Consider the following 123,058-nt stretch of genomic DNA (forward strand, 5'->3'; position numbering starts at 1 on the left):
GGACAGACTTCCTACTTCATTTGAAGTGCTTGCTTAACACTGTGGAAAGATTGCACGACTCCAGACCTTCTCCTTTCTCATTTTTTAGATAACATTACTAAATGATTAGACTAATAGGTTTGGAAATAGTAAGGGCCACTTGGACGTTTTTTATCAGGGCACAAAAGACTTGGCATATCTCACAAATGCACTGCTAAAGACTATTAAAAGAGTTCTGAGGTATCAGATGAGCACTGTGTTCTCTCATTGATATAAATATAATTGTTGGAATTTGAGATAGAAAATACAAAAGTTGGATGAGACAAATTGAAGACAGGAAGGTCTTCCAGCTCTTAAATCTACAGAGAGAGTGCAGCTTGGTGTGTAAGTCATCTGCCTTCAGCAATGCAAAAGACATGTTCTGAATGTTACAGCATCACAATCCCACCCCTCCTGATTTCCAGACATTATTCTTCTTCCCACAAAAAACATTTGAGTATTTTGTTCTATTTGATTACCTCAGGAGTGACGTAGGATGAAAAAGATTGAAAAACAAAGCAAGAAAGCCAGATGCTGTTCTTTCAGCAGAATATTGTTTAAAAGTACAAGTGCTTCATATCTGTGGGCTTACACAGTTCTTGTTCTTGGCTCTTGTGCCAAAACTGGAGCAAACACTCTGCAGGGTGATGCCCTGGTTGTGGTAAGCACTGCATTGTTGTCAGCAAATTAAAGTCACGTTAAAGGGTGTGATTTTAGTTGCCTGTAGCCCTTCCTTCAGTCTGATTTGACAAACATGAGGTTTAGCAGAGCTGGCTGTGAGTTTGGGTTGGAGCAGTGAATGCTTCTGTCACTTAAGGATTTCTTTTAACTGAGGCATTGCCAGGTGAACCAAAGCATACAAACGTGCATATATGTGATACATGTGTATATTTGTCTCAAGTACAAACTTCATGTCTGGTGCTGAAAACTTGCAAAGAAATTTATTTCCATTATGTCCTGATGCTCTGAAAGTACAACTGGAGCATTTGGTGGCTTTTCTTTGGATCCACTCAGCCCTCAGCTGTTAAGAGTGCACAGCAGAAGCATTGTCCAGAAAGGATTAAAAGAGGAAGGAAATGCAATTCCATACTTTTCTCAGGAGCGTGATACATGTCAGGATCACACCCCCACTGCAGCTGGCAGCTCCCTCTGCCTTCAGCTGCCTCACCTGGTGGCCCTGGTCCCAGCCTGCCCACTCAGAGGGAAGTCCTGCTGCTGCTCTGGGGGATGCTGTACCTCAGACATGGAAAGGGCCACATTTTGCCAGTGCTGAACTCATTTTTGTTTCTATTTTTAAAGCCCGAGTGCTCCCTTTTTTTCAGTGAGGTTTTCAGTGCCAAATGTGTTCCAGACATTAACTTTCATTCTCATCAAGGTGATACAATCTCATAATAAGAAGTTGCTGTGTAGGAAATATGGATGTGAAATAGATGCCATTGAATAAATTCTGTGTGTGTGGAAATGAGAACCAGGTCACGGTGCTTAGTGGAGTATGTCAGTGCCATGATCTTGGCCAATGTGAAATGGGTACATTGTTCTCTGTCAATGCAGTGTGTAGCTTGTGTGATGGAGCTGATACCATGGTGTGAGAAATGACATTTCTCTTCTGTCCTTTGCCCCTCTTCCAGTGACTTCCTAGTACCGGACTACTTAAACCAGGAACAAGAGGAGACCCTCGGGCAGTATGAGCTAGGGGAGCATGGCTTTGAAAGCAACTCTTCTGTCCAAATGCCTGTCATTTCACAGGTGTCGTCAACTCAGAATTGTGAAAGCACTTTCCCCTTGGGGTCTCTGGGTGGGTTGGCAGAGAAGGAAGAAGATGTGCCAGAGCAGCCAAAGACTAACACCACTGCTGAGGCAGCCGCGGGTGACCCTCCCAAACCGGAGCTGTCATCTATTACTATCGAATAATTCATGGTTTGGTTTCATTTTTGTTCTTTGGAAAGTGCCTGTGTTTGGTCCTGTACATTTTAATTTAATTTTTTTAAACGAAAAGTGGGGAGATTTTCCCCTTTTTACTTTGTAAGCTACGCTTTAAACTGAAAACTGCGACAGATGTTACATTATTTTTCATGACTGAATGATCACTTCTGTGAAAATATTTAAGACTGATTGCACAAAAAAAAGATCTTGTCAGAACATCATGGAAGCTGTGATATACTTCTAAAGAAGAACAACTGATTCAGATCACTTTAACTATTCCTTCTTCCACAGTTAGAGCAGCTCATTAAGTTTCTCTTGCTTCTGCAGGCCCTCTGGTTAAGGGAAAGAAATCAGAGGAAACCTTTTTCAAATGATAAACAAAAGGATGCATTGGAAACCATGATTGAACAGTTTTGACTAGTTTTGAGTGGATGCTTTAATCTTCTGCATAAAGAAGTGACACTTCCTATATGTGCCTGCTGTTTTTCAAAGCCCTTACTGTGCCCTGTGCTTGGAAATGGTGAGCGGTTTTGAAAGGAACAGTCACACACTTCTTCAAAACACACCATCCCTGTCCAGCCCAGATGAATGCCAGGTATTCCTACTTCTTCTGTTCCAGTCCTTTTAGAAACTGCTTGATCAAATAGCCTAAACAGATCTGCCCAGCTGAGGCTAGGCATGGAAAGTCTAAAGGTGCACCAGGAATTGGGAATGATGGAGAAGTGTTTAGCCATGCAAGCCTGACAAATATCTCCTGACTGTACCTGTCTGTAGATGGGGAACCACAAAGGAAAATTCTTAAACCCTGGCCAGATTATTTGCAGTTCTGATCATTGCCCCCTCACATACACACTGTGTTTTTACTAATCTGAGAGCTAGCTAGAGGGAGTTTACAGATCGAAAAAATAAGCTCTTTTGTGCATTATTGCACATTTTTTTGTTTATACATATGTATGTATAGCTTCAGAGATTTTTACTAGCCTGTTTTGGATAAAACAAGCAATTTATTCTCTCTAAGGACAACTTTCTAACCAACAGGGGGTTGTTTACAAAAAGCCTATAGAGCAATGATGAATTGTTCCTGTTTCAAAACACTTTAAATCCTTGCCAACTCGGTTTATTAAAGGCCATTACTCCAGCTACACACACAGCTCAAGCAAGCAATAAACTGAAATATTTGCAATTTCATTTTTCCATATTTAGAAAAAGCTACAAATGGAGGGTGTGGGATTTTCAGAGCAGTGAGTCTTGTTTGGTCAAGGCTGTTTGGGCTCAAGTACTGCTTTGAAACCTAAATTAGGAAGTACATTAGGAGATTTGTGATTTTTCTTACAGCTTCTGAAGTTAACTCAGTGTTTGATGCCAAATGCCCACGGCCTACAGATGATGTGCTGAGTGAGTAGGTATTGCTTGATCTCAGTATTCCAAAGGCATGATATACTCCCTTAGTTTTGAGTCTTGTTTTTTGTAAATTGTTGCTTTCTGGCCAGATTTGTTTTATGCAAACATGAGGAGGAAATGAAACCAATAGAGAAAGGTTGCTCCTGAAGAAACAGAAGACACAAAAGTCGTATTATATTGCACATCAATTTGTATTCAGTCAGCCCAGGCAGCTCTGATACTCTCTGAGACTGAGTTCTTTCTATTAATAGCCAGCTTTTGTAAGGAAAAAAGTTTATTGACCTTTGGAAAGTGTTTAAAGGGTTTCAGTGACTTCAACAATTTTTCTCTTTTTAGGTTAAACCCACATATTTTAGTTAAATAGAGCGAAAACAGTTGGGATTTAAGTACTTTCCAAGTTGCTGGAATGAGGTTTCTCCACCAGATCCAAAGGGTGTTTTAGAAACATGCTGCAAAGAAGTTCTGTGCTGCAATTCAGTCTTGATTATATCTACCTTTGTGAGGCTTCTTAAAAGGGCTTGAAGGAGAAATGCTTTTTCTGGGCTGCTGTACTGTGAAATAGCCCAGTGTCTGCTGATGAGCTGAATTTAGAGACCATTTCTCTTCACTTCTGATTTCTCTGAGAAGCCAGTGAGACAAGACAATGCCTTTTGCTGAGCTTTATTGTGACCTAGAGGGCTACAACACTGAGCTCAAATCCAGCATTTTCTCTTTTTCCTGATATGTTACACAGGTAAATGAGAGTCCTTTGTGATTCATGTTCTGAACAATGCTTCACTCAAACCACATTTCCTGACTGCAGAGATGTAATAATCAAAGGTGGTCAGGTATGAGGTGGAGGACATAATCCGATCATTAGAATCTGATCATCTCCATCCCTGAAGTATTTTGCTAAAGAGTTCATTGGTGAGAAGGTACAAATACACCATAGACATACCTGGATATTGGATTTTTGAGACTTAAAATTTTGAGTCAGAAGGCAAATTGCTTTCAGAATACCAAAGAGAAAGGGGAAAGTTACAAAGACTTTATAGCTCTGACCCGTTCTTCCTTGAAAAGAAAATAAGAATCATTAGCACTGAGGTACAAGGCAAGGCCTGGGGTTCATTATTCATTGCATTGTGTGTTACACATTATCTTTTCAGCCTCCTAATCTCTGGGTAACATCTTAATTTAGTTCTCATTTTTCAGTCTGGTTCAACTGGAGGAGAATGGAGTTCTTGGAGGATTTTGTTTGGTTGGTTTAGGGTTGGGTTTACTTGTTAATTTTCCTGTCTGTAATTGTTTCTTGTTAGTATCTCTTTTCTCCATAGAAATGAATACAGTTTAAATGCAAACACCATTTTATTTCTCCTCTCCAACTTGTTGGAACTGTTCAGTTCTTTGAAATGCTGGTGTTCTTCACAAGAGAGATGTAAAAACACAGGACATCTTAAAACAATTTATGTTGCTAATGTGCTTGGATTCCAAACAGAGCAAGAGAGATAACTAAAATAGAAAAAACTTGCCTTAAACTACACTTGGGATTAAACCTAAAACATACATTTCTTTCAGAGGGTTTTGAATTCTGGGATGCATTTTCTTATTTCTTCTTAGCTTTTTTTCCCTCCCTCCCAAAACAATCCATTATTTAGTATGCATTTCTGTGTCTGCTAGACGAGGGTCAGGGTTGATGTGGTTCAGCCCTCCTGCTGCAAGCAGGGCCAGCCCAAGTGGCGTTTCCCACAGCTGGAGTTCGGTTGTCAGGCTCGCAGAGACCGCGGTCAAGTCTCTCATACTGAGAGATCAGTAGACTCGGGTATTGAAAATGCTTCTGGCTTCACATGGATTCTGAGTCTAAAAGATGTGAATTTAAACTTTTTAAAAAAGTAATAGCTGCCAATGCAGTCAAATATATTTTATAAGACTATGATCCCTATATGTCCCCTGCGGGATGAAATTTTATTGTTTTTAAGCTATGGTTTAAGGTTTTTATATGAGGGCTTCAGGCACTTCTTGGTCGCTGGTTGCACCCTGCAGCCCCGGGCGTGGGAGCGCTGAGGTGAGTGCTGGTCTCTCTCAGAGACAAACCAGGAAGCATTTTATATGCAAATCCAGCAGGAGCTTTGTGCACCCTGCAGGGATGAGAGAATTCAGATGGAGGAGCACCTGCTGCTCCTGCATCCATTGCAACTTCCACACCATCAGAATATGGAAAATAGCTGATTTTCATTCAGGCCGCTTACGTTCGACTTTTGCTCACAAGGTGAAATCCTGTTTTGGAGGGTTCTCATCTCCAACTGTAGACATAATAAATCCCATAGCATCGTGATGGCAGGTAAGAGGGTTCAAGACAGTACCTCACCACATCAGAGGTACCTGGTAAATAGAGTGGGTTCCAAGTATTTGAGGAAATGTACCATAAAAGAAACAAATGTGAATTTTTTTAGTGCAACAGTACTTACTGCTCTGGATTTTCGTTCACTCCGCGTGCGCTAGCGCAGTAACTCCGTGTCCCACAGGTCTCAGCTACAAATCTGGTTGCACTAAAAAACAAAGTAGATCTGGTGCTACCAGCCTGTGTGGCAGCTGTACCTGCAGTCTTCCTGAGGGTTGCTGAAGTCCCCAGAAGAGTGATTTTGTTTCACCATTCATTTAGCTGATGCATGCTTTTGATATTCTGACCTGTAACCCTGGCTACACCGAGTCCTTGGACAGCTTCCTTGCTCTGTTCTGCAGTGCCTTCACTCGAGGTGCTGCCCCATGGTGAAACCCCAAAGAGGGAAAAGTGGAAGCTGGAGGAAAAAAAAATGTGAATTAAATTATTGTTGGGCTTCTTTGTGCATTTTAGTAACAGTGAAACCCCCTTAACTGTGCCAGTCTCCAGTCACCAGCCGTATATCCAGTCATCATCTCATCCACAGTACAGCTTCTCTTGTTGATGCTGGCCACAGCTAGATTACTTGGCATGTTTATTGACCTAACAGAATTGGTTTTGGGTTTTGGTTTTGTTTTTTAATGTATACGATGTTTAAATACACTTCACATTTTATATAATACTATCTGGCTATTAGTATTTTTCAGGAACCATAGTTCTTGGTGGCTATATATATTTTTGTGACTTTTTTTGTAAACTAAGTGCCGTTTCAACGTTACAATCATTTTTAGAGTTATTGTAATCAATGTGAATATCACGTTTTTTCAAATCTGTTCTGAGCCTGTAGTGTTTGCTTTGTGATCATACGTGTAATGTATATATTCTGTATAGTTACATTGTATTGAAATACTAGCTTGTTTGATATAAGAAAAGTATGTATTGGGTACCTTTTTGCTAGCCTGGTTGTTTAATCTTTAAAAAAAAAGTTCCAAAATACAAAAAAAAAATCTCCAAACTGGTCCCATTATAGGTCAAAATTAAGGGGGGAGAAAAACTAGTTTTGAGTGTCTTTGGATAGAAATATGAAGCTAAGATTTTTCATTAAAATATTAATGTTTTATGGAGTATATCTTTGCTTTGTGTCGTTATTTAACTCTGCCAGCGTTTGCCTTGCAGTACAACAGAGTAACCTGGATCTTCAGTGAGAAGGTGCAACTCTGTCCCTTGAGCTACCTTCTCTTATAGCTTTGCTTAGAACCAAAAAAGCTGATATGAGGAGAACTCACTGGTGCTGAAGCTGTCACTGGGAGAAAGGTAGTTTAAAACAAAATTAACAATAATAAATGGTTGGAGAAGTTACATGAGTACAGAGTACTAAGAATAAAGTGCACATTTCTGATTCATTTTCCTTTGTATATTAGATTGCCTTCTGTTCATGTTCTCTTTAGACCTCATTCTGCAAAAGTGCTGGGGCCAACTTTCCACGGGTGATGTTGATGGAAAGCCAAGGGGGAGCCTAATCAAATTAGCCAAAGCAGAAGGTGTTTAAAAAGTCCAGTAGGCAGTCATTGTAGTGGCAGCTGTGAGCTTCAAAGTAGTCATGAAACAGCTCAGAGTGTGGGACTTAAAATCCATCTCTGCTGTTTCTACAACCCTTGCAATTAAAATCACTTTCCTCCTACAGACCCACCTGTGTGAGTGAGCTGCAATCCTGGCTGGATCAACACATAACTTGGGAAAATGGCAGGTTGGTAAGTGCTTGGCTGAAGATGCAACTCTGCTCTACCCCAGCTCAATAACAAGCAGGCTGGAGTGATTTATACACCAGCTGCCAAACTGCTCAGTGTCTGACACAGCAGTGAGACACAAAATGGAAAAGCACTCCCTGGTGCAGAGTAGCTGGAGCCACGATGAGCATGGGGAGGGCTTGAGAGTTTCTAAATCCTGAGCTCTCCTTGCACTGAGGACCATGCCTAGGGACAGGTGTCTGAACCAAGAGCAAAATTGGAAGAGGGAGTTCATCTGCTTAGGGCCTGGAGAGGATGCAGTGTGACACACAGAGGCTTGGGTCTCCCATGAAAGCAAAAATTCTGTTTCTTTAAAACCAGGTCCCATTTGGAGTCTGCTGTAAATTCTGGCTGACTGCAAAGGCACACACAGCACCCCAGAGCTGGGCAGGCACCCCTGGGTGGATGGTGAAGGTGTAAATTCACACACAGCACCCCAGAGCTGGGCAGGCACCCCTGGGTGGATGGTGAAGGTTAAATTCACACACAGCACCCCAGAGCTGGGCAGGCACCCCTGGGTGGATGGTGGAGCTGTGCATTCACAGCACCCCAGAGCTGGCCAGGGCACTGTGGGTGGATGGCGAGGCCTGGGCTGGTGACTGGAGCAGGTTTTTCCAAAGCATGACCATATGTTCTGTGTTAAACATCTTTTAGGCACCCTTAACAAAGCAAGAGCACACTATTGATGCTTTTTGTGTGGCTTCCTTAAAGCATTCAGCATTTTATTCCTGACAGTAATGAAGGATTATTTCTTTTGCTTAGAGGAGAGTGTCTGAGCTAAGACCAGACTCAGCAACTGAGAATGTGGCAGAGCAGGGACAAGAGTTCTCCCAGGGCTGATTGCACCATTCCTGCCCAGCTGATATCCCCAGGAAAATGAAGCTGCTGAGAGAAACCTGGCTTGGGTTATGCATAAAGTGCTTTCCACAAGCTGCATCTCCAGAGCAGTGAGGTAACATCACCACTGTGAGACCCTGAGCATGCAGACAGGGGAGGTGTGCCCATGGCAGAGCCCTTCTTACAGCCCAGAGTTTGGGGTGCAGTCCTTGTGGAGTTTGGGGTCTGTTAACAGCTTTTCAGAGCACACAAGCATGCTTGAATAGCAGATTCCCTGACAGTAGCCCTGATTTCCTTAGCTGCCTTTCACAAATCCTTGAGAAATAGGCCACAAACACCCAGAGTGAGATCTGTGTGTTTGAAAACCACTCTCAGGGCTTGAGTTAATTGCCTTTGAGCATGAGCTGCCTTTGTCTCAGTCACAAGGTCTCAGGTGAAGATGAAAGAACAACTCACAGGGCATCTATTTGTGTATCTCACTTGAACCTTTACCTCACTGTTGAAGTTTGAACTCTTCTATCCAAATTATGAAATTAATGAATTAAATGTAATGTGTTGAATGGCTGTGCCCTGACTTTGACACACACCCCTCTCATTTCAAACACCACTGGGTTCCTGTGGGAGTGTCTTTAAGAATGCATGCACTGCATCTGGCTAAACTGCATTCCCAGTCTCCCCTGTGCCTCCCTAGGTGCTTGAAATCTGTTCTGCAAAGCTCCCAGCACTCAGAAGTGACAGTTTTTTTTTCACAGACTGCTGCCTGTTCCCCTGAACAGCAGCAATCCATGTGTCCTCATCCAGAAGGAATTTTGAACAATGACCATGTGAAAACATCAATTGACCAGCTCCTTCCTTGCTGCTTCCCCACGGGAGCAGCTGGTGCTGCTGTCTGCTGGGTAATGCTCAGATGGAATGGGTTACAAGCTCAGACCTCCAGCAAGAGCCTTGCTTTGCTCTGGTTTAGCCCTCACGAGCTTCTCTTGATTTTGGAGTGGGAATGAGAGATGTGGTTTCCTTCCATCCCATGCCCATCTCTAAACAAGCTTCTCCTCCCCAGGGAGGCAGGACTGACAGACAAGATACTGTAAGAAACAGATATATTTTCTGGTCTTAAAAGGTTTTCCTTTGAGGAGGGAGTGAGCATTGATGGTGCTTCAGTATATTTTTCTCTTTTGTTTTTTCCCCTTGCAGAATCTGACATTGTCTAGACTTTTTAAAAGAAAAAACAATGTCAGCTACAAACAGATTGCTTTTAAGCATGAAAGAACATAAGTGCAGTAAGTATTGGGTACAATTCACTGATGTCAAAATAAAGTCCTTAATTATTTGTTGCCTTGAAGCATTTCTGTCTGCAGTGCTGAATGGCTTTCAGACTACCTTGGGCTCAAGAGACCTGTGAGTATGGCCCTGACATTTGTGCCTCTAGCAAGACAGAAAATGAGAGGTAAAATGGATCATTTAAAGTCTCTGGGGGCAGGAGAAGCCTCCCTCCCAGGTGAGCACACCCCTGGGTCAAAGGGGATAATCAGGAGTGCTCAGGAGGAGCAAGGACAGCAAGAGGAGTTTGGAGGAGCTGACCCTCAGTTCCAGGAGCAGTTCTGTGTGTTTAGGTGACACACAAGGAGAAATGATCCCACGGGGTTTGATACTCCATCATTGCATGGAAACAGCCCGCTGGTTTTGGAAGAACAAGGTAAAATACAATTCCAGCCACTGAAGCATTTAAATAGTCTGCCTTGCCAGAAATTTAAATTGCTCCTTAAGAGCAAACCCATTTTGTGAACTTCACTTTTGCCAGTAGCTTCTCTGACTCAGCAGAGTTTATTTTCTAGCCTGTGTATTAGTGGGGTGCACAGAACTTTTTGGAGAGTTTCTGTGCATAAACAGACCCTTGCACTGTGCAAAACAAAACTGGAGAGAAAAGACACCAAAGCACAAGACTAATAGACAACAGAGCTTAGAAAACCAAAACATCTCTCCAGGGTAGGACTTCATCTTCCCACAATTTAAACGAGAAAAATAACAAAAATCCTAACAAAACCTTTTATATAACTTCAGTGTTGCAGTGATCAGTTTCAGGGTTGACGTGACAGCAATTACAAACAACAGTTATGCAACTGCCTCGTTGATGGAATTGAAATTAATACAGAGAAAGGAAGGAGCCAGACAAAAAGAAGTGGCTTTGGGTTGAATTGTTATGCTTGAAAGAAATAAAAAATTGCTCAGGTCTGCCTCTTTTGAAAAAGTGAGCACAAGCCCAGGCTGAAATATCTCCTTGAAGAGCACAGTCAAATGCTCTTAAAATTCTCTTTGTGTTAGAGGTAAAATTGTGTTTCTCTTCTAAGGTTTACAGCTTGTGGTTTTTTAATCTATCTAGCAAGTTCAGTATTTTAATTTTGCTCACGTTCTTTTGAGTCTCCTTTTTAAAAAGCATTTAGCAGAGTACCACTGGGTGTTGTGATTGTGGCTGATTCACAGCACCGCAGGAGAAGCCCACGCTCACGTGTGCACCCACATCATCCCCTCCACTCTCCATCTGCACGTTGGAGTGGAGCTGAAGGCAGAATCTGGCATCCCAGGCAGCAATGAATCCTTAGGGTGAATACTGTTTGAGAGGGCTTGGATTCATGGAAAGAAAACCTGGGAAAATCCTGAGTGTAACTGGAAAATCCTGAGTCAGAGCCCTGCCTGCATTGAGGAGCTGTTGCTGGCTCATTCCCTGAGATGTCTCTGGTGAGGCAGGCTGCAATCACTGCTCACACAGCAATGGGTTTGTGCAGACAGGAGCCAACCCCTGGAGTTCATTTGCCATTCAGAGGCAGGGGTATCAAACTGCCAGGGTGGGTCTCTTACTGAGGAAACACTGCGGATTTTCTGTTTCTCCAGAACTGGTCCAGGGCAAGGTTCCGTGCCCAGGGCAGGGTGCTGGAACCAGATGATCTTAAAGGTCTCGTCCAACCCAAAGCACTCTGTGATTCTGTGAATTTCTCCTGTTGATTCAGGGAATAAAGCACCGAGGGAGACACAGGGAATAGGAATTGAAGCCATTGTTTCTTTGCTCCTCCTCACCTTTTTCACCCCAAGTAGCAGGAAGCAGAAAAGTCCTGAGCTTTTTGCTTCCAGAGGGAGAGGAGGAGCAGATTTTGGAGGACCCTCCACAAGATGGGTTTGCTGCACATCCACTGCCATGTGCTGCTTAGTGTGAGTCACCCTGGGCATCCACTGCCCCCACAGAACAGGTTCAGCCAGGACAAAAACACTGCAGGATGGAAACCACTGACTATCCATACATGCCAGGAGCTTCTGTGCTGGTTCCCTACCAGCCTTGCCACAAGCAGGGGTTGGACATGTGGCTTCATCCCCAGCAGCCTCGTTGCTCAGGAGAAAAGCTGATCTCCAGAAAAGCCTTGGCTGCTGAGTTCCCAAAGGCCACTCGCTCACACCTGGTTTCTGTGTGAGCCAGGAACTGAGCATTGCATGTGGCCTTGGCTGTTGAGTGCATCAAAAATCCAGTTTCTGTTCTCCTGCTGGAAGCCTGGATGCTGAGACTTTTTAAACATTCTGTGCTTAAAGGCACAGACCCACAAGGGAACACTGCATTTGACCTGAGGCTGTGGAGAAGGCTTCCAAAATTTATTGATAGCACTGGGATTACAGATGTGGAGTTGGTTAAAGTGTGTAATATCACAGGGTGGAAAACTTAGAGTTTGGGGTTTTAAAATATAGAAATAAATGAATAAATGAAGGAAGATGGAGGTTTTAGGGTGGAGGCAGGTTGTTCTTCTTTTCCTTCTTCCTTCTTCTTCATGGGTTTGGGTGATGTTTTGTAATTGGGCAGAAAAGTCTGCATTGTGGGCTTCCAGGGATCAGTTATTGGGTTAAAAGGGAAAATAATCTAGGTGTCAGTTCTTAATTGGATAGTTTATTCTTAAAAGACCTTGTAATAAGAGATTGCTGGCCGTTTTGTGTCTTCTAATGAAAAGCTGCCTAACTCATGGTTGTGAGAGTGTTTTACTGATAAGAAATAACAAACACCTGAGTCTGAACATGAACTACAGTCTCAAGTGCCTTCAATCCAGACCCAGAGAAACCAATATTCTCCCTTGCTTTTCCTGCTTTCCTCCTCCTGTCTGTTGCTGTGGGTTCTAAGGGAACAAGGAAAAAGGGAAAACTCACGTGGCCTCTGACATTCTCCACTCCAGAAATAAAGCCCTGGGAGGTTAGATCTGATGATTTTCCTTGCCTTCCCCTCTGGAGACATGGCAAGGTTAGAGAAGCTTGATCTATGGTGTGGCTGGGCAGCTGTGATGGGTGCTTTGTCACAGTCCAGAGCAATCAAGCTAACACAAACCAGAGCCCAGCCTGTAGCTTTATGGAACCCTTTAAAAAGTGATGGATGTTCTGCAGCAGCAGAGGAAGGGGAATCAGTAGGTTAGGTCAAACTGCAGAACACGATAACCAGGGCAATTAATACCACTTAATGGGAAACTGCAAGCTCTTGGCTCCTCAGATATTAGAGTTTATAATCCAGGCCAGATTGCCTTTGAAGTATGGCTCTCATCAAGGGAGGCTGCAGAGCCTTGCTGCAATAAAACCATTCCATGGAGATGATCCTTGTCGCTGTCTGCCATGTCTCAAGGAGCTTTTGGCCACTGGCTTTGGCCCTCTTTGTCTCAGCACTGTAGGAGCTGGGCAGCTTTGGGGGAGGGAATGGGATCCCTTTCTCTGGAGAGCTGAGCTCCTTTGGAATGGGGCCTTTTCCCCATCAGCTGCTGTTTATGCAAATTCCCTGAATCAGCTGCAGAGCTGTAACTGGGCACGAAGTGGTTTTGTCTTTGTTGCTGGAGATGGTGCCAGAGAGCCTGCAGCCTGAATTCCCATCTCAGAGTGGCTTTGCAGGACCCCTGTTCTGAGAAAGGCTCTCTTTTGTGTGCTGGCCAGCACAGAGCTCTGAGATGGATGTTGGGAGGGACAAAGGCTGTAACAGCACTGACCAGGGCACATTTTCCTCTCCTGCAGCACCTTGGATGTTCTGATCCCTTAATTAACCTGAGACATTCCATTTTCCAGGTACCTGCTGGTAGCTCAGGTTTCCTCAGCTTTCCTGTCTTCTTGCCTAAAACCAGAGAGGGAGGAATCAAACCTCTGCAGGAAGAGGGAGGATCAAACCAGAGCAGGAGAAGGCAAAGAGAAAGAGGCAATTCCTGCTGAACAAGTGTCACTGGATATAAAAGCCAGCCCCATCCTGTCCTTGCCCTCTAGATCTGTGCAGGGCCACGGGTGTAAGTCTGGGCTTCCTCTTCTTATTGCCTTGTGCTGTTATGGTTCTCTCTGACAGAGTGCAGCCACATCATTCCAGGGTTTCCTGTGTTCTGAAATTGGCACACAAGAGGAGGAACTGAGGTCCTTGTGCCCGTGATATTTTTCATACAACTGCATAAAATTCATTACTGTGTTGATTTTGGTTTCTTTTATCAGGGGTGTCAAGCACAATCACTTTGCTCATTAAAACTGACTTTATTTTTAAATTCCTGAAGGGAGACAGAGGGAAGGAAGAAGTGGAGTTTTAGTTTTCTGAAAGTGTCTTGGAAAGGAAATTAGTGGATTATTGCAATTATCCCCAAAGCAAGAATATAAAACCTGCAAAACTGGAAACTAATTTTCACTGCAACTTTTTTAATTTAGAAAGTGACTTTTATTCAGGTTCATTCTGAAAAGATGGAGGTGGTGGTTTTGTACAAAATACCTCTATGATTTTGAGCAGGAAAATGTCTTTTATTTTTTAACATGATATACCTTGTTCTGAAAGGTACAACCTCTGCAAGGTTTTCTACTTGACTTGGAAGACAAGGCGATTTCAGATCATTAAAATCCATCACAAAGAGAACTCTGGCTTGGCCTTTGGGCAGGCTCAGGAAGGCAGCACTCCCCTACTTGCATTCAAGTCATGTTTGGTAGTTTGGCTTTGGGACAGAGGTGCTTTTGTCACAGTTTTGAGGACTGAAAAACAAATCCTTAATTACCCTTGAGAAAACCAAAAGGATTGCACTGAGAGCCACCAAAAGGTGTGGAAAAGGGCAGGTATTGGCAGCCCTCTCTCAGCTCAGCCATGTGTAGTTCCCCAGCCAATAACCACGGAGCAAAATGCCAATTTATAGAAAACAAATATAACAGCATTAGGCAGGAGAGAGGCTGGACTCAGAAAATTGCATTAGCATATTGGCAGAGTGTGGGTTCCTGGCCTGGAAGAGGGTCCACAACACAACAGTCTGCTTAATCACCCAAGGTCCAGCAGCCCTTAGTGACAAAAAAGCAGATTTTGCAAAGTAAAACCCAGCCCTGCTCTTACTTCCCCATGCTCAAACAATGCAGTTCCATCTCTGCATAACCTTGTGGTGAATGAACCTTAAGTCTCTAAAGCCAAGTCTGAATTTAGCTTGTGGTTTTTTATCTCCAGAGGTGTTTCATTAGCTCAATTACAAGTGACATGTTCCACTATGTGCTGCCGACTGAAAAAACTCAGCCAACCTAAATCCCTCTCCAAATAGAATCCAATTAACCTCTTACTCCCCCTTCCTTTAATCCCCTGTGCCTCATGACTCATTCACAGCCACACCTTTTAAAGAAGACCAAAGCGAGCTCCCTGAGATCACCATGGACTGAAGGGCTGAGGTGTTTCCTTGGGTTTTTGGGCTGGATGTGCAGTGATGATCCCAAAAGTCAGAGCCTGTGTGTTTTGTGCTGGTGTCCAGAGTCACTTCCCTGCTGCACAAGCACAGGGAGGTGACCCTGTGTGACACAGAGAGAATCCCAGAATGGTTTGGGTGAAAGGGACCTTAAAGCTCCCCCAGTTCCACCCCTGCCATGGCAGGGACACCTCCCACTGTCCCAAGTTGTTCCAAGCCCTGTCCAACCTGGTTTTGGACACTGCCATGCATTCAGGGGCAGCCACAGCTGCTCTGGGCACCCTGTGCCAGGGCTTGAGCACCCTCACAGGGAAGAATGTCTTCCATATATCTAACCTAAATCTACTCTGTGAGTTTGAAGACATTCTCCCTTGTCCTGTCACCCCAGGCACTTGTGAAAAGTCTCTCCCCATCTTTCTTGTCAGCCCCATTAGGCACTGAAAGGCCACAGTTGGGTCAAACTGAAGCTGCTCTTCTCCAGTCTCCCCAGTTTCCTCAGCCTTTCCTCCCAGCAGAGCTGCTCCATCCCTCTGCTCATCCTGCTGCCTCCTCTGGACTGGCTCCAGCAGCTCCAGCTCCTTGCTGTGCTGGGCCCCCCGAGCTGGAGGCAGCTCTGCAGGTGGGGTCTCACCTGAGCAGGGCAGGATTGTAGGAATGTGCCCCTGTTGATGGAGTGATCAGAGGATCCTTTGTCTCCTTAAAAAGGGAAAAAGCCCAGAAGTTTCTCTCTTCAATTAGGTAAAAAGACACCTCATAGGACCTTGGGGACTTCACCTCAAACTTAAGGACAGCCAATGGGACAAAAGCCAAAAAGTCCCACCTGAGCAATTTACTAGAAAAAGAAGAAAACAAAGGAATTAATCACTTTTGCGGGGTGTTTATCAGGAACAAGAGCCTATTGCCCCTGGTTTGGGTTTTCTCTGTAAAGAGCTTTGTTATTTTGCCTTTTATTAAAACTTTTCCATTTCCTACACTACCACAGAAGCCATCCTGCTGATTTTATGCCATCTCAGGCAGCTGAGCTATCTCAGGTATGATACATTTCTCTGAGAGCTCATAAGAGCTCGAGGAGATCATTATAGCACAGGATGCCCTCCCTCAGTGGGGTGCAGAGCCCTGTGTACCTGCAGAGCCCGTTCTGGCCCACAGCTCTGCTGGGCTGCTGCTGCTGCTGCTGCTGCTGCTGCTGCTGCTGCTGCCCTGTGCCCTGCGGCTGCTGGCTGGCTGCTGCTGTGGGCACATTGAGGTGCTGGCTGTTCCTGTGAGCATGTTGAGGTTCTGGGTGCTGCTGTGAGCATGTTGAGGTGCTGGCTGTTGCTGTGAGCACATCAAATGCTGGGTGCTGCTGTGGGCACATCAAATGCTGGGTGCTGCTGTGGGCACACTGAGGTGCTGGCTGTTGCTCCAGCTGCCAGCTCCAGCTGCGGCTGCCCCAGATCCATGGATGCTGGGTGCTGCTGTGAGCACATCAAATGCTGGCTGTTGCTGTGAGCATTTTGAGGTGCTGGCTGTTGCTGTGGGCACACCGAGGTGCTGGCTGTTGCTCCAGCTGCCAGCTCCAGCTGCGGCTGCCCCAGATCCATGGATGTCCTGGCAGCAGAGCTGCCCGCCGCTCTCAGGACAGGCGGGTGCTGAAGTCACCAGCGAGGCTCAGAACCTGGAATGGAGAGTTTGGATCAGTGCCTGCTGCACCAGACAAGCCTTCACAAGGCTGACCTTCTGCCCAGGACCCACCCTGAGCCCTCAGCAGCACAGGCCAGGGCAGGGCATCCCATGCTCTGATCGGTGCTGAGGCCCTGAGGCAGCAAGTCTGTCAGCTGGGGCCAGGAGCTGGGCTTTGGAAACCCTGAGTGCTCAGTTTGGCCACAGCCTTGCTTTGCAAACATTTCATTTTCTCCTTTTTTTTTTTTTTTTTTTTGCCATTATATCCATGGTCTGTGTCCTGATGAACTTGTACTCCCTGTGAATTAGTGGTAGGATTATTCTGGAATTTTGTCTGCTTGCAGGCTAAAGAAGCTCTTGGTTTGAGATTGAAGCTGTTGCAGTTGTTGTGTTTGGTTTTGTTAGCAGACAGTTATTTTTTAAAATAGTTTTTGTCTTACACTTTCCTCCAAATATAACTACAACAAATAAGCAGTAAAACTCAGAGTGGCAAAAATGTGCTGTTGAGGAGGAACAGGGCCTTGGGACTGCTCAGAACACAGCACAGCAGAGCCGTGGGGTTACAAACAGAGGAATACAGTAGAAGACATGCAGAAAAACTCCATCTCTTCCAACACTGATGTTTTGTGTGCCTTGTGGACCCTGGATCAGCACAATCCAGCTCTCTGTTTTCCAGCCAAAGCTAGTTTTTGAAGTATTGCTACAAACAGCACCACAACATTTCATCTGCACTGGGTTTCACTTTTAATTCTTGTAGCTTTGAATGTCCTGACAAGGATGTTTCAAAAAAAAAAGAAAAAAACAAACCAAAAATCTGTAGTGTGAGCCGAGCCCAGGAATGCTGCAGTGCTGTCCAAAATGAGTCAGTGTGTGCCGGGCCAGCAGAGGCTGCCTGGGGAAGGATGGTCGGGGTGGGTGTTGGGTGGGCACCGTGTGCCTGGGCAGGGCCCGGGGCCGGGGCTGTGCTGGGCTGCAGCTCACAGAGAGCCCAGGTTCTCCTCAGACAATTATCTATTTATTCTCTTCGGATGACATCCCTCTAAATCCTTTCCTGGATTTTCTGCTTTTAATTCTCCTTTCCTCCCCGAAGCAGAGCATCCATCCTTCCTTCCGCTGGCTGCAGCCCATCCCTGCCAGCGCTCACGCAGAGCTCCTGCCTCTGTCACCCGCACAAACTGCAGCCTCCTCCTCCTCCTTTCTTGCTCTGAGCCCGGCTGGGTTTGCCCCCGGGCTGATCTCAGCCTGCCCAGAGGTTTCCCCGTTGCCCCAGCCTGGGATGTCCTCAGGTGCCACATCCCCAGGGCCTCGGGGCTCTCTGAGATCCTCACAGCCTGGCTGTGCCTTTGGCCCTGTGACAGATGAGGGATGCCATGGGTGACTCTCACAATCAAAAAGCAAATATCATGGATGTACATTAGGAGAAGTTTTATAGATTTATAGTTGTTTTTACCCCCCCCTTGTGTTGTTATCAGGGGTACCCTGGGTTTGGGACACTTGGGAGGGTGGCATTGTTACCATGGCAACAGCTGACCTCCATCAAGGTGTCAGGCAGTGATCTCCCCCCCTGGACAGGGAAGGAGGAGCCGATGGACAGAGCTTTGGGAGGTGTAAAGGGTTAAAAAGAGAAATCTCCATTGTGTGGGTGAGCACATGGTGGGGAAAATCCTCTGCTCCCAGAGCTGTAATATTTTCTCTATTCAGTTTGCTGTCATATTTTTGATAAGGTTTTAATAAACCTCTTAAATTTTTTGAAAGTGAGTAGCATTTCTCACAGCCTCTTTCTTTGTCTGATGCTCTCTGTTCCTGGAAACATTTTGTTTGTTCCCTTCCCCTTAAGGGGTCAAGTGCTTCCACGGGAGGTCAGCCTGTAGTTTTCCATGGATCCACACTGCTCCGTGCAGGAGTGGATTTGCTCTGTGATAGTACAGCCGAGCAGGCAAAACCACAAGTAAATCAGCCTGGGGTTTTTTCCCGTTTTTAATAACAGTTTACTATTCTGTAAGTGCATGTAAAGCACATGCCCTGTTCTCCCAGCCAAGGAGCTTGACAGCTTGTCAGCAAGAACTACCACAGGTCTAGAGTGACTGATTTACACAAGTAAAAGCACACGTGCCAAGACCTGGCAACAGCCTCCTCTTTTTTTTTTTCTTTTTTTTTTTTTTTTTGTATTGCAATGACTTGGCAACCCTCTGTCTTCTCCTTCATCCAAACTTTTGCCTTTTATAGTCTTTGAATAACACCTTTTTTTAAAATATGTGTAGCAGCTTCCCTCCCTTCTCTTTCAGCCATTTGCTCTCCTTATCTGAATTGGCCATGGGACAGGAGATCTTGGCTTCCCAGCAAGCAGCTCCTGACTGAGCACACACAATCCCAAACCAGACTGCACGTGGACCTGTGTTTTTGTGGACTGGGATGGGTGTGTCATGGATGTGTTACACTTTTTTACCTGTGTTCTGACATCTCCAGGCTCGTGTGTTGTACCTGTTTGTGCTAAAACTCACCTCCCTTCATAGAAAGGTGCACATATCTGAGCTCACACCGGGGCAATCAAGTGGTTATTGGCGTTATTCTGATGTCTTCAGTGTGGAATGGTAAGGAACTCATCTAAGGAATCACAAATTCCTTTGTATCCATTCAGGAATTCTTACATTCATTCACACACAGATGTAAGCCACCTTGTGTAATCAGCTGGCCTCCAAGGGAGATCCAGACTGGATTATGCCCGGGTTCCTGCCTTTGCTGTCTCTCCCAGGCCTGTGCTCAGGTGCAGGCTCACACACAGCTGTGCAGCCACGCTCTCTCAGACACCAGCATTCTCAGGCACAGACAGTCTCTCACACATAAGCTTATAGATTTATGATTTGTTGTGAGAGTGGAAAACAGCTGCTGCAGGCTAATCAAATACAGCAGAAGATTTAATGCAAAATATTGAAAAACACTGTCTGGTAGGAGGGTGAAACTCTGAAAAACATGCTGGTCTCATGGCTCTGGGCCAGTGCAAGAAGATTTGCACCTGGCCATGATAAACGTCAGCAGCGGGGCTGGAGGAGGCTGCCTCACCCTCCCAGGCTGCCAGACACACAGGCTAAAAGTCATGTTGGGTTTGGCCCTGGGAAGCAGCTCCGTCAGTCTGGGGCTGTGGTTTTCCAGGGCCATGCAAGCAGAGCTGCTCAGGGTGCAGCAGCAGCGAGGAAGAGCAGTCCAAGCCTTGCAGGTCGGGCAGAGCAGGCTGAAGCTCCCGCTGCTGGCTCCCTTCTGCCCATCCCTGTGGACACATGGAAAGCCTGTTTCTTCAGGGCTGTCAGTTCAGCACCTTTCACCAGTTCTGCTAAGGCTGCAAAGGCTTGGAAATAATTAACTGCAAATGAAAGAATTTCATCTCAGGTTTCTGCTGACTGACGACACAGGCAATTTATGATGCCATAAGAAGCTCAGGCTGGGATTATTTCTGTGTAACACCCAAGGCTGCTGCTTGGCAGCCCACTGGTGGTTGGAAGGGACAGAACTAGATTAATGCTTTGTGGATTTCATCTATAAACTTTCATGGGTTTGGAGTTGGAGGGCTCAGCTTAGCTGAGCACAGACTAAAGCTGTGGCCGTTTGCAACAGCCTCATCTCCCTTTCCCAGTGCTGTAGGTGGGACTTGTCAGCACAGCTCTTGCCTTTCTCACCTGGCAGGTATGATCTCACTCATCCATCTCCAAGAGTCAGACCATGAAAGGCTGGGCTGTGAAAATAGCACAGGATCTGTCTTCAAAGTGTCCTTCCCACAGAGCTTGGCTTGGCAGCCTCAGACTGCCAAAACAAAGGCACCTGCTCCTGCTTCCTTGGGTGCTCAGCAGGGAAACAGGACACCTGAGCAAGGCACTCCCAGACTGAGGCTGAAGGACAGGTGCCTTCTGTTCCTGTCCATTCCTGGTCTGCTGCAGGGCACAAGGGGCTTCTGCTTCAGCAGTGGCTGCAAAAAGGGGTCGTTCTTGTCAGTTGATGGTCGGTGGGGTCAGTCCCTGTTATCCACCTGCCAAAGGTGTCAGGTTTTCTGGTTGGAAACTCCCCAGGCTGAGCCAGCAGGTCAGTTCTGCTGCACACCCTGCTGTCAGCTGGGATGAGGTTTCTGAGAGGAGCAGTGGGGCACTTGGGCTGATGTTGCAGTGCCTGTGTGCACAGTCCTCACCTGTGCCTTCCCCCTTCTCCAGTACCAGTGATAACCAGATGGAAGCTTCCAGACCTGGCTCTCCAGCAGGGAGAAGGGTTAGCAGAGTGAATATATAACCCAGCCTTGCCTGTGCCCAGCTAACACCTTCCCCCAGGAAGGGCAGGGCTGGAGGACCTTGGTGTGTGGCTCAGCACAGCCTGAGCTGGGGAGGACTGAGCTGGAGCCCCCTGTACCCAACTCACCCTGAGGAGTCAATGGTTTTTCCAGTCCCTCCCCCACAATAAGTGAGTGCAGGCTGAGTGTGGTCCAGAGGAAAATGTGAGTTACACGTGTCCTGGCCACATGCTGCTCTGGTACCAATGATAACCAGATGGAGGCTTCCAGATCCCAGCTCTCGAGCAAGGAGAAGGGTTAGCAGAGTGAATATATAACCCAGCCTTGCCTGTGCCCAGCTAACACCTTCCCCCAGGAAGGGCAGGGCTGGAGGACCTTGGTGTGTGGCTCAGCATCTCCTGAGCTGAGGAGGACTGGGCTGGAACCCGCTGTACCAAACTCACCCTGAGCCCAGACTCCCACTGCATCTCTCACTCCAGGACTCTGCTGTACTCTCATCTCCACTCCTCTGCCCATCTCCACTCCTCTTTCATTTTCTCTTCTGGGAGAGGAAGTTAGAGGGGCTGGACAATGGCAGAGACAGGCCTTGGGATAATTTTGAGGTTTCAAATGCAACTGGTACCTTATCCTTTTGGCATCTTACTCATGTAGGATGCAAATAGTGCCAACCATCTGTAGCTGGAACAGCCCATCCATTGCTTGGCAGATTTGAGGACTGTCACAGGAGGAACTCTACAAGCAGTGCAGGAGCCACAGTGTGCAGCAGGCCCCGGTGCATGTCAGACCCTTTGCCCTTGCATGGTGCTGCTTGCACACAAGAAAATGCCTGTAGAGCTCCCAGCTCCCCCAAAGTTGTCACCATCACCACCATCATCATCATTTTCTGCACAGTGATAAGAAAGCCAAAGCCCAGGTATCCAGAAGATGATATTCCTGTAACAGCCTCAATACCTGGGAAGACTGGGACATGGAAGAAAGCTCTCACTCTGAGGTTGGTGTCTCAGTTTCCCTTTCTCCCTGTGGGAGCCTTTGCTCCCACAGGGGGTGAGATTTCCCATTGTCTGTGGAAGCAGTGAGTTCCTGCAAGCACCCATACCTCACTTCCCTCTGCTCTGCTTCCTTATTCTGAGCCACTAAGGGAGGGAACAGGAAGAGATCCATGGATGGGTTTTAGGGTAAAATCTCAGGTAGGTTGCCTTTATTAAAGATAAGCTAAGTACACAGAAAACATAAGCCTTACTCACGCAGCAGTTCACAGGAACTTGGCAGAGGCCTGCCTGCGTTTCAGAATCCTTCTCCTTTTTCTAGATGAAAGCCCTGCAGAAGGATTTGTTTTTCAGACAGAAGGCAAGCCAAGTTGGTGATTTCATCCTAAGGCAGGCTGTGTCAAGCTGGTCCTATTCAAACATGCAGGAAATCAACCCTGGAGCTCGTTCAGAAATGAGAATGGAGAGTGGGGGTAGAGAGAGGGGCCCTGAGGAGGACAGGAGCCTGGATTCTGCAGGCAGGCTCAGAACAAGCAGAGAAGGTACCTGCTGTCAGGAACCCATCTCTCACCCATGGGAGGGTTCACTGGCACAGTTTCAAGGAACATTTCTTAATTTCCAGCTCCTCCAAGCAGCTCTCCCATCTCTGTCCTCACGCATGGCTGAGAGGGACACACAGGGCCCTGCTCTGATAAGGGCCAGCGGTACCACAGGAGGGAGGATTCCCCCAGAGCTCCTCATGCCAGTCTGCTTCTTTCTGGTCAAGGAGAGGAGAGGAGAGGAGAGGAGAGGAGAGGAGGTTGCTCTGGACATGGGAGCAGGGAAAAGGGAGAGGGAAATGGAAAAGAGACTGTGAAGATGTTCTTTACAAACTGTCACAATGCTCTGCACTTAAACATTTGTAGAGCAGCTATGGGACACCAGTGATAGAGGGGAGGCAACAGATGGCAGAATTCAGAACATTTGTTCTTGGGTCTGCTTCAAAATCTCTGAGCTCTTTGGTCAGTCCATTCCCAAGCAGCAAGGGAAGGGCAGTGGAGAAAAAATTGGCATAATTTTCTCTTCTGCATTTTTGCAGCTGCCAGCTTGCCTATTGTTTAGTGAAGACACCGCTCCAAGAACCTCCGTCACCCTGCAGCAGGCTGGGACCAGCACATCACAAGGGAAACCCATGAGAAAAACCTGCTTGGGATCTGTGTGTGAGTGTGTATAATCCTTCATCCCTAAAAAACATCTGCAGGGGCTCCTGAGCAAGGCAGGCAGCATTTGCTGTCACGGCTGGACAAAGCTCAGACCTGCCCCTTTGCACTCACTCTGTCTACAGAAAATCTGCAAGGGCTCCGCTCCTTCCTTTCTAGCAACTGCTTTCATGATCCAGATTTTAGTGGTTTGGGTTTTATTTAAATCAAGCGCTTTCTGATGTGAATAATACCAGCAAAACTTTTGTAACTTGGCCTGGAAGACGGGAAAAATGCAGACACCAAAAGCCAAGGCAGGCTCTTAAATGTCAATACTCATTAGGCACTTTTTAACATTAGTGCCTGGTGCTGGAATCTGCCCATGCAGGCTGGAGGATGAGGAAATATTATTTGAACACATCTGCTCCAAGAGATACTGTCAGACTTGGGGAGCATCTTGTGGCAATTAGGGGAATTCATTTCACTATTTACTCCAGCAGCGTTTTGGTTTTTTTCCTGATTTTTCTCCCCTTTGGTTTTTTTTTTCTTTTTTTTTTTTTTTTTTTTTATGGGGCATCCATTAAAATTTTATTTTCTGCATTTTTTAACAACTGAAAAGCTCTCTGGCAATACTAAGACCCTGTGTTCTCATAGCACCTCCCTCCCTGCTGCAGAGCACCTGGGTAAGAAGCATTTTGGAATTCAAGGAAGACAACCTTGCAACCAAGTACTGTACTGTATTTTGAATTTTTGGCTCAAAATAGAAAGCAGCTGTTGACCAAATTTGCTTTTCCCCTTTCCTCTGCCATATCTTCTCCCTCTTCATTTCCCAATCCACACATGTGCATCTCTGTCCAGACAGAGGACCCCACGAGACCCATGTGCTGTGATGAAAGCAAACCTTTGACTCTCCTGTCCAAAACACTGCCCCGAGCCCTTCCAGTCACTGGGTTTGAGTGTTCCTTACTCAGTGTGAAAGAAAGGGGTTGAACTGGATCATCCAATTATGTCCCTTTTTCCTCTCTTTGGGGCTGCTCTTGTCAAAGGCAGGGTGGTACCTGTGCTCCCCAAATAAAAACTTCCCTCAGCAACTTCCATCTCCTGAGCAGAACCACTTTACAAAATCTATTCAAGAAAATAACAGCTTTAAGCCCTTCCTTTTTTTTCCTTTTCTTCCCCCCCCCCCAAAAAAAAAAGGGACCTCTAATATTGTTTAATTAAAAGCTCATTCTGCAAGGCTCATTTGATGTCAGCTTTGAAATCCTGTGCGTTTTGTTTCCATTCTTCTTCTTTTGTGTGTTGAATTCAGTACATTTCCAAACAGGGTTTCTGTGTGCTCGCTCCTTGAACCTCAATGCTTTGTGTAGCACTGAGCAGTGACAGAGTTATGTCAACCTCTCTGCTTCACTGGGCACATTTGTTCTCTCAAAATCAACACAGCAGCTGGAGACACTGACATCTGAAACACTCCTGGCTCCCTTTGCAGCACAGAGCTCCTCTCTGGGCTGGGTGGAGTGCACAGAGTGCCTGGCACTGAACTCAAGCCAGAAAAGCAGGTGCTCAAGGATAATGAAACCTAAGTGAATCATAATTAAGCCAAAAAATTAAAATAAAATCCTTGGCTAGGAAAATACAGGTCCATGGGCTGGTTTTGTGACTCCCAGTTTGGCTCCATGGGGTCTTTTATTGGCATGGGGCAGCTCTGGTGGGTGGATGTTGATTGGGGTGGGTTTGCTGAAGGTCAGGCTTGGGTCGACCCAAATCTTCCAGTTAAGCTAAACACAAAAAAAAAAACCCAAAAATCCCAGTTTGGCTCCATGGGGTCTTTTATTGGCATGGGGCAGCTCTGGTGGGTGGATGTTGATTGGGGTGGGTTTGCTGAAGGTCAGGCTTGGGTCGACCCAAATCTTCCAGTTAAGCTAAACACAAAAAAAAAAACCAAAAAAAAAAAAAAAAAAAAAAAAAACCCAAAAAAAAAAAAACCCACAAAAAACACAAGGATGTGGCTGAGCTTTAATCCTGCCCCCGGGGGAGGAGAGCTGGCTAACCCTGCCCTCTTCCCCAGGAGCTTCTCCAGCCCTTCCTGGGAAGGTGAAAGGTTGGAGGGAAGGCAAGGATCTCATACTGGGGAATGTGATGGAAAAGGCAAAGGTCTTATACTGGGGAATGCAAAGGAAAAGGAAAGGATCTTATACTGGGGAATGTGATGGAAAAGGCAAGGAACTTATACTGCAAAATGTGGTTTTGCAAGAGATGGATGCTGGAGAGCCTGACCAAAAATCCTTCTCAGGAGATTCAGGAGACTGAGCTGGGCAGCTGTGAGGATCCAGCATGCTGGAAAAGCAAGGGGGATGTTAGAGCTGCAACATAATGCTTGAGCAGAAATGCTGTGTGAGTTGGGGTAGGGGTAAAACTGTGCACTGGTTGTATTTCTGTATTTCTGTCTGATCACTCTCTGGGGAGTGGAGAGCTTGGCAATGCTGCTGGGAGAGCAGGCAAGGTGTTTCAGCTTTTTTTTTTTTTTTAACTCATTTAGACAGCAAAGGTTATCCAGACAAAAAAAAACCAAAACATTGACATCAAGCTCTAAGAAACTTGCAAAAGTAATGCAGGGTCTCACCCTACTCCTCAGTTTCCATTTTCAGCACACCTGAAAATGTGTGCTAGACCCCCATCCTTGGCCTTTTTCTCACCTACAGCAGGGGCAGAAAACAACCACAAATCTGTCTTGAAGAACTGAACCTTTTCTGGGAGCAGCTCTGTTTTGTGTCTGGATGGGCACTTTGAGAGGACAACAGGACCAGAAGGTCCTCGAAGTGCTGGGAAGATGCAGAGGGAGGCAGTGAAAGGTGGGAAGCAGAACTGGTGTGTGGGTCCCTTCCAGCCCAGAGTATTCTGGGATTCTGCTCAGATTCAGGGAGGTGGGCTGGGTGGGTGAGGGGGCTGCTCAGCTCAGTGCCTTTTGCCTGAAGCATTAACGTGCTAAGCTCTGAACCATTTCAGTTTTATTCCTAGCTTTATGTGTGTGCACAGCTCATAAAATCTGTGATGTGGGTGCCCAGTGGAGATGAAAGCTTCCCACCTGATGTGTACAGTGAATAACAATGATAGTGCACTTGCACATTTTAGAATTGTTCTGCTGTTCTAGAAAGATGAAGCTCTGCCATGAAATGGTGGATTTCCTTCAGCATTGGCTGTTTCTTAGCACCCATGTTAATTTTCATACAGCTTTTCCATTTGTTTTTCTCAGGTTTTTGGAAGCAAAGTGCTTGGAGGTGCCTGCCTGGCCTCTGTGTCAGTGGTGAAACAGGGAAGATTGGGACCTAGAGTATGGAATTGGGCAGGTTTCCCTGCCTGTGCTGAGCAGAGGAGTGAATTGGGGGGGGTCTCTGAATTAGGGGAAGCCTGTGGTACATTCCCAGGGCTGTTCTGTCCTCCCAGCCAGGTGGAAGCAGAGGTGTGGTCATGGGCCTGTGGCTCCAGGAGTCATTTTTGTTGTCTGATTCTAAGAAATGAGTGGTTGTCATGGTTACCTGCCTCCCTTTCCTGCTCTTGCCAGATGTCTTCTCTGGAGCCTTGGGCTTGGAGCAGGATTCAGCATTTCCCTCCTGTTGAGATCCCACTCTGATCCCAGCACCTTCCATTTCAAATGTGCTGCTCTGTCACGCTGGGGTGACATTTGTGTGCTTGGGTATCTTGGGAGCCCTTGGTGCCCCTGGCTCCTTATTGGTCCTTCAGAACAGGAAAGAAGTGATTGAAATGAAGGTTTCTATGGCTTATTTAGGGGTGCAGCCCTGAGTTTGCAGTGCTGTGGGATGTCTGGGTGGGTTCTCTCTACCTCCCACAGAAAATCCCCCAGGGCTCAGCCCAGCTCTATATTTTCCCTCTGTCTTGTTTTTCAATATCAAACTAGTGTGGCAAGTCATAAAGTGACCTGAACCATGGAGGTCAGTCTCCACAAACCTTTTGGACTGAATCTTTTTCCCCCTTTTTAGTGCCTTTTCTCCTTCTTTGCCAGAAGAGGAAGTTTGAGTGAGAGGGGAGCAGGGGTTTTTTGTGCTGCCTTTGGTTGGCATTGCTTTGGAGAGGAAACTGAGCTCTGAAAAAGAGCTCATGCAAGAGTCCCACGCAGCAAGGGGATGGCAGGGAATGCAGCAAGTCATGCTGTAGGAATTCTTGGAGGAGGAAGGTGAAGAGTCTCAAGGGAAGGATAAGGTCATTTCCCTTTTTACAGAGTACATTTCAGAGATGCTTTAACAATTGATCAATATCTAATTGTGCAGGCTGCTGTAGGGCTTGGTGATGGGTTATTTACAGGCTAACGACTGGGAGCCATGTTAACAGGCTGAACCCCTGAGCTGCAGGGAAGGTGACTGTCCCATGGGGAAGGAGAACTTGTTCCTCTGGGTCTTTTTTTAAATGAGGTCAATTATATTCACCATTTAAGGAAGATAAATCCAATTAAAATTATTAGTGTGCAAGGAATCCACTGTTGCTTTCTTTCTGTTCAACTTTTATAGTAATAATCATTACAAAAACCCCAGGAATGAGGGGCAAGGGAATCTCTGTGCATGGACAGCCAAGTGTTACAACACAGCTCTGGCTCGGGCTGCTGAGCCCCCTTGGAGCCTGGGCTGGAACATCTGCTCCATCTCCTGCTGAAAGGTCAGCCTGAACAGAGGAATCTGGTCCTGAGTGCTGCACCAGGGCCTCGTGGGGCTGGGCAGCTGTGTCTGGAGCTGGGAGTCTGTGCCTTGAGGTGCTCCTGCAGAAACACGTCAGCCTGCGAGGGTGTGCAGGCAGGGATCCAGGCTGCTCCATTCCCTTCTGGCTCCTGGATGGCTGGAGTGGCTCCCAGCAGAGGGCTGGGCTTCCCCAGCCCTCCCAGCAGGGTCCTGGTGAGGTGTTCTTGGCAGGGTGTGAGTGGAAGGAGGTGTTGTGTTAGGGCAGCAATCCCTTCCTGCTTCGGTGGCTCTGTGCTGGGAAGGGTCCAGGACCTGCAGCTCTGCCCTGCTCACCTGGGAAAGGCAGGGTTAACTAACCTGCCCAGCATTTTCCAGGAGCACATCAGGGTTTTTGCACACACCCCCTCAATCTCCTGAAATCCATTTCTGGGAGCTTATCTGGAGCAGTGGGCAGTGAGCAGCTCTGGTTGTCCTGAGAACTGACCTGGGCCCCCTGGAGATGGGGAGGGAATTGGTGCTCTGGGCCTTGGTGTGACCAGTGCCACAGGAGTGGGAAGGCATTATTCTTTTAATTAATAGGGCAAGTATTATCTTAATGAAAAGACTGGTAGTGACACTGAAGCTGTATTGGAGGTTTAACTGCTGCAGGACCCTGACTGAACTGTGTGTTTGTTAATCCTCAGTGAGGGAGTTCTATTTCACTGAGTGATGTTTATTTAACATACAATAAGTGTCTTAATGAATCTCTATTAAAGGCATATGTGGAAACCTTAATTTGAAGCATTACAGAAGAGAGTGAGATCTTCAATTCATAAAATCCTTTTAAAACACTGAGCTCCAAAATCTGGCCAGTGCCAAAGCAAACTGTATCCTGCAAACTCTGCCAGATGTCTCATGTGGGGTATGCTTAAGGCCCAAAGAAAATAAGGTCTGAAGGGAACAGTTTGGCCACTGACTCCCTAATCCAGCCTGTATAAAGGAGTTGCATTTCCATTCAGGAAATAACCTCTCCTGGATGAATCCTGTTCAGAATGTGTCTGTTGAACAATCCTCCTCAGCAGCACCTACGCCTGTGAGCAGAAAGAGGATCTCATGGGAAGCTTTGGGAAGAATCTGGAACCTCTTGAAATTTGAGAAAGAAGAGATAGTGAACAGGTTAGAGGTGTCTCTGGGTGTTTGGTGATGCACTGACCACTGCCTGGCCTGATGCTGAGTACAGAGGATATTCTGATATTTCTGGGTGTGATGTGAGAAGGAACTTCAGCCAGCCTGAGTCTCTTGTATGAAACTTGCTACTGTGCCTTGTTCTGCTCTGGCAGGGCACTCCAGAATATTGGAATGCCAATAACTCCAAACAAACTTTAATCCTAAACATAACCATAACCTCATCCCTAAAACTAATCCTATCCCTAAACATTAGGTCAACCCCAGCACAAATTCTAACACTAACTATAACCAAACTCTAACCCTGAAGGTAACCTAACCCTAAATGCTAATTTAACCAAAACTCCTAAATGCTGACACTAACACTAGGTACTTCTAAAGGCCACAATCCCTCACCCTAAAACTAACAATAAACCCCAGACATAAACCTTAGCCTAAGCACCACTAACAGCCACCAGCCCTAACCCTAACATCATCCCTACCATCAAAAAAAAAACCAAAAAAAAACCAAAAAAAAAAAAAAAAAAACAAAACTAAACATTAAGGCAAAACCATAATACTAAACCTAACCTTAACCTAACCCTTACAAAACCCTACCTTGAACCCTAATCCTAATTACCCTAACACCCTCACCCTAAGTTTAACCCTAACCCTAACACACAAACCATAACTCTAAATATAACCCTTACCTTTCCCTAACCATAACCTCCTAATTCCAAACCTTTAACACTTGCCTTGCCTGTTCCTCTGACCTGCCCTGGCCTGCCAGCCCAACCTTGCATTGCCTTATGGACACATCTGTGTCCCTCCCCTGCCCTTCCTGCCCCTCCCTTACCTTGCACAGCCTTTTTTACCCATCCCCTGCCTGAACCTGCTCACTTCTTTCTCCCCAGGCCTTGCCATGCCTTCCCTTCCTCTCCTTTGCCCTGCCTCACCTGTCCAACCCCTCTGTGTTCTTGCCTGGCATTGTCTTATATAACCATTCCCTCCCTTGCCCTGCTGCCCCTTTCCTGCCTGGAATTTCCTTGCCTGGCTCTCCCTGAAACTAAACTAACTGTATCAACTCTTGCCTGGCTTACCCATCACTGGCCTGACCTTCCTCTGCCTCAGCCTTGCCCTGGGCATTTGTCTTCCTTCTGCTTTCCCCTCACAGCTCTTGCCTTGTCTTCCCTGCGTCTCCCTTGACTTGCCCAGAGTTGTCTGCACTTCAGTTTTCTTGCTTTTCCTGCATGGAAGGCAAGGCAAGGGGGATGTGGGCAAGGACAGACCCAGCAATGGTAGCCTGGGCACAGCTGGGCAACCCCAGTGACTCGGAGTGCCTTTGCCTGGGAAGAAAAGGGTATAGTCCCAGTGTTGGGGGATCACATTGTAAGACATCATGAGGAGTTAAATTCCAGGGGCACATTTTTGCCCTGACACCTCTTGTGTGGGAGCAATTCTTGGATGAACTCAGTACTGGAGGTGGTGTCTAACCTGCAGTTGGCAGGTTCCTGAGGGAGGGTGGCAGTGCTTTTCCATGGGAAGGAACACACAGCCCCCGTGTCTGAGGTGCAGATAAGAAGCTGCCTAGTGGAGGTTGAGGGCAGTAGCAAGTTTCTGTCCTGGCATATTTGGTGTGGGAGCATTCCCCCAGTTTGTATAATTGTGGGGTTGGTATCCATATTTTGAAGGTGGTGTCATGAAAGGTTCAGTTTGGCAAATCATTTCCACCTTTCAGAGGTGGTGATCTGAAATTCCTGGCAGTAGCTTTATTTTCAGCAAGGTAAGCAGTTGGTGTGCAGCTGGTACAGTGCCTAGGGCAGGTAACACCCAGTAACAGGGCTCGGGGCCTTCATATGGGATCAATCCCTGGATGCTTACTGGTTTGGAGGAGGGGATCCCCTTTCTTTTGAGATGGGGTCATCGTTCCTCTCTTTGGCAAAGAAAGCAGTCTTGGATCCACACATTGGGTGGTCTTGGTGAATTTAATTGCTCTTTCTAGTGTACATTTCTGTCTGTTAGAGCTCTTGAACCATTACAGGGGAATGCAGAAGCCAAGCTGGTGAGCATTTTGTCCTTTGGCATGATGTCCTTGCAGGTGCCAGGGGGTGTGGTGCAGTTCAGGTTATAGCAACAGCTTTCTCAGCTGGCACATTACTGAGCTCTGCTTTCGCTGGATGTCTTTGGGTTTGTAGCTGAACTCTGTGGTAGTGACAACAGTTATTAGCAGAAAGGATTTCGTGTTGCCATTTGAGTGTAGTGCAAATAAGATTTTGTACTTGGATGGGGAAGGTCCGTGAAATCTTTTTGTCCTGACAGAGGTTGGCTGAGAGCAGTGACGTTTTCAGCTCGGGTCTGCCCTTTGGTGTTTTAGACAGGCAAGGACCATTGGCTTCTTTTGCAAGTCCACAGCGCCGTTGTGTGGTGGTTTTATGAGCGCTGACCTTTGCCAGGTGAAAGCCAAAAAAAGCTTTTGTACCCTGGCACTGTTGGTGTGGGAACGGTGAGGGTAAGGTCGGGGTTCCCCTGTGGGTCCTGGCTCTTGGAGACTGACAGAATGTGATGCTGCACATTCCTGGGAAGGAAGACGAACTCTCTCATTGTTGACTGTGCAGTTTATAGGCTGCAAAAGAAAAATGAATTCCAGCACTGCCTTTTTCTTTCAGAACCTTTTCTGTGCTGCACATTTTCATTCTTAGCTTTGGAACTGGACCCTGTGAAAGTGCCTGAGGGCCCACTGAGCCGAGCACACAGAGCTGGGTGTGCTGCACTTCAGAGCTGCAAGGGGAAAGTGAAGGCCAGCTTACTTTTTCTTCTAGGATCTCTGGTGTGGGAGCAGTTGCTGGACATACTGAGTTTTGCAGCTGGGCTCTGCAACAGTGGAAGAATATGATGGGACCTGCACCTGAGGTGAAGACAGTGCCAAACTCCAGAAGTGTGCCAAACTCCAGAAAGTGTGTTGCTTTTCCCAGGATCCAAGTTAAATATGGAGACAGAAACAGCTTGCTGAGCTGGAACATTTTGTGACCAATATTTACATTTGATACAGTTAGTTTAGTTCCAGTAGCTCTGCAAGGTTGAAAGAATGTGATAGGACATTGAGTTTGTAAGGGAAGCTCATAACCTTCGTTTACATGATGTTCTTGCTGTCTTCGAAGTCAATGTGACACCCAGCAACTGTTTCCTCCTTTTTTTGTTTCCAGATTAATATTATGGAGCTGGATTCAGTGAGAGGGCACAAATGTAAAGGTGCACACAGCACCTGGCCTAAGCACCACCATTTTGGTGTTGTCTGCCCACCTGCTGAGGGTGCCCTCTGCCCCGGCTTCCAGACCATTAGTTAAGGAAAATGTTAAACAGGAGAGGTCCCAGTGCTGATTCCTGGGAGGCACTGCTTGTTCCTGGTTCCACACTAGACTTGGTGCTGCTGAGCAGCAACCCTGGTGCCCAGCTGTCCAGCCCTTTTCAGTCCTGGTCACTGTTGGTTCATGCAGCCCATGTTCCTTTGAGTGACTTGAGCTTCATATTTTAAAAAATGAAATTGCCAGGTGGACTCATGCAAGCTTTCAAAATCCCATCACACCCACATTCCTCACTGTGTGTTTCCACCAATTGCCCCAAAACCTAAAGAGAAGGAAACACCCTGTAAAATATCCATGAAAGGCCGAGAAGGGGTTTTAATTATAGTTTTGGCTCTTAATGCTTGTAGGTTCCATATGAGTGTTTCCTCCTTTTACATTCTGACTGGTGGTACTCCCGGAGCTTCACAAACCGTCTGTAGAACTCGCAGCCCTGCTGTGAGGGTCTGCTCTGCCGTCTCTCTCTTGACAGAGGTTGCTCCCCAGCAGCCCTGTGTTCTCGAGGAGGCTGGAAGCTCTTCTTGGAGGGTTCTGGAGCTGTGGGATCACTCTCAGTGTTGTCGTGATCTGAAGGACTCGTTCTCTTCCTCCTCTTCCCTGCTGAGTTGTTGCGGTTGGTGGTGTTCATGAAACTTCTGCGGCGTTCATTGCCCCACTGTGGGGATCTGCTCCTGTCTCTGGCACTGTTCCTCTGGCTCTTTGTCACCCTAACCTTACCAGGCAGACCCTGTGGTCCTGCAGGACCTGCCTGGTTGCTGGTCTCCCCCTGACTGAGGAAGGAAGGGAATGATGAAGAAGATGCCATTTCTTCCATTTGTGAATTGCAGCACCTGAAGAACAAAAACGGGATCTCTGTTTAGGGCATTTCTTGCAAACTTATCTGAGATTCAGCCATTTTTATGGAGTGGTTTCTATGACAGAGAACCAAAGTCACCAATGGGAAATTCAGACACCTAGGGCCTTCTTACCAGGTCTGTCCCTGTCCTAGGAAGTCCTTGTCTTTATAGCCCCTACAGCCTCCATTTCACAGATTCACAGAATCACAGGGTTGGGTTGGAAGGGACCTTAAAACTCATCCCATTCCAAGCACCCTGCCATGAGCAGGGACACCTTCCACTATCCCAGGTTGCTCTAAGCCCAGTCCATCCTGGCCATGGACACTTCCAGGGATCCAGGGGCAGCCACAGCTGCTCTGGGCAACCTGAGCCATGGCCTCCCCACCCTCACAGGGAACAATTTCTTCCTTGTATCTAATCTAAATCTTCCCTCTTTCACTTTGAAATTGTTACCCCTTGTCCTGTCACAACAGTCCCTGATGAAGAGCCCTCCCCATCTTTCCTGGAGGCCCTTTAGTCCTCTTCTCTGCATTAGCTTCAGAGAGCAGACAAGGAACAGCTTACACAGGACAGCAGCCTGAAGCCCAGCAAGGGAAGAGAAGGACTGGTGTGGGATAGTTCAGAACTGACAGCACTGAAGGATGAAGGGAGGAATTGTCTCCTATGGCAGAAACACTCAGCAGGATGAGACACAAAGAGCAAAGCCAGGAGAAGGAAACAAATTGTGGACATGTCACCCTGGTGTTACCTGGCATAGAACAGCAGATAGGCTTGCTGGCCCAGAACTGTGTGGATGCCACAGCCATCCACAGACACATCGTTCATCTTGTACCACTGCCCATTGCTGGCCTGCAAAGGAAGGCATCCATCTCTGGAGGGAAGGGCAGTGTTTCTGCACAGAAAACTGCCAAACCAAGAGCACACCAAAACAAGTCCAATCCGGCCCCAAAGCAGGAACCCCCCCAAAGCCTTGGCTGCCAGTAACACTGCCAGGATAGTCTGACTTCCCAGCACATGTTCTTCCCTGTCAGGAGGGAAGTCACTCTTCACCTTTGTGTAGCAAAAGAAGTGTCCACCCAGACAGGTGTGACCAGTGTGCACCACAACAGCATATAAGGAGTAAAGGATGGGCTCTTCAGCTGGGTCAGACATGTATGGCCGAAGATCCAAGTACTCAGGATACTCCACAACCTATGGAGAAACCAAGATGGCTCAGGAATGTTCCTGAGCTACCACATGAAACAGCCTTTGACGTGTAATGGTTGGGCGGGAGGAAACTGTTCTCTGCCAGAGCAGAGTCCAGGCTGGGCTTCCCACGGGAAGTCTCCTCTCCCCCGGAGGGAACATGAAAAGCCTAACATGAGCAGCTTGTGACAGAGCCTTGGGGAATCTTCTCTCCAAAGAGGAAGCTGCTCTGGCTGCATACAGACCTGGCTGAGCTTCCTGCTGCTCCGATGATCAGCCCTTCCCAGACACACCGTGAGGACCCTGGGTGCATGATGGACTGTGACCACCTTGGAGGCTGCAACCTTCCTCTTGCACCTTGAACCCAAGCACAGAGCTGAGTGCTGAAATGAAGCCAGCCTTACCTCAAGAGTGCCAGACAACCTTTCCTTTCTCACAACCTGGCACTAACTTTAAGGCTATTCCAGGCTGTGAGGCCATAATTTAAAAAGCTACATCCCATTATTGTGCATGAAACCTGACAAACTGATTCTGCTTGATTTCACACAGCCCCTCCTGCAGAATCTGGGGTTAATGTATTGTAAGAAATCATCTTACTTGCTACATTTGAAGAACTTTTTCCCATCCATCTCCTTGGGTTTAACAAAGTCCTCCAGAGCTGTGGTGAGGGATGAAGCTCCCTGGAGGAGTGAGAAAGGAGCTGCTGAGCTGTGGGAAATGCCCTCACCCAAACATTTCCCCAGAGCTGACAGGAAGGTCCAGGCAGCTGATGCTGAGGAGACCCACCATGACCCTGCAGGCAGTGTTTGTAAGGAGACAGAAAGAGGGTGTGATACTGAACATTTATTTCCCTGTGTTCCAGGGGTTCCTGGGTCCACCTAAAGCTCCCTCTCAGTGCCACTGCTCAGTTCAGCTAGTGATGGTGTGCAGGGGCATCAGAAGTGAAAACTGATCCAACCCATCAGCCTGCTCCTTGTATGCCTGCCTCTTTTCCCAAGTATTCTTTGTCTTTGGCAGCAGCCACAAGCACCAACAAAACGCTTCTGACAGCTGAAGGTGCTTTTTTGGGTAATTTTGGGGGTTTTTAAATCATTTTATTGAGTACACATATTTCCTTTCCCAACAGGTGATCTTTCTGGAGGAGGTTCTGATATCCTTTGTCAGACGGGTGTTGAGGGAGGGCAAAGAGGAGAAGGAGAAGAGTACACCAAGGGTGCAGAGGGGATAATGCTACTTAAACCCAGCACCACAGAGAGACCAGTGCCATGGTCTCTGCAGGAGGAACCAGTCCATTCCCCTTTCCACTCACCACCAAGATCCCTTGTGCTCACAAAAGAGGTTTTTAAGACAAATGCTTTGATTCTGGAAAGCTACAGGGGCCTTGGGACCTCTTGAAGCACAATGGAAAACCTCTCACCTTGATTTTCAGAAGGACATCCAGGAAGACCTTGAAGAAGTCAAAAACTGTTTTGCAGCTCAGGCAAGTGACTGGAAGGAAAATCAAAATGCTGAGGGAAGTTAATTGATGTCAGTTTATGCTCACAGGTACTCCTAGGCCAGTCCTCACAGGACCAGCTGCGTGTCACAGGCACATAAGGGCACAGAGAATGCCAAGAAGGGCAGTAGCTGTGGAAGCATACCTCTGGATCTCAGAAAGCCCCCAAATATTTGATGGATGATAGTAGTTTCTTGGGAAGAGACATCCAAGCTGGAAATAAATGGCAAGGCAGAGTTACCTCCTCCAAGAGTTTAGCATTGAAAGCCCTGGGTGTAGGTTTTTCTTGATGGGAGCACTTCAAGGAGTCCAACAGATTCAAGAACATTGAAAAGGGAATTTTCCTGTGCTTACTCGCTGCTTCCATTCAGACAAGCTCTGTGCATGGCATTGAGAGTACAGCGTAAGAACTCGTAGGCGTCTCCTGGGATGTCAGGTTTAAATTCTCCTATGACTAAGAAAGAAGTTAGTAGTTCTCCCCTCACAGAAGGAAAGAAAACCTGTTGAAGCAGCTGAAATGGCTTACATTTGAGGTCCCTGATGACAGCCCTCGGCCGGATGGCAGTGGCTGAGGAATACAGGACCTTCCGAACATGATCTTCCATGATGCACATCATGCAGAAACCCTGCTGACTACCTGAGGGAGGAGGGAATCCTCTCAGCTTAGCAAAACAATCCCCAGTGGAAAACCTAATGGAGGTCTTGAAATTGTAAAGACTCTCTACTCCTCTTCTCCCAAGGTGCCAATGTCCTGACAAGCCCAGGACATTTTAGTGCATAGAAAATGTTCTTCAGAGGGAGGCTGAACTGGCACAAGTTTTCTGTGCAATAAGCCAAGAGAGTTCAACTCCAAGGGACAGAGACCCAGGAAGAGGTGCCTTTCTGAAGATGAATGCACCTTGACAGGACAAGTGGCTTTTAGTTTGGGTGTTTGAGGAACCTAAGCTCCTGGGGCTAACAAAGAAGGGCTGCTGTTCTCCTAAACCCACCTGCACATTCTGGGAATCCTTAGGATGAGCCCGAGAGATTTAAAAGGAGATATTTCTGAAAGTACTCACAGAACCGGCTGTGCTGACGAGAGAGCAGGTAATTAGCCAGGGGGGGAGTGTATGTCAGGCACTGCAGGATGACGTTGAGGTAGCAAGTACTACCAAGGTTGTAAAGTCCTGCTCCAGGTCTCCGTTTTTGCCGCCAGTCCATGCAAATCTTCTCCGGGGGAAAAAGGGTCTTTTGTGGTGGAGTCATTCCCTTGCCAATGACTGCGGGCAAACAACATTTGAAAAGAGATGAGACAATAGGTGAGGGAGACAGTAAGCTGGGGTCAGGGGCAGCAGGGGAAAATGGGGGACAATGGGGGAGAGGTGCACTTTTCGCTGGGTAATGGCCAGGCAGGGCCCAGAGACTGGTGGTGAATGGTGCTGCATCCAGCTGCCATCTGGTCATAGAGTGTCCCCCAGCGATTAGTGTGGGGCCCAGTTCCTGTTTAATGTCTTTACTGATGATTTGGATGAGTTGATCAAGTGTAGCCTCAGTAAATTCACAACCACACCAAATTTGGTGTGTCAATCTGCTGGAGGGTAGGAAGGCTCTGCAGAGGGCTCTGGGCAGGCTGGATCTATGGAATGAGACCAGCAGTACGAGGCTCAACAAGACCAAGTGCCAGGTCCTGCACTTCAGTCACCTCACAGGGCACTCCAGGATGGCAGAGTGCTTGGAAAGTGGCCCAAGAGAGAGGGGCCTGGGGGTGCTGGTCAACAGTGGCTGAACGTGAGCCAGCAGTGCGCCCAGGTGGCCAACAAGACCAACGGCATCCTGGCTTGTATCAGGAATGGTGTGGCCTGCAGGACTAAGGAAGTGATTGTCCCTCTGTACTTGGCACTGGTGAGGCCACACCTTGAGTGCTGTGTGCAGTTTGGGGTTCCTCAGTTCAGGAAAGACATTGATGTGCTGGAGCATGTCCAGAGAAGGGCAGTGAAGCTGGGGAAGGGTCTAGAGCGTAAATCCTATGAGGAGCAGCTAAGGGAACTGGGACATTTTATCCTGAAGAAAAGAAGGCTCAGGGGTGACTTTATCACTTTCTCTGACTACCTGAAAGAGGTTGTAGCCAGGTGGGGGTTGGCCTCTTTTCCCAAGCAACAGTCAATAGGACAAGAGGATACAGAGTCTGGAGCTCTCCCAGGGGAGGTTCAGCTTGAACACCAGGAGGCACTTCTTCACAGAAAGAGTGATTAGATATTGGAATGGGCTGCCCAGGGAGGTGATGGAGTCACCATCCCTTAGGTGTTGAAGAAAAGGCTGGATATGGAGCTTAGTGCCATGGTCTGGTTGACATGGTGGTTTTGGTCAAAGGTTGGACTCAATGCCTTAGAGGTCTTTTCCAACCTAATTGACTCTGTGATGCCATATGTGAATATTTAATTGCTGAGTTCACTATATGACACCAAGAACGAGAGCTCTAACCCCCAACCCAGAAACATCAGGGGAAGCCTAACACCCTACTGCCATCTACTGATAGGGAAGCACTTCTGGAAAACGGGCTTTTCCCCTGCTTAATCTGACAAAAATCCAACAAATCCACACTGATTTCTGGGCCTCAGGCTGCCTTCCTTTCCCTCTAGAGCCTCCAATTATCCAATCTTCACTTTTCCTGGTTGTAATGTGATGAAAACAAGCACCTGGGTTGGCTGCTCTTAGGGAATGCCCCAGAATTCACTCCAGGCTGTCAGCACACCAACACTTGGGGATGCAGCAGTGGCCATGTCCGTGGTCTGTGGGCATTCACGAAATCCAACCCGGCTGGTGAAAATGTTACTCAAAGAAGTAATTCCTTGTTGTAGCCATTGCTCCTCAGGTACAGAGTGAAAAGTGATGGATGACAAAGGATATCAGAACCTCCTCCAGAAAGATCACCTGTTGGGAAAGGAAATATTTATAGCTCAATAAATTGATTTTTTAAACCCCAAATGTTATCCAAAAAGCACCTTCAGCTGTCAGAAGCATTTTGTTGGTGCTTGTGGCTGCTGCCAAAGACAAAGAATACTTGGGAAAAGGCAGGCATACAAGGAGCAGGGGAAAGAGCCAAGTTATCCCAATGGCCAGCCCAGTCCAAAAGGGTTTTTGCTGGCCCACTTCTCAGGATACCAAGCTTTGGACAGGTGAGCTCACAATCACCAGTGACAGTTCCACATCTCTGCCACTTTTGTGACACAAGGCAGCACACATTGTTGGCCCTGTGGCCATCACATCCTGGCAGCTGGAAGTCACTGAACCACCCAGGTGCTGACGCTGAAGGGCTGATGATGGGCCAGCAGAGCTCCTGCTGCTGCCAGGACCTGCAGCAGCCAGAGCAGTCAAAGCCTGCTAAGGGCTGTGACTGAGCTTTGGAATGAAAGCTTCAAGCAGTAAAAAATGTCTTTGGTTCCTCCAAAGGAGGACTTGGGTCTTAAACCTTGTGTCTGCCAGCTCTCAACTCTCCAACCCCCCTGGACTGGTGATTGGCAGGTGTGTCCTTGCTGTCCCCAGCCCTGGATAGACACACCCAGAAAAGGCTGCAGTGCTGAGTCTTGGCCCCTCCACACTGCCCTGGTGGGTCCTGGCTACAGTCCTGTCATAGCTGTGGGTGCCCTGCATCTCCTGGGGTGATGCTGGGCATCAGGAAGGTGGTATCCATCCTGTTCCAGAAGTCTTGGTTTGCCTCACACTGGTGGGTTGCCCCTCACTGTGACAGCCGGTCCTGCTTCTGGCCAGGACAGGGGATAATTTTTGTTGTACCCAGAGGTTATCTGGGTTTGTTAACCCAGAGGTTATTTATTGCACTTTTCGCTGGGTAATGGCCAGGCAGGGCCCAGAGAGTGGTGGTGAATAGTGCTGCATCCAGCTGCACTTCAGTCACCCCACAGAGCACTCCAGGCTGCCAGAGTGCTTGGAAAGTGGCCCAGGAGAGAGGGACCTGGGGGTGCTGGTCAACAGTGGCTGAACATCATTGCTGGGGCAGGGGTGAAGGGAATCTCTTCCAGGGACAAGGGATTCCTTCTGGTCGAGAAAAAGTGTTGGGGTAACTGGTATTGATTATTGTGACAGGCTTTCCATGCAAATCCTTCTTTTTTCATACCTTTTACTATTAATAGTGGCACTGTTAGTGTTAGTTTTCTTATCTCATTGCTGTTTCCAGTAAATTGTTCTTTTCTCAACCCATGATCTCTGCCTTTTGTGCCTCCAGCTGGAGGCAGAGGAGGAGGGGAAGCGGCACATGGTTTTGGCAGAAATACTAAATTGGAGAGCACTAAACCATGACAGAGCTGTGCTGCAGAACATTAAACCTGCAGCTCTGTGTCTCAAGGCTCCCAGCTGGGAGGTGGAAATACATCAGCTTGCCCAAAAAGCTGTTGAAGTGGAGCCACAGAGCTGGACTGATGGGGCTGCCATGCTTCTCAGTGTAACACGGGCACTCATGATGCCATTTTAGGTTTCGCCTTTTTTTCTTTTCTATGTACTCTGTATTTTTCACATTTGGAGCTCCATCACCTATTGTGTTAGTGGCTAGTTTTCCCAGTACTTTTCCTTGGCCTTTCCCTAGGCAGAAAGACAAATTCCAGAGCTCCAAACCCCAGGGGTACAAGGCCCCTGTGCTATTTTGATTCTTCCAGGCTACCAAAGTTGAGAACAACTCTTGAGATACATTTCATGGACAGAACACAGCCAGTGCAACGGGGAGACTCCAAAGAAAGAGCTTGACCTGGGAGGGAACTGCATCACCACTTGTCCTCCTAATTGGTGATTTTTACCAGCTATACTAATTTCCTAAAACCTTTAAAAATGTCCTCACCCCTGTGGGGGTGTGCTTTTGTGGACGTCTTTCCATAACTGCCCCTGAAGGCCTTCAAATAAAGATCCACTTTTATATTTCTCCTTACTAAAATGATGTCGAGTTGCATTTCCAGGTTAAAAGAAAGGCAGCAGCCACACCATCACAGAGGAGGAAGGACGAGCACTCTCACCCTCATCATAGCACACTGGGACCTTCTCATGATGAAATGATGGTGAATGGAGAGATTTTGGTTCTCTAGAAGCCCTCTATTCCAGTTGCTGCTGAAAAGGCAAGAGCCACCCACGTGCTGTGGATCAGGGACACACCATGCCGGAGCTCTGGGTTTGCACAGAGCAGAACTGTCTGTTTGTGAGCTCAGCTCTCATCCCAAGCCAGACCATGCTGGTCTGTCCCTCTCAGTGCCAGTGGCTGCTCTCCATGTCCATTTCTGTGACAACACCACAAATAACTTCTGGGGAGCAGAGAGGGAGCTGTTCTGGAGGGGTCCGTGACACTTGGTTCACAAGGAAATGCATCCCTGTGGGCATCACCTCAGTGTGGCCTCAGTTCTGTAAAATTTGAGGCATGTTTGATCAAAAAGCAATGCTTCAAAAAAAGTCAATGAAGTCAGCAAGAGAGAATTTGTGCTGGATTTCTTGATATCTCTAGTGTTGGTACCTCGTGCTGAGTGTGAGCTCTGGCAGCAGAGGATGAATGCCCACAGTGCCAGCTGCCAGGCTGGCCATCAGCTGGGCGAGGACAATGGAGGGAATGACCTCTCCAGGAGCAGATGGCAGTGGGATTGAGATGGACTGATGAGCAAAAGGGATTTTAATTGTCCATTTTTCTTCCCCAGTCTTTCTTCTCCTACCCATGTCCTCATTCCACTTCTGGCCCTACAGAGAGGAGGGCAAAGCTGAAGGGGGGCTGGCAGAGCTCTAAATTAAAGGATGGGTTCTGCCTTTATTTCACTCCAAGGTTCACAGCCGTAGACTTCTATAAAAAATCTCCATTTCTACCCCCAACACCCCGAGGGCTTTAACTGAGCTCAGGGAGGGACCTACTCCCTGCCAAGAGGGCTGAGAGCAGGAAAAAGGGCTGGGGAGGAAAGTGGAGGAAAAGCACTGAGCTGGAGCAGCCCCAGGCAGGGTGTGGAGGGAGATCTTTATCCCTGGAGATGCCCAGGGGCTGGAAAAGGTGAGAACTCCCATGTCCTGAAACTGGGTGCACCAGCAGGGCTGGGCTAGGGAGAGATCCCCCCTGCTCCAGGGCAGAGGCTCAGCAGAACCCAGCAGTGCTGGAGTGAAACAAGAAGGTAAAAGAGGTTTTTTCTCCATTTCTTTTTCTTTTTCCTTTTTTGAAATTTGTCAACAACCTTTGCATGAAAAAGGTAAAACTGCACAAGTAACTCCACAGTCCCAAAACACCAAAACGGAACAAAAGCAACAAGTAAAAAGAAACATCATCAATATAAACATCTACACTGACCCTCCTTCACTTTTCTTCCTCTTCCATTTTCCCCCCTTGCTTTTTCCCTCCTTCTCTTCCTGCCCCCTTCCTCTCCCTCATTTCCCTTTTGTTCCACCCATTCCCTTTTCTCCCTCCTTTTATTTTTTTTTCTGATTTTTCCCTCCTGTGTTCAGAACTGTGGAATATCCCAAATCTACCTGGGGTCACCTCAGATAGGTTGAGATGGCCCCAAATCCTTCAAATCAATGACATCAAAGACTGCAAATAAATTTGGAGACAAGAATGGGGGCAGAATTTGTTCAAAACACCCCAGCAGGCTCAAAACTTCTGAATATTTATTGCAATTAATTAATTAAACAACACTGCAATGCATTATATGTGTATACAGCATGTATTTATATGTACGGATATGGACTTAATGGTGGTAATTAACCATTAGCTGCATTAAGATGGTTTCTCCAAGGATGTTTCCCTGTGGATCCCAGTATGTTTCCCACTGCTCCAGTGACCATGTTTTACTTTAACAAGGTGTGAAGTGCCATGGAAGGCCAGCTGTGGAAATAAATCCTGGATTTTGGCATCATTCTCACGTGACCCCATTGTTTCGTCATCTCACAACCAAATACCCCAAAATATCCCCCTTGGACAGGGCTCCAGGGTGGAAATCATCTTAGGGGTGCAGCTGGGGCACACGGCATCACTGCTGCTCCTCGCCCATGGCAACAGAACCTGGCCCCCAAACGTGACGGGGTGGCCACAAGGGAATGTTCACCTCAGTCCTGGGATGGTTGCCAACAACAGAACGTGGCCCTCAGACCAGCTCATGCAGCCCTATGACATAACCAGGTGGCCCTTGGAAATAACAACGTGCCAGCGAGGGAATTTTACCCTCAGCCATGGCCAGGTGCCGCCCATGGAGTTTCCTTTTTTCCCTGAACCCCCCAGATCAAAGTAAGCACTTTGGTTTAAGGAGTACCAGGTATTTGTATTTGCAGGGAGAACTCTGACCCCTGCAAGGGCTTATTTAATGGTTATTTTCAAGGTTATTTTCAGGCCCTGGTGTTCACTCCTGCACCTTAATTCGTGAGAACTGTGCTCCTTTGGAATCAGTGAAAAGAATATGGAATATTTTGGGTCTAATCTAAGGGTATTTCGCCCTCATGCTGATTCCTGAGTCCCCATGGAGCCGCCCCGAGGTCAGGGGCTGCCATCCCTCATGTGGAATCACTGGCTTTAATTCACTCAACTCCTCTCACAGAGATCGAGGTAGCTGCAAGACACCTAAATGCTCATATCCCCCCACTGGGGGGTGACAAGGGGGAAAATCCTCATAACATCATTTTAGGGGATGATAGCAGAACATTTTTTTTATCTGTAGAGTTTACTGTTGTAATGGATGTTTGCTTTCTTGTTCCTTGATTTTTATTAGCAGTTTCATATTGCTGCACCTCCAAATCCAGCTCAGATCTGAGGAAAAGAGGGAAAACCCCAAAGCCAGAGTTTCTCAGATCTGCTCATCAAAAGGGGTTTAGGAAGAGGTGGCCTGGTGCTGATTCCAGGTTATCATCAGAAAATCCTCAAATCCTTCCAAATTCATTTTACCACAGTGGAATTTTAGGGATAAAGGTGCATAAATTAGTGATGTTAAAGGTGAGTTCTTGCCAAGCTTTGCCAGCATCCAGCTCCAGATGCCCCCAGTGTTTAGGATCCCCAGGACCATCCCACACCAGGTACCCCTAGGAAGGTACCCGTGCTCCTTGGCGAGCTGAAAATGAGCCAAAAACCTGCTGGTTTGGGTTTCAGAGTGAAATGTGAGCTCCTGCTGGGAGAACTTGAGTGAAATCCATCCAATGGACAGATGAGGAATCACCCTGGAACTTCTCCAGGTTCCTGGTTGTGGGTTGATGCCCTTGGGAGTAGTGGAGCCTCCTCTTGAGCTGTTTGCTGGTCTGGTCACCATCATCATCATCATCATCATCATCATCACCAGGCCCCTGCTCTCCTGACATAACATTCTCTCTGTTCTTTGCAGTTGACAGAGGTGCCAACGACAGCTGGGGCTTGCCAGATGTGTTTTAGTAAGTCCCACAAGGTTGGGGTGGGAAAGGGGATTCCACCACCCTCATCTCCATCAGGGCTTCTCTGGTGCTGGGCTGGGTCTCCCAGAGCCAAAACCCCCCTGAGGTGTCCTTCAAAAGGGCTGAAAAGTCCTGAAATGGGTGGAAAATATCCTCCAAAGGTCTGGAAACACCTCAACAGTACAGAGAATAATGATGGAATGGGAATAAACCCCATTATTTGGTTATTTTATCCAGAGCTGTGGCATTTAGGGCTCAATTTGCTGCCCACACAATACTTGGACAAATGGTTAGTATCTTGTTCTGATCATGAAACTGTCAATAATTGCTGATTTGTACCATTAAGGGGGAAAGGAGAAAAAGGGGTCTGAGTGATATAGGAGGCAAAAACTGGCCTCTGAAAACCCATTTGATCATTTAAATTGGTCATAGAACATAATTTTTGGGCCATAAAAGTGTGTCCACCATTAATTGTAGCATTTATTAGCAATAATTTGTTAATTAGGTGTTGGCACTGCCTCCTTAAACCTTTTTCTGGTTTTTGCAGCGATCCCCAGGCCTTGAAGGATTTTTTCCCTGGATCCAGAAAGGTGAGTGACAACTCAGCTACCTGCCCAAACCCACACAACTTCCACAACACAAACATTTTCTTTAAAGAAAAACTGGATTTTTACACCAAACCTCCCAAAAGATCATGAATTTTTTTAGGTCTGAGTTCCTGCTGCTGCTCATGCAGTACAGCCAGCAGGGATTTTAGGGTGTTTTGAGCCAAAACTCTGAACAGGCAGAGCTGCTGCCCAACTGCTGGGGAGAGCTTGGCGCTTTCTGGGGCTGCACTCTCTTTTTATTCCCCCATTTTTTAAAATTCTGCACCAAAAAAAAAGTTTGTAATTCCAGACTGATCGTGCTGCTCTCTCAGCACAGAGGATGCAGCTGATGCCTTAACATTTATTTTCTATTTTTCATCTATTTGTAATCCTGCAATTCTTTATGTAGAACTCTGAACTCCACACACAGTGGGAGCTGCTGCTTCCCCATTTGGGGCAGACACAACAATTCCTCTCCAGGCCTGGCAATCAAGGACACCTCACTGCCTCAGGCCTGAGAGATGGAAACAAAAGGGAGTTGGGGGAGCAAACTTGGGGTCAATGACTTCATTGGCTGAAGCTGGAATTGGAAGATTCACCCCCAAAATGCAAATGGACCAAACTTACAAAAATGTGAAACCTCTAAGTCCATTTTTGGGTGTAGCCCCTGGGGGGGTTTGTCTGCCCTAAATGTACCTGAAGGCTCTTCAATAAATAGAACTGCTTTTTAGGGCAGACACAACAATTCCTCTCCAGGCCTGGCAATCAAGGACACCTCACTGCCTCAGGCCTGAGAGATGGAAACAAAAGGGAGTTGGGGGCAGCAAACTTGGGGTCAATGACTTCATTGGCTGAAGCTGGAATTGGAAGATTCACCCCCAAAATGCAAATGGACCAAACTTACAAAAATGTGAAACCTCTAAGTCCATTTTTGGGTGTAGCCCCTGGGGGGGTTTGTCTGCCCTAAATGTACCTGAAGGCTCTTCAATAAATAGAACTGCTTTTTATTCTCTTAATTTTGTCTGGCCTCTGTTTTTAGGTAGCCCCCAAAAGGTATCACACCCAGTGACATTTTTTGAAGGTGCTGGGGTAGGCCTTTTCTAAATTATTCCTTGGAGAGCCTTTCATTCCCTTGAAAGGGGAATGAAATTCCCCTGGTTTGTTTTTCCTCAATTTCCTCCATTTTTGTCCTCAATTCCCTCAGTGACTTTTTCCTCAATTTTTGTCCTCAATTCCCTCAGTGTGTTTTCCCTCAATGTTTCTCTTCAATTCCCTCGGTGTGTTGTTCCTCAATGTTTCCCCTCAATTCCCTCGCTGTGTTTCCCTCCATGTTTCTCCTCAGTCCGTCCCCTCTCTGTGTTTTCCCTCAGTGTTTCCCCTCAGTCCCCTCGCTGTTTTCCCTCAATGTTTCCCCTCAGCCCCCTCGCTGTGTTTTTCCTCAGTGTTTCCTGTGGTGTTTCCCTCCATGTTTCTCCTCAGTCCGTCCCCTCTCTGTGTTTTCCCTCAGTGTTTCCCCTCAGTCCCCTCGCTGTTTTCCCTCAGTGTTTTTCCTCAGTGTTTCTCCTCAGTCCCCCGCTGTGTTTCCCTCAATGTTTCCCCTCAGTCCCCTTGCTGTTTTCCCTCAATGTTTCCCCTCAGCCCCCCTCGCTGTGTTTTTCCTCGGTGTTTCCCCTCAGTCCCCTCACAGTGTTTCCCTCAGTGTTTCTCCTCAGTCCCCTCGCTGTGTTTTTCCTCAGTGTTTCCCCTCAATTCCCACGCTGTGTTTCCCTCAGTGTTTCCCCTCAGTTCCCACGCTGTGTTTCCCTCAATGTTTCCTCTCAGTCCCCTCGCTGTGTTTTTCCTCAGTGTTTCCCCTCAGCCCCCTCGCTGTGTTTTTCCTCAGTGTTTCCCCTCAGCCCCCTCGCTGTGTTTTTCCTCAGTGTTTCCCCTCAGCCCCCTCGCTGTGTTTTTCCTCAGTGTTTCCCCTCAGCCCCCTCGCTGTGTTTTTCCTCAGTGTTTCCCCTCAGCCCCCTCGCTGTGTTTTTCCTCAGTGTTTCCCCTCAGCCCCCTCGCTGTGTTTTTCCTCAGTGTTTCCCCTCAGCCCCCTCGCTGTGTTTTTCCTCAGTGTTTCCCCTCAGCCCCCTCGCTGTGTTTTTCCTCAGTGTTTCCCCTCAGCCCCCTCGCTGTGTTTTTCCTCAGTGTTTCCCCTCAGCCCCCTCGCTGTGTTTTTCCTCAGTGTTTCCCCTCAGCCCCCTCGCTGTGTTTTTCCTCAGTGTTTCCCCTCAGCCCCCTCGCTGTGTTTGCTCCCTTCCCCAGGTCCGGGAGCCGTCCCCGCGCTCCGGGCGGGCCGGGCCGGCGGTGCCGGTGTCTGAGGGTGCCGGCGCGGGCTGCCCGCGGGGCGGCGGGGCGGGCGCGGCGCGGGACCTGCTGCAGCAGTGCCTGTGGGCCGCGGGCATCACCGAGCAGCTGCTGGAGGCCGAGGCCAGGCGGGACCCGGGCAGCTTCCAGCCCTCCGTGCCTTGCCTCAGTGTCCCGCAGATCGCCCCCAGCGGCGCCCAGCCGGCCCTGGGCCAGCAGCTGCTCCTGCAGCCCTTCGTGCAGCACCTCGGGCCCTTCTCCGGCCTGCCGCTGGGCCTGGGGCCCGCTCAGCCGCGGGGACAGCAGGTGACGGCCACTGCCCTGCCAGCGCCGCAGGTCGTGCTCCTGCAGCAGGCAAGTGCAGCCCCTGGAGTGGCGACCCTTGCCGGGGCCACTTCCACCCTCTCCAGGGCCACCTCCACCCTCGCCAAGGCCACTTCCACCCTTTCCAGGGCCACTTCCATCCTCTCCAAAGCCACTTCCATCCCCTCCAGGGCCACTTCCATCCACTCTGAGGCCACTTCTATCCCTTCTGGCGCCACTTCCATCCCCTCCAAAGCCACTTCTATCCCCTCTGAGGCCACTTCCATCCCCTCCAGGGCCACTTCCATCCTCTTCAGGGCCCCTTCCACCCTCTCCAAAGCCACTTCCATCCTCTCTGAGACCACTTCCATCCTCTCCAGTGTCACTTCCACCCTCTCCCAACACGCTGTTGTAGTTCTGTGGTTTGAAGTTCTGGTTTTCAGGTTGTTTTTTGTTTTGGTTTTTTTTTTAGTTCTTTTAGTCTTGTTTTTGTTTCTTTAAATTCCTCTGGATTTTAATTTTGCTAATTCTTTTAATTCCGTATCTTTTATTCTTATTTATTTTAGTCCTGTTTCTTTAGCTCTTTCTTCTGGGAAGGGGGAAGAAGAACAGGGACAAAGATCCCAATACTTGGGCTTTTATTTGGCTCAGTCTTCACCTCCCTCCATAGACCCTTGATTTGGGGCACACACCCCCATTTCTGGGGTTGACCCTGAGAAGGGCAGCTCTGCAGCACATTCTTCAAATCCTGGAGTCCTTACGTTTGGAAAACCCTTGCAAATCCTCAAATCCCCTTGATTTGGGGCACACACCCCCATTTCTGGGGTTCAGACCCTGAGAAGGGCAGCTCTGCAGCAAATTCTTCAAATCCTGGAGTCCTTAAGTTTGGAAAACCCTTGCAAATCCTCAAATCTGACCCTTCTTGTCCTTCCTTGCACCCTCTGGTGGCAGGGCCAGATAATCCCTTTCTCCTCACGCATTCACACCAACCTCAAGCAGTTTGTGGGTTAAAAAGCAGCATATTTAGGGTGTTTTTCCAATTTTTTTTGCATTATTTTTCACCCTCTCCAGGTGCCGCAGAGGATCATCCTGCAGGTGAAGCAGCCGGGCCCCACCGCACTCGCCCTGCTCCCCAGCCCAGCCTCCTGTGTCCTGGGCAGCGGCCAGGGGCCAGGGCCACCAGCCCACAAACCCACAGGCCACCCCCATCCTGCCACCCTGTCACCCTGCGGCCACCAGCACCCTGCAGCAGCTGCACCCCAGCACAGCAGCATCGCCGCGCCCAAGCCTGTGGGAATTGAGCTGTGGCACCCAGAAAGCTTCTGGGGCCTGCAGCCAAAATGGGGGAAACTGGACTCTTTTGTTTCTTATTTTTAATAAAACTCTTGATGGAAAGTGCCGTGAGAATCCACAGTGAGATTATTTAGTGTTAAGGCTTGAGTTTAAACACATCCAAAGCTTGTTTCGTGTTTGCAAGATATCACCCTGGTTCCTGAGGAGAAGAAAACCTTCTCCAGTGTTTCTGTCCCCGTTTCTGCTGGGAAGTCAGGGGGTCCTTGTGCCATCCAGCAGCCCCTTCAGGTGAGGAGCTGCCTTTCCTGGCAGAGTTCTTTGTTTCTGAGTTTTTCCACTTTGTTCCCAAGGTTTTCTACTTTATTTTCCCTTTTATAAAGTTGTCCCATTTTCTCCTCCTTCTCAGTTTTGTCCTTCATTTTCCATTTTTTCTCCTCTAATTCCCATTTCCCCCTATATATGCAAATTTTACACCTTCTTTCCCAGCTTTACCCCCTATTTTCTAGTGTTCCACTTTCTCAGCTTTCCCCTTTTTACTTCCAAGTCCTCCACTTTACTTCCAAGATTTTCCACTTTTTAACTCCAAGTTTCCTTTTATTTCCATTTTTTCTCTTTCAAGTTTTCTCCCTTCATTTCCACATTTCTCCACTTTGTCTCTAAGTTTTCTGCCCCCTTTCCAAGATTTTTCCTTTTATTTCCACATTTTTTCTCTTGATTTTCAAGGGTTTTTTTCCATGTGAAAGCCCAGGAGAAACGCTGGGACTTCTCTTTGCACAGGCAACAGCTACGGGTGATGGAGCAGAGGAGGAGGAATTCAAACTGAGACAATCTACAGATAAAAACGGTGAAAGAAATACCCTTGTGGCATGCTACAGGGTCCAGAAGGAACACCTGGATCAACAGTGACAAGATACCAGACAGACAAAGAGCAGAAATGCCACGGAGCTACAGGGAAGAATGCAAAAATGGTATCTGAGAGCTGGACAGAAAAACACGGCAAATGAGAAAACAGCCACGGGCAGAGCGAGGGAGGACCGAAAAGATGGGGACAAGGTCAGGGCGAAATGGGAAAAGCAGGTACAGGGGAGAAAAAAGGAAAAGTAAATGGGAAAGGGGAGAAAAAAGAAAATTAAATGGGAGAGAAAAGGCAGCAGCGCCCCGCGGGTGGGAAAAGCAGGTACAGGGGAGAAAAGGGAAAATTAAATGGGAAAGGGGAGAAAAAAGAAAATTAAATGGGAAAGGGGAGAGAAGAGGCAGCAGCGCCCCGCGGCCCGTCGCTGCCCGCAGCTCTTGGTTTGGTGCTCCCGGGAGCCGTAACGAGTCCAGGCGCTCCCTTCTCCCTTCTCCGCTGCCCCGAGCGCACCCGGGTGTCCCACGGGGGGCGGACAAAGCTCCGGCGAGATGGGGAAGCGCTCACCGCCAGCCCCGGGAGTGTCCGCCTCCTCCAGCCCCGCCTGTGCCGGAGCCGCGGCGGGTGGGCTGAGGCCGCGGCCCCGCACCCCCGGGCGGCCCCGCGGACACGCCGCCCCAGCCGAGGGGCCGCCGCCGCATGGAGTTCCCGGGGCTCAGCCGCACCGTTCCCGGGGCTCGGCCAGGCTGTTCCCGGGGCTCGGCCAGGGTGTCCAGGGTACTCCGCCAGGCCGTTCCCGGCTCTCGGCCGTTCCCGGGGCTCGGCCGCTGCTGCCGGTGCCGCCGGCGGGAGCGCCGCGGGGACACCGAGCTGCAGTTCCACACTTTGGCCGCTCGGTGGCAGCCGCGAGCGTGAGAACTGCCCGGCGCTGGGAGAGCCCCGGGAGGGCGGGGACAGGAGGGGACACGGGGGCCACACACAGCGGGGCCTCCGGGGGATACGGGGGGGACACACAGCGGGGCCTCGGGGGGATACGGGGGGGACACACACAGCGGGGCCTCGGGGGGACACGGGGGGCACACACAGGGGACACTAGCGGCACACGAGGGGCAGGAGCACTCCTGGCCAGCCGCAGGAGCAGGTCAGTCTGCGGGAGCATTCCCCCAGCGGCTCAGTGGGCTGCTCCTGGCAGAGTCCCCGGGCACATCCCCCAGCTGGCTGGGGCCATCCAGCCCCCTTGGCACCTTCTCTTGGCTGTATCCATCCCCTCTTGGAGCTGATCCTTCGTGCCCTTCTGCTGTGGAGGGGTGTCGGATCAAGCCCTTTTCTGACCCAGAGATGGGGTAACTGAGAGGTGTTTTCAAAACTTCTATTCTATTTTCACTCTCATGAGAAGGGTGAGACAATACAGATGTTATAATTCACACCATCACAAGCAGAAGCCAACTATTTCCTAATTACAAAACACTATAAGCATTTCTTGGCCTAAAAGCTTTAGCCATGATTTTCTACAAATGCAGAGCAGAGTGAGCGGGGCAGGAGTAGAGGCAGTGCACCCCAGCTGTGGCTGTGACACTGGGCTGCAGCTGCGGGAGCTCCCCCAGGGCTGGGGCAAGCTCCAGGAGCTCCTGGACTCCCTGGTGCCCAGGCAGGCAGTGGGCAAGGTGGAGAGGCAGCTGCTGGGGAGGAGCTGGGCAGGGAGATGAGTTGCAGAATCCTCCCGAAGCCCCAGCTGCAGTGTTGGCTGAGTTTGAGACAGTGGCAGTTTGGTACAGGGCAGACTCCAAAATGAGCTACATCCCCTTCAGTTTTAACCACTCCACTCTCACCAATAAGGAGAGATGAGTGTGAGAATATAAGTGAAAAATAACAGAACAGGTGTGAATGGTGCTGGGTGCCCTGCAGGTGGGGTGGCTGCTCCTAGAGAGCAGCAAGTTAAACAGTTGATTTATTTATTCTTTATTATATTCTTTATATTTATTATTCTTTATGCTTTATTATTCTTCTGACATGCATTCCACACTGAGGCTCTCTCTTCTCTCTTCTCTTCTCTTCTCTTCTCTTCTCTTCTCTTCTCTTCTCTTCTCCTCTCCTCTCCTTTCCCCCCTATTTTTTCTTGGCACCATTTTCCACCCTCCCAGTCATCAGCACCTAAAAATGTACCCTCCTGCCTTGGTCCTTGCCATGTTGAGTCAGGAATGTGAATATTTCACTCCTGTAAGTGCTGGGCAGTGTCGCTCATTGTTTGGCCAGGCGTTTCCTCCTGTGGTCCCCTGAGCAGGATGTTGTCATTATTTTGTCCATTTGTAGTTTCAGGTGTGACAAGGATTGATCCTGCCTCTCTGGCTGACACGACATGGACCACCCAAGGGATTTGGGGCAAGGGCTGGAGGGACAGGACCAAGGCAATGACAGAGGGCAGGGCTGGATGGGATTTTGGGAAGAAATGCACCCTGTGAGGGTGGGCAGGCCTGGCACACATATCCCAGAGAAGCTTCTCCATCCCTTCAAGTGTCCAGGCCAGGTTTGATGGGGCTTGAAGCAACTTGGTCCAAGCCCTGAGAACAAAATGAGCTTTGGGGTCCTTGTCCTTCCCAGCCCAAACCATTCTGGCATTCGAGGATTCTTCGGCACTGAGCCAAAGCACGCGGTGCTCCAGCCAGGACTTGGCAGCATTTCATTAAACTTAACAACAGTAATTTCACAAGCTCTTTTGAGGATTTTTTTCCTTAATATGAACAACTTGAAGCCATGTGCCAGAGGAGAAACCCTTCTCCTGCCCTGCTGCATGGAAGACCAGCACGGAGAGGGAGCAGGCAGCTGCAGGCAGCAGAGCCTATTGAGATCTGGGAAACTGAGCTCAAGCCCAGATATTCCACTTGGCTCTGAACTAAACCCAGATTTCAAAAAGAAAAAAAAAAAAAAGACCCAGCATATATGACAACATTCATTTAAGCAATTGTTTAAATATTAGCAAATTTAATTTATTAGCAAAATTTGAAAACTTAAAGCTGAAAGAAAATTACTATAAAAAGCTGCTCATTTCTTGTGATTACTATTTTATTTTTTGAGAGGAAAAAGGATTTTTCTTTTCTAATTCCCTTTATTTTTATTTCATAATTTTTATTGTTTTATTTTAGAAAAGAAAAAATCTCCGGATATATGACTTGACCTTTATATAATCTTTTTTTATATTTCCTATCCATGAATTTCTATTGTCATTTCCATGGTTTCCATTATTTTTTTCCCTTTCTCCCTCGGTGTCAGCGACACGCGCAGACCCGCGTGCACACACGAATGGATGGGCACGGCGGGGTTCGAAGAGATTTTTAGGGATCGGTGAAAGGACGGAGCCCCCCCGGGATCAGGGATGACGTCACGGCTCCCTTGACCACCATCCGCATCCCCCTTCCCGGTGACGTCACCGGTCCTCCCCCGCGCCTGCGCAGTGCGGGCGCAGCACCCCCTGGAGCGGCGCGGAGGATGCGGGGCTGCAGGTGGGTGCGGGGCTGGGGGCTGCGGAGGGGCTGGGGGGGCCGCAGGGGGGCTGGAGCCCGTGCGGGAGGGGGCTGCGCTCGCACACCGCGGGGGCGTGCTGGGGGCGCGGGGGCGCGGGGTGAGCGCTGCGGGCGGCCGAGGGAGGGGCGGCGAGCGCGGCGAGGGCGTGCCCGTGTGCGTGTGTTTGTGTGCGTGTGCGCGCAGCGCTGAGCGTGTGTGCGAGGGATGAGCGTGTCCAGATGTGTGTGCGTGTGTGCGAGGGATGAGCGTGTGTGCAAGGGATGTGCGTGTCCAGATGTGTGTGCGAGGGATGAGCGTGTCCAGATGTGTGTGCGTGTGTGCGAGGGATGTGCGTGTGCAGATGTGCACACAGGGCTGTGTGTGAGTGTCCAGATGTGTGCGTGTGCAGATGTGTGTGCATGTCCAGATGTGTGTGCAGATGCACGTGCAGGCAGATGTGTCTGTGCACATGTGTGTGTCTGTGCAGATGCGTGTGCACGCAGATGTGTATACGTCTGTGCAGGTGTGTGTGCATGTCTGTGCAGGTGTGTGTGCATGTCCAGATGTGCACGCAGGCCTGTGTGTGCAGATGTGTGTGCATGCAGATGTGTCTGTGCGTGTGGTGCGCATGTGCAGCTGCAGGGGCACATGTGCAGACACGTGGATGTGTGGGTGTGTGTGCAGGTGTGTGTGGTGCAGGTGTGTGTGCAGGTGTGTGTGCACGCAGTGTGGTGCTGGTGTTTGTGCCTGCTGTGGGCACGGTGGGGCCCGTGGTGCATGTGGGGGAATGCACAAGTGCACGGCGGTGCACAATGTATGCGAGGGGATGCAGGCATGCACAGGGCTGCACAGTGTGTGTTTGTGCATGGCATTGCACCTGGGCATGCGTGAGCGCATGGCTGCACACACAGACACTCTGCTGGGGATGCGTGCCTGCATGCACTGGGGCACATGGGGGTGAATGTGTGTGCAGCCCAGCACATGTGCACCGCTGCAGCACGCATGCACACGCATGCACCGCTCTGTGCATGGCATGTGTGCTCATGGGGAGCACCGGGCCCTGTCCTCTGTGTGTGTGCTGCAGGTGTGTGCAGGGCTGGGCTCACCTGCACGTGAGGCACACGTGCAGGGTGTGCATGCACAGGGTGTGTGCTGCAGGGCTCGGGGCACCAGTGGGGCACACGTGCATGGGGTGTGGCCGTGGTTCCAAACCCTTCCAGGGCAGGTTTTCCCCAAAGCCGTGATGGTTGTGCTCCCCTCCCCAGGGAAGCGTGGCCGGGGCTGGGGGGTGAGCTGGGGTGCTGGCACCTGTACTGGGCTGCTCCTGGCTTACTCCTGAGTTACTGCTTGCTTCCTCTGAGGCTGCTGCTAGGATGCTGCTGGGATATTGTCAGTAATCTCCTGAGGGAGTAGTGAAATGCTGTCAAGGCACAGCTGAGATGCTCAGGGTGTGGCTGGGATGCTGCTGAGATGCTCTGAGTTTACTAGGATGTGGGCAGGCTGCTCTGCAGACAGCAGTAAGGCACTTGCAGAGTGGCACTAAGCTACTCTCAGGATACTCTGTGGGTGCTACTGGGATGCTGCAAAAGCTCCACTAAGGTACTATCAGGCTGCTACTAAGATACTTGCAGAGCTGATACTGAGGTACTCGTATGAAGGGACCACTGGAGCAGCTCACACAAGTTGCTCTCAAGATACGTTCAGGTTGCTTTCAGTGTAGTTACAGGGCAGTAAGAAAATACCTGGATAACACTCTGCACTACCTGAGGATAACACAGCTGTGTCCCATTGCACCACTACTAGGATCCTCTCAGCACACTCCTTGTCTACTACTGGGATACTATCAGGGCGCCAGGATGCTCCTGGGATGCTCTTGACAGAATGAGGATATTTCTGCCTGTGCTAGTACAACATCAGGACAATGCTGAGCTACTCAATGCTGAGCTGCTGCTAGGATACTCTCAGTGTAGCACAAAGGTACTATCAGGATGTTGCTAAGATTTTATCAGGATAACACTCCAAAGTATCACTTGGCTAATTGTAAATGTATTGCTAATGCTAATGAGTATTACTAATGAGGCACTACTAAGATACTACAGGGTCGCTGCTAGGATACCACATTACTGGCACTACTATGATAGTACAGGATGTTCTCACAAAGCTCCCAGGGTGCTGTCAGGACAGGGTCAGTTTTCAGTGGATGCTCTCAGGATAAAAGGGCATTTTTTTGTAGGATGCTTCCAAGATGATGCAAGGGCACTAGAAAAGACCGTGGCAAGATACTTCTGGGATGCCATCAAAGCAACACTCACATTTTTGGGGTACTGACAGCACATTACTGATATTTTCAGGCCACTTGCTTAGTAGTGATATAGTGTCAGATTGATTAGTGCTCTTTGCTGACTCAGAGATGGGGGAACTGAGAGGTGACAAAAGCTGATAGGCCAAGAAACACTTACAGTGTATGGTAATTAGGAAATAGCTTCTGATTGTGATGGCATGAATTGTAACATCTGTATTGTCTCACCCTTCTCATGAGAGTGAAAATGGAATACAAGTTTTTAAAGCACCTCTCAGTTACCCCATCTCTGGGTCAGAAAAGGCCATAATCTGACAATACTGTAGAAGGATACAACTAAGATACTACCACTTCAGGGAAATGGATAGTGGTATGACATTTTTGACATACCATCAGGGTAGCACTAAGCTGCTTGGACCACTATCAGCACTTTGTTGCTACTAGTAAATTACCACTGGAGTAGTGCCACCATATCAGAATATTTCTTCTGAAGGTAGCACATCCTGTTGGGATACTGCCAGGATACTACAGAGATACTATTGGTTGTGTAACAGCCCTGGCAGGAGTGTTTCAGTGAGCACGGCAGCAGCAAAGGCAACGGGGAGCTGGCTGTTGTAACCTGTTAGTAGCCTGGTGAGGGAACGCGGAGTTGGGTGAGAGAACAGGGGGCTGGGTGTTGTAACCTGTGAGTAGCCTGGTGAGGGAACGGGGAGTTGGGTGAGAGAACAGGGAGTTGGGTGTTGTAACCTGTGAGTAGCCTGGTGAGGGAACGGGGGCTGGCTGTTGTAACCTGTGAGTAGCCTGGTACTGACGGGCAGCTGTCCCTGCAGCTAAGGCAGCACAGGGGTGTTGAGGAGGATGGAGGCGCCGCTGGTCAGTCTGGAGGAGGAGTTCGAGGAGGGGCCCGCGGACGATGGGGGGTCCCTGCCGCGCCCCGCGGACCCCGCGCTGGCCGAGCTGGAGAGCTTCTCCGCCGAGATGATGAGCTTCAAGTCCATGGAGGACCTGGTGCAGGAGTTCGACGAGAAGCTCACCGTGTGCTTCCGCAACTACGACGCCGCCACCGAGGGCCTGGCGCCCGTGCGGGGCCGGCTGCAGGCGCAGGAGGAGGAGGAGCGCCTGCAGGATGAGGAGTGAGTAAGGCCCCCCTGCTCCTGGGGCCACTTCCCACCCTGAACCCCCCCACAGGGCAGGCCACCTCCCAGCGCTGCGGCACGGCCGTACTCCGTGTAGTATCCTGTGAGTAAGGGTCTGCGTGCCACCTTGCATGCTGGCACGGTACGGCCCACGTGCAGCTCGGCCCCTGCATCGCGGCACAGTCACGCAGCAGTGTGGAATAGCTGTGTGGTATCTTTTGAGTAGCTGTGTAGTATCTTTTGAGTAGCTGTGTAGCATCTTATAAGTAGGCCGCCCTCGAGCCTGCATGCATCCTGTCATGATCATTAAATACTCCTCTTTCCCAGAGCATGCACACAGCATGACTGTGCAGCACTGCAGAGTAGTGGTGTAGTATCTTATGAGTAACATCCCCATGGCCTGTTGCACCTTCTTGTGCTCTTCTGTGAGGCCATAACAGGCAAATCAGCCCCTGGACTGTGCTGTGAGTATACAGCACCTTGGAGTAGCTGTGTAGGGTCCTTGGAGTAGCTGTGTGAGGTCCCTGGAGTAGCAGCCTGTGAGGAGGAGGAGCAGTGTGTCCCATGCAGGGGACCACGCAGGGGACCACAGCTCTGTCTGTGCAAGGAAAGCTCCAGGGGTTGAACATAAACCTTGAGTAAGGTGTGAGTAGAGTCTGGCCACCCCCTCTGTGCCATGCTAGGGGATGGCCAAATTCCCTAGGGTCAAATTCCCCCCTAGGCTCCCCAATTATTATTGTGCCTTTTGTGTTCAATTCTACAGTTTCATTAAAAACCCTGTTTTGTTACAAAATGCCATTTTTTCCTGCAAGTCCTTGGGCTTTCTGCTCGTGATGATCACACACCATCACATTTCTTTGGATTTTTTGTCTGTTTTTTTCTGTGGATTTTTTGTCTGTTTAATTGGGATTATTCCAAAATCGCTAACCCTTATTCTCACCAAGCAAAGGGGTTGCATTCAACCCAAAAAGCCCCAAATCTGTTGGTTTTGTTGGTTTTTGTTTAGGTTTTTTCCCCCAAACCCACTGAGGCTGAAATGATTTTTGCAATTGGTCGAATTCATGGTTTTTCAGAGCAAAATGCAGCTTGGCTGCGCGCCGGGGCTGCCGCGCTGTCGCCGCTTTGTGCCACTTATTGTGTCTTTTTTGGGTCACTTTGGGCAAAACAGGGCTTTTTTTTTTTAGTCTTCTTTGAATGAGCCCTGTGTGCAGGCCGGGGGAGGGGCCATGGCCTCACAAGCACTGCATTTCCAGAGTTTTTAACCATTTCTTGCCATCATGAACTCAGAAATCACTGCTGGTCTTGGCCTGCTCCTGTGGGGTGCTGCTTCTTTAAGAGCAGAGATGAAAAAAAAAAAAAAAGGCAAATCTGGGGGGATAATTACTAATTTGATGTGCTTTGTTAAAAAAAATAAGTATTTAAGATTTGGCATCCGCATTTTTGTACGTTAATTTGTGAAATCTGTAATTCCAAGGGGAATTCAGCCCTGGTGAGAAGGGAAATATAATAAATCTCAAAAACGAGCAGTTTTGGGGTTGGAAAAGGGGCAAATGGTTTTGGGGTGATCGTCAGCGTTTGGATGTGGCACCAACTGGACTGAACCCCCCATTTCTGATGGGAAAATGGGGGGGGGCTTGCCTGAGATGGGGAGAAAATTTCTAATCTCTTTCTGTGCCTTTCCCCCCATTTTTGACATTTTCCTCCCATTTTTGGCCTTTTTCTCAATGTTGCCACTTCTCAGCTCTTTTTTCCCATTTTCTATCTTTCTCCTCCATTTTTTCCCTTTTCTCTACTTTCCCTGCCCTTTTCTCAATTTCCCTCCTCATTCTCCCTTTTTTCTTACATTTTCTCTTTTTCCCCTTTTCCCTTTTATCCTTATTTTTCCTTTTTCCCTCTTTTGGTCCTTTTCCTATTCCCTGTTATCTCCTCTTTCCCTTTCTTCCCTTTGTTCCTCTTCCTCCATTTCCCACCATTTTTCTTTTCCCTCTTTCTCATTTTTTCTTCAGTTTCTCCCCTTTTACCCAGATTTTCCTTCCTCCACTTTTTCCTCTTTCACCCCTTTTTGCCCTTTTTTCCATCTTCTTCTTTACCCCTTTTTTCTCTTTTCTCCTGTTTTCCCCCTTTCCTTTTTTTCCCCTTCCTTCTCCTCTTTTCCTTCTCTATTTTCTCCTCTTTTGGTCACTATTTCAGGAAGGAATTTTAGGGTATTTTAGGTGTTGAAAAGTGACATTTTGGGATCTCTGGGGTATTTCAGTGAGGGGGTTGGGTGGTTGGAGCATGACAGGGTGGCATTTTGGGGGTATTTCAGAAGAGCATTTGGGGACAGTTTGGGGTGTTCCAGGGCAGCATTTTGAGGTGTTTTGGGGCCTTTCAGGGAGTCTTGGGGCTTTGGGGCTGCTTTAAGATAATGTTTTGTGCCACTTCAGGGCATCATGGTGCTGGTTTTGAGTGGCATTTGGGGACATCTAGAGATATTTTGGGACATTGCTGTGGCCTTTTGGAGTGTTTTGACAGCAGCATTTCAAAATGACATTTAGGGAGCATCTCAGGTGCTGGAGGAGTGTTTTTGGGTACTTTGGGGTATTTCAGGACAGGATTTCATGATGCTATTTTGAGAAGCTTTGGGGTCTTCTAGGACAGCATTTGGGGTTTTCTAGGATATCATTTGGGGTGTTTTGGGATGTTTCAGGCATCTCAGTGGTGTTTGGGGATTTTTGGAGGTCATTTCAGGATGTTTCTGGGCTGCACTTTGGATGTTTCTGGGCTGCATTTCGGGATGTTTCTGGGCTGCATTTCGGGATGTTTTGCAGCATCTTGGCGTGCCATTTTTGGGATGTGTCTCTGAGATGTAACATTTTGGGATCAGCACTCACCACTGCCTCCCTGCAGGGTCTGGGATGCTCTGACTGATGGCTTTGCCCCCCGGAGCTCCCCCCGGCCGTGGCAGCTCCCTGGGACTGAGCCCCTCGATGGCACCGACCCCCAGGTACGGCTGTGACTCCCCACGTGATCCCCTGAGTGTGATTGACAGCTGTCAGTCAGCCCCGAGGCTCAGCGACCATCATGCACTGCAAACCACCCAAAAAGGGTTGTTTTGGCACCTGGTCTTTGCCAGTTTGCCCCCATGCCATGGTGGGGTGGGTGTTTTGGGGGGTTGAAAATGGGTTTTCATTTGTAGTGAGTTTGTGCTGTCATAGCTGCTTTTGGGGTTGTAAAAATGTCCCAATATCCATGGAATTGAACCCATTTGGATGTGTTGCTGAAGGGGGAAGAGAAGATAACTTCCTTGGCTTATTTTCTGCTAAAAAGGTGAAAAAAGATGGTGAAAGGTGGGAAAAAAGAAGCTGCGTCCTCACCCAACATCTCCATCCATCCGTTCCCTGGCGGTGTTCCCCTCTGCCATGTCCCCACCTGGTGTCCCCAGCCTGTCTCCATCAGAGCTCTCCCATTCAGCCCCACCAGCCCTCATCTCTCCATCCAGCATCCCCATCACCGAGCATGTCCAACCCCACCCTCCATCCAGCACACCTGCACTTCTCCCTGTCTTCTTCCCACTCCATGGATCCATTCTACACCTCTCCATCCAACACTCCCTGTCCAACATCTCCATCCACCTCCTGGCAATACCTCCCCCTGCAGTGCTGTCCATTGTCTGCAGTGTCCCTGCCCAAAGCCCCATCCAGCATCTCCATGAAATACCCTCAATCCAGCACGTCCCATCTCATGTCCACATCCAGTGTCTCCCCATGCCACCCCCATGTGCCCCTGAGCAGCGTGGTGGCTGTCCCCGTGCCAGGGCTGGGGCTGTGTCCATGCTGGGGCCATGCCCACACCAAGGCTGCCCAGCCTGTGTCTCCTGCAGCTCGGTGGGAAGGAGGAGGAGGAGGAAGAGGAGGAGGAGCTCACTGAGAGGAGTGAGCAGGACTCTGGGATCAACGAGGAGCCGCTGCTGACAGCTGAGCAGGTACCCATGGGCCTCTGGAGCCCTGCATGTCCTCCAAAAGCCAGGCTTGGCCACCTCGGCCCATGACCACGAGCTGAAAGCACAAGAAAAAGGCAAATCCTCATCCTTGGGGTGTGGCATGCAGGACCTGGAATGTGGATGTAGACAGAAGTGTGGGCTGTGGGGGCTGATGTGGGATTTGGCTGCACGTGGGAAGGTGGGCTGAGGGTGCTGCTGTACAAAATGGGGGGCATGGGGGAAGGATAGAAGTGTGGGGTGCAGAGGGGGAATGCAGCTGCAGGTGCTGGTGTGGAGGCAGGGTGCAGATGAGGGGTGCAGGATGCAGGTTCTAGATGCAGGATGTAGATGTGGGGTGCAGGATGCAGGTGCCAGATGCAGGGTGCAGATGAGTGGTGCAGGATGCAGATGCCAGATGTGGGGAGGGTGATGTGGAGGCAGCAGCAGGGTGTGGATGCAGGATAGAGAATGCAAGTGCAAGTACAGGATGCAGAAGGAGATGGGTGCAGAGAGCAGGATGCATATTTAGATGTGGATGCAGGTCCTCAGTGTCCATGGAATGTGGATTTGGATGTAGGTGGTAATGTGGGATGCAGATAGAGGACCCAGGGTGCAGATGGATGTAAATGCAGGTGCTGATGCAGGATGGAGGGAGCAGAATAGGATGCAGAAGGAGATGGGTGCAGAGAGCAGGATGCAGACAGGTGCAGGATGTGTATTTAGATGTGGATACAGGTCCTCAGTGTCCATGGAATGTGGATTTGGATGTAGGTGGGAATGTGGGATGCAGATACAGGATGCAGATAGAGGACCCAGGGTGCAGATGGATGTAAATGCAGGTGCTGATGCAGGATGGAGGGAGCAGAATGCAGATGCAGGATGAAGGGGAGGATGCAGAATTCTGATAAGGATGGAGGATGGACAGAGCAGGCTGCAGATGCAGGATGAAGATAGAGGATGCAGGTGCAGGATTAAGGGAGCAGTTGCAGGTGTGGGTGCAGGGCAGGAATGCAGGGAGCAGGTGCAGGACAGTTGCAGGTGTGGGTGCAGGGCAGGAATGCAGGGAGCAGGTGCAGGACAGTTGCAGGTGTGGGTGCAGGATGTGTGGGGTGCGAGGTGCAGGTAGGATGCAGGTGCACATGGAGGTCACTGATGCCCCACAGGTCATTGAGGAGCTGGAGGAGCTCATGCAGAGTTCACCTGACCCCGAGGCTGACCCTGAGGGTGAAGAGGAAGAGGAGGAGGAGGAGGAGGAGGAGGAGGAGGAGGAAGAAACCAAGGCTGATGCTGAAGGCAAAGGTGGTGGTGGGGGCACGGAGCCCATCCTGCTGCGGGAGCTGCATGCTTTCTCCCCTGCCTTCAACAACAACTGCTCCCACGAAGGTATGGCCAGCAAAGCCCAGGCCAGTCACTTTTTGGGGACGATTCCAACCAAACTGGACAACTGAGTCTCTCCAGGCCTCAGTGCTGGCTTGCTCTGGGACTTGGCCAGAAGGGCTTTTGGCAAAAACTGTGAAGAACACAGGGATCTGGCTTTTGGTGTGGAAAGGCACGTGGGGTTCACCAGGAGCCTTTGTGTTCTGCATGGGGCGCTCCACGCACGTGAGATTTGTCACTGGTGGAGTGGGCTGTGTCACCAGCAAGCCCAGGCACTTCACTCATTGCTCTGCTCTTTATCTCACTGTGCAGGTTACTAATCACACCATGTCACTAATTGCACCATGCATGTCACTAATTGCACCATGCATGTCCATAATCACATCATACATCTCACCAGTTGCACGATGCATGTCAATAATTGCACCATACATGTCACTAATTGCTCCATACATGTCACTAATCACACCCTGCCTGTCACTAATTGCACTGTGAATATCACTGAGTGCACCTTGCATGTCTCTAATCGTGCCAGGAAGTTCATTAATTGCTCTGGGCCCATGGTTTATGGCGCTGAGCATATCAGTAATTGCACAACGGGTTTATCTCTTGTGTCTCAGAAAATGCAGAGCCCATCTCGCTCAGCACGAGATGCATTTTAATGGCTGCAGTGTGTGTTTCACTGACTGCACTGGGGTGTCCCTGACTGCAGCAGGCATTTCCTCCTTTCCCCATGCATGGCACTGCTGCAGAGTCCCGAGGAGGCCACGGAGATGTCCCAAAGTCGGCAGCACCCCTGCTGGGGTGACAGGCTGGGAGTGCTGGGGAAGAGAAGGCTCCAGGGAGAGCTCAGAGCCCCTCCAGGGCCTGAAGGGGCTCCAGGGGAGCTGGAGAGGGACTGGGGACAAGGGATGGAGGGACAGGACACAGGGAATGGCTCCCACTGCCAGAGGTCAGGGATGGATGGGATATTGGGAAGAAACTTCCCTGTGAGGGTGGGCAGGCCCTGGCACAGGGTGCCCAGAGCAGCTGTGGCTGGCCCATCCCCGGCAGTGCCCAAGGCCAGGCTGGACGGGGCTTGGAGCACCCTGGGCTAGGGGAAGGTGGAAGGAGCCGGGCTGTAAATCCCCTCCAGCCCCTGTTCGGGCTGTCCCGGGACACGAGGCGGGCTGTACGTCCCTCCAGCCCCGTTCGGGCTGTCCCGGACACAGGCGGTCTCTCGGGCAGGGCTGGGCCGGCTGTCGGCGCGGGAGCTGCTGGCGGCCGCGGGCCGGGCGGAGGCGGCGAGCCGGGCGCTCTCGGCCGAGCTGGTGGCGCAGCTGGCGCGGCGGGACGAGCTGGCCTTCGAGAAGGAGGTGAAGACGGCGTTCATCGGGGCGCTGCTGGCCGTGCAGGGCGAGCAGCGGGAGCAGCGGGAGGCAGCCCGGCGCCGCCGCAGGGACAAGGGGCTGAGCCTGCAAGGGGCGCGCTCCGAGCGCGGCAGCAACATGCCCCGCAAGGTGGGCACGGACCCGAGCGGGGCTGCCCCGGGTGGGCTGGGAGGAGAGGGGGGACCTGGGGTCAGGATGGGGCAAGGGGATGAGGGATGGGATGGGATGGGATGGGATGGGATGGGATGGGATGGGATGGGATGGGATGGGAATAGCGACAGGATGGGGCAGAGGGGCATGGGAAGGACACAGCACGGGGACAGGGGGAATGCAGGGATAGGGGGACTTGGAGCAGGGACACAAAGGGATTTGGGATGGGTATGGAGCAGGGTGCTGGGATCTGGGCAGGGTGTGGGAGTCAGGGAGTTGTGGGGGACGCTGGTGGCAGAGGAGGTGCCACGGGTGATGTCGCTGTCCCCGGGAGGTGACAGGGTGACACGCTGTCCCCCCAGCGCTTCAGCATGGAGGGCATCTCCAGCATCCTGCACTCCGGCCTGCGCCAGACTTTTGGTCCTACCACCAACGAGAAGCAGGTGCCCCTTTCCCCCCCCCCACAAAAATTGCCCAAATCTGTTTGTTTTCACTCCTCCTCCCTGCACTCCCCATTCCCCTGCGTCCCCCCACCCCCTGTTAAAATCTTTCTTCATTTTACAACACTGCTCTATCCCCTACACCCTGGTAACCCCTCTTGAAAAAATTAACTGTTTTCACCCCAAAAAGTCCTCCCTGAGGAGGGATGGATTTGGGTGGAGTTTGCAGCACCCATTTAGTTCAACACTCCCCAAAACATCTGCAGATTAAATGCAATTGCAGGAATTTTGCAGAAATACTCTATTTTTGCACAAATTTGTCTCAAGGTGATGCAAAAACCAGGCAGTTTTGTGCCATCTGGGTGTTTTTTGGGGATGGCTTTTGTTTTTGCAGTACCTGAACACGGTGATTCCCTATGAGAAGAAGGGCTCACCACCCTCTGTTGAGGACCTGCAGATGCTCACCAACAGTGAGTATTCATTCAAGCTGCTGGTTTGGGTCAGCATCCCATGTTTTGGGGACACAAAGGCACATTTTGCTTTGCTTCAGTGGCTGCAGTTTGGGGTATCATTGCAGCACAACTAATTTGGGGAATTTTTTGCATCATTGCAGCATGGGCAATTTAAAGTGCTACCACCCACGTTGCTTATCATTGCAACAAACCCACCTGGTGGGGAAAATCCCTGGTTTGCATCACTGCAGCACTGCTGGTTGGCAGCCAACACCTCCCCCCAGTTTATTCTCCTTATACCAGGGTTGGCTTGGGGGTAAATCACCCATTCTGCACTGCCACAGATTGGCTAATTGGGGATGAAAGTCCTTTTTGTGTGGGTGTTCCCAGGCCTGCTGCATAAATTGTATGGGGAAATTGTATGGCAACTGTGGGGCTGGTTTGGGGGGGAAAAGGAGACATTTGGGGGGCAGCAGGGCCAGGCTCACAGCTTTGCTCTCCCTCACAGTCCTGTTTGCCATGAAGGAGGGGAATGAGAAGGTGCCCACTCTGCTCACGGATTACATCCTCAAAGGTACCTGCTCCCCCCTGCCTGCCCTGGGCACCCCTCGTGCATCCTTCACTCAGCTCCTCTGCAGCTCTGTGCCTCCACCACAGATCCCTCTGCATCCTCCTGCCTCTCCACTGCATCCTTTGTGCATCCTTTGCCCATCCCTCTTGCAACCTCATTCATCCCTTTTGCATCTCCTGTGCATCCTCGAGGAATCCCAGATAAATCCTGTGGCATTCCTCCTGCATCCCTCATGCATCTCTGCTGCATCCTCCACACATCCTTCAGGAGTCCTGGATGCATCTCCTGCACATCCCTCAGGCATTCTTTGTACAGCTCTCCTGTCCTGAGACAGCTGTCTGTCTCACACCTCTGGAGGTGCCTGTGCAGCTTCCTGCCCCACCCTGGGGCCCATCTGCTTCATCCACACAGCCTCATCATCCTCTGTGCACCCTTCCTCACCCCCCCCCCCCCCCCTCCCTTGGGCATCCCATCCATCTTCTTGCATTTCCTGGGCATCCTTGTGCATCCCTGTGCATCTCCCACACCCCTCTTGTCCATCTCTTGTGCATCCTCCTGAGTCCTCGTGTGTCCTTCGTGCTCCTCCTGAGCACTGCTGTGTGTGTGCATTCCTTGTGCATCCCTTTCATCTTCCTCCTGCCTCCCATGTGCAGCCTCGTGCAGCTTTTCTGCATCCTCATCTGCCCAGGTGCCTGATTTACACTCGTGCAGCCTTTCTGCTCCTGAACCCTTGTGCATGTGGGCACACTCCTGTGTCCTTGTGCCCTCCTGGCTGTCCCTGTGCATGTCCTTGTGCAGTCCTGGCTGTCCCTGTGCATGTCCTTGTGCAGTCCTGGCTGTCCCTGTGCACACTCCTGTGTCCTTGTGTGGCCTCCAGGCACTCTTGGGCGCCTCCACGTGCAGCCCAGTGCAGCCCTGTGTGTCACTCTGCACCCTCGTGCAGCATTGCATTGTGCACACTTGTATATCCTCCTCCATCCTTCTACATCCCTGTGCATGCTCATGGATCACAGTGCATCCTCATGCATTCCAGTGCATCCTCCTGCATCCCTGTGCATCCCCATGCACACTTGTGCATCCTTCTGCATCCTTGTGCATCTCTGTGCATCCTCCTACATCCTTGTGCATGCCTGCACATCTTCCTGGATGACAGTGCAGCCTCGTGCATCCTCCTGCATTCCAATGCATCCTTCTACATCCTCCTGGATCACAGTGCATCCTCCTGCATTCCAGTGCATCCTCCTGGATCATAGTGCATCCTCGTGCACTCCAGTGCATCTTCGTGCATTCCAGTGCATTCTCCTACATGATTGTGCATCTCTGTGCATCTGCATGCACTCCAATGCATCCCCATGCACACATGTGCATCCTTCTGCATCCCTGTGCATCCTCTTGCATCCCTGTGCTTGCTTATGGATCATAGTGCATCTTCATGCATTCCAATGCACACTTGTGCGTCCCTGTGCATCCTCCTGCATCCCTGTGCATCCTTGTGCATCCCTGTGCATTCTCCTGCATTCCAATGCATCCTCATGCACACTTGTGCATCCCTGTGCCTGCTCATGCATTCCAATGCACCTCCATGCTTCCCCACATACCCCTGTGTATCCCTGTGCATCCTCCTGCATTCCATTGCATCCTTGTGCATCCCTGTGCATCCCAGTGCATCCTCCTGCATCCTAGTGCATCCTCATGCATCCCTGTGCATCCTCCTGCATCCCTGTGCATCCCCCTGCACACTTGTGCATCCTCCTGCATTCCTATGCATCCCAGTGCATCCTCCTACATCCTTGTGCATCCCCATGCACATTTGTGTATCCTCCTGCATCCCTGTGCATCCTCCTGCATTCCAGTGCATCCTCATGCATCCTCATGCATCCCTGTGCATGCCCCTGCCTCGCTGCACCCTCGGTGCCCCCGTGCAGTGCCCCCAGCCCCTCTCTCTCCCTCTCTCTCTCCCTCTCTCCCTCTCTCTCTCTCTCTGCAGTGCTCTGCCCGACCTGACGCCGTGCTGCCCCCACGCTCCCACCCCGGCGCCTCCAAATCGGGGCCAAACCCCAGGAAAAAGGGTCACCCACCCGTGGCTGCCCCACCCTGCACTTCCCCCTTTGCACAGCTGGGAATAAAGAATTCCTTACATTAATTAGGCAACTGGTGTCCGGTGTCTGTGTCTCTCCTTGCTCGTGGCGGTGCTTTGGAACTTTTTTGTAGGAAAATGATGTTTTTAAGCAAAAAAAATCCCAACATAGACTTAGCTCATGAATATTCTGGGATCTCTAAAAAACACAAACTTCTGGCTAACGAGCTGCTGCAGTTGCCACCATTGGAGGGGCAAAATTCAGATTAAATTCCGTTCTCAGGGATTTTTCCCATTTTTTCATTTTTCTGTGGCCCAGTTTTCTGCTAAAAATTGTGCAAACATCACCCAGAAAATCAACCTATTATTAAGGAATGGCTCATTAAGGGACAGGGGAGCTTCCATCGCTTCCATTTTGGGGGAGAATTGCTCTGATTTGGACTTTGTCACTCATTTTGGGAAGGAGTGCCTAATTTGGGGGGTGTTGTTCATTTTTGGGGAGTGTTGTCCATTTTGGGACAAATTCAGTCATCTTGGGAGAAGTCACTCATTTCCAGAAGGACCAGTTTGGGACAGCTTCCTTTGGGAGCATGTCACTCATTTGGGGGGAGAATTTTTGGAGAACTCCTTTTGGAGTGAGCACCCATTTTGGGGGAGAATCACTCATTTCAGAGAGACATTAGCCCCTTCTGGGTCATCATTTGATTCTGAGGAGCATCCCTCGTTTCTGGAGACCATCACTCATTTTGGGGTTGTCTGGAACACTTTGGGGGAGCTTCTGGGGGAGAATCACTCATTTTTGGAGACAACAGCTCATTTTGGGGTGTGCATCTTTCATTAGTGAGCAAAATCTCATTGGAGCTTGTCTGAGGGGAAAAATTTTCATTTTTGGTGGACCATCAGTTTTGGATGTATAAATTCAATTTTCTCCACACCACTCAATTACCAATTTGGATCCACCCACCCATTTTGGGGGTAAATTAATTTTATGAGGGGAGTTTTGCCCCTTTTGGGGGGTTATTCCTGCATTTTGGGTCTTCTCCACTCAAAGGAAGAAGCTGCCAAGAAAATACAGGTGCGACCCCTCATCTTGTAGCACTTTATAATAAATGGCCAGGAATTAATACTAAATTACAATGAATCCTTTATGAAATTACAGATTACATTCACGCCAGATCAGTATCCAAAAATAGGCATTTCTGCCCATTGCATCACTTGGTTTTTTTATCCCAGCTCTTGTTCAGGTTCTTTTGGCAACTCTTCAAGAGCCAGGAAAAAAAAGCACAATATGGGCAAAAAGCCTCCAAGAAAATGATCCTTCTCCTAGAATCTCACATTTAGAGCAGGAACCTGCAGAAGACAATTCCTTTATTTTTACCCTGGTTTGCTTTTGCATTTCCTCCCATGCCACATTTTAAGGCGAATACACCTTTTTGCTAGCATTTAAAATAAAAAAAACCCAAAATACAGGGTTTTTGGCAGCTGCCCTCCCCCATGGGGCTAAAGCTCCACCATTTTGCCATGTGGAGGGACAATACCAGGGAGAAATCATCTTTTAAGCAACAATACTTAATTTCCTTCCACCCAGGCGAGTCTTGCGTATCGCCATTCAATTTTGGGTGAAATCCTGCATTTTTTAAATCAATTTTTCCCCATCTTTAACTAACTCTGTGCCAAAATGCCTTTGGAAAAGTTTTACTTCCGGCAGCCTTTGCCCCAGCTCTGCCTCCAATCTCAGCCCTTAAGGACGAGAATGGGCTGAGTTGGTTTTTTTTCCAGATTCAGCAGAGGTTTTAGCACATAAATTAAAGGATTTGGAGGAATTTCCTCCCTTTTCCAGAAAGTTGTGTCCAGAGTCACCAAGCAGCCTCAGCATCGGGGCCAAAGTTGGGAGATATGGGCAATCCCATGAGCTGAGCACCAAACCCTCCTTGGATATGGCAGAATTTGCACTTGCTGATTGTTTTTCTTCCCCCTCCATGACAGTGTTTATGCCTGTGAATGACCTTTCTGGGGGTAAAAAATCCAAAAAGCATCAAGTCCTGGGGTTGGGTTGGCTTTTCTTTGCACCAAGAAATCCAAGGGATGGAGGCAGTGGCCCACCCACCACTGCCCACCAGCATCCGAGCGTCACGTGGGGAAAACAACTTTCCCTCAAAATGCTTTTGCTTACCAAAAAATGAAGGGAAAAAGAAAAATAAAACCTGAAATAAAAGATTAATCTGGCCACAATATGTGCCTTGTAAACGCGTGTCCTTCGCTCCCGCGCGCTGCCGTGGTGGTCCCCGCGCTCCTGGGGGCAGCCAGGACCTCTGCCAGCGTTGCCAGTTTGCTTTTTTCTCACCAATTTCTTCTCCTTGCCTTTATTTTTTTTTGCATTTCAGGGGGCATTTTGTATCTGGTGCTGTTAATGATTTGGAAGGGTGCAGGAGGAGCTATTCCAGTGAGTCACTGTGGTCCAAACCAAGGTCAGCACCAGGTGCTGCTGGGAGGCCACCAGGCTCTTCCTCCAGCTCTTCCTCCTCTTCCTCCTCCTCCTCCATCTCGTCCTCGTCCTCCTCATCCTCCTCCTCTTCCTCGGTGCCATCCAGGGAGTCGTCGTGGGCTGCCAGCATCGCCTGCTGCATGGCCATGGTGGCAGTGGCTGATGAGAGGGGCTGGAGGTTGTCCATGCTGAGCGAGCCTGGAATTAAAAGCACAGAAATAAGGACCCCCCAGCTAACACAGAAAGGACAAAAGAAGTGCATAAAGGATGAAAAACTCCAGTGAAAAGCTTGGAGAGCTTCACCCATAGAGTATCCCACCTACCCCACTCACACCTCAAGGTCCAATCCTTAATGTTTTTAGCTAATGCATCATTAAATAAAAAGAAATCTTAGTTCTGAGCAAACAGCTGCCCAAATTGGTTGGGCAGATCTTCTCTTCATCTTCAAGTCCTACCTTTGCTTCTCTTCATCTCATCTGGTGTATGTTCATTTCTGCTCTCTTCACCTTGTCTTCATTTTCACTCTTCCTCATCTGTTCTTTGTTCATCATCTCTCTTCATCGTCATCACCTTCTCTATTCTTCTCTTCATTTTCATCATCTATTTTCTCTTCATCTTCTCTCTTCCCATTTTGTCTCAATCTATCTTCTCATCTCCATCTCTCCGTGTCTCCCCTCCCTCCCTCCCTCCCTCCCTCCCTCCCTTCCCAGCTCCTCAGGAGATGACCCAAGCTGTGCCCCACAGTGGGTGATCATCATCCTGGTGGACAACTGCAAGGACCTTCTTGCATGGACCTCTTGTGTTTCCCCACAGCTCAATAAAGCCCTCTAGAAATTACCAATTAAGGCCATAATTAATGCATGGCCACTCCTCCTGGAAGCCCACTGGGGCTTGTCCTTACCATCAGGATTTGTCCCTGCATTGCCCCCCTGCTGCTGCAGGACGCCGGCGGCGATGGAGTTGGGCCAGAACCGCTGCGTGGGCCGGTGCTGGGATTTGATTTTCTTGGCTTTGGGGGCTGGGTCCGGGTTGCTGGCGTCCAGCATGGGCTGCAGGATGCGCCGCCGGGCGTTTATGAACCTTCCCATGGGAAAGAGAGAGCACTGCAGTGAGTAAGAGTTGTTACACCAACACCGAGGTAAAGCAACGTTACAACAAATCAATGGGCTGCAATATAATAATAGGACTTTAAGAAAGCAGCTTCGTGGTTCAAAAAGCTGGTTGGTTTTGTTGGTTTTTGTTTTTATTTTCCTGAGGCACTTTATAGCTCTGCATTATTTTTCCTGCTGAGTTGGGAGAATGCTGCACATTGGATTTGCCAGGAGAGGGCACTGAGACCTTGCAAACCAGTGCTGACACTAAACACCACTGAACTCATCTCCCAGAAATTCCAGAATCCCTTTTTCCTGCTGAGTTGGGAGAATGCTGCACATTGGATTTGCCAGGAGAGGGCACTGAGACCTTGCAAACCAGTGGTGACACTAAACACAACTCTGGGAGCTCATCTCCCAGAAATCCCAGAATCCCAAAATCACAGGATATGCTGAGTTGGAAGGACTCACCAGGATCATTGAGTCCAGCTCCTGGCCCTGTGCAGGACACCCCAAGAATCAGCCTTAACCACCCAAGTTACACCCCTAAAAGCATTAAACAGCACCAAAACAGGGTGAAAAAGGTCCTAAAGCCAGCAAAATGACTGAGTGGGCCACCAGCATCTCCTCACCAGTTGTTGACTTGCAATAGGGTCAGGTTGGTTTGGGCAGCAATTTGCCTCTTCTCGTCCTCTGTGGGGTAGGGGTGCTGGAAAAAAAGAGAGATGGGGTAGCAAGATTGCATCCCTGTATGCAAGATGTCATCCCTGAGTGAAAAATAATGAAAACTTCCTTTTTTTTTCCCCCCCACCCTAAATTTGGTGGCTTCTTGCATTTCCTGAATGCAAGATTGAAGGGTGGCATCCAAGAGCATCCAGATTTCCTTGGGTGCACGTGGGGCTTTTCCAAGGCTTTCCATCAAATGCTTTCCTTGAAGAAAAATGTTCTTGGAGGTTTTTTAACTCTAGCAATTTTCCAATGATGGTTGTTGGTAAACATGAGATTTGTGCTTCAAGAGCAGTTTTTTGCTGCTTTATTTTCAGAGGCACCAATGAAATACCCTGAAACATCTGCACTGGGAACCACCAGCACTGAAAGCTTCAGCAACCAATTGTGCTAAAATGCTCTTTTCCAACCCCAGAAATTAAATCATCATCAAAGCAGCCCCATATGCCACATTTTGGAGCCCCAAACCAGTGACAATTATCATGGCTTGTTTTTCAGCTGTTAGCCCCCAAAACTGTGATTTCCTTGACAACACCAGCCAAAGTCAGTGCACACTGAAGATTCACTTCCCACTGGGGCCTCAGTAGTTAAAAATGGCAATTTTGGGGCAGAAATATCCCATTTTTGGGGTATTATTTCCAGCATTCTTTCCTCCTGCTGGTGCTCCAAAACTTCCAGTAAAATGATGAGCATTTTTGGTTAAAAACCACATAATCTCTGACACCAGATGGAGAAATCTCATGAGGAAGCCCAAATTTCTTCTGACCACAAGGACCAGGTTGTGAACAAAAGTCCAACCATCCAGCAGAAGAATTTTTTTTAGTTTTTCAGTTCTGTTTTGGAAATCTTAAACTAACTGGGGTTCTCCTAGTACTTGGCAGAAAATTGCTTTGCAGTTTCTGGTCTTTAAAGTCCAAATCTGCAGTTGTGCCCTCTAGAAACACGGGAGATGCATGACACAGCAACTCTCTTGTCCTCATTGCAACAAATCTAGAATTTTCCATTAAAAAAAAAGGCTGGAAAGTTCCCATCCTGCTGCTGCTTCATGTCCTGGCTGATTTTTCCACAAGTTGTTTCTTGGAGCTGTTACTGATGCCTTAGGGATCTCCCACCACTCTCTTCCTGGAGAGCCAGCCTTGCAACCAGTTTCCAAGTGATTTCTTGGCTGAATTATGCAGGAAAAAATGTGGGATTTTTGGCTTTTTGCCCTTCTCCCAGCCCTGCTGATGAAAGAGAACTCTTCATGCACAAAAATATCCAGTTTGCATCTAAGCTCCCTCCATCTTCCATCTTCAATCCCCCAAAACAGGGTGACTTTGCAATTCTGTGTTTTGACTGGTGGCTGATGTGCTACAACCCTACCTGTGAGCAGCTCTCACATTCCAGCTTGCTAGAAAAGGATATTTTGAAGCTGTTAACTGCAAAAAAACCTCTCAATTATCCATCTTCAAAAAAATCACAGGAGTCCCCTTCTAGATTTGCGTGTTTCTTGCATTAAGGGAATATTTTTTTCCCACCTGCAGTGACAATGGTAATTCCCAAAATACTCCCAAAATACAAACCACTTCGCACCTCCAAGCACAAATTCAGACAAACCACCACCTGGATTTGAGAATTTCTGGACTTTTTGTCCTTTTTTTCCCCACGTTTCAGGGTGTTTTGGTGGCCGAGGTGCTCACCATGAGGTGCTGGAAGAGCCATGAGCGCATGATGTTGGTGGCGTGTTTGGGCAGGACGCCCCGCTTGTTCTTGGACTTCTTGTCCTCACCATCAAGGAGGGAGGTGAGATCCAGGTTCACCTGCCAGGGCAAAAGGAATGGGGAGAGAATTGCATGAAAATGGTGATGGGCAACCCAAAAAATGAGCAAAACCAAGCCAAAATGGGAGTGGGATGAGTGAAAAAAACCTGGCACTTCAGGAGTGTCCAAAACCCATTTCCTGCTCCACCAAATCTGCATAAATGCAGTTTTTCTCACAGAAGGTGTATTTTTTATCTCAATTTTTTTTGTCAATGCTTTACAAGGGGTAATGGCACTGTTGGGGAGTGTAGTGACAACACCATGGCCAATTTCAATGTGTGCTTTAGGAAGAAAACACTTTTACCTGAAAAAATAAAGTTAAAAAACCCCAAACCTCATAAAAAGATTATTTTCTCAACTGAAAGTTAAAAAAACCCCTGCCACTCACCAATCCCTTGCAAACCCATATTCCTCACCCAGCTGATTTCTACCACAAGGAGGGAGATGCCCATTGAGCCAAAATTTGCTTTTTTGCCCCCCAGAAATGAAAAAGAAACATCTTGCTGCACGAGAAGTTTTAATGAGGATTCAGGAACCAAACTGAAATCTAAGCACTTGAGTTAAAAAGGGATTTTTTTTTTCCCCGAGTCTTCATCAAAACACTTCTCCTGGATGAATTAAACATCAGGCCAGCAGGTCCCTGTGATTCCCCTGGGCTCCAGCTGAATAAATCATGCCAGTGGCACAGGAAGAGCATCCGAAGGTGCTTGTCCAGGCTCTCTCCCTGCCCCAATATTCCCTGTGCACATGTTTTTCCCACCACAGAGGGTTTTGCTGCAAGATTTAAACCTGCAGTCGAGAGATATTATAGAAAGGAAATTTTTAAGCTTTGCACAGGTGAAAAAAAAACCTGCCAGGGAGATGGCAATGCTGTTTGTTTCGTTTTATAAAAGGGTCCTGCAAATAAAATGGGGCATTTCAGGAATAATGGGGGTGAATTTCTGCTGCTCTTCCCCCAGGAAGCAGGGTTACAGAAATTGATGGGTTTTTTTAGTTTTTTTTTTAACAAATTCCTGGGGTTGGGAAGAGCTCATGGACAAGCTGTGCTAATAAATCCAGCTCTGCTCCAAATCATTGTCTCACTGCAAGAACGCAGGGATCATTGCATAACTCACTGCAATATCAGGAAAAAAGAAGAATAAAACCAGAGCAATGGCTGAAAAATATCCCCAAATTCAGAAAGGAAGACCTAAAAATGAGCCTTTCCCACGAGTGCCATGATTGCTGTGCTGGACAGGCAATGCCAGTGATCCCAGATCTATAACATATCAGCATATCTATTAATATATATATCAGCAATAATATCTATCAGTATACATATCAGCAATAATATCAGCAATACCAGCAATAATATTTATCTATATCCTATTGTCACCCTGATTTTGTAAGACTTTGTTAAGCCTTCTGATGTTTACATTATTTCAACAAACTTTCTCACACACAGTTCTGTAAATAACCTATGTTTTGCATTCTTTCATGGAGGTGGAGAGAATTGATGGACCCTTGGTCTGTCCAGTGGCATTGGAGAGGTGGCACTGTCACCCTCCAATCCACTGTCACCTTTAGAAAACTATAAATGTTAGAGTCAGAAAATAAAGGTTCTTCTTTTTTGTTCCCCTCGAGAGCAGCAGTGTCTGTGTCATCATTTCGTGCTTTATCACAACATCCTATCCTATCCTATCTATAATTATTAATATAATTTATAGAATATGCAATATGTACAATGCACAGTGTGTATATATATATATATACACATAATGAAAGATACAGAATAAAATCCCATGTTCTATCACACATTCCAAATAACAGATGTTGTTACATGTTATATATTGCACTAAATAATATTATGCACATTATTATTATATGTTGTAACATTTTACAACAACAATATAAGCATTGCTACAACTTCTCAGGTCACTGCAATAATTTGTCAGGCACCCCAAAGGCACCTGGCAGACGGCTTTAATCAACGTTTCTTGCTAATTAAAAATGGAAGGCGCTCCAAGGACTGCAGGGATGGAGGAATGGGGCGTGCCTGCAGGCTGCAGTGCAGAGCTGGAGCGGGGCAGGCCTTACCTGGGCGCTGGGGATCTGCAGGGCCCCGGGGGTGATGGCCTGGGCGAGCACCTGGCCCTGCGACGTCACCATGGTCACGGGCTGGTACAGGGCTCCACCTGTGGCAAAGAACACGTGTGGGGGCACCAAACCCGCCGAGCCCCCTGCCCAGCCCCTGCCCTGCTGCCTACCTGGCACGGCGGGCGAGCCGCTGCCGGTGCCCATGGCCAGGTTGCCGGGGGGCAGCGCGGCCGCGGGCACCACGATGCCCGCCGGAGGGTTGGAGGCCGGCGGCAGCGCCGCTGGAGAGCTCTGCAGCATCTCCTGCACAGAAGAAAACACCAAACCCGTGCGTTTTAGCGGGAAAGTTTTATTTTTTTTGTCCCCCCCCTAAATTTTTTTTTTTTTTCTGGTTCGACAGGGAAAACTCGCGGGAAATTTTTCGGCTTGTTGCAAGTGCACAAAAAAAAAAAAAAGATGGAAAAATAAGGGGTTATGCTCTGCAAAGCTCCCATTTAGCATCTTCACCAAGCTTGTTTTCTTTGTGCAGTCACTGTTTTCCATTAAAAAATATGAAAGGGAAAAAAAAGATCATGAGGGACCAAAAGGAATTTATTTTATGTTTTTGTTTCTAAACATTTCTCTTTTTTTGGTGCTTTGACTGGGACTGGATGATGCAACCTTTGCTCAAATTCAGGGTGAGCACCATGCTTTACCTTACAGTAAAATAATAAAGTTAATAATAATATAACCAAATTGATATAATTCCTTGCAGCTTTAAGCTAATTTCTTGCAAAAATGGGCAATTTTTGGAACCAAAAGCTGTAATTTTACTTTAAGGCCCATCTCTGGAGCTACACCAAAAGACCCCAAATGGGATGATTATTTGATTATTTATTTTAGTATTCAAATGACTATTTGAGTATTTAATGTGATGTTTTGGGAAGGGAGGAGTCCCACAACTGAGGCTGCAGGGGGAATACAGGACAATGCACTCCAAGCTTCCACATGGGCAGGATTTTGCAAATAATATTTGTAATACTGATAAAATTATCATTGTAAAATAAACCAAAGATAATTACATCTCTCTAATTCACCCAACTGGAATGGAAATAAAACTGCACTTATTTTTTTTGTCCCTTTTTCTACTGACATTCCCATTCTGCATCCCTTCCCTGGTGTCCAGCTTGTTCTCAAAGTGTTGAACATAATGTCAACAACAGGCATATTTTTTTTCACCTTTTAATTAATTTTCCCTTCATTTTGATGCATTTCTTCAAGAATCCTATCATTTGGGTTACGAAAAGAGAACTTCCCTGGATTAGTAATGTGCAATGACACTGGAAAAGCCAACCAAGGAAATGTGATCAGGGTGGGAAAAGCTGCATCTCCCTTTCTCCAGGTGACAGAACTCCAGAGCAGGACTCTGAGTGCACCAAACCCATCCATGTGACATCAAGACCTGGCTGTTGGGGTGCTCTGTGTCCCCCTCAATGCATTTCCCATGGCTGGGGGGAAAACCTGAGATCTGTTCCTTTTTTTCCCCTTCTCCCCATCACACTCATGTAACTTCTGCCCCATCAATCACCACTGCTTTGCCTGTGCCATCATTCTCAATAAATGTCATGCTTTTGCTTTTGAAACCCCCTTATGGCACTTTCCCTTCCTGTGATGCCAATTCCAAAATGCTGGACCCAATGCCTCTGCCACAAGTTACTTTTGTTATTTTTCTTATCTGGAAATTTTGCTGCAATTGCTGTGATTTTTTCATTCGCTTCCCAGACATTCCTTTCCACAGCTGAATTAATTTTAAAAATGCAAATAGGACTGTATAATACTTGTACTTTTTTTAGTATTCCTTCCCCACCTCCAGTCTTCTGGGGGATGTAGTTTTCAGTTTGAGAAATTAATATCTCTCAGGATATAGAGAGCAAAAATCAGTCTCTTTTGCACACTCTTGGATTTGGCCCTGGCAAAGGATTCGGCTGATAAACACGGTGGAAATATTCATAAAAAACCAAATGTGGTCCAGGAGAACACCAGAAAGCAACTGGATATGGCCAGGTGCAACCAGAAGTTTGGAGCAGCTTGAATACCTCTAGCTTTCCTCCCCTGCCTTGTTTTTCCATGATTCTTCCTAAAGAAGGCATCCAGAAGACCATTTTTGGGCCTCCCCTGCCTTGTTTTTCCATGATTCTTCCTAAAGAAGGCATCCATTTTTGTAACTGCATTGGGAAAAAGCCATTTGGAATATCAGAAAACAGGAACTGCTGTTTTCAGATACAGTGGTCAAAGCCATTTTCAACAGTATTTTGTGATGAAAAAAATTACCTTTTTTTTTTGTGGTGTAGAGGAAAACTCTCCCAAAACACCATCTCACTGGTGTCCAAAAAGGCAGAATATTGGTAATTATTAGAAAGAGCTATTAAAGGAATTAATGGTCTCTCTGCAACAGAACTGTGAAACCAAAGTGACCCAATGGAAGTGGAGGATCCACCTTCAAATAAATATAGAGAGATATCTCCAAGAAGATTTGAAAAAATATATTTTGCATACTGATTGCCTCAGATTGCAAATGTCAGCCAAATTCTGTTAGGCTTGGCAGTTTTGCTGCAGTGGAAAATATTTTATATATTTTATATTTTGAGACTCAAGGAAATTCATAGACTCACAGAATGGTTGGGGTTGGAAGGGACCTTAAAGCTCATCTTGCTCCACCCCCTGCCATGGCAGGGACACCTTCCCCTGTCCCAGGCTGCTCCAAGCCCCAAGGTCCAGCCTGGCCTTGGACATTCCAGGGATCCAGGGGCAGCCACAGCTGCTCTGGACACCCTGTGCTGGTGCTGCACCACCCTCAAGCTGAAATGCTTTTGGCAATTTTGAAATCTGAGTGTGGAAAGAAATGCATCACTAGGTGTCTCTGCAGGCCCACATCTCAGCACTGATCAACAGCAAAACAAGATTTCTCCCAATTAAAAGTCAATTCAATGAAGAAAAATATCTGGGATATGACACAAAAAAAAACATTTTCTTACAATAACGAAAATGCTCAACTGCCAAATTGTAAGAAAGTGCTAAAATTCAGTGCTACTTGAGCTGCTGTCCTTGCCCTTGTGCTTTATAACACAGATATTAATTTTTGGGTGGTACACCATGCGTCAAAATGTCTGTCTCATCCTAACTCTGAAAACTACTTGTGCTGGGGGAAACTGGGATTAGTTGGAGGAAAGAAAAGAAACCCATGGGTTTGCCAAGAAAGAGCTGGTCAAACTCAAAGCCATGTAAGATAATTCATAAGGCTCCTTTGTGAATGGATGGGTGCCTGGAGATGAGAAAAAAGTTGGCTGTCAATAAAGGGAAATCCAGGGCTGATCACAGGGCAAACTTGGATGAATTAAGATCTATGTAGAGAAGCACTGCATTGAGTCCCACCAAACCAACTGCCCACCTCCTGCCACTAGCAGCCTGGGCCACTGGAAGGTGTGCCTGCCCTTGGCAGCAAAATGGGCTTCAAGGTCCCTTCCGACCCACCCCATTCTGTGATTCTGTGGAGAAGTTATCTGAGAAGAAGAAATGCTGTCCGGAAAATGCCCATTCAAACACTGCCAATCTGAAATGAGAGCTCAAAACCCCAAAATTTGATTCCATTTAAGCGTCCCTGGCAGTGCTGTGCTTCCCAATGTGATCGGTTTTGCAGCTGTTTTTTTCTTGCAAGTGGAGAACAATAAGGACCCCTTTGATGCCAAAGGAAAGTTGAAATTAAACATTGATTTAAATTGGTTTCCTCCCTCTTCCACAAAAGAAGGACCTCACCTCTCCCATCCTGGTCAGAAAAAGCTAAAAAAGTACTCATTAAATAAAAGGTGGGAGCTAAAAGGGCCCAGTGAGGGCCTGAGGTAGAAGAATGAAGCCAAGTGAAAAGCAACCAACAAAAATAGAAGAGGAATTGATTGCTTGGTGGACTTGTAGGACAAAGAGGCAACGACTCAATCACAAGACAAAGCAAAGTACAAAACAAGGAAGCAATGGAGAAAAGAGGGTACAAAAGTCTTTGTAAGGTAATGAAAGATCAGAGAAGACTCATCACATGGGAACTTGTCGGCCAAATTTGGGCAACACGGGAATCATCTCCAGAGCTGGCGACATGAGAAGATTTCAGCAACACTCAAAACACCTTGTCTGAGTGTTCTCTCATCTTCCCATCATCTCAGGCATTTTGCATCTCAAAAAATTCTTGCATTTCCATCTTAGAAAGCAGAAATAGCAGCAGGAGAAGGACCATCCTTTTTGGATACACCAGGAAATCCAACAGATTGTCCTGAGATGACATTTTGACTGGTCCAGACATTGTTTTCCCAGTTTTGTTTGATATCCTTGTTATTGTGTGTCCATAATTTTTTAAACATGTCCTGTGGTAAAAAACTTAGCCAAAACCTGAAATATTTCACTTTCATGACAAACTTGGTGTAGCTCAACACAAAATGATTGACGCTCCTTCCAAACCCTAAGAAAGCCTATTTGCTGAGAAACCTCTTTCATTGATACTAATTACATTTCATTATTTAGACATTTTTAAATTCTGAATGAATGGCCTATTTGCTCTCACATGTCCCCTCAGCATGAAATCAACAGGCTGAAAATTAGAGAAATGATCCCACTTGCCATTTTTTAAACATCAATCCAATGATTTTTCAGCTCTCTGGAGCATCCTTAGCCTCTAAAACTCAACTGATGGATATGGAGTATTTTCACCCTTTTTTATCCATGCAAACTCAAGTATACTCAATGAGTTGAAGCACTCAAGCACTTGACATGGTGTAGTTGGAAAATATTTGCCATTGTGTTGTCACTGCCCTGTCATCCTTATCCCATGACCAGATGAGATGGTGGCTCTGTCATGGGCCATCTCTGTGAATGCTTCAGCTCCACCTGCTGAAAATCCCTCAGGGGCTGAGCCAACATTTCCCCTCCAGCTGGGTCTTTCCTGGGTGTGTTCCCATTTATTTCACAACTGCCTCCAAATCCTCACTTGAATTCCTCAACTTCCGAGTCTGGCCCAGAAGGGAAATGGCAGCAGCTCTGGGTTTCCAGGAATCAGGAGCGCTTGGTACCTCTCCATGGGCCTGATTATTTTCCAAAGACTTGTGCTAATTTTCTGATATGATCCCCACCTCTTTGTGAGACACTAAATCCTCATTACTTTTCCTGACCGATGCATTCTAATTAGATCAACACTTAAAAAAAAAAAAAAAAAAAAAAGGAGGGGGGAGAAAAAATTCACAATAGCCACAGGACGGCTTTCCATCTCATTAACTCCCTCACTTATTATTTTCATGAAAATTACTGATAAAAAACGTGCATCTCCATTTGCTGGGACCGGGAGCTTTGTCGGCTCATATCTAACATCTCTCTCATCACCCGGGATGTGAGCTGTTGCCATGGCAATGCACAATAATAGAAACTAATAAATTACAAACGAGATGCTCGTTGAGCAATTATTGTTCTCTTTTATGCAAGTGTCTTGCTAATTTTGATCATAAGGAATGCTTCCATAAAGCAGCGAAGGGATAATAAGTCTATTTCTAGAGATTATTAGAATATAGAGTGAGGATGGGGTTTCTTAGATCAATGATTAAGTGGTTTGGTGCTTTCAGGGAACCTAAATAAGAAACTGAACTTTTCTGGGGGGCTTTTCCCTCATCATGTTGGGAGCTTCAAACTCTGCAGCACCTGGAGCTGAGCTGCAAAAAATGATTTTTTTTTCCCCTTTCCACCACCTTAAAAATGCCCCAAAAGCCCTAAGAAGGCCCCACCACCTGCCTCCTTTTAGGGGGAGCTTCAGGAGCTGCCTAGGTTATTTTGGGTTCACTGCAGTTATTTCTGGTGGGATTGTGCAACCCTAAATTCCATTTTTCTACCCCAAAAACCAAGCGCCTGTGAGAGAGAAATGCCCTAAGGGAACACAATCTAGCATCAAGTTTTTGGGATGCAACCAGCCAAGATTTATTCCCTGCACTGCAGATGCACATGAAGACCCCAACCCATGGGCAGCTTCTTTTCTGAATATTGAGTTACAGTCCCTTATTTTGCCCAAAAAGCCACCAAGGTTCAACTTCTTTTGGCTACTTGAGGTGATATTTCTGCAGTTCTCAGGCATTTCCTTGTACTCTTCCACTACCCTTGAGACTCCAATTGTCTTCTCCCAGCTAAAATCCAAATTATGCAAAAGAAGAAGCAAAGGGAATGTTGATCATGCTGGGGGAGAACTGCAAGATCTGCTCAGACACAAAAGGGAGCAGTGAAGCCAGAAAGAGTTACCTGAGACCCAAAAATCCTTTGAGCTGCCTTAAAACAAAAAGTGAGACAGAAGCAGTAGAGAAAATCCTGATGTTTTTCTCCTTCCTGCCAATAAATAGCATTTTTCATTAAAAAATGTGACTTTCTTGTTTATATGCCTACACACTTGCACAGCTCCCTTGCCCTGACATTTAATTGCTGCAACATTCAAGTTTAGGAGTCCTTCACTCTCTCTTGCAGAGCCACAAACATTGGGGTTGCAGCTCAGCCAACCCATGAAAAAAAGGACATAAAATAATTTAAAATAAAAGGGAAAAAGTCACCACAACATCATTTATTGCACGCTATGAACAAGGCACAGGATTTTTTTTAATTCTTGAGGATGACTTTTCAGGAGGCCACAGCTCTTGTAGAGCAAGTCTGAAACCTTGTTGGCAGCTCCCCGTTGGCCCAAGTGCCACAATGGTTATCAGAGAGGAATTTTAGGGCATTACCTGGGGGTGGAGGCTGATGGAGGAGGGGTTGGGGGAGTAGGGCCCCCCCAGGTCGTTCCTGAGTAGGTTGTCACTGTGCATCTTGGTTTTGAGGCAGGTGATGTAGCGGTTGCAGAAGTCCTTGCACAACTCATTGACCTTCTCCAGCTCCAGGAGGTGGATGCGCAGCACCTGGATCGCCTTCACCATCTACGCAAGGGCACAAAGTTAAAATCAATATTCTCCCCCCAAATCTATCCTAGAACTGATCCCCTACAGCAGAATGAGATTAATTTCCTCTCTCAACACGCACAAGAAATGTTTTTGCCTAAAACCCATCCCAGAGCCCATCCCTCTGCATATCTGCATTCCTTTTCCTTGCCCATCAATCATAACCCTGAGATCCAAGAGGAAAAAATTCACCAAATTCACCATTGCCTTCATGGGAATTTCTCCCCGTGCCCCAAAAAAAGAGTACAAGCCAAACCCCTCGTTGTTGAAAAGTGTTTGGTTATTCTCTGGAGGCCACTTCTTCTAACAAGATTACGGGGCTGCAACTCAGCCGTGAGCTGTTGCTGGTGCAAAGCCTGGGCCTCATTAAAACGTACCCCATAAACCTTAAAAAATTTACACATAAAACATTCCTCTCACCGAGCTGAAACCTTAAGTTTTACAGCCACTGTTTGAAATCTTGCATAATATATAAAATTTCAGCTATTCACTCCGGGGCAATAAATCCGGTTTTATGTAACAAAGCGTCTTTGCATTTCACAGAGTGTTTTTAACTTGCAAATTTTAGTGGTCATCTTTACAAACTGCAAGTTGCCATGGCTGGGAAACACCCTGAAAAATCCAGGGCCAAACTCCAGTGGCAGCTCCACAACAGAGAAAGTGAATTTTTGGTTGGTGAACAACAGGGATGATAGGTTGAGGCTGGAAAAATCTTTTCTTTAGCTTCTTTTTTTTCTTTTTTCTTTTTTTTTCTGGGTTTTTTTTCCCTCCTCCCCAGCTGACACGGGCAAAGCACAAGGTGGAGGTGTCGTGCCCAGGATTTCCGCATCCTCCCAGGGCTCACCGGCCATGAAAGTCAATATTCAAGGGCAAAGGCAAGAAGACCTGACACATATATGTAAAAAAATAAATCTCTCAATTATCTCAGCTCATTTGCTTAGGGTCTCATTTTATGTCCCTGCTCCGCTGCGTCGTATATCTGTCCGGATAAAGAGTTACAGTCCGATGGCGTACGTGCGCGGGGTTGTAAAAAATACAGATGCTGAATTAATTGACTGTGTGGCACTCGGCAGCTGATTGAGTTGATAATGGTGAGATCTGACCTTTTTCTAATTTCTAATTATGTGCATCTTGGCAGCGAGGAATACATGACTCTTATTCTAATGATAGCTAATGCCACCGGCCTTTTCAGCCCTGCTGTGCCATCACCAATTTCTGGCAAATGGGCGGCGTTAATAAAAAAGAAAAAACAAAACCCAAAAAACAGCAACAATAGAAAAAAGGATAATATAAATAGGGGAAAAGTGTCAGCTCAAGAGCAGGTTGTAATGTTGAGTTTTGAGCACTGCAAGTCTTTTTAACCCAAAATTCCCTTCAACCAGTGCCTGCCACCAACAGGAATGTGCTTCTCTAGCATGGTATCAACCATCTCCTCGGTCTTGACGCAGGTTACCTACACCAAGGTGCATGGCTCCTCCTTTTTTGGTGGAGTTCTGGGTATTGGATAGAAAATATACATCCAGCTATGTACTACAACTAGGGCAAACCCAGATAAACAGAGATACAGATATACAGAAAGACATAGTAAGAGATATAGAAATATATGAATATGAATGTATCAGGTGCTGTAAGGTCATACATGGGATCAATCCAACTGCCCATGGCCAAATTTACCTTGGCAGCAAGAGTTGCTTCAGAATATGCCTAAAAACCATGATTGGTGTGTTGTGGGGTTTTTTTTAGAAACCTCACAAAACCTGAAAATAGTGGATACATTGTGAGAGTCTGGATACATTTCCTGCATTGACTATTTGCTGATGTTGTTTCATCTTTATATGTAACGTAACAGTTTTCCTTTCCCAAAATTTTAATTTTTTTTTCTTCACCTGGCTACATTTCTCTCCTCCTGCTAGACCATTACACCCATTTTTATGCAATTTAGTGCAATAGAGGTTTGTTGGTGCACCTCAGCATTTGTTCAGTCCAAAAACTGAAATAATCCCCAAATATTGGTTAGGTTATTGGGATTTTGTAGGGTTTTTTTTTGTTTTTGGTTTTGGTTTTTTGGGTTTTTTTTTTTTTTTTGGTTTGGTTTTTTGGGGTTTTTTTTTTTTTTTTTTTTTTGATTGCTTGTTCCTGAGCAATTTCTGTTCTTGACTACAAGTTATTGCAAAATGGGTTTAGCAATATGCAAAAGGGGGTCTTTGCCTGGCCTGCAATTTTTTTTGAGGGTATTTCACAGACTTTTGGTTTAGGGATGTTAAAAAACATTCCTCCACAAGTTGAAGTTGGGTGCAAACATGTGGGATTTTACTTCACCTTGAAACCCTCTCTTGTTTTTTTTTTTTTAAAAAACCAGTAGCTCTGGCACCTAGATGAGTTTTGCTAGTTCTTCCCTTTGTGATATGTCATCATTCAAAATCACCTCCTTGATATCTGCAATACTTGGAAAAAAGGAGCCTGTGAATTTCTTGATTTTGCTTCTTTTTTGGGACAGAAATCTCTCTGCTACAAGTCCCAGGCAACACATAACCCCTCAGGGGAGGTGTTTTGCTGTTTGCATCATCAGAGATCTGCAGAATTCCCTCTTCAGACCTTGAAAATCTGCTTGTGGAGCATCAGAACAGTGCCACGAACTTGTCTACCCACATGTCTGCCATGGAGACCATGTTTGGATGCTTTCTGGACAAATTAATGGGATTTGGGGATATTTCCTGAGGTCCACACAAGAGAAATCCGAAGCAGTCTTCTGAGGCACCATCCAGCAGCAATAGATCCAATAGGAAATTTGAGCTGATGTGATAGGAAATCCATCAGAACCTGTCCAAGTGTTCCAAGCTGTTGTGATCCATGACCTTTTCCATAACTTTTTCCATAAAGTATTCATTTTTCCCTGCTTCTAGGACATGAGCTGGCCATGACACTTCAAATCAGATGGTGCCAGATGAGAATGCTGACACTACTGCACGTTGCACCGAGGAGCAGTGATTCCTACAGAGACTGCAAGTTTTGGGGCACAAACCAGCCAGCAACCTCAGCTGTTTTCAGGAACCTTGTTGACCCCATGGAGGTTGTGTGGGACAACGAGCCAAAAGGGGGCAGGGGGCTTGTTCTTACAGGGGATCTTCTGGAAAATGTCACAGAGAAGGACCTGGAGAAGGTCTCAAAAGGTCTGTGGAAAACCTTTCCAAGATGACCAGCATTACAGAGCCCAGAGACATGGTGGTCAATCTTCATTTGCTCCTCACCCCCTACCTTTTCAACACCCCCCAGAAATCATCTGCCAAGCCCCAGCTGCCTATACCAGGTTGTCCAGCTCGGGGTCGTCACTGAAGAAGGGCTTGTGTTCCTGCTCCTGTTGGTGGACAAAGTTCTCAATGTCGACATCGAAGCTGGCCGAGGTGATGCACTCAGAGCCCTGCGTCGCCTGCTCACACTTCTCAAAGAGCAGCGTCAGCAGAGGGAACAGCGGGTGCCTGCAGAGGACAAAGGAGAGCACCCATAATGTCCACTGTTTTAATCCCATGTCCATCGTTACCCATCCATCCATCCATCATCCATCCATCCATCCATCCATCCATCATCCATCCATCCATCCATCCATCCATCCATCCATCCATTCCCTCCCAGTCTGTAAGAACCTGGTGATGCAAACCTCACTCCCAAGTCACACTGGAAGTGGTCCCTCTAGATCTCTTTCAGCAATAACAACAAAAAAAGAAAAGCTTAAAAATTGTAAAATTCACTATCTCCTCCATCAGGCAATGGCTTGTTCCAATGTCTTGGTGTTTTCCATCATTGCACCAAAGTCAACATTTCCTAAATAGGCAAAAAAAGCTAAGTCTTGGACATAGTCAAGATGTCCTGGAGCCATCTGCTGTCCAAGTGGCTTTTCCTTTCAAGGATGGGCATCAGCACCTGCTCGTTGACGGTAATATTTCACCTCAAAATGTCTCTGCTGGTTGGAGATGATGGATGGGGACTTCTACCTGCCTGCAGCATCCTATGGGCCAACCTTGTTATGGGCTGCTCTGCCACTAAGAGGTCTCTTTGCACCTCTGACAAATCCACAAAGATGGGTCAAATCCCACTTCTTTCTTACCATGAGATGATCTTGAAAACAAAGATCTATAGTTCTTCTTGAAATCCAAATCTCTCCCATGATGAAGCCAAGTTGGGGCAATATAAAATGCAAATACACAAACAGCACCAAAGCACGTGGACAATACGGAGGTGAAGACCACGGCTTAGGGCAAGCCTCAATGAGCCTCTCCAGCTGTGCAAATTCAAATCAAAAATGTTTTATGGAGTCTATCCAGGCAGAAATGCAAAATTCTCCTGCAGGAATGGTCTCCCACAGCACTCCAGTTATCCAAGCACAATGGGATTGGCTCCACCAATTTATCTCCAAAAGATGGCCCAAAAGATGATTACAAATCACTCCCTGACAGCCTTTTTGAGTCGGAGTCAGGCGAAGGGGTTAAACCCCGTGGCTAAGTCTTCATTTGCAGCCGCTAATACCACAGCATATTATAGTTTAATCTGTCCTGATCCTGGTTTAATGCAAGATTCACCGAGGCTGGAGCAGAGAGTGGCGAGGGGGGGAAATCATTTCATAATTTCAGTAGCCCCGCTGGAGCTCAGCCAAGGGATATGAAAGGCAAATTCCAGGCGGAAGGTTGAATTATTGGGACTTATGAACTGGTGGCACCGCAGCAGGTGCCATTTCCAGAGCTGCTCCAACAATTAGGAGTGGAGGTATGGAATTACCCCAAGGATGGGGGTTTGGGGAGGAGAGCAGGGGGTTGCAGCCCCTGAGCAATTTGAGCCCCTTTTCTTTGAGGAGTTGCATTGGCCAAGGGGGGATTAAGGCCAGCATTACCCCATGCTCCTCAGTATTGGTAATGGGGGCAGTGCTGCCATGGGTCCCCAGGAAGGTTTTGGGGCTGGCAGGGAGAAGGAGGAGGAAGGAACATGGCTGGGGGGAGAATGGTTTGCTTTTCAGCCAAAAATAAAGTAGAATAAAAAATTTAAAACCTAAGAGAAAATAAAAACAAGAAAAACCAGAGTGGATCCAATCCAATCAAATCCATCAATAAATAAAAATAAAATTAAATGAAACAAAACAATAAAATAAACACCAAACAAAATAATATTAAACAAACAAAAAAATATCAAAATTTACAATATCTATATTTAGACAAAAAAAAAAAAAAATACAAGGGGAAATCAGTTGGCCAAGACCCCCAGGGATGGGTTAAAGGAGGGCATCAAGGGCATCCTCTGAGAGCAGTCTCAAGGAGTGCTGGAATTTGGGGGTTTGCCATGAACTTTGTGCCGAGTTATTGTGGAATTTGGGATTTTTTTTTTTCATTTTTGCATGGGAAAAAACAACCCAAACCACTGTTTTCTCCATTTCCAGCCTTTCCATGGCCACACCACGCAAAGGAAAGCACGGCCCACCACGGCAGGTGGAGGTTGTGGCATAAAAATTAAGAGCTGGAGCCCCTTTTTGCCATGAAATTTGCAGTGTGGGAATAGATGGATATCCAGAATGCACAGGGGAATCAGGAGGATTTTCCCCACTGTGGGTGTTACAGAGGTGGAAAATCACCCCTATGGCACAAAGGAGAGTTTTGGGTAGAAAAATCTGCTTTTGCTGATTACGGTTTTGCAAAAAAAAAAAAAAAACCCTGGTTTGTTTAGTTGGGGTTTTTTTTCTGCCAGGGAATCCTCCAAATGAAAGGGCTGAACCAGCCCTGACATTTTCCTGCAGGAGAGAGGTCGTTTGCAGCCACTAATAAAAAGGATTCGACACGGGCTAATAAAGAGGAATGAATTCCTCTAATGGCCTAATTTCCCACCTTCAGCCGAGCCAGCAGCACAGCGGGCACGTCACAACAGGAATTTATTTTTTTTTTCACTCCTTTTCCCCTAAAAAAACCTCAAACAACCCAAAACAAAAAAAATCCCAAACAAGAAAAAAAAAAAACCACAAAAAAGCACCCCCCACCAAACTTAATGCAATGAAATCCAGGCATTTCCCACTTGGAAAAATCCAATTTGTGGTGCTCGGGGGGTTTAAGCATCATTTCCCTTCAGGAGCATCATCTTTTCTGGTCCAAAATCCATTGGGAAGTCCCAGCCCCGCTGTTGCATAAAGTCAAGAAAACACTTTAGCTGGGAGAAAATTGCAGCTGAGAAGTGGCACTGCTGGACCAGTCCCTGCCAAGCTGCTCCCACACCAACAAGGGTGGGGAAGGTTTTATTTTTTTCCCTTTTTTCTATTTTTTAACGGGTGATAAAACCCCTACTAGGGCATAAAACCCGGCGGGGTGACTTGTCCATGGGTTTTTATATTTCCCATCACATTTTGCCAGCAATTTCCCTCCAGCTTGATCGACCGATGCTTACAGCCAATGCCTTCTGCCTTGGTGCAATTACTGAAAATTAACAAAAATCCATTGTTTTGGGTGCAGGGAAATGGACCTATTAGGGCTAAGAAAAATCCTTGTGTGCATTTGATACCTAATGACATAGACACCACCCATGTGAACCACTGGATAGGGAGATATTCAGCAAAAAAGGGTAATTTTATGTATATATATATAATGCATTGCATAAATATATAGTAGGATATATTTGTTTTATATAAAAATATATTTGTGGGATTGTTTTGGCTAGTACCCAAACATAAGCATCCAGGTTTGGGCAGTAAGTGCACACATGGAACTAGACAACAATTTCCCCCCACTTTTCCAGGGGGAATACCTCCCCCAAGGTGTTTTTTTCATGTCTTTGACCTTCCAATTAAGGCTGTGAAAACTCCAAGGGTGGGATTTCTTTTCATCCTTTCTCTCACAAATGCTGCAGAACTCCTCAAGGAAGGGCAAAAATAAGGCATTTTTGTCCTCAAATGGCTTCTTTTGCTTTGAGGAAATGATTTCCATCACTGGGAGACCTGCAGCGAATAACCCTTGGTGTTTTCCTGGGAAAGAGTGAGTTTATTCCATACTTTCATCCACCTTTGCAGACCTTTCAGCCTTGTAATATTTGAATATCTGGAGGACAAATATTTTATTTCCTTCAAGTCTAACCTGCAATTTTTTAGTTCACAAGCCCCCACTGCCCTGGTCATTGATAGGTTAATCCTAAACCTTAAACTTCAATCCTAATTATATTAGAATATTGTTACTCCTACATCGTTGCTCTATGTTATATTATAACATATAATATTGTAAATTATCACATATCACTTGTATAATTATGTATTACTTATATAATTATACTATTTACATAATTAAAACATTACTTATAGTAGTTATACAATAACATTACTGCATCTATTACGATATAATATATTATTATGCCCAAATTGCCAAAAAATTTGACGGAGGAGCCACCCATCCCTTGCCCATCACTGCCCACATCCTGTACAGATGCAGGAACTGCACATTTCAGGTTAATGTGTGACTTCACTCCTTGTTCAGCCCCAAATCACATGGCTTTGCCCCCAAAAGGTAAATTTGGGGGGGGGGGTTTGAATATTTTGAAGGGGCAGAGATGCTGCAGAACAAAGTCCAGGAAGGAGCTCCATCACCACTCGTTACAATCAATGGTTATTATTGCTAAAAAGGAGCTAATTGCTAATTCCCCCCTTCCCGTGTGTTAATTAATGCATTAGAAGAACACCAAATTAATAATGCATAATAATAACGAATGCATCAACCAACCGACCCGCCAACCGATGCATTAATTAATGCATCGCCGAGCTGATGCAATAACCCACAATAATGCAATAATTGATGCATTACAACAACGAAACCATTAATTAAAAGGCATTAATGAATGCAATTATCTTGCCTCACCTGTAGACAGCCCTCTTGTCGGCCTCCAGCTGCGCCTGGGGGTCGCCGCCCGCGGGCGGCACCGGCGCGTTGGCAGCCGCCGCCGGCGTGGTGAGGTGCACGGGCTGGGCTTTGGTGGGCTGCTGGGCTGTGGCTGTCATCTGGGGAGGGCAGGGAATAAAGGAGAGAGGGGGAAAAGAATGTGAAATAAAATGAAATGAAATGAAATGAAATGAAAGCAAGGTTTGTTGTGCGCTCCCGACGGGTTTCGCAGCGTTCTGCGCGGAATTTGGGGAGTTCGGGATGCAGCACACCCAGGCATTTCACCTTTGCCTGGAAAGAGAAGGTTTAGATTTTTACATTACCCCCCACTTTTCCCACTTTTCACTGGGGGAAATACAGGAAAAAGCTCCACCATCTTTATTGTGTGGGGTAATTTAGGCAGGGATGTTTCACAGAAGTCCCAGATTAAATCAGCTCCAATGCCACGGTTTGCCAAGAGCTCTTTCAAAGCAGGTATTACTGTCTAGACAGAGCCATTTTCAATTTTAGCCCAAAATTAGGTGAGCCTCTTCCAGCTTGCCAAGCTCAGCAATGAGTCACCTCGGAGCTGTGAGAAGACAGCCAAAAAAATTCCAATTTTTTTGGTGCCCATGCCCAAATCACCCAACTTTAGCCCTGATGGGAATGTGCTGTGCAATAAATCACCCTGACAACAAACACGGCGCTTATTTTTAATTGTATTAAATTAAATTATTACATTATTAAATTATTATATTTATTTTTTATTTTATTTTTTAAATGGCAATGATTTTAGGTAAAAATGAGTCTTTAAGATGGGAGACGTGCTTGTGCCTGTGCCCCTGTGAATCCCTGAGCATCCTTCCAGCATCACCCCAAAAGTGCCACCCTCTGGAACAGGACAACACCTATTTAAGGGCAGTTTTCACTTAAAACTTTTAAAAAAATATGAATTACTCATTGTCAGACTTCAGACAGGTCCAACATAGTCTTCCCTTTATGGTCACAAGATTCCATTACAAAAAAAACTTCAGGGAGAATTTGAAACAACTGAGGCTCAAAGGCACCAGCAGCACCCAAATCCAGAGGTTTCATTCCTAAAATCCCAGGGGAAAACTGTTGCAAAGTGGTTGGTTTGCCTGCCTCTGCTGAAATTTGTGAAAAATGTAGTATTTGCCTATTTTTACCTGTAAATGTTCAGTCCTCCCTCGAGGTACAGAGCAAAACGAAGCTCTGGTTCTTGCTAAATACTATAGATACAATTTATTTATTTGCCTAATGCACTTATTTCTTCCTGTGTTTTGATATAAATAATATATATTATTTATTTGTCTGATACATTTATACATTTATTTCTGTATTTATACAGAAATGGACTTATATGTATTTTTCATTTATTTGTCTAATGCGCCTTTACATTTATTTGTGATTGCTAATATATAAAAATGTTCATATACATAAATTGTGTCATTAATTAGTGTAACTGTATATACTTTGTATATTTATACAAAAATATGTAAAACTTTATAAACCCAAGCTGGACCAAAATCATGACACCTTTTGCTTTTAAAATGTTTGCCTTTAATATCTCCTGCCTGACCTTTTGCTGTTGCTTTTTTTTCCCACTTTTTTTTTTCTTTTCAATCTCCTTTATTGTTCATAACTCCAAAGTTGGGCTCCAGCACCTGCAAATTCACTCGGCTCTATTTAATTTCCAACTCTCCCAACAGGTTCAATTTCTGTCCCTCTTCCCCTCCCTGGTGCTAAAGAAATGAGGGAAATTTGGGCTTCACTTCCCCTCCTGATCCCAGCTGTTGGGATTTTTCTTTTTTTCCTCCCATTTTCCATTTAAAACCAAAATGCAGCAGATTTTGGGATAATCCAACCACATCACTGAATATCTCTTCATCCTTTTTCCCTTTTCCCCCTTTTTTCTCCCTATTATCTCTGTGGAAAATTACACTTATGCATGGAAAAATGGCTTTTCCCCCCAACATTTTCCCTTTTTTTCCCCACCCCTCATCACACTTATTTACCAGGATTCCAAAGCCCTTTTTGCATCCTGCCAAGTTGAATATTTCCAGCCAAGTCTGCAACTAATTGAGCTATTACCCAAAAAAAAAAAAAAAGCCTCCTTTGGGGCTGCTCCGAAGCTGTTACCTCACCTTGGACTAAAGAAAAGAACAAAAAATAAGTAAAAATAATTCCAAATCTATGGAAAAAGAGGGGAGAGGATGCTGAGATGGGGGGGATTTGCAGCTGAATAGGGAGGAGAGAAAAAAATGGAGCCAAAAATGGCATTTAGGGGAGCAGGTGGGGAGGGAAGAGGCAGCAGGTTCCTGATAGTGGGAAAATGGGAAATAGGAGGAAATATCTGGGTGTAAAAGCTGTAAATTTTGATAAAAAACGCAGGTGGGGCTTGGTTTGGTTTCTTTTTCCCATGGAAAAAGGTCAAAAATAGTTGCAGGAGGGAGGAAAAAGGTAATTGAAAAAGGAAATAAAAAGCACAAAAAGTTATGTTTGAAAAGCAGCAAAAAAAGTGAAGAAAAAGTTATAATGATAATAATTACATAAACCATTAAAAATTTGTTAAAATATATTTCAAATATGTTCAAAATGTGTTTAAAAATATATTGGAAAAGTAAAGTTTTACAATGTTACAAATATGTTCAAAGATGTGAAAATCAAAAAATGCTTTATAAATATGTCAAAAATGTATTTAAAATACAGAAAAATGTAAAAAATACATTTGCAATTCTGTAAAAATCCAAAAACGCTTTAAAATGCAGAAAATATAAAGAGATGTTCACGTGTTGGGAAAAAAATCTAAATTATGTTCAAAATATCCTTAAAAATAGGTTTTAAATATGGAACGTGCAAAGAAATGACAAAGGGCTATAAAGATGTAATAAATAAGATTTTTTTTTAATAAAGTAACAACAAAATTTTTTAAATAGTAAAGAAATAGTAAAAAAAAACTTCTAAAATCCCTGAATTTTTGCAAGGCTACCGGGCAAAGCAAATATTTTTGAGATGCTGTTTGCTCAACGCTGCCTGAGCTGTGTGTGATATTTCTGGATTTGGGAATTACAAACATCTGGGGTTCAGGGGTGACATTTTTGGGTTTGGAATTACATATTTCTGGGGTTCAGGGGTGACATTTTTGGGTTTGGAATTACATATTTCTGGGGTTCAGGGGTGACATTTTTGGGTTTGGAATTACATATTTCTGGGGTTCAGGGGTGACATTTTTGGGTTTCGAATTACAAATTTCTGGGGTTCAGGGTTGACATTTTTGGGTTTGGAATTACAAATTTCTGGGGTTCAGGGTTGACATTTTTTGGTTTGGAATTACGCATATCTGGGGTTCAGGGTGACATTTTTGGGTTTGGAATTACAAATTTCTGGGGTTCAGGGTTGACATTTTTTTGTTTGGAATTACAAATTTCTGTGGTTCAGGGTTGACATTTTTGGGTCTGGAATTACAAATTTCTGGGGTTCAGGGTTGATATTTTTGGTTTGGAATTACAAATTTCTGGGGTTCAAGGATGATATTTCTGAGGCTTTTTCCTCTTTAGGAAGGAAATCCTCTGCTGGTGTTGGTGGCTGCTCCTGGGCTCTTGGGGGACTTCCCACTGGTTTGAATAAAATAATTCCCCATTTTTAGATTTTATTTGAAGACTGGACAAAGACATGAAGTCCAGAGAGGAATCCCCTAAATCATCATTTACCCTTCCCCTCAGTGGGATGCTGAAAACAGCAATTTTGAGCCCAAAAATCTGCTGAGGACATCAGGAATTGGGGGGGTTTTGTGGTGCCTACTGAAAAATACCCATTTTTTAACCTGTGATTTTTTAAAAAATATTTTTGTTTTTAAAAAGATAGAACTATGTTCATGATATTTTGGTTTTGTCCCTGTTATAATCACTGAAAAAGCACTTTTTATGGGGAGGAGGGGAGGAGGAGAGATACTTCTATCACTTTCTGTGTTGAAAATTATGAAAAATCAACTTCTCCATCTGATTTTTACATTTTTTTTTCAAAATATATTTCTAGACTAAGTTATTTATTTATTGGTCCCTATTTATTATTTTTGTCCCTACTGTAACCACTTGGGAGGAAGATGTTTTTTATCACTTTCTGTGCTGAAATTGATGAAAAATTAACCCAATTTTTAATAACACTTTTTCTTAAATATATTTTTAGAATAAATAAATAAATAAATCCCCCTTCCTCCCTTTTTTGTCCCTCTTGTGACCACCTAAGAAACTTTTTTTTCAGTAGGGCAAAGCTGCTTTCATCACTTTTGATGCTAAAAACACCTATTTTTTTAAAAAACCCTCTTTTTGCCAATGAAATTGCTGAAGACTCTTCCTCAGCTTTTGGTTTTCATTCATTACAGAAAATTGATTTTAATGCAGATTTTGATTTTCAACAGGTAGAGAACTCAAGGCGTGAGACCACGCTTGGTGTAAAAGATGCTCCATGTTCCACTCCTTGAACAGATTCCAGGGATTAATGAAGCATTTTTTCCTTCCAAAAGGCAGCTTTTTCCATCATTTCTGCTTCGTTTTTGCCTCTTTCTGACAGTGAGGGTGACAGCTTGCACAGCCTCTGCTGTTAAACATGACTGCAAAGCTCCCCAAATTCCTTTTTTTAGCATTCTTCTCCCCAAAGTGCTTCCCTTGGTGAGAAGGAGCTCATTGTAGCTCTGATAATCAATAATTTTTCCATTTATCCAGTCCTCCCCATTTCTTCCCCACTTCTGGAGAGAAAAAATTTGTGTAATTTGCTTTTCCAATCCCTAGAAATCCCAAATTTTCAGGTGAAAAGTTCACAGCAGTCGTAGACGAGTCAAAAAAAAAAAAAAAAAAAGAAATCAATTCTTGGCTGCAGCTTTTCCTCCAAACCCACTAAACGCTTGAACAACCGCCTTGATAAGGTAAAAAAGGAAGGATTTGGTCAGCAATGCTCCTGAGGGTCCCCAAAATTCAATGTATTCAAACAGGGGGCAGATAAGGGACAGGGAGGGAGAAGGGAGAGGGGACGTCTCCAAAGGATGCCACGGAAAATGTCGGCTATTTTAAAAGTCCCTTAAATTGCCCATTAGGACTCAAGCGGTGCCGTGGCTCCCCGCTGTGTAAGCGAGAAAGGGAAAAAAAATTTGGGAAAAAAAAAAAAAAAAAAGCCCTACTCAAGGCAGAGCAGCGAAGCGAGTAAATGATGACACAGAAGTTGGAGGAGCCATAAAACCCCACCGAGGTGTCGTTTGTGAGAAGTGACCTTTTCCCACCAAAGGAAATGAGGAGAAAGGAGACACGGGTGGCTTCAAGGGGGGGTGTAAAAGTCAATTTATTTATTTTAGCTTGCAGAGGACAGGCTTGGGGGCTTGAGGTTTTTGGTGGGTTTTTTTTGTTTTTTGGGGTTTTTTTTGTTGGGAGGGGAGATTTTTCTGCTTTTGCAGATGAGAAATGCAGCAAATGAGGAAAAGCTTGAAATCTTCCACACAAACACAAAAAAAAAGCTGCTTTGAACATGGAGCTGGCTCAGTGCACAATACAGATCATCCCTGTTCAGTCATTGTAGCTGGAAAAACGGAAATGTGATATAAATTTACCCCTAAAAAATCTCAGGATGGGCTTCAAGGCGCATGACCATCTCTGAAATTCATCCTCAACTCCCAAGTCCAGCCCACTGGAGTGCTCCAGAAGAGTTTCTCTTGGACAAACTCCTCTTCTTATAATAACTTGACTCCATAACGATGCTTGAAAAAGTTATTTGACTGCTTAGAGCACCACTGGAGATAAATTCTTCTTTTCTTCCCTGCCACAGGTTATTAAAAAATGCCACTGAAATAAATCAAAGGCCATTCCTATGACTAAACCTGTCTTGGTTTATTTAAATGTTTCATCTTCCCAGCTAATTAAGCTGCTGGTTGCAATCATGCCACCATGCTGGCTTTCCAAGAACACCCAAAGACCCAAAATCACAGAATTTACAGAATCACAGAATCACCAGGTTGGAAGAGACCTTCAAGATCGTCGAGTCCAACCCAGCCCCAGCACCTCAACTCAACCCTGGCACCCAGTGCCACATCCAGACTTTGTTAAACACACCCAGGGATGGTGACTGCACCACCTCCTGGGCAGACAATTCCAGTACCTGATCACTCTTTCAGTAAAAAAACTTTTTTCTAGCATCCAACCTAAATTTCCCTTGGCACAGCTTAAGACATAAGACAAAAAGGGGAAAAACCCATGTTTTTACCCAAAATCTTGCAGACTGAAGGGGTTTCAGTTCTGCCAGTCTCTGAGATGAATGCTCTGAGGTGAAATATTTTGTAATGGCCATTATTTGGGAAATCAAGGCAATTAATGCAGGAGCTGGGGGTCCTGGGGGGTCTGGAGGACACTCACCTGTGGGGTGTCTTGGTAGGGAGGAGGAGGCACTGTCTGGGTGGCCATCATGGTCAGAGCTGGTGCAGGGGAGACATGGTGCATCCTGCTTGGGAGTCACATCGAGAACCTGTGGGCAGGAGAACACAGCTGCTGCATTACCAGGGATCTCCCCCACCAGAAAAACGCCACAGAAAGGGAAGGAAAAATAAAAGACAAAAAGGAGAGGTGACATTCCTCACACTGCCCTCTGCCACGCAGTCCCTGGAAGAAACTCCAGATGGTTTGATGAGCCTTATTGTGATTTGATGATTTTTTGAGATTTGTGATTTTGGATAAGGAATGCATTGTGGGGGGAGAGAAGCAGGTCACTGGCAGGGAGATCTTCACTGGAGAGCTCTTGGAGATGACGGTGCCATCACTGAAACTCATGATACCTTCTCCCCTGTGAACCCTGGCACACCAGGGCATTTTCTTTCCACCCTTCATGCCTAACCACACTGCCTAAATGGGGATTTCCATTCCTTTTCCAGCTATTCCTCTCTTCTGGAAGCAGAAAGACAAATCATAAAGGCAAAACTTGCCATTTTTTTAATTATACACTAAACCATCCCAAAATGATGTGTCTCTTTGCCTTTGGTCACCACAGAGTCACATCCTCATGCTCAGTTCAGAAAGGACATTGAGAATCCAATTTGGAGATTCACCAACTTATATAGTATATTTATTTTATTATTTTATTTACATATTCCTGTGGTGTGCACTCCAACCCAGCTGTCTCCTGTGTTGAGGTACTGACCCCATGATGATTGAATGCACAGAAATGTGGATACTCTTGTTTGCTTTGAGCCAGGGGGCGAACCTGGATTTTGCCCACCCCATAAACTGAGGAGATGGTCCTCACACCACCTCTGACCTCTCTGGAAGCTGCTGCGTTCTCTAAAATGCAGTTATTCAGAGGAAAACAAAAATTTTTTTTTTTTTTTTGTATATTCAGGTCCAAAGGAGATGGAGGAAAAAGAGGGCACCAGGAAGGGACAAATTTGTAGTGGAGCACTTGGCTGGGAAAAGTCCCCAACAAACAGACCTGGTGGTAGATGTGACCCAAAAGCAATTCTTGGCCCTGAAAATACATCCTCTCCCACTACTTCACTGCAGCTGTGTGGTTGCTTTAGAAAGAAAAGCCACTAATCTTGCATGAATTTTTAAAAATCTCTTGTTCTCTCTGTGGCTCAGAGCTCTGTTTTGGGCCAACTCACAAAGTCACCCAAAAAAATCTTCCTGGGACCTCCTTTCTTCTTGCAGTGCCTCTTTTCTGTAAGAGATAACATCTCCCAGAGGATCTCCCTGTTGTGATGCTCTGGCTTTCCTCCTGGCTTCTCATCTGGAGAAGAGCCATGGCACCACCCCATGAGGAAATGCAGAAAGTTGTGCAAAGTCCCCCGATACTGTCAGGGAGTATTACCCAAAAACAGTGTCAGCACTGCTTTCACCACGAAATGGTGACAGGCAGGAAGGTGCAAGGAAGAGGAGCAGAGGCACTGATGAGCTCAGTCAAAACTGAGGCACATTTGGGAATGTTTGTGAAAAATTTAGTCCTCTCTGTGAGGTTGTCTGGGGGAAGAGGTGCAATATTCTGATTTTCTCAAGGCTTTAGGCTTTGCCAGGCACTAAGTTCACAAACGCACCACATCCAAATGGAAAGCCAAGTGCTGTGTGCATGGGATGAGCATCAACATATTTGCATGAATAAATGAGGTTATCCTTTCTTATACTTTGCACAAATATGGATAACCCATGAATTGAATACTGAGAAATCACACCCGAAATCCTGTGCATTGTGAAGGTAGATCAGGGTTCTTGCATGACACAGACCTCTAGCAGTGAGGATATTGCATTTATGGGATTAAAATGATGCTTTTCATCTTTTTCCTCCCAACAGCAAAATAGCAGGAGGCAAAATTATCTGCTCCTGAGTGAACTCACAGCTTAAAACCTTTGATGTCCAATGTCAAACCTCAGCTCGCAGCTGCAGGCACACAAATATCCGTGTCCTCGGGGGGCAACACCCAGGGAAAAACCTCCCCACCAGAAACAGTTTCAGCTGGGGAAAAGCAGAATTTAGCACTGTGACAGTCTGGACATCTGTGTGGGAAGCTAAAAAAAAAAAAAGACATTGCTATTTTGGGAAAAATACCCTGCTTGGCATCTATTGTTCCTGCCAAGAGAGATCCTACAACCAGCACGTGGTGATTTGCTGGGGGTGTGAGCTTTTTGGGTGAGTCTATTCCCAGAAGGTGGCAGCCCAGAGCCCAATTTAATTGCTGAATAATATCGAAGCTGCTCAAATCAAGCTGTTCATTGAGCTTTATGGGTGCTGATTTGTTTGGAGAATAGGGCTGACAGCTAAATGTGGGGGGGGAAAAAAAAAAGGGCTAAAAGTGGGAGACAGCTGTTGCCAATAGCAGTACATTTATTTATCTGGGGGAAACAAATGCACTCAGGCACTGTAAATATCCAGGAAAGTGTCTGGTGGCCACAGGAAAAGCTGGACAGGTGTTTCACACGGGAGCCCCCAGCCATGAATCTCAGGATAACAGGGCAGAGCTGTCAGCCCCATGGATTTATCAGCAGCCAGCACAGGGAAGGGTTGAAAGCTGCCATTACGTGCCTTAACCCTTTCTTATTATTTGTATTTTTGTTTTATACATTAATCCCCTCTCTTTTCTTTCTTTCCCCCACTTAAATTAATTTTTGACTCTTGACTGTGGGCATCCAGATATTGGAAGAAGCAGAGCATCACCAAACAAACCCCTGCCAACTCCTTCCAGCCCACCTCAAGGAATGTTCAAATCCTGGGTGAGGAGTGAATTCTGGGGATCTGGAGATCAGGGAGGGCAGGAATTGCAGCCAGCTCCTGAGGGATTTGCACAGAGGAAAGAAATGGTGAGCAATAAAAACGCATAAAGGCTCTTTCATTTCCGGAAGCAGCAGTACTTCACATTTTGGCAGTGACTTGAGATCAAAGTATCCTAAATTTCCTTATGAAATAAAATTATTTCAGCTATCACTGAAATGTTGCCATTACGTTGGAAATGTATTTCCCAAAGAGCTTGTGCCTATCTAAAAGACTCTCAGATTTATAGGCTGGGGTTTTTTACCAGCAATATATTACATCCTTTTTCAAGTAAAAATAATTAAAGACTAAGTTGAAAAGTTAGAGGTTTTTTTCCATGATGCCTTAAAACACTTAAAATACCAAAGTATTGTCAGTCACCCTCCAGGTGAACATGACCTCCTTGATTAATAAAACAGCCATAAACCCATATTGGAATGGTTAGGGCTGGTCAGAATTGGGGCTGAATGAAAAAAAATAATTAAAAATCCCTTTTATGGACTCTACATCACTGTTTTCAAAGCAAAATGTTAATAATCAATCTGTAAAGCACAACTCTTGTTTCTGAACCAATGGGAAAATGAGGATCACTTTTTCTAGCTTTTGAGAAGCTTCTGCCCCACAGCAACACATGCAACTGATAATGGAGAATTCAACAGGAAAAATCAGAGAATCAACTTTTCAGGCTTTTCTTCTCCACTTGAATCATCAAAATAATTAGAGATACTTAGGGAGCAACTGATAATGGAGAATTCAACAGGAAAAATCAGAGAATCAACTTTTCGGGCTTTTCTTCTCCACCTGAAGCATCAAAATAATTAGAGACACTTAGGGATTTTTTTTTTTACCAGCCATGGAAGGTATTAAGACTGTCTTTTCTGAAGGGGATTTTTTTGAAGAGGGGATGCTGTGGGATTGGCGTGTCAGTCACGCTCTGTCCACAGCAGGCTGCGAGTTTTTTATGTCACCATCTTCACAGAGGGCTTGTGCAGGCTGAAGTTTATGATATATGCACTCAGCTAAGTGAAAATGAAGAAATACAGCAGAGGAGGGATGGAGAGGGTCCTCCAGAGGACAATACATCTCACTCTGAGCCAGCAGGACAGGCTCGCCCTCGAGGGGTGATGCCAGCTCTGGACTGGCCATAAAGTGAATCAAGAGTGACCCTCTCCCCTTGAATGTCTCGTTTCTATCAACAGATCTCCACTTTTTTTGCCTGTTTTTACCAAAATTACCCTGAAAGATGAATAGCAGGTTTTCATGTCATTACAAGAAGTCCTTTATGCCACTCTGAGCTTGTTAAAAATAAACCAAGTGCTATTAAATGGTCAAAATCAGAAAAGAATCCAGTTTTTCAAGACATTACCCATTCTAGGCCATTCCTCCACATTTAAGGTTGCTTCCAAACAGGCTCATGTAAAATCTCATCTGAGGAGATTGGGAGTGTTTGTGCAAAGATACCACTGTGCCATCAAGTAATTTTAATTTTTTTTAAGAATATATCATAGCCAAATTTCCTCAATCCAATCCCAGGAGGTTTTCTTGCACTGGGAGCATCTTTTGCTCTTGGCCAAGATGCTGGTTTTACTAAATGCTGACCTCCACACCCTCCCAGTATCCTGTTATTGCCTGGTAAAAAAAAGGAGAAATTGAGTCTGTGTTTCTGCTACAAGCATGGGTTAAAGCAGATAGTGACTTGATATTTCTGTAGAACAAAGTCTAGACCAGAGCAAACACCTTTTCTGTTTTTCTCCTAAAGAAGCAGTTGGTCAACACATAAGCACTGGGATAAAAGGGAGAGGGAAACACCATGTTGGACAATGCCAAAAAACTCTTGCCAAATACTGGTTTGGAATGTCCATGGAAAGGAATATTTATTTATTTAATATTTTCACCTAGGCATTTGATTTTTTTTTGTTTAATATTTACATGCATTTATTTGTTATTTGTATTTATTTAACTAATATGTCTCAATCCTCCTCCCAACTTCAGCTCCATAGAAAGAATGGAGCTGCTTCAGTGGATTTCTGATGAGAACAACAATTACTGCTAAATATTTCCCTCCTCTCCAAAGATACCCATCTCTGAAAGGCTCCAGGGATACCTCTGCAACATAAACATGAGAATAAAACCTGCAAGAGCCAGTCAGAGCTTTAGCAGACAAGGTTAATGTACCTTGAACGGCAGCATTAAACAACTTTGCTCATTTTTTTAAGTGGAGAGCTGAGATACCTACATACATTTTAAAGTGTTATTTTTATAGGGGAAGACCATTAAAGCACCTTCCAAAACAAACTGGCACAGGGAAACATCAAAGAAGCTTCTTCAAAGTAACCTGAGAATACTTGAATTTTGTGCAACCCAGCCCTCTGCCCAAGAAAAGTTCCCAAAAGAGCGAGTTGTGATTTTTTTCAGCAAATCAAAAAGCTTTGAAGTGAAGTGTAGCTGAGGAACCCCAAAAATGTAGAAACTTCCTCTTGCTGGCCATGAAATGTAAAAAAAAAAAAAATAGAATTCTGGTTGCCATGTGAAAAATAGGGAGCAGATGAATGTTTTAACAGATCTTCTCTGAGAGCAATTAATGTCCAAAGTCTAAATCTATCTTGCCCTATACTTTCAAACCTTGGCTTGTGCTCTTCATTCTCCATCGCGTGGAGAGAGGTGAGTCAGGAGTCACTGAGCACCCTCATTTCCATCCTGCAAACACCAAATCCCAAACCGACACTGGCAATGAGAAGGTCACAGAATCACAGAATGATCTGAGCTGGAAGGGACCCACAAAGATCCTCGAGTCCAGCTCCTGGCCCTGCTCAGGACCATCCCCAAGAGTCACACCACACGCCTGAGAGGATTGCCCAAATGCTTCTTGAGCTCTGCTAGCCTTGAGCCATGCCCAGTGCCCTGGGAGCCCGTTCCTGTGCCCAGGCACCCTCTGGGTGAAGAACCTTTCTCTAATATCCAACCTTAGCCTCCCCTGACACAACTTCAGGCCGTTCCCTTGGGTCCTGCCACTGGGCACCCAGAGCAGCAGTCAGTGTCTGCCCCTCCTCTCCCCCTCCCAAGGAAGTTGCAGACTGTGATGAGTCTTCCCCCAGTCTCCTCCAAGACCAAGTGCCCTCAGCTGCTCTCCTTGAGCTTCCCCTCAAGCCCCTTCACCATCTTTGCTGCCCTCCTTAGGATGCTCTCTAATTGTCCAAAGTCATTCTCATGCCCAAAACTGCCCAAGGACCCCAGGTGAGGCCACCTCAGGGCTGAGCAGAGAAGGACAATCCCCTCCCTCACCCAGCTGGGCACTGGGCCTGAAGCCCCCCAGGACAGGGATGTCCTTCCTGGCTGGCAGGGCACTCCTGACTCAAATTCAACCTTCCATCAACCCCCAGGCCCCTTTCTGCAGAGCTGCTTTCCAGCATCTCATTCCTTTGTCTGTCTGTACTGCCCCATCCCAGGTGCAGAATCCAACGCTTTCCCTGAACTCCATGGTGATGGCCCAGCCCTCACGGCGATGGCCCGGCCCTCACTGCGATGGCCCGGTCCTCATGGCGATGGCCCAGCCCTGATGGTGATGGCCTAGCCCTCATGGTGATAGCCCAGCCCTCATGGCGATGGCCCAGCTCTCATGGCGATGGCCCAGCCCTCACAGCGATGGCCTAGCCCTCACAGTGATGGCCCAGCCCTCACGGTGATGGCCCAGCCCTCATGGCGATGGCCCAGCTCTCATGGCGATGGCCCAGCCCTCACAGCGATGGCCTAGCCCTCACATCAACCCCCAGGCCCCTTTCTGCAGAGCTGCTTTCCAGCATCTCATTCCTTTGTCTGTCTGTACTGCCCCATCCCAGGTGCAGAATCCAACGCTTTCCCTGAACTCCATGGTGATGGCCCAGCCCTCACGGCGATGGCCCAGCCCTCACGGTGATGGCCTAGCCCTCATGGCGATGGCCCAGCCCTCATGGCGATGGCCCAGCTCTAATGGCGATGGCCCAGCCCTCACGGCGATGGCCCGGCCCTCACTGCGATGGCCCGGTCCTCATGGCGATGGCCCAGCCCTGATGGTGATGGCCTAGCCCTCATGGTGATAGCCCAGCCCTCATGGCGATGGCCCAGCCCTGATGGTGATGGCCTAGCCCTCATGGCAATGGCCCAGCCCTCATGGTGATAGCCCAGCCCTCATGGCAATGGCCTGGCCCTGATGGTGATAGCCCAGCCCTCATGGTGATGGCCCAGCCCTCACAGCGATGGCCCAGCCTTCACGGTGATGGCCTAGCCCTCATGGCGATGGCCCAGCCCTCATGGCGATGGCCCAGCTCTCATGGCGATGGCCCAGCCCTCATGGCGATGGCCCAGCCCTCACGGTGATGGCCCAGCCCTCATGGTGATGGCCCAGCCCCCAAAGGCTCTCTGCAGGGCCTCCCTGCCTTCGAGGGAGTCAACAGATCATCCCAGTTTCGTATCATCTGCAAACTTGCTTCATATCCCTTCCAGTCCTGCATCTAATTCATGCTGAAGTGCACAGGTGGAGGATGGAGCCCTGCAGGACCCCACTAGTGATGCAGGTCTGCTGTCACCCAGTCACTGTCACCCTTGGTGTCCCCCCGTGAGGCAGCAGCTCCCACTGATCCAGCTGGGGACACTTTGTGCAGAGGTTGCTGTGACAGGTGGTATTGAGGGCTCCATCCCCAGGGCCCTTGCCAGGTTAAAAAGAGCTTCTCAGAGGACAAAAAAGGTAATGGCAAAAAAAAAAATTATGGGTTTTGGAGACATGAGCTGGAAGAAGAGGTTTAAGTGTGGGTCGGAGGTGAACGAGGTCATGGGAAACTGTAATATTTGTGAATTCTACAAACTTCTGTCCCAAGACCAAAGGTGACAGCAGTGCTGTTGCTTGGGTAGCTGAGAAGAAACACACTCAAAAACTGTCTTGCTCTGCAAAAATTAAACCATTATCCAAGTTTTTCCATTCCAAACTGACACCTGCAGTCCTTCACCCATGTCCTGGTTTCAAACAGGACAGAGTGAATTCTTACAATAGCTTGGAGGGGGGCTTCACCAGACCCTAATATTATTTGATACATTACTATTATTATTATTATTATTATCATTATCATTATCATTATCATTATCATTATTATTATATATTTGATACCATTGTCAGGGGCAGGGGAAAGGGTATCATTATCAGTGGGGTAATGCTGGTCCTGACCAGCGGGAGCTCTTTGGGGGCATGGCTGTGGTCAGGTAAAACTCTGTGCTCTCTTTTTTTTTGCATTTTTGTTATTTTTATTGCTGCTGTTACAAATTCATTTTCTTATCTCATTGCTGTTTCCAGTAAATTGTTCTTATCCCGACCCACAATCTTTGCCTTTTGTGCCTCCAATCTTTTCTCTACAGGCGCAGGAGAAGGGAAGCAAGTGAGCTGCATGGAGTTTTGGAGATTTGGGGAGGGGGCACTATCTTGGGGAATACTACTATTAAATAACAAAAACCAATTTCTCTGCCACTGCAAATATCACAAAGTGCAAAACAGACCAGTGCCAGTGCAAGACCCACCTGCAACCTCAACCCTGCCAACAATTCTGGCACAGATCCTACCACAAATCAAGGAGTTTTTGTAAATGTTGCTGCAGTCCATGAACACCCCATAATCCATACTGCAATTTTCCATATTTATAGATACAGTTTCCATTTAATGCCTTCCTGGGGTGTTTGTTTTGCAACTCAAATCTCACAGTTTTTATGCAAATCTCCCAAAACCTCCATAAGTAAATGTGGACATATACCTGATTTTTGGTGGACTTGCTAAAGACAGCAGAGTGAACCCAACTGCAGAAACACAGGTGAGGTGTGTGAGTGCAAAGACTTCCCTGACTGGAAAAGTCAGGAAACAGCAATACCACAGTACACCAAATAAAATCCTCTCCTAAATCTGCCTCATTTCCTGCCGTATCCTGCTATCACACTTGGAAATTTTCCCCTTGGGAGGGGGAAAACTCCCTCTGGAGCCCCAAAAGGCAGATAAACCAGAGTTCTTGACTCATTGAGTTTTCATTTCACATCCCTCTCTTGCAGCTCTCTGGCTCCTCCTGGTCTTGCCTTCCCCAGAATTTCCTATGTAAAATGTAAAATTCCCTATGAAAAATGACTCACTGGCCAGAAAACAAAAACATTGTTTCCCTTGAGGCACGTCAGGCTTTCTGGCACCTACAGGGAGTTGTCCCTATCCAAACCCTGAGCCAAGGCACTAAAGATTGAGATGGGAACACCTTGATTAATCACCACAATTGAAACATTTTACATTTGCCCATTTGAAAGCAATTTTTTGGCCATATTTCCAGCCTCAGTGATGAAAGGGAAGTTTGAAATATGACATGGTGATTTATAGGGAGTTACAATGGGTTTCAAACTCCTTTAGTAATGCTTATTAGACTGTCTTCTCCATTTACTCCAAATGGGAGTAAATCTCAGCCTGGTCTGAACTCACCATGATGAAGAAATTGGGATCAAAAAAGGACTGGAAAGTGTTCATGGTGTGAGACAGAAATGCTACATTTTTTTCACAACATTTTTTTCACTATGACAAAAGGTATGGCCTGGCCTCAGAGGTGCATTTTGTGGTCATAGGGGTTCAGGAGGAGGAAAGCTGAAATAGTTTGGTGCCTGGAAACTGCAGGGACTAACACAGAGCACAGAAAGCCAAGGGAAACCAAGAGGTTTCTCAGAAGCCTTCAGGTAGTTTCTATCATGAACCACTAAGAGTGATGCCAGCCCAGTGTTCCAGAAGGTAATTAAATGGACACCCGCCACCAACACATCTCTCAAGGAAGGTGTCTGGACCCTGTTGGCACAATTTGCTGAGCAATTTGGGTTTGGTCTCCTTGCTGGAGATGCTTCCAGGCCAGGCTGCACTTTGTGTCCTCCACAGCCCCAGCTCCTCCAAAGAGAACAACCCAACACACACAAAACACATGGCAGGGCACAGAGTACTTTTGATGCCTTGAGATTTTAGCCTTTATATTTTCCAAATGCTGTGCTGCATTAGTGCATAACTCTAACTCCCCATGAAGTGTCAGCTCCTGTCTTCACAGCTTGGTCAGACAAAACAATTCCTCTGGGCCTGGAAGCCAAGGACACCCAACAGCCTCAGGCCCAGAAAATTATAAACAAAAATAAACTGGGGAGGAGCAAACTGAGGGAATGGGACTTCATTGCCTGAAGCTGTAATTGGAGAATTAACCCTCTGGGAGGCTCTGGCTGCCCAAGGTGTGTCTGTTAAAGGCCTTTAATAAATCCTCACTTTATTCTCCTGACTCTGCCTGGCCTCTGTTCCAGGCAGCCACTCCAAGGCATCACTTTCACTCACTTTGAAATACAGATTGGCAGGAGGGCACCAAGCAGGAAGGATCCCCCAAAAAGTGGTCATTGTGGTGACCCCAATCCCCCCAACACTCACCAGAAAAGTAATTTCAACATGAATCCAACCTGTGTCTTTATCAGAAAGGGGTAAAATCAGGCTAAGGAGATTTTCATCACTTCCTGCATCGTGTGTTTTTTGTTTTGGCTGAAGCAGGGTCACCAGCAAGAATCAAAGGGCAGCCTAGGGGAAATAACCCTGCCCCTACTGGCTGCTTCTTACTAAGAGGGGACTTTCAGAGGAGGCAAGACTCAGAAGACTCAAAGAAAAGATGCACTGCTGGGCCATGGACCAAATGAAGGGTTTGGGTTTTTCTCTGAGAAGCCCCCACCTAAATATAACCAGTTTAAGGTGAAACCAGGCACTTTTGCAGAATATTTACTCAAATTGAAGGGGCCACTCCCATTTTCAGTGACCAAAGATTTCTCTTTGCTGCTACAGGAGGGAAGTTGTAGCCAGCAGGGTTTTATTTTCTGTGTCACCTGCCAGTTGCCCTGGTTTTGGCACAGATCAAGCACATTTGTCACTCTGTCAAGCCCTAATTTTAGTGATCAGGGTTGACTAAAGGACTGTGAAACCCTTGGTTTCATGTACATCTTATTTTAAGCTCTGCATTTCATTTCTTTTTAGTTGGTGACCATTTCTTTGCACCCTACTGCCCGCTGTGCCAAAATTTTGCAGTGATAACAACCTATATTTCTGAATATTTTCACAAAAATATATCTGTGTTTTCCTCCAGGCCGCCTTGTATGGCACTTAACAATATGTTATCTACACTTGAGATTTAAAACAAGACTCCCTGCACAGACTGATTTATTTAAAAAAAAAAAAAAAAAGTGTAATTCTGCTCTGAAATATTCACTGCATTTAGGGAAGGGTTGATACAATTTAAATTATATCAACAGAAAACAGCAGAAATTCCTGCAAATAAAGCCACACCAAGGTGATTACTCACCACATCCTGCTCAATTAATATGCATAATTGCACAATTAATATATAATTGCTTAAATAATATAAAGCAAAGCAGCCTTACTGTTAGGGGGTGCTCAGGGAGCCACTGCCCTGGAAGTGTCCTCCCACTGCCCTGAAAACTGGGTAGGGATCACAGCCTGGGAAAACAAAAATGAAATATTTTAATATTGAGAGAAACTCTAAAATAAGAAATTGAAATATTAAGCAAAGGATGAAGGTCTGCACTAGGAAAGCGCAGTGGCAGTGGAGCCATGGATGGCAAGTCTCTCTTAATGCTTTTTTTCTGGAGGATAATGAGAAAACAGGAGAAATCAAGGAAAATGTAGGTGGCAATATCCCCTGGAGATGAAAGCAGGACTGATGTCTGAGTTAGGTCAGGGGTTTTCCCCAGCAGGTTTGAACATCTCCAAAAAAGAACAAAAAACAAATCAGATTTGTAGAGGTCGAACCGAGATGTGTCCAGAAAACGAAGGCGTGCCTCTCGTTGGTCTGTGCACAGAGGATGGAGCCAAGGCTGTCCTGTCCCCTCCTTTTCCACTCCTGGGGGGTGCTGAAAGCTCCTCACGGGATCACACTGAGGGCTACTGCTCCAATCCAGCTCTGAAAAGGAGAAAAAAGGAAAAAAGGAATGAAACAGCACTGATGCTGGCTGTGCCCCCAGTTCATGCTGGTAGTTGCCATTTCCCTGGTTAATAATAATATTTCCTTGAGTGTAAAGGTGTTTTTACACTTGGGCTCAGAGTGAACTGGGGAACAGCAACTACCTCCAAAATGGGGGAGCTCCCAAACACTATTGAATAAAGAAAAGTCCATCCATATGCTAGAGGTGATTTTGCAGCTGCCAAGAATCTGGCCTTTATGGGACTGGGATTTCTAGGCCCATTTCAGCAGTTTCAGTGGAAAAACGAAGATGGGCTGAGCAAGGACCAGCACAGCCACCCACACAGAGGTGTTTTGTGTTTGCAAAAAAAAAAAAGGAATACAAGAGATAAAATACACCAGATCTCTCCATATATAACACCTCTAGTGAGCCCCTCAGACCTTCAGTATCCATCTGATGAATGCCCCTCAATATACATCACCTCCACATATTACGTCTGTGTCTATAGACCTTCAGTATCCATCTGATGAATGCCCCTCAATATAACATCACCTCCAGATATTACCTCTGTGTCTACAAACATCACCTGAGATCTCCAATATATGTGTGATGCATCTTCCTTGATATATATCTCCTGGTAAAGAGCTCCTCAGATCCCCAGTATAAATCCCTTATTTTATATAAATATATAGTCCAATATATGTGCCTTGATACGCACAAGCTGTGCCGAGCTGCTCTCAGCCCACCCCTGATGTATCACCTTGGTGCATGCCTGCCCTCGACAGCTCCTCACCAATGCACAGCTGGCAGGGACACCTCTGATAAACAGCACCTGGCTGGAGCTCCTCAGATCTCTGTTTCACATCCTGTACATCCAGCATGGCACACGTCATCTCCAGGGAGCTCCTCAGAGCTCTGATAGATGTGTCACCTCCAGAGAGCCCCTCAGATTTCAATACACATCCAAAACACCCACCCTGGTGCACATAACCTGTTCAGAGCTGCTCAGACTGCTGATAAATGTCCAACACAGAGATGTATGTATACCTGCATGTTCTGAGCTGCTGATTTGAATGTACACCTGATATATGCCACCACTACCTCCAGAGAGCTCCTCAGCTGCCCAGCACACACCTGAGATACCTCCCAGCCTGCACAGAACCTCCTAAGAGCTCCTCAGATGCCCAGTACACACCTGAGATACCTCCCAACCAGTGTTTTTTCTATCCCACAGGAAAGACTTTTGCTATCTGGGCTTGCTGTGTGAACAAAACATGAGGGCTGGAGGAAAAGGAGCAGAAATAAGGCTCTGTCTGTGTTAAAAGAGCTCTGACAGACTGGTGGACTGATTTTCATCCTTGGAGGTGGCCAGGCCTGAGGCCTTGGGTGCTGCATGCATTTAGGACAAAACCATTGTGCAACTTCTGCAGAAACGATGCCGGTTTTGTCCCCATCACGAGGAACACAAAGAGCCAACCCCACCAGGGACATCTCCCTGAACACCCTTGCAGAGAGAGAGAAGTCTTTTTGAGCTGCCACACACTTTTAGCAACTTCAAAAGGCATCCTTTGAAGTTTAGCAAAGGCCTTTGAAGTCCTCCCCGTGCGAAGGGGAATGGAGGAGATGCCTCCTTCAAGATGCTCCACCACAGGCAATGCAAGGCAGCAAGATCCAGGGTGTCCCACGGCTGCTCATGGCTGTGCTCAGCAGCTGCCCCAGGGTCAGAAATGAGACACCATTTCTGACAAGTCATCAATCCCCACAAATGCCCTAAATCCTGATTTGCTGGCCTGAATAGCATCCAACAGCAGAGATGGGAGCCCAGTACCTTGGGACAACAGCCTCTACCCTGGCTGCAAAAAGCCAAGGGCATCCCTGTTCACAAATTTTAATGAAGTGTAAGGGAATGCTAATAAAGCTGACATTTAGCAAAAGAAAATTCAGGATTTTTTGTGAAAAGTGTAGGATTTTAAAGCAAGAAGGGTTTTTTCCCAGCATGTCACGTTGTTTCTTCCAATGTGAGCAGACCATGATGCTTCCAGCCTCATCATGTCAGTGCTGTTTAATTGTGACTATCATGTTTTAATAAATTTAATGCCAGCTCCTCTGCCTTAGAAGGAAACCACAAATGGTGAAATCCCCAGTAATGCTGGGTTTTGCTGAATTATTTTTATACCCCACACTATGCCCAGCAGCAAGATCTACTGGCCCCAAACTCCACACCCATGGGGACAACCAAAGAAACCCTGTAGGTGTGAAAAACAGTACAAATGCAGAAATGATAGCTCAAGTTTTAGTTAACCCTTTAAGGAGCTCCAAGGGATGATCATGACTCTCCAAACACCTTGGCAACACCTGCTGCCATCTGCCAAAAGCATTTTTGTGATAAAAACCTTTGGTGTGTTGGGCTTTTCCCCACACAGTGCAGTTTCTCTCCAGCCTCTGGATAAGGGCTGGGGCCAGGTGTTGGCGATGCTGGGGCAAAGAAGAATATAATATTTTCATTTCAGAGTCAAACTGGTGATGCTCAAACCCCACCCTTTCTCAGAGAGAGTAAAAGATTTGCGACATGCCCATACACCCAAATATTTTTGTATTTCTGCAAAAGCAAAGCTGCTTTGAGGCTAAACACAGTTGGGAGAGATGTGTCTGTTGGCAGAGCCCTGCTGTAGGGGGCTCACATTTACCCAAACGGGGCATGTAGAGAAATACTGGACATCCCCACCCCAGACATGTGCATGTGAACACATCTGGATCCAGGGAACAAAAGCAGCCTCTCTCCACTGCGCTGATAAATAATGGAAAGGCAAAGTGCCCTGCGGAAGCAGCACCATACTGTTCGGCCTCGGGCGAGACGGAGGAAAATTCGGTACCCATGAGGTCTGGAACAGTGGGATTAATAACACATCAATTTTAATGCAGGGTGGCTTGTGCGGTTTTTTCCCTTTTCCTTTTTTTTTTTTTTTTTTTCCCTGCTTCACAAACAGCAAAGTGAATGTTTGAGCATCTCAGTGGGGGGTTAATGAGGACTCTGATTAGTTATTCAGATTTGCCGATGCTGCCTACATCTATCCTCGGATGGGGGAGTAGCAGGAAAGGGTTTGCAGGAAAAGCTCTTAAAGATGACCTGCTTGGCTTTCACAGCCCAGGGGGATGGAGCTTTTGGGGGGCTCACATTACAGGGGTCCCCAACCCCAAAATCCTTGTGCCAACTTTGAGATGGAAAACTTTATTTTCCCATCATTTGTAGGGGAAGCTGCTGCACGTTCAACCATGACAATTCCTGTAAAGTTTCTGAAGAAAACATTTGGATTTGTGGGATTTTTTTTTACCTGAGTAAAAAAAAAAAAAAAAAAAAAAAAAATTTTTGGGTTTTTTTAAAAAAATTTGTGGAAAAAAAAAAAAAAAAAAAAAAAAAATCTTGGGTGTCCTTAATAAAATCTGTGTGCAGTTCTGATCAGAAGTATAAGACCAAAAATGATGGATGGACAGATGCAAGGACACATGGATCACAGATGCAGGGCTGCACAGATGCATGGATGAACACACGTGGTGAAAAGACACATGGATACATGGAAGCAGGGCTGGAAGAAAGGATGGATCACTCCAAAAGCCACCACTGGGCTGCAAAAATGCAAAAACTGCTGCAGTATTTCCTACAGCATCCCGTAAAAGTCTGACAGTGGTTTATGTCCTTGCAAAAAAAGCAGTGAGCTCACCTCCTTGCTCCTTGACCCAGAGATATTTTAAGCAGGTTGAGCTCACATCAGTATTTTAAGAAGGTTGAACTCCTGTATTTTAGGGGTTTCTTTCCAGATTTAGGCTTTTGCTCTTCACCTGCATCAAAAATCAAAAGGGAACCTGAGAAAATAAATGGCAGGTGTCCAAAATAATGCTACAGAAGGCCTGAAGGATGGAGCCAGGGAGGTGTTCCATGGCATTGCAAAGGGGCCAATAAAAAATCCAGGCATTATTTTAGTAGCCACTCTAGGATTCGTTATTTCTTCATCAAGAAGAAATATTTGCAGGATGAGCAGGAGGGTGAAGGCACTGTCTCAGTGGTAAATTCATCCCAACAATGAACATCAACACTGGATTTCTTTTTGGGTCTAGAGACCCATCTGGGTCTTGCTTTGAGCATCGCTCAACCTGGCATCCAGCAGGGGTTCTGAGGGCCCAAACTCTGGTGTTTGTGTCATTTGCCACAACACCTGCCAGGATCTAAGGGGAAGGACAAACTGGAGTTATCCTTCCGATTTCACATTGAGGCACTCCATCCCACACAGGCTCTTTTCCCAAGGACTGCCTCCATATGCTTTGTCTGGGTTTTAAACGGTGTGTTAATTGTTCTGAATTAACAGCTCCAGCTGGAGAAGCAAACAAGCAATTTGCAGCCCTAAGATAATACCCAACTTATCTCAAGTGATTTAAGTTGGGATTTTTTTCTTGGGTTTTTTTTTTTTTTTTTGGGGGGGGGGGAGGTTAGTGGGTTTTTTGGGGGTTTTGGGGTTGGGTTTTTTTGAGGGGATATAATGCCTTTCTGGTTGTGAATGCACTGTCCAGAGCCTGGCTAAAATCACTTAGTGCACCCAATCCATCAGGAGTGGCCACTGGCACATGGTCACAGGAGAAGATGGGATGGTAGGACAAAGAGAAAAAATGTAAAATCTCTGCATTTCACTTTGTTTTAGACACAGGAAAAATCTAATATATCCTCATCACTTCTGGGCAAACCAGTGACTGCAGAAGAGCTAAGGATTATCTTCTCCCCAGCACTTTTTATTTTCTATTACACAGAATCAGGGAATCCCAGAATGGTTTGGGTTGGAAGGGACCTTAAAACTCATCTTCTTTCAACTCCCTGCCACAGGCAGGGACACCTTCCACTGTCCCAGGCTGGTCTAAATCCCCATCCAGCCTGGCCTTGGACATTGCCAGGGATGGGGAAACCTGTGCCAGGGCCTCACCACCCTCACAGGGAAGAATTTCCATTTACAGTTTGTTTCACAATATTCAAGCTCTCAAAAAAACCAAAAAACACCCAACAGCAAACTCTTTAAGCTTTTCCCTTTGCCCTCTTTCATCTTTTTCCCTTTTGCTTTTCTTCATTTGCTGCTATATAGAGGAAGGGAGAAGGAAAGATCATGATGATTATTTGTTTACAAGACTGGATCTTCAATTAATTTTTTTAATTGTCATTTCAGCAATTTAAATCCTTTCTAATCTCACTCAGGGTGTGGGATTCAAGGAGGAAAGTCCACCCCTCTCTCCCCACCCTTCCATGCCTGGTTTTAGGAGGAGCCAACAGTGCTGGCAGTGAAACAGAAGCCACAAGAAAAGATTTCTATGATTATGACCAAGTGTCTGTTGCCAGATTGAGTGGAAACTCCTCTTGCTACCTGTCCTGGTTCCAGCCAGGAGAGGGTTAATTTCTGCAGTGGCTGGGAGGGGGCATGGCCAGGACCTGGTTATTCTATACCACTCCACTCCGTTTTTTGGGGGGAGGGTCAGGAAAGGGACTCCCTTCCCAGCCGGAGCAGCTCTAGCTGAAGGTGAGCATTTTTGTATGTGAGTCGCTCATTTTTGGTACTCTTTTGTTATTAATATTGTTGCTGTTACTGTTTGTTTTCTTATTCCAGTTTCCAGTAAATTGTTCTTATTTCAACCCATCTTTTTGATGATGATTTTTGCCTTTCATGCCTCTAATTCTCCTCTCTAGAAGGGGAGGGGAAAGGGCATCCAGTGAGTGGCACCATGGTTTGCAAAGTCTGAGTAGAGGCACTAAACTGTGGGGACCATTCCTAAATCATGACTCTACCCCAGCCAAGACCGAGTTGGGAGTTTTCCCAAAAGTTTTCCAAGTTTGGGTCCTGTCTGGGATGACTGGGATCATGGCTGATGTCATGGACCTCCAACATGGTCTTCTGCTGAAGTTTGTCTCCATTTTGTCTCCTTTTCCCAGAGAAAGAAAGGTCTAACCGTGCCCTGACGACACGAAGAAGGGACATTAGGATGCAAGGATGCATCCTTCTCCAGCAAGGAGGCACCTCCAAAACACAGACCCAGCTCTGTGGGACTCAGGCAGCCTCGGATGCCCAGATCCCCAGTGCCAAGCTGTGCTACCTGACGACCTCCTGGCACAGGGATAAAGTAACAGGAGAAGCGATAAATCACTTTGGCACCTTCCCTGGGCATGGCAGCCCTTGATAAAAAACCAAAACTCAGGGGAGGGAGTCTGACACCACACTATTCCCAGCGCATTCTGTTGCACAGATTAATCCTCCTTGATGGAGAATTACAATTAGGGCTTCGTCTTAAGGAGATATCAGCAATCAGATATCTTATCAAATGCCACCTCAATTATTCAAATAATCCCTGGCTCTTAGATTTGGGTGCTGTTTAGGGAAAGCAGTCCGATTAATGTGCTGACACTTCCCCATCACGTCCGACATCCTCAACTTCACGTCTGATTACGGAATTTGCATTCAATTTAATTTTTTCCATCTGGAGTAAATGAATAATCCGAGTACCTACCCCAGCCTTAATTACATTTGTTAAATTAAAAAGCTGGGATGTGAGAAATTTAAATGCATGTAGCTCCATGGCCAGACAAACCTGCATGTTCAACCTGCCGCAGCCCTGCCAGCTCCTGCTCCAATTTCTCTTCCTTCCCCACAGCCAGGCATCAAGGAAATTACAACTAGAAAACAAAAATTCTTTCTAAACGATGAAACAATAGATGATCTTTTGACATTTCCAGCGTTGTTTGCAAGGGAATGAGATAAAATGTAATAAATTCATATACTTCTGTGTGTTTCTTGGCTCCAGCAGCTAAAATTTCCATCTCTTTATGCAGGAGTCCTGGGGAGCAGAAATCCTTGATAATGCCAAACAATTCGACACTTTATTTTCTCTTTACTCCACACCATGCAAAACACAGGCTTCAAGCTGCCAGCTGCTGGGAGTGAAACCAGATGCCACATCCCTTTTCCATATGGAAACAGAAATGGCCCCGTCTGGGGGGGCCGTGTGCTCCCCTCAGTCCCAGCCCTCCCTGACCCCAGGGCTGCTACTGGCACACAGCAAAGGCTCCCTCCAACAGTAAAAAAATCCACTATTTCAATGTTGTAATTGTCATTTTCTACACTCAGCCTGGCTCAAGCTGGATTCTGGTACCATCAGACCCAGAGGACATCAGAAAAGATTCACCCCAAGCCACCACATTTCCTAATTTTAAAATAAAGAAGTAAACAGAGAGGTGTGAGAAAGACTACTGAACTCAACAAATTTTTCAAAATAAACTTAGCAGAAGCTTGCTGAGTTTCCCTTCTTTTGGAGATGATGAAACTTGAAAGGATGGAATTAATAGGTGGACACAAAGTGGTGACAAGAAAAGTGTCCAAATAATTAAAGAATAATTAAACATTAAATGGAAGATAAAGCATTACCAGCTCAGACCATTCTAAGAGGAATACTTCACAGATTAATTGGAAATGGGGAATGTCAAATAAATAAATTTGTGTGTTGATCTAGATGTCAGCAGCAATGAAAACGTTGAGGAAAATCTTTTCTCAACTCTCACAAAGACCGCATTAAATAACTTACATATGAGTGAGTGCAATGACAGCAATGCCCCAGTTTGAGGCTTGTGAGACCAGTAATAAAATATGGTTAAAAATATTCAGGGAAAGCCACACTTGGGGAAAGTGAGACAGGTGAGAGCAGAATCAAAAATAGTTTTCCCTTTCCTCCCAGCATGCTTGCAGCTCAGACAACACTTCTGCACTCCCAGGAAGCTGAATTGACTCCCCAGCCCAAAAAAACTCCCTTCAGAGGGGTGTGACAGACACACCCCAGGCACAGTGGCCATCAGATCTGGCCATCAGGGCAGGCAACTCAGATGCAGTCTAATGGACCTGCGGTTCCTCATCCTTCCTGACTTCCTTCTGCCTTGTTTGGAGTTAACAGTTACAGTTCCGGAGAAGAAAACATCATGTTTTAGCAATGAGGTCCCCAGCGAGGCTGTTTAAAAATTAATTAGTGCCATGCAACGTATTAGCGACGAACAGTAATTTTAGCTTTTGTACCTACTTCATTGCCTTCTACATGGTTGTTATTCCAGCTTTTCCATGGTCCTCCCAGCCAACCAGGACCTACACAGAGCATACCAAGGAAATTATTGGCTGTGTCTCCTGGAAATACTCAATTCAACAGCAAACACACACCCCAGTGTGATCTCTCTGAAGCTTTTAAATAAATTAGAGTCATATTTGCTGAGCTGGCTGGAAGGATGGGAGCCTGCTCTGCTCACAGAGGTGCCCATCATCCCAAAACAGCAGCTGTCCAAGGGTATGAGCCTGTCCAAGGGCAGTCCCTGGGCAATGTGGGTGTTGTGGTGTGGAGAAGGCTGTGGGTCGTGGCTTTACCCAGGATGGAGGACAGAAATCCTCCCTCCATGGACAGACTCAGGTGGAGATCACCCAAACCTGAAGATGGAGAACCTTCCAGGATGGAGGTCTGCCAGCCCCAGACATATCTGCCAGCCACAAGGTTGAATATTTTCCATCAAACCCAAGGAAGAAGATCCTCATATCCCAAAAATGGAGATATGCTCCCAATTCTGAAGGTGAAGATGCTCAGGGATGGAGCTCCACAAAACACAAGGAAGAATCAGCCTAACCCCAAGGCTGGGAATTCCCCCAACCACAAGGAAAGGGATCTTCCAACCCTGCAGATGGAGATCTCCAAAACCCAAGGATGGAGACTCACAAACTTCAAGGACAGAGCTCCTAATGCTGAGTATGGGGATCCACCAACCCTGACGATGCAGAGCCTCCAAACCCAAGGACCCTCACAACCCTGATGACAGAGATTCTGCAGACTCCAAGGATGGGGATCCCCCCACCCAAGAATGGAGAGAGAAATCCCCTCCAGGAGAAAGACCCCCAAACCTAAGGATGCAAACCCCATCTCCCCCAATCCCAAGGAGGGCAATCACCCCCTAGGGCATCAGTGGCTGAAATCTTCACCCCACGCTGCACGGAGCAGAACCTGGGGTCAGCACCCTGCTCTGGTAATGGCCACCTCCCAAAGTGGAGCCCCAAATGAGCCAGCACGGAGCTCCTCTTGGCAGTGAGAGAGGCAGCAGGGACCAAGGAACCTCGCTGTGTGCACTGCCTTCAGGTGGATTGCGGAGCTGAGGGGAAATTTGCTGGGACATCTGGAATATATTCATTTTATGGCATGTTTCATATCACAGACAGGTACTTTGAAGCAGTTAAGTAGTAGCAGGGCAGCACGTCCCCATGGGTGGGCTGTGGTTTGTGCTTTCAGCCCGAGCTGCACCAGCATGACAAAGGGGCTGGGGAGACAGAGCTGACGTTTTCCAAACACAGCTTTGTGCCTCTGGGGGCAAATCCAGCAAGAAATTAAAACCCAAAAGGCCAAAAAAAAAAAAAAAAAAGAAGGAAAAAGGAAAAAGGAAAAATTAAAGAAAAAAACAACCCCGACATCTAAGTGATGTTGATCCCCACATCAAGCTATTAACAGGCCCATCACAAATTGTAAATGACTCAGATAAATTAAATGGCTTAGCAACTGTGAGGAAAGGCCCTTCTGAAGATTCATTTGTTTTGCGGAAAAGAAATTATTGGGGAATTTAAAATCTTTTCCAGCAGCTTGACACAGGCACCCTGTCAAGCCCACATATTGTTGCTCACGCAGCCCTGGGAGCCAGTCAGCTCTGAAAGGAGTGAGAGAAGCAGAGAATCCCAGAATGGTTTGGGTTGGAAGGGACCTTAAAGATTATTCCAATTCCCTGTGACTGGCAAAGATCCTTTCCACTGTCCCAGGCTGCTCCAATCCCTGCCCAGCCTGGCCTTGGGCACTGCCAGGGATCCAGGGGCAGCCACAGCTGCTCTGGGCACCCTGTGCCAGGGCCTCAGCACCCTGACAGGGAACAATTTCTTTCTGATATCTAAACCTCCCCTCTTTCAGTTCAGTTCAGTGCCATTGAAGTGCCCTGTGAGCCTCCAGAAGCAGGGGGATACAGGAACGCTCCGCTGGGGAGCCACTGACGAGGCTGCACCTCCTCCTAGAAAAAATATTAAAAGCCTTGGCCAGCGAGGAGGTCTGAAAATGGGATGATTTGACCCAAAACATCTCCATGCAGAGGGAAAGCTGGCAACTGAGCTGCAATTAAGAAAGAAAGGGGGGACAGTAACACGGGACAAGAAGTTAGGGTTGCAACCCTGAGTGCAGTGAGGTGCAGGGATGCCAAACCTGCAGTGATCCCCCGAGGCCCAGTGAGCTGCAGGGATTTACCCCCAGAGCAGGGAGCCACTGCTTTCCTCCCGTGCTAGTTCATGAAATTCATGCATTAAACCTACCTGACTTCAGAGGCAAAGCCCAACTCCCCATTCACAGCCCTTTTAGCTCATGCAAAATTCAGGGGTTGTTCACCTTCAGACGCAATTTCGCCAGCAGCAGCAACTCAAAACCCCTTTTAGTGGAAGTTCAGAGGTATAAAAGATGCAAAACACCCCTTAATTATTCACATGGTGCTTCAATCAAAGCCACACTATGGGGTAAAGGGAAGGATCTGGTGACCCTGGGGATGTCTCCCCATCTCTTCTGGATGGGAAAACCCTTCGTGTATTTACTGGGGAGAACTGAAGGGGGGAGATGATAAAATAAAAGGGTTTTCTGTATCCAGAAAGGGCTGGAGAGTGAGGAATGCAAGGAGTATCCATTTTTCAGGTGCATCCAACCAGAGAATCCTGCATTTGCTCTTTGGTAACACTGAAGCTTTTCCAAACTTTTATACCACCAGAGGAGTAAAATTCAACTGGGGCATGGGAAGAGAAATTGCAAACCAAGAAATCTAGCAAGAAAGGATAAAAACAACTTTAAAAAAAACAACAAAAGGAAACTCAAAAATTATTATTTTGTATTTCAAATACAGGAGGTTTTCAAAAAAGGAAAAGCCTTGGAAGATACTTTTCCTTCCATTTTTTCCTCTCTGTTTTGCTTCTTTCTCTTCCATTCAGCATCCAGGTGCTTCTGAGTTTGGGATTTCCATTTCCAAAATGTTTGGATTTTTCTTGGGGCAAAACCCCAACAGCTCAATACAAAAAAACCCAAGCCCAATCCCAAAAGTAGGACATGGAGCCCTGCTCAATCCAACCTCAGCTTGAGGCTCACTAATTACCCAGTAATAGTATTTATATGCTGCCGGCACGCTCGGAAATGCAGCTCCTAATAACCGAGGTCGGCATCAATATTAATGTCCTGCCTTGACTCTCCATACACAGGGACCAATGAGAGACAAAAAAAAACCATCAGAGCAAAGTGAAAAGAGGAGCAGAAAATGAATTTTAGAAGAATTTTTGGGCAGGAAGGGAGTGCTTGAGATTAAAAAAGGGGAGCAGCAATAAGAGCAAATGTAAGTTCCCATCTCTGAGGCATAAATCTTCCAGCAGTACAAAATTTTTCACCATCCAGACTTTGAATTTCCCCACAGGTAGGAACAGGCCAGAAAAACTCTTCTCTTCCTGTGATGGGAATAGATTTCTAAAACTCAGGGTCTTCCCCTGACCAGAGTTACTCTAAGACATTCGAATTCAAATATTCACCCCTGCAAAATTCAGTCCTCTTTTGGTTGCTCCTGCAAAACCCCAGGCTTTGGGTTGGCTCAGCTGGAAACAACCTCCTGAGAAGCACTCCTTTTCCAGTGATAATTTGGGAGCATATCCCCCCCGATCCAACATTCTGTTGCATGCAAATGTACACAGAATATCTGCAGAAATGTGGCTACGCAGGGCACGGTGTGGGTTGCATACATGTCCCAGCACCACTCCATAATTCGATTAAAAATCGTCTTTTCTTAATAATTCTACGCAGAGCCACTTGTCACACCAGGAGCATTAAAGCAGAGTTTAAATGGAGTTAATAAAGTATTAATAGCCTGCAGTAAGGCTGTGATGGATTTGAGCTGCATGTGATCACTACCCCTTGGTACAAGCTGTTACTGCCAATGTCCGTGCTCGGTGCACAGCGAAAAAATCAGAGGTCTTCCATGAAAAAGGAAGTTCCAGGAAATCAGACATTTCCCACTGAAAGATGCGTGTTTTGGGGTTTTTTCCCATCAAAATGAAAGCTGGCAGTTGAAGAGCAAGTGTGGATGTGGTGTTTACTCTGTATGGTATCAACCCACAGCACTGACACATTAATTCATGTTGATTAACACTGAAAGAAAACAAATGGAAGCCATAACATTCATGCCCAAGAATTCACCATTAAGACATTCCCGGGTCATCATTTTGCAATACTTTCTTCCCAATGCAATTTGAGAATTTTCTTATTTTTAGTCAAATTCCAAGCAAGAAAAGGGCAAATTGTGGAAAGAATTTGAGAATAGATGCATTTCTTCCCTGAGAAACTGTGGCTATGAAGCCTTTACTGACACATTTTGAGTATTGACCCTTCAGAGAAGACCCAGCTCTGTACTGATGACTACAACACAGCAGGTAACACATCAATTAACCCTTCAAAGACCCAGCCCTGAGATAATGACTACAAAGGCAATGAGTAAACTGTTGATCCTACAAAGACCCAGCCCTGCATTGATGACTAGCTGAGTAGAAGCAGGACTCAAGCCAACTGCCTAAAGGCTGCCATAAAAATCAAATGCTACTATTAAGTGATTTCAGATATTGAAAGAAATCTCCAGAGACTAATTATAACCTCGTCTGGCAATTTGGGTGGAAAGCACACTCTGCAGTTGTAGCCTTGGCCATCAATTCTGGTCAAACTTGAGACCTTTCTAAAGAGCCATTGTGTGACCCAGTGGAAATGGCAATTTTTCATATGGAATTTTTCCCAAAGCTTAAATCGTCTCTTTATTCAATATTCCTTAGTTCTAACTTGTGGAAAGAGGCTGTGAGGTCTATTCCAGGAGGAGCAGTCTGTGAGAAAATGTCAGAGGGTAAAAACATCTCAGGGAAGAAAAGTGAGGATTTCCACTCGAGGTGCTGACTGGCACCGCCAGAGGACCCAAACCCAAAACCAGGAGGGGTTTGTTTTAATTTGTTGGGGTGATGAAAGAAGAACCATGAGAAGGAGCAACACCTTCTTCCACCTTCTCCAGCTGCAGGTCACCACCTTTTGGGCATTCAGAAATGCTGTTTCTGCAACCAAAACTCTCACTGGAAGACCTTCTCCACCACTTCCAAGACAGAGGAGTGAAAGGAGAGCCCCTTCCTCCTCCAACCTTTCCATCAGCATCAGAGAAACCACCAAAATCACCACACCTTGCAAATCCCTCCCTGCCTTCCCCTCCCCAATGTCTGCTTTCCCCAGAGGATCCTCCAAGATGTCCAAAACCTGCTCAAAATCATGACCTGCCAAACAAACAACCAAAATCAAACAAGAAACTGAGTTAATTAATAAATTGGGAGCTACTGAAGCCGCACAATGCACTCGCCATACCAGACACAGCGCTCCAAGTTTGCCCCCACTGCTTTCCCAAGAAATGGGAGCTGCAAGGGCTGAGAGAAATAAAAGTGATTTTGAGGCTTGCTGCAGCTTTTCAGCTCTCTGACGAGATATTATTGGCTGATCTCCTACACAGCTGCTCCCTGCTGAATAGACACATCCCACCTCCAAGGCCGCTGGCCATCAACCAATGTGGGAATAAACGCAAGTTTTGGGGTTTTTTTTCGATTGATGTGAATTATTTGAGGATTTTTTTTTTCTTTTTGGCTAAGGAATATGTGGTGATTTATCCAAAAGTGCATTTAGATGGAAAAATCCCCTCTTTGCTGTCTCATCCCTAGCTCAGTGGGCAGCTGCAGGTGGCCCAGTGCAGTGACCACCATCCTACAGCCAAGTGGGTCAGGACTATTTAATACCAAAAACTGGGGAGAAATATTTTATTTCTTCAGCAATAAATGCTCCTTTTCCCAAAGTGCTCGTTCAGAATGGAGAAAAACATTCAGTTTTGAAATGCCTCAATGAAATTTAATTTTTGGTTTGAATCAACAGCTTCACTCGGTGCCATTTTAATGCTATTTTATGCTGAAATGTCAATTGGAAACTAACATTTTAAAATGTCAAAACATTTCACGTCTGCAGACGGTGCCGATAGTTTTTTGCTTCCATGTGTCCAAACAGAAAACGCTTTTGGAATTTTACCACGGAAATGAAAAAAAAAATTAAAAAAAAAAAACCATATATATAAATCAATATTTTGACTTCTTGGAATGAAAACAAAGTTAAAATACAATATTTCCTCTAGGATGCAAACAATATTTTCTGACAAGCTGTAATCACCAAAAAGCAATCTGAGCCAAATATTTGCTACCACAGTCTGCTATATCTTGATGGCAAGAGAAGAGAAAGAGATTTTTGATATTGTAGCCTCTCTGAACCCTTTTTTGCCAATTATTTCCAGGGTGCAGGGAGCTCCTTCCACCACACAGAACCATTTCCAAGGCACTGATTCTCCTTAATAATGGGGAAAATAGCCTAAAAAAAGATGGTTCTTCTCCTCTAAAAAACCAAGAATTTTGGGGGGATTTGAATTTTGGGGGGATTTTCCCTGTATTTTGCACTAATGACACCTTATCCCCACCAGTTTGGGGGAACTGGGGAGGAAATGGAACTGGGAGGTTTTTACTGCAGGGAACACGTGCACAGGGTGTGGGGGTTTTATCCAATGTAAATGCAATTACCCAGTGATCTAACCTTTTAAATTCCTGCCTTGCCCATGCGTTACCAAAAAAACAAATGGAAAAAAAATAGGAAAAGAAAGCAAATAGATGACAAGCAATCCAGGGCAGTCACAGTAAAAAAAAAAAAAAAAAAAAAAAAAAAAAAAATATATAAATATATATATATATATT

At 46.7% G+C, this 123,058-nt stretch overlaps 3 protein-coding genes across 7 annotated transcripts in view; 2 read left to right on the plus strand and 1 right to left on the minus strand.

Annotated features, from left to right (window-relative positions):
- ZBTB44 (zinc finger and BTB domain containing 44) overlaps nt 1-6,825 on the plus strand; it is a 36,890-nt gene extending 30,065 nt beyond the window's left edge. Inside the window, exon 6 of one of the 2 annotated variants that reach the window (XM_041413914.1) lies at nt 1,647-6,825. In XM_041413914.1, the coding sequence (XP_041269848.1) occupies nt 1,647-1,929 (283 nt within the window). In that variant the 3' untranslated portion in view covers nt 1,930-6,825. The remainder of the gene's footprint in view (nt 1-1,646) is intronic. The other variant, XM_041413915.1, reaches the window with a different exon arrangement.
- Nucleotides 6,826-52,946: 46,121 nt separating this feature from the next.
- On the plus strand, nt 52,947-66,937 carry FEZ1 (fasciculation and elongation protein zeta 1). Its single transcript, XM_041413859.1, has 10 exons — nt 52,947-53,029; nt 56,160-56,462; nt 59,355-59,451; nt 60,328-60,429; nt 61,590-61,809; nt 63,031-63,302; nt 63,686-63,766; nt 64,158-64,233; nt 64,724-64,789; nt 66,774-66,937. The coding sequence occupies exons 2-10, from the start codon at nt 56,188-56,190 to the stop codon at nt 66,788-66,790; spliced, it is 1,206 nt and encodes a 401-aa protein (XP_041269793.1). The 5' UTR covers nt 52,947-53,029; nt 56,160-56,187; the 3' UTR covers nt 66,791-66,937.
- A 1,011-nt stretch (nt 66,938-67,948) lies between these two features.
- On the minus strand, nt 67,949-116,367 carry PKNOX2 (PBX/knotted 1 homeobox 2). 4 transcript variants are annotated; one of them, XM_041413858.1, is made up of 13 exons: nt 116,247-116,367; nt 108,033-108,154; nt 107,616-107,691; nt 96,305-96,413; nt 89,889-90,028; nt 85,325-85,496; nt 81,811-81,999; nt 75,211-75,343; nt 75,041-75,138; nt 72,845-72,964; nt 71,072-71,148; nt 70,250-70,428; nt 67,949-69,546 (listed from the first exon to the last, which is right to left on the minus strand). In XM_041413858.1, the coding sequence occupies exons 4-13, from the start codon at nt 96,386-96,388 to the stop codon at nt 69,299-69,301; spliced, it is 1,440 nt and encodes a 479-aa protein (XP_041269792.1). In that variant the 5' UTR covers nt 96,389-96,413; nt 107,616-107,691; nt 108,033-108,154; nt 116,247-116,367; the 3' UTR covers nt 67,949-69,298. The 4 variants fall into 4 exon arrangements, with proteins under 4 accessions (XP_041269792.1, XP_041269789.1, XP_041269790.1 ...); XM_041413855.1 differs by having other exon boundaries at nt 108,004-108,154; XM_041413856.1 differs by having other exon boundaries at nt 108,004-108,154; nt 116,243-116,310.
- Nucleotides 116,368-123,058: the final 6,691 nt, after the last annotated feature.

This window comes from Onychostruthus taczanowskii, unplaced genomic scaffold (assembly GCF_017590055.1).
Source record: "Onychostruthus taczanowskii isolate IOZ18803 unplaced genomic scaffold, ASM1759005v1 scaffold43, whole genome shotgun sequence".
In the NCBI taxonomy this organism is placed as follows: domain Eukaryota; kingdom Metazoa; phylum Chordata; class Aves; order Passeriformes; family Passeridae; genus Onychostruthus; species Onychostruthus taczanowskii.

Excerpts from the sequence above, each read along its gene's own strand:
- FEZ1 (XM_041413859.1), top strand. The coding sequence starts at position 56,188 with ATGGAGGCGCCGCTGGTCAGTCTGGAGGAGGAGTTCGAGGAGGGGCCC. Across the intron at positions 60,430-61,589 it reads CGCTGCTGACAGCTGAGCAG|GTCATTGAGGAGCTGGAGGA; the intron begins GTACCCATGGGC and ends GATGCCCCACAG. Across the intron at positions 64,234-64,723 it reads CCTGCAGATGCTCACCAACA|TCCTGTTTGCCATGAAGGAG; the intron begins GTGAGTATTCAT and ends TCTCCCTCACAG.
- PKNOX2 (XM_041413858.1), bottom strand. The coding sequence starts at position 96,388 with ATGCACCATGTCTCCCCTGCACCAGCTCTGACCATGATGGCCACCCAG. Across the intron at positions 82,000-85,324 it reads ACCCCGAGCTGGACAACCTG|ATGGTGAAGGCGATCCAGGT; the intron begins GTATAGGCAGCT and ends GCCCTTGCGTAG. Across the intron at positions 70,429-71,071 it reads CTATTGCAAGTCAACAACTG|GTTCATAAACGCCCGGCGGC; the intron begins GTGAGGAGATGC and ends TCCCATGGGAAG.